At 41.0% G+C, this 144,179-nt stretch overlaps 1 long non-coding RNA gene across 2 annotated transcripts; it reads right to left on the bottom strand.

Annotated features, from left to right (window-relative positions):
• Positions 1-60,806: 60,806 nt before the first annotated feature.
• On the bottom strand, positions 60,807-102,250 carry LOC102404547. Of its 2 annotated transcripts, none has more exons than XR_006546791.2 (4): positions 101,751-102,250; positions 71,225-71,272; positions 67,477-67,644; positions 60,807-61,682 (listed from the first exon to the last, which is right to left on the bottom strand). It is a non-coding gene; the product is annotated as an uncharacterized LOC102404547 (long non-coding RNA). The 2 variants fall into 2 exon arrangements; XR_326319.4 differs by lacking the exon at positions 101,751-102,250 and adding an exon at positions 77,203-78,851.
• Between the last annotated feature and the right edge of the window lie 41,929 nt (positions 102,251-144,179).

Genomic DNA, 144,179 nt, shown 5'->3' on the forward strand with positions numbered 1-144,179 from the left:
AATTGTGGTGCTGGAGAAGACTCTTGAGAGTCCCTTGGACAGCAAGGAGATCAAACCAGTCAATTCTAAAGGGAATCAACCCTGAATATTCATTGGAAGGACCTAGGGAAGCTGAAGCTATAATACCATGGCCACCTGATGCAAAGAGCTGACTGATTGGAAAAGACCTTGATGCTTGGAAAGATTAAGGGCAAGAGGAGAAGGGTGACAGAGGATGAGATAGTTGGATGGTATCACTGACTCAGTAGACATGAATCTGAGCAAACGCCAGTAAATAGTGAAGGACAGGAAAGACTGATGTGGTGTAGTTCATGGGGTCACAAGAAGTTGGACACGGAACTTCCTAGGTGGTTCAGTGGTAAACAATCCACCTGCCAATGCAACAGACATGGGTTCGATCATCCAAGAAGATCCCACATGCCATGGAGCAGCTAAGCCCATATGCCACAAATATTGAGCCTGTGCTCTGGAGTCCAGGAACTGTAATTACCGAGCCCACGAACTGTAACTATTGAAACCTACGTGCCCCGGAGCCCGTGCTCCACAGCAAGAGAAGCCCCAACAACGAGAAGCCCATAAACCGCAACTAGAGAGTAATCCCCACTCACTGCAGCAAGAGAAAGGCCCACACAGCAAGGAAGACCCCACACAGTCAAAATAAACAAAATTACTTTTTAAAAAAAGAGTCAGACACAACTTACCAACTGAACAACAAAAACAAATGTGGAAAAATCATAAATGGACTGTAAGGGCCTAGAGGCAAGACTCAGGAATCCCAGTCTTTGTTTTTTTTATGAGCCCAGTACAGACACATGTGATATTTTGAGGAGCCAAGCTGATAAAGCAATTTGAGCTACAGCATTTTGATGCAACATAAATATCAAATAGTTAACTTTTTATTAAAATTATTAACTCTATATGAAACAGTGAACTTCAACTCCATCAGAATGCCTGCTCCTGGTAAATAATAATATAACCAGTATTCACAGATTTATACTTAGTCTTCTTAGAAAGAAAGGGCCATCAATCATTAAAAGAAATATGCTTGTTTTATTCTAATACTTCACAAATATCAGGAAGGTATACCTTTCAGATTCCTGGTTTTATCCTTAAAGTTAAAGTGGCCCCATTCCTTGTTTTCAGTTAAGCAATAAAGTGACTGATCTACAATGAAGCATATTCTGTTTCCTGTTAGAAACCTCAACCCATGATTCTCAGTTCTCAGGGCATAACCAGGGATTGGGGAAGGATGAAAATTGGGGCATACCATAATCATCAATGAGAAAGGAGGACCCTTAACAAGTATATGTAATATATATCATAACTATAGATGTTGCAAAGAAAATAGAAACCATTGTTCCTAATATAAACTACAAAAACAAAACTTAAAGTGAAAGTTGCTCAGTCGTGTCCTACTGTTCGCAACCCTGGAATTCTCCAGGCCAGAATACTGGAATGGGTAGCCTTTCCATTGTCCAGTGGATCTTCCCAACCCAGGAATGGAACCCTGGTCTCCTGCATTGCAGGCAGATTCTTTTCCAGCTGAGCCACAAGGGGAACCCAAGAATATCGGAGTGGGTAGCCTACCCCTTCTCCAGTGGATCTTCCTGACCCAGGAATCAAACTGGGGTCTCCTGCATTGCACGCAGATTCTCTACCAACTGAGCTCTTACGGAAGCCCATAAAGCTGGATTGTATCTTTCTGATTACAACAGATGGTCCTACCAATCTTTAGAGGAGAGAGCTTGAGATCTTTATGGTTTCTCAAAAGTAAGTTGGTTTCAAAACTAGTGGGAAAATCCTAGCATAGAATATGAACATCTTTGCTTTCTGTAGAGTTCAGGATTACATAACTTTCCTTAATTGGTTTGCAATCAAATAATATACCCGCATAGAGGTTAGATTCTCAAGGTAAAACCAAATTTTCCCTTGAAAATCTCTTCAACCACCAATTAAACCATTATATTTTTCCACTACAAACTCATTTTCCAATACAACACATGACATCCAATCAAAATGGAAAGTAATAAGAAATTGAAAACTGTCCAAAATCAAGATAAGCATTAAGGACAGACCAAGGGTCAGGCATTCAGAAGAGTATGGATGTTCACTGTGTATATTAGTCAGTGATTTTCAAGTAGGGATTTTACATTTTGGCTGTGCCAGCCATATGTCATTGTCACATAGTAAGTGCTCAATAAAATGCTTGTCAGATGAAGATTTGATGGCTCAGAAATTTGTTGGTGAAAATTTCCCATTTGACTGCAAGTTTAGTGCAATAATCCATTCACAGTCAAATTGCTACTGTACTCAAGAATTTCCGTGACATTTTGTCCCTGTAACTTACCAATATTGAAAGTTAAGTATCTCAAAAATAAGATTTTTTTTTTCTTTTAAACTTATGTCAGGTGAGCAAGAAATATCATGGCCCACTGCACTATATAGTACATCAAAACATAGAATTATTTGACACGACATATCCTCTTTCACAATGATGACCCCCCACCTTTCCTATGGTCCCGTCACTCTCAGGTGCCACCTGCTTAGCTTGCAGCGTGCAGCTCGGTGTGTGCCATGCAGCAGCAGATGGCTTGAAGCGTGACGTGTTAATGGCAGTGATTACTTTATGAATAGTGACAGCTGATCAGGGACATAATAAAAAGCTGCCATCCTGGAAAAGGTGCTAAATAGGGGTGACACGCTTAGTGAGGGCTATACCTCTCTCTTGAACCTCATTATCAATTCCAAAGGGACATGCAGGCCAGCCAGGCAATGGCAGATAGACACAGAGGAAAGAACTCATCCACCACGAAGATTTCCCTCCACTTTAATTGGGGCGGGGGAGGGTGCACAGCTTCTTATGTGCAAGCCATTTGGGTAAGTGAAATGAGTGTTCCCAGTTTTAGTCCTCATTTGCAATCTTCTGAGCTTGTGGTCTGATACTCACCACTTCTAAGAGATCTGCTTCCGACCACTCTTCTTTCAAGAATCACTGCCTTGAGCCAGGGTAGAAATCACCGTGACAGAGTAAGGAATATTTCTGAGGGCCAACAGTACCCCGGACAAATTTCTATTTTTGAGTCACACCTCTAGGAAAAGATGATGTGAAGGAAATCACAGACAGGCTTATGTTAAGGGTTATTCATTCATTCCAAAACCTGAACACTGGGAAATAAAGCAAATAAGGTAGAGGTTCTTATCTTCAAGGAGTATTAGAAAGACATACATGTAAACAGTCAATTATAATCTAGAATCATGATATTCTATGTTGCATATAAGATTAGCTTTTGGGTTTTCCCAAATAATTTCACCAACGTAGATATACATTTATATTAATACAAATTATATATATAATTGTATTAATATATTTAATATATAATAATTTAAATCTATATTAAATATAAATTTGTATGTGATTTATATCAGAGAAGGCAATGGCAACCCACTCCAGTACTCTTGCCTGGAAAATCCCATGGACGGAGGAGCCTGGCAAGCTGCAGTCCATGGGGTTGCTAAGAGTCAGACACGACTGAGCAACTTCACTTTCACTTTTCACTTTAATGCATTGGAGAAGGAAATGGCAACCCATTCCAGTGTTCTCGCCTGGAGAATCCCAGGGACGGCAGGGCCTGGTGGGCTGCCGTCTTTGGGGTCGCACAGAGTTGGACACGACTGAAGCGACTTAGCAGCAGCAGCAGTGATTTATATATTTAAATATATATTTATACAGCATATATAAATTCAAATTTATATAAAATTATCTAATAAAATAAACATTCAATATTCCAATGAGTTTATCAAATCCTAGTGACTTACTCTGGATTATCAACATATAATCAAGCAAGAATACTAGAGTGGGTTGCCATTTCCTTCTCCGGGGGATTTTCCTGATCCAAGGTTTAAACCCATGTCTTCTGCATTCCAGGTGGTTTCTTACCACTGAGTCACCAGGAAGGCCCATCTTAATTGTTACCCACATGCAAAAATGCAATATACAAGTGCATGTGTGAGCGTGCTAAGTTGCATCACTTGTATCTGACTCTTTGTGACCCTATGGACTGTAACCCACCAGGCTCCTCTGTCCACAGAATTTTCCAAGCAAGAATAGCAGAGTGGGTTGCCATTTCCATCTCCACGGGAGCCTCCCAACACAGGGATTAAAACCATGTTTCCTGCTTTGCAGGTGGATTCTTTATCACTGAGTCACCAGGGAACTATTTTAATTGTTGCTGCTGCTACGTCGCTTCAGTCGTGTCCGACCCTGTGCGACCCCATAGACGGCAGCCCACCAGGCTCCCCCATCCCTGGGATTCTCCAGGCAAGAACACTGGAGTGGGTTGCCATTGCCTTCTCCGATTTTAATTGTTACCCACATGCATAAATGTAATATACATAAGGCCATCTATTAGTCTAAAATAAAAAGCACCACATAGAAAAACCTTTCTACTTCTTTTGATGAGGAGGGGTGAAAAGAATCATTCAGATAGATTTAAAGGCATGTATCCCTTAGCATCTGAGCAAAAAAAAAAAAAAAAGGGTACATCATCTCCATTTAAATTCCACTGAGCTCAGGACCCGCAGACCTCAAAGGCCAGCTCACATCATGCCACACTAACAGACACCTCTTCCGTGCGTGTCATCTGCCAACAATAGTCTTTTTTATGTCTCAGGACCAAAACTATTACACTGACTTAATCCTGCCCATTGCTGTATCTTCTCTGATTGACTATTTGAGAATTACTGTATGATGTCTGCCCTGAAGACATTTGAAGGTCCTGATACATTTCAATGATTTTACTTAACCTAGTAATTAGTTTACAGAGTTTTATGGACATTTTACTGCTTTGGAGATGACAGTTTTTCTTCTCAAAATTACTTCTGATAGCCAGTCATTTCATTTCATGGTTTATGAAAGATCTGATACATTGGTTAAAAGATTTTCATTTAAGACTGTGGAGGGGGGACGTCTCTTTTCAGAAAAAGAATGCTGTTTTGTACATCCTCTCTTTTTTGGTTCTTTTTTTTTCACCCATATCCTGTGTGGGATTGTTTATAAGGAAAAAGAAGAGCAGTTTAAATGGAATCTTGTTAAGAATAAAGGGAGTTTTAAATATAAAATGCAGAAAAGTGATTTAATAATTTCCAAAGCTTGGAAAGCGTTACACATGAATGAATGATAAGTAACAAGAACCCCATCACGGGCTTGTTCATCAATGGACAAATATTGATTGAGCACCTCCTATGTTCCTGACACTGTTCTTGACACTGAGACAGAACAACGAAAGCACAGTGAATTCCCTTCTCTCTTGAAATGTACATGCTAGAGGAGGAGAGAGAAAATAAATAAATGAGCAAAGATAAGTGAATAATCACAAACAGGGAAGAAGGACTAACAGAGAGACCAGAGAAAGCAGAGTAGGAACAAGTAAGAAAAAAACTGAATGAGGTGAGGAAATAGGCTGTGCAAAAATTGGAGGACGAATAGTTAAAATAGCAAATAATGCTGCTTGTGAATAACCACAATTTTTTGTTTGTTTCATTTTTAAGGAAAATAACACAGTTGCAGTCAGATGCATTTCTATTTTGATTAAATACAAGGAAATTTTTTTTTCTTTTTTAGTTAAGAAAAATTACTTTCTAGAGCAAAAAAAAAAAAAGAATTGAGGGAAAGAATGTTCCAGAAAAAGGAACTAGCTATGTAAAGTTATGTGAGAAAATGCTGAAGAGTTCCAGGCAACGCATTTACAGCATAGTAAGTAAAAATCTTAGGATTGCCTTAGAACCTGAATTTCATTGACACAAAATTCATTGACATTAAAAAAAAAATGAGGGAGATTTGCAACCTAAAGGCAGGTACTCTGGAGTTCCTGTGTCATTTCAGCTATGTATATGAAAGTGTATAAAATTACTCAGACCCGGCAGCAAAGAAAGCCACTTAGAGAGAATCTTTTTTTTTTTTTTAACAATTTCTAAGACCCAGATAGAATTATCAGTGTACAAATTACCCCTAAAGGCCTCACAGAGGTTGTACAGCCAGCTTGCTGTAGAAGATCCAAATACAGAGAAAATGCTTTGATATTCAATTTTAGGAAACAGCTTCATAATCATTCACTCTTTCCCTTTTCAATTAAATTTTAACTTTAGAAATAGGACATGAATGCTTTATTTTTTAAAAATGTATGCTAGGGAAGAGAAGAGATTTTCTTTGATTTTATTAGCAGTCTTGGTTCCTTTTCCAGCTTCTCTGAGATAGAATTACTCTGAATGCATATCCTCCAGAATTTAATGGTATATTCTTCTCTCTCTCTCTTTCAAAGTCACTCACTTATGTCCAACTCTTTGTGACCACATGGACGGTAGCCCACCTGGCTCCTTTGTCCAAAGAGTTCTCCTAGCAAGAGTACTGGAGTGGGTAGTCATTCCCTTCTCCAGGAGATCTTCCTGACCCAGGGATTGAACCAGGGTCTCCTGTACTGCAAGCACATTCTTTACCATCTGAGCCACCAGAGAAGGTCAGGATATTCTTACATACATTTATATGAGCCCATGCAACATACACGGTTGCCTTATTGGGTTTTTAATGCATAGAATGTTCTGAAACATGCTTATTTCCCCTAACATTTTTTTAATTGAAGTATTGTGGATTCATGGGATTTCCTGGTGACTCAATGGTAAAGAATTTGTCTCTTTTATATATAGAATTTATATCTCTTTTATATACAAGAATTTATCTTTTATATACAGTAGTAGTGGGCTTCCCTGGTGGCTCAGATGGTAGAGAATCCATCCGCAATACAGAAAATCTCGGTTTGATACATGGATTCAGAAGATCCCCCAGGGGCGGGGGGTCCACTCTAGGACTCTTGCCTAGAGAATCCCAAGGACAGAGGAGCCTGGCAAGCTGTAATCCACAGGGTCAAACAGAACCGAACATGACTGAAGCGATTAAGTGGCAGCAGCAGCAACATAGGGGATTCAGTGACCTGTTAGTTTCAGGTTTATAGCATAATGATTCAGTTATACACACACACATATATACTTTTTCAGATTCTTTTCCCTTATAGATTATTACAAAATATTGAGTATAGTTTCCTGTCCTTGTTGGTTATCAATTTTTATATAGTGGTGTGTATATGTTGATTCTATCCCCTATATAATCCCCTAATACATTGTTGAGAGTTGGCCTCACTGCAGAATTTTGACTCATTCTTTTAACTGCTCTGGAGTTCTCCATACCACAGTATATCTATCCATTCCCTTGTGATGGATATTTAGATTGTTTCCAAGGTTTTACTGCTGCAAACAATGCTTTTAATGAACATTCCCCATACATGGTTCCTTGTATGTGTAAGTAAATGTTTCTCTAATGTGGCTACCCTATCTCACCATCTTTTTCTGATACACATTCCATTTTCATCCCTTCTCTCCTCCTCCACCAAGACAAAAATAAACACCACCGAGAGGATGTTGCTTGGGCGCCTTGACACCCAGTCCCAGCCCTCGGGTCAAACTGAGCACGATTATTAAGGGCTACTCGTTACCACAAGCAGAGTGGTTCCAAGAGCAGAGGTCACCACCCTTCAATCTTTGACTTGCATCCTGAGTTGATGATGACCCTTTAGGAAAACATGTGGTGAAAAGTGGCTTTGCCCTGTGAACCAACGGAAAACTGCTCCCCGAGGTGACTTCTAAAGGAATTTTGTAAGCCATGAGCTAGAACTGAATGGGTTCTGACTAGGCGTGGGACTCAGAGTTGTAATAGAAAACATTTATTTGGCTCCAACTAAACATCCTAACACATGTTAGCATTTGCTGCCAATACGCTTCCTAATTAAGAACAACATAAAATCATAGGAAATTCCTGTCTCCTGTCTTCATGCACTTTTCATGTATCTCTGTTTCCCTGGCCTTATTTCTCAAGTATTGCTACCACACACACACAAAAAAAACCAGGTTGATTCGAAGTCCTGTTTTGCCAACCATGCAGTGTGGTGTCATTAACAAGATTAATGTACATTCCAGAACTCACCACCATGCATTTTTTTCCCTCCTTAAACAAATGCTGCTATTAAAAACTAATTTAAAAAGAAAAAAAGGTGATAAGCACCCCAGCCCCCCATCCAATGAAAGACCATACCATTTCGTTGGTAAGGTCTTGTCTGCAACTGATGGAAAACTTCAAAAAGTTTGTTTTTTGTTTTTTTTTAAAGTCTTCTTTCTCGGATTATCTGAACTGTTGACCATGTTTGTGTATTTTATCTTGTTGAACAGATCAAGATGAAGGACAGACTAGGATCTGGTTTTCCTCTTAGGTCCTCCTTCAATCCCTGCTAATTTCATTTGAAAATATTGAGATAGACCTGTGAGTCCTAAACCATCACTCCCCTATTACATACAAATAAGCATTAGGTGATTGCTGTGCAGATAAAGATATTTATGATAGTTCTAATTAAAGCTAGAATCTGTATGAGTTACTCTTAGAAACCCTTGATTTATCAGTCTGGATGTAGTCTTTGACCTTACAGAGCCAAACTAATTGCTTCCTTTCCCTACCATGAGGCAGAAATTAAAATTAAGCAAAACAAAACAAACAAACAAACAAACAAAAAAAAAACAGAAAGGAAGAAACCAAATACTCTGGTACATTATACATCAACTGTCTCCCTCTAATTCTATTTTGTTTTCCTATGCACTGAAATAGACACAAAATGGCATAAAAGAAAAAAAAAACAGAGTTTGAAAAGTTATCTCCAGACATTTGCCATAGGACATTTGAATGATTTTCAGAATTACTAATTTTTTTCAAATGAAATGCACATGCCCTCTCTGCCCCTTTCCTGAGATGGCTTTGTGCTCGTCTTCGGCTTTTCCCCCCTTCCAAATCTATTTATTGCTTGTTGCTCTTGGCTCGCCCTCACTTTCCATTTTTCATGATTAGTTCTTTATGATCGTGTGTTTCCTTTTCTTCTCCCCACCATGGCTGCCAGCCAGTTCCCTCTGAGCCCTCAAACTTCCCTTCCCTAATGAAACAAGAGCTGCCTCCCTCCCTGGCTTTTGCCATCCAGCTGTTTCCTTTTTAAAATATACACTCATCTTTATTCAGTGAAGTTCCTGGGCAAACCTGACTCCTTTCACAGAAGAGTTGATAATCACATGAGGGATTAAAAAGGTCTTAGGAAAAAGACATATCTGGAAAATTTGGGGAATGGGAGGAAGAAAGGTAAACAGAACGAAGTTTATTTTTGAAATGTTCTAAAAAAAAGAAAAAGAACTTGATTCTTAATATTTTAATCCTTGGGCGGCTCTGGACGTCATGTGGGTTTCGAGCATATTGTCCAGGAGGTCTACCCACACCTGCACAGCGTCTTAAGGTTCCCACCTTGCCTGTTTCACCTTTTCTGGAAACGTGAAAGTAGCCTACCACCACAAACTTGGATTGCATAGGATCAGGCAGTGAAAAGGTGCCAACTTGCCCTGCAGCCTGCCAAGTCAAGTCAATGGACTGTAACGCTTTGCTTGTTCAAGTTGGCTTTAATCCCTCTGCAATCTTCAGTGTGCCCTTGACATCATGGAAATTACCACCAAAGTTAATGTCATCAGATGAGCCCTGCTAACTGTTTTAGAGAAGGTTCTCTGAATAAAACAACCTGTTTACTTCATAAACTTTCAGATCCACCCCCCTTAAATATTTTAAGGAAAATGACCCAGCCCACAGGGATCCTCTTTCAATGCCAGAGTGGCTAATTCTTTTCCTGTCTTATAACTGATAAGACCTCATGTGACTGGGAATGAATGCTATTCTACCCAAGCATCAGTTGAGTGTATTGCGTGAAAGGCCTACTTGATTAGATAAAGAGGTTAATTTGGTAGTTCAAACAGCTATGAGTTTAAAAAAAAATAAAAAGTTCTCTTTTAAATCTGAGGAACTCTCCCTTCTCCAAAAATATTTCTTCTGATATAAAACTTCCAAAGGAATAATTTTTCACCAGAAATAGAAATGAAAAAAAAAAAGCATAAAAAAGAGACAAAGGAAACCAAAATAAAAAAGAATTTATAGTCACAAGGAAAAAAATTGCAACTATGTGTGGTAATGGACATTAAGTAGACGTATTGTGGTGATCAATATCCTATAGATCTAAAGAGTATATTGTACATCTGATATTAATATAATATTCTATATCAATTATATCTCAATAAAATGTATTATCAGATGAGATAATCTCATCATTGTTGTTATTTAGTCACTAAGTGGTTTCCTACTCTTTGAGACCCCATGGGCTGTAGCCCACCAGGCTCCTCTGTCCATGGGATTTCTCAGGCAAGAATATTGGAGTGGGTTACCATTTCCTTCTCCAGGGGATCTTCCTAGCCCAGGGATTGAACCAACAACTCCTGCATTGGCAGGCAGATTCTTTTCCACTTGAGTCACCAGGAAAGTGAGATAATCTTATCTGGGAACAATTATCAGGTGAGATAAAAATCAGCATCTACAGTGGAAAGAAATGGGATTACAATAACCTGGTGCAGCACGGATTTTCACCAATTACTAAACACTTTCACACTTGAACTTCACAGTAATCCCGTTAAGATAGGGAGATAAAAAGTTTGGTGCCAAGCCTCAGATATTTTTCAAGAGAGACATTTTCTCGGAACTAAAATCAGAATTTGCATCCTGGATACTGGCAACCTGAAGGCTGTAGTCTATGGGATTTTCCTGGAAGATTCTCCTATCTTAAAAGGAAGAGAGCCTGAGGGAGGAGGGCAGACCTGGATTATTATATAGCTCATTCTCCAATCAGCTCTAGTAAAAATAGTCCTGTTACCTACCAGAGTTCTTGGCCTCCTTGATCAATAGAAATTGATTGGAGGCCAGATAAGAAATTCAGGCAAAGCTTTACTGGGGCCTCTACTGCAGCAGGAGGGAGCAAGAACAAACAGCATGTTCCCTTGCTCCTTCCCTGCAGTGGGGTGAGCTCATTTCTCATTGGGGTGAGGATAGGGGCAGGTCCCAGCAGCAGGCGGAGGGCTGGCTTAGGTGGTGTGCCCACCCCTTCGGTGGTGCTGGGTGCAGAGGACATGAGCAGAACCCTACTTTTGCTCCCGACATGCTGCTTTTGCTCATAGCTCTTCAGAAGTGGCATTTGGTGTTTTTTTTTTTTTTTTTAATCTTTTTGTATCTAGTCCATGTGCATGGATGGGTACTTAGTTGTTCAGTCATGTCTGACTCTTTGCGACTCCATGGACTGCAACCCACCAGCCTCCTCTGTCTATGGGGATTCTCCAGGCAAGAATACTGGAGTGGGTTGCCATGCCCTCGTCCAGGGGATCTTCCCAACACAGGTCTCCCGCATTGCAGGCGGATTCTTTACCATTGGAGCCACCAGGGTAGCTCAGCTGGTAAAGAATCTAGTCCATAATTTCTCCCAACTACCCATGCACACAATTATTTTTAGTCTCTTATAGTTTCTTCGTATTTTGTTGTCTGAGGAGATATTTGTCCAGATACAAGCACTGCAGTTAAGGGTCCCAGACTCCAGTCTGTCTCAATTTCAGAATCTCCCCGCTAAGAAAGAGACACATCTGTTTCCTGTCCTTACATGTGGCTGCAGACCTAGCTTCTGTAAGCCTAAGAACAGTCCTGTAGATGTGAGATCCCCCAGGGAAGAAAGGCAGGAAGACCTTGGGCCCAAAACATGGGACTTGCTTGATCACAATGTGAATACTTGACATCCTGCCTCCAAGTTCTTTCTGACCCCGTTTCCTTTGCCTGTCTGACCCTTCCACCCTGTCTGTCCCCACTGTTTGCCTGGCTCCAGAATTGTGACTCACAGCAGACCTCATCACACCTGTTGGACTCTGAGACACCATTCCTGAGACAGATCCTGACGTCTGTATTATGTGTGTCCCTCTGGAGCCCAGAGAAATAATGGCCTAAGGTTCATTTTGGCCCTGCCTGCCCACAGGTCCTCCCAACCTTGCGATCAGGCCAGGAATCAGGCAAAATATGGAGCCCAGGGGTTGTCAATTCACAGTGGTTGTGCTCGAAAATCAAACCCTGAGAAGCCTGGCAGGTTGAGAAAAGATTTTCCGGGGAACTACTAAACTCTCTATTCCCAAGTTTTGGCCACTGTAAATCCAACACAGCAAAAATAGCAAGAGCCCTAAAGCTCCCCCTGGGTATCTCTCCTCTGAGGAAATGTATCAGTGGAAGAAAACTTGATAGACAGCTTCTTCTCCACTTTCTCTGTGTTACCAATGATAATGTTTAATTCTCTGTTTTTATTTTGAGACTAACCTTAAAAGCACTAATGATGTCATTAAAAGTTGACCTTCTTAACATTAAAAAAAAAAAAATGCCACTCCTGATTGTTTTGGGATGGTACTGCTTTATTGGCAAGAAAGGATTAAAAAAAAGAGAGAGAAGGATTTGACTGGTGAACACAGATGGATTTAGCAAGAAGGTAATGGAGTTTGAGATTCAGAGTCCTCATGTGCACAGATCCCTTCCAAGGCTTTGAAAAGGGTGCTAGCAATTCTGTTTTCATTCTTTGTACTAAAGAAAAAAAAGTCCTCAGAATTGTATTCTATTCAGGCCCCACAAAATCTGGATCTGTCTCAGTAATTAAGTTATGGATTTATGTCAAGTGAAGGTCAAATGATGTACCAATATGCTATGTGGACCAAAGCCTTGCAGTAGTTTAAGCAGAGGGAAATGCTAGAAGAATCATCTGATATACTGCATGGAAATATAAGCATGCCAAAACCAAAAAATCTTCATCCTACCAGGTGGCCCAGTATTAATGCCATGAGTGGAGATTCAGTGTTAGCAAACAGTCATCCATCATGTTAAATCAACGCTGCTAATCTGAATGTTGTGTTTGCCATTTTGTTTAAATTCAATCTGTAAATTTGTTTTCAATTTGCAGTTGTTTCAAAGCCACAAACTCAAAGACTATGTCTACTTTCAAATCTGTATATACCTAGGTAAGATTAGAATTTAAATTATTTACATTTAGAAAAAGAAAAGGATGGAAGGAAGAGAAAGAAGGAAGGGAACTGCTTCAAGGGCACTTATGACAACAACTTCATAGCCTGAGGATCAAAGATTGCCAAGCCACCCCTAGCTGGAACATTTCAAATCCAGTCCAGGTGGCTCAGTAGTAAGGAATCCGCTTGCCAAGCAGGAGACACAGGTTCAATCTCTGGGTCAGAAAGATACTCTGGAAAAGGAAATGGCAACCCACTCCAGTATTCTTTTTTTTTTTTTGTAATTGGAGGCTAATTACTTTACAGTATCATGGTGGTTTTTGCCATACATTCACATGAATCAGCCTGGGAAATCCTGTGGATAGAGGAGCCTGGTGGGCTATAGTCCATGGGGTCACAAAAGAGTCAGACACAACTGAGCAACTGAACTGAACTGAATATCTAGGCTTAACAGCTGATTTCTGCTCCCTTGGCAACTTCATCCCCATCCCTCAAGTAATGAACCCAGAAGTGAAAGCAAGTTTGGCTATTATAGATTCAGACCCTGAGAGGTATCTTGTCCAAAGAGGGCCAAGAGGCTTCTTCACATTTAAAGTCCTTTTGTCTACTTTGAGATAAACCTTGATATGCCTTCCATAGCTAAAGATTTGTTTCTAAATTTGATTTTCCAAATAATTGTTGAATTGCTCTGCATTAAAACTACCATGTGTATCATTTAAGGAAGTATACTTCTTACTCATGTGATGTTTATTGATGAAAAAACATTAAATAATCTTCCAAAAGATACAATCCTTGATTTAAACCTATCTCAGTAAAAGAGTAGGTAGGTATGAAAAAGGAAAATATTCTTGCACGAAAATGCCCTGAGATTTTAAATTCAACTCTTAAAAGAATCTTCTATTTATACAAACCCTCCTGTTAATCAACTTTCCACCTGGAATTTATTCACTGTCATCGACCTGTCTTACTCGGGGTTTGAGTTCAAAGATGCTAAACTGAACAGGCCTGAGGGTTGCCATACAAAATAGAAGCAAGAACCACAGATATATGGTTACAGGCCACTCAATTCTATCTTGTTATTTCCTTTCCTGGAAAATTTCCATCTTGCTAATCTCTGTCCCAAAGAATAGCAAGGAGAGATAAGAAAGCCTTCCTCAGTGATCAGTACAAAGAAATAGAGGAAAACAATAGAATAGGAAAGACTAGAGATCTCTTCAAGAAAATTAGAGATACCAAGGGAACATTTCGTGCAAAGAAGGGCACAAGAAAGGACAGAAATGCTATGGACCTAACAGAAGCAGAGATATTAAGAAGAGGTAGCAAGAATACACAGAAGAACTATACAAAAAAGAACTTCATGATCTAGATAACATGATGGTGTGATCACTCACCTAGAGCCAGACATCCTGGAACACAAAGTCAAGTGGGCCTTAGAAAGCATCACTACAAACAAAGCTAGTGGAGGTGATGGAATTCTAGTTGAACTATTTCAAGTCTTAAAAGATGATGCTATGAAAGTGCTGCACTCAATATGCCAGCAAATCTGGAAAACTCAGCAGTGGCCACAGGACTGGAAAAGGTCAGTTTTCATTCCAATCCTAAAGAAGGGCAATCCCAAAGAATGTTCAAACTACCACACAATTGCACTTATCTCACACGCTAGCAAAGTAATGCTCAAAATTCTCCAAGCCAGGCTTCAACAATACATGAACCATGAACTTCCAGATGTTCAAGCTGGATTTAGAAAAGGCAGAGGAACCAGAGATCAAATTTCCAGCATCCATTGGGTCATAGAAATAGCAAGAGAGTTCCAGAAAAGCATCTACTTCTGCTTTACTGACTATGCTAAAGCCTTTAACTGTGTAGATCACAACAAACTGTGGAAAATTCTTCAAGAGATGGGAATACCAGACCACCTTACCCTCCTCCTGAGAAATCTGTATGCAGGTCAAGAGGCAACAGTTAGAACTGAACATGGAACAACAGACTGGTTCCAAATTGGGAAAGGAGTACATCAAGGCTGTATATTGTCACCCTGCTTATCTAACTTATATGCAGAGTACATCATCCAAAATGCTGGGCTGGATGAAGTACAAGCTGGAATCAAGATCACTGGGAGAAATATCAATAGCCTCAGATACACAGATGACAGCACCCTTATGGCAGAAAGTGAAGAGGAACTAAAGAGCCTCTTGGTGAACATGAAAGAGGAGAGTGAAAAAGCTAGCTCAGCATTCAAGAAAACTAAGATCATGGCATCTGGTCCCATCACTCCCTGGCAAATAGATGGGGAAACAATGGAAACAGTGAGAGATTTTATTTTCTTGGGGTCCAAAATCACTGCAGATGGTGACTACAGCCATTAAATTAAAAGATGCTTGCTCCCTGGAACAAAAGCTATGACCAGCCTAGTATTAGTTAAGAAACAGAGACATTACTTTGCCAACAAAGGTCCATCTAGTCAAAGCTATGATTTTTCCAGTAGTCATGTATGGATGTGAGAGCTGGATTATAAAGAAAGCTGAGTGCCGAAGAGCTGATACTTTGGAACTATGCTGTTGGAGAAGACTCTTGAGAGTCCTTTGGACTGCAAGGAGACCCAACCAGTCCATCCTAAAGGAAAATAGTCCTGAATATTCATTGGAAGGATTGATGCTGAAGCTCCAATACTTTGGCCACCTGATGCAAAGAACTGACTCCTTGGAAAAGACCCTGATGCTGGGAAAGATTGAAGGCAGGAGGAGAAGGGGATGACAGAGGATGAGATGGTTGGATGGCATCACCGACTTGATGGACATGAGTTTGAGCAAGCTCCAGGAGTTGATGATGGACAGGGAAGCCTGGGGTTGCAGAGAGTCAGACACGACTGAGCAACTGAACTGAACTGAATCTCTGTCCCACCCCTATAATCCCATATTTAGGTAAAAAGGCAGAGCACAATCACTAAGGATCACTAGAGATAAAAGAAGGAAGAGTATTGTTTTTTTTTCTTCCCTAGGAGTACAGTTTACAGTTCTAGAAGATATGAATGTAAATTAAAATATAAATGAGTCACTCATTACTGCTTTTTTAAGGGTACCACTCCACTTAAAATATAGATTTAGATTTAATTTTATATCTATATAAAAGTGCACACATTCTAATGCTCTTCTCTAAGAAGGTCAAAGTGCTCTCATATATGAATTTAAAGCCATGAAATGCCAGTACAGTAGGGAATTATAGAGGATCACAAAGCAGAGTCAGAAACAGAACCAGATCCAAATCTACCTCAGCCACATGGCATTTATATGATTTGGGGCAAAACACTCCCATTATGTGCTCCTCAGAAGGCAGTTGTCAAAATTACATAAATGTAAATTGATGCATCAACTATAGAGAACAGTATGGAGGCTCCTTAAAAAAAACTAAAAATAGAGTTACCATATGATCCACCATTCCCACTCTTGGGCATATATTTGGAAAATTAAAAAAAAAAAAAAAAACAACTCTGATGATGAAAGATACTTGTATCCCAAGGTTCACAGCAGTACTGTTTACAGTAGCCAAGACATGGGAGCAACCTAATTGTCTATGGGGAGATGAATGGACAAAGAAGCCGTGATATATATATAGGAATATTACTCAATCATAAAAAGGAATGAAATAATGCCATTTGTAACAACATGGACAGACCTAGAGATTATCATACTAAGTAAAGTAAGCCAGACAAAGCAAAGACAAATGTCATTCAATATCACTTTATGTGGAATCTTAAAAAAAAAAAAAAAAGATATAAATGAGCTTATTTACAAAACAGAAATAGACTCATGGACATGATTATCAAATAGGAAAGGGAGGGGGGAGGGATAAATTAGGAGTATGTGCTTAACATATACTAAGCAATATATATGGAGAAGACAATGGCACCCCACTCCAGTACTCTTGCCTGGAAAATCCCATGGATGGAGGAGCCTGGAAGGCTGCAGTTCATGGGGTCGCTAGGAGTCTCGCTGAGAGACTTCACTTTCACTTTTCACTTTCATGCATTGGAGAAGGAAAGGGCAACCCACTCCAGTGTTCTTGCCTAGAGAATCCCAGGGACGGGGCATCCTGGTGGGCTGCCGTCTATGGGGTCGCACAGAGTCGGACACGACTGAAGTGACTCAGCAGCAGCAAGCACTATATATAAAGTAGGCAAAAACAAGGACCTACTGTATAGCACTGGGAACTATCTTCCATATTTTGTAGTAATCTATAATGGCTCAGATGGTAAAGAATCTGCCTGCAATGCAGGAGACCTGGGTTCGAAACCCAGGTCAGGAAAATCCCCTGGAGAAGGGAATGGCAACCCACTCCAGTAGTCTTGCCTGTAGAATCACATGGACAGAGGAGCCTGGTGGGCTACAGTCCATGAGGTCACAAAGAGTCAGACACAACTGAACAACTAACACTACTACTAATATAATGGAAAAGAATCTGAAAAAGATATATACATACATATATATTTATGGGCTTCCCAGCTGGCTCAATGGTAGATATCCTGGAGGAGAAAATGGCAGTCCACTCTAGTATTCTTGCCTGGGAAATCCCCTGGACAGAGGAGCCTGGTGGGCTATAGTCCATGGGGTCACAAAGAGTTGGACATGACTTAAGAACTAAACAACAACAATACATTCACACATACACACACACACACACACACACGTAATTGAATCACTGTGCTCTGCACCTGAAATAAGCACAAAATTCTAATTATTTTTTAAAAAGTGACAAGACGACATTTTTAGAAATAAAGAATTGTATTTAGTACCTAATAGGTACTCAATAAATGGCAGATGGTTTATAAATATTATTATTATATGGGGGAGGGTAGCTGGAGCTTAAGAAATTAGCTAATTCAGAGTCATTCAGGCATCACCCTGAGGGCATCACAGTCAGATAAATATTTGCAATGTGCAATGGGGGGTCAACCAGTAGTCTATTTCATCTGCATGCTATTCTGTATAGTTATGAATTCTTTCCTGAACAAACTCTTTCCTGTGGCCCACAGTATAATCTCCACAAACCTTCCCTCCCCCTGCACGCTCCACACACGCAAAAACACACTTACCATTTGATTACCTGTTGTTTTAGCTTCCTCAAAGATCCTCACAGAGTTAAATATAGCTCTGTCCTTCCCAATGAGCAAGCCTTTAAAGGAGTTAATTGCCTTGCTTTTTCACTCCCTACCCAAACTTGATCTCAAGCTTTATAAAAGAAAAAGACAGAGGGCCTTCTAGATCTAATGTTCAGCAATTGATGTGTTATCCACTGCTTGAGAGGTTTTGTGTAGTGGTACTTAATCCTTGTTTCAGTTACAACCCCTGTAGGGAAATTTGAGTCCTGTACACGAGTTCTTCATTTATTTCTGAGCCAAGATAATTCTAGGATTACCACTTAGAAAATTAGGAGAACAGACTTCTGCATAGTTACCAGGCAGACAGTATTGAAAAAAGGGGGTATGTAGACTACTGTTCCGGTGACAAGGTTAGGGATAGGTATTGTGGTTAAATCCCACTTAGCAACAACATTGCACTCATTAAGTGAACACTATATGTGAACAGAGAGACTTCCCCCTCCAATTCCTCCTCCCTGTTTCTTCTCCTCCTCCTGAAGGCAAGCTCTCACAACACTAGGAACTCCTTGCCCAGGAAATCGTTCTCCAGAGTCAACCACAGGCCCAGTAACTCCAAGGCCAGAACACACTGAGAAGGACACATGCCATTCTCCAAAAATCTACCAGCATACCCTATTCATAAGCTGTCTCTCTCTTATTTCTTCCCGTGACCTTTATGGCTTGGAAAGTATTCCTTTGTGTTTACACAAACACAAACTATTCTGCAAGCATCCTTCAAGAATTTAAAGATTCTATTAATCTGATGTCTTAATTGTTATTGAGAAGAGGAAACAGGAGTGCCTTTGTTTCCCGAATGACCACAGGCTTCTAAAAAGTGGCCCACAGAGTTAGAGTTTGCCTCTCAAATTGCAGGCAGCTCTGTGCACACTGGAACTTTGGTGTAACATATTCCCAGACTTTAAAGGAGGCAGGGAAAGAGCATAAAGTTGAGTAAAGTCAAAGTGAGCTGCACGAATCCAAACTGAAGTTTTTCTCCTATTCCTCCATTTATCTTGAAAACTGCTTTAAAATAGTGCCTAACAGCTGTGTATTTCCAGATGAAAGATGTTAACTGGAGTAGCAAATAGTGAAACCACAGACACATACACACAAAACCACAGACACAAACACACACAATACTAAACAACACGCATTCAAAAGAGAAAGAAAAAATCTTGCAACAATAAGGAATAAATAAAAATCAATGTAATTCAATGATAATATGTTATGCATTTACTATTTATAAGGCATTGAGAATCCAGACATAGAAAGATTTAACCACTGTCTCCCAAGTGTTTGCTTTGATTTATTCCTTACTAGGAAAGAATAAAGTAATATCCTTACTAGGAAAGAATATAGAGATACCTACAATACAATCTAAATACAATAAATGCTCCAAAAGGAGGAGAACACATCCAACTTGACTGGGAGAGAGGCATACGGAACCAAAAATAGCTCCATGGAGAGGGTGGCATTTGAGTTGGGCTTTAAAAAGTGAAAGAAAGTGAAATCGCTCCATGGACTGTAGCCTACCACACTCCTGGGATTTTCCAGGCAAGAGTACTGGAGTGGGTTTCCATTTCCTTCTCCAGGGGATCATGACCCAGGGATCAAACCCGGGGTTCCCGCATTGTACGCAGATGCTTTATCATCTGAGCCACCAGGGAAGTCAGGCTTTAAGAGTTGGGCTTTAAGAACCTGGCAAAGCTTGATCTTGGAAAGATGGTCAAATATTCTGCTTGAAGAAATGAACATAAGCTATGAAGGTAGATTGGCAATAGACAGACATGAAGCATTTCTGGGAACTTGAGCAATATTTTGGATTGAGCTTAGGATGTTTGTGAGTTTGGCGAAAGAGAAAACAGAAAAAAATAGATTGTGCATATCTTGGAAAGAATAGTTTACACTTAGTTTGAGAGTCAACTAGTAACTGATAGTTTCTGAGCCCTGAAATACTGTGATTAGAGATTATTTTCATGAAGAACAATACAATGGTAGGGCTTCCCAGGTGGCTCCAGTGGCAGAGAACCCACCTGCCAATGCGGGAGATATAAAGAGATGTGGGTTCCACCCCTGGGTCAGGAAGATCCCCTGGAGGAGGGCACAGCAACCCACTCCAGTATTCTTGCCTGAAGAATCCCCTGGACAGAGGATGGTGGGCTACAGTCTATAGTATCACCAAGAACTGGATACAACTGAAGCGACTTAGCACGCAGGAAAAGATATGTCCTCATTCATTTCTTCATTCAGCAGATGTTAACTGAACACTTACCATATGCCAATCCCTGGGCCAATTTACCCCAGATGGGAGGCAAAATTTATAGTATGTGAACCTACATAAAAGAAACATATAGATAAATGAAACAGGATCTATCAGGACTTGAGAACTTACTGAGGACAAATGAGGAAAGTGGAGAAATAAGATGGACTTCAAGTTTGGGGACCAAAGACAATGATGGGCATAGAGAGGGACAGAAGTAGAGAAGTTAGGAAGGGAGATGCTGAAGGGGCAGCTGGGCAGGTTCACAGGGGGAGAAGAAACCAGATTGCTACACGTGTCAATACCGCCTTGAACTGAACTCTGGACTCCCCTGCAGAGAGTATAACCAGTAGCTGGAATGGTTTGGTGGCAAGCCAGCAGAGGAAAGAGAAAGGCCAGGAGTTAGAGAATGCCCATATCAAAAAAAAAAAACAGAGCCTTAAGAAGACCAAGGGAAAACTAGCTTAAATGTAACGGATATTCCTTAAGACAGTAAGAATTTTATTTTTTTAGTTTTTAAACTATCTCTGATGGAAGTTTAAAAGTCTCAGAAATATCCATGTAAACAAGTTCAAAAATGTTACATACCCATCCAAGAGATGTAACTTCAATTATGTATGTAACTTCAGTTGATACAATACTGGGAATTGCCCAGAATTTATACAAGGCTTATTGTTGTCCAATTTTTTCTCCTAGAGGAGCTACCAAATTATAGTAGCCTTTGTGGAGAAGTGCTGCATATTGATTGAAAACAGGAAAAGATGGATTATTTTTTCTATCTGTAGTTCAATCACTCACTGCTCAGAAGTTACAAGTATCACACACATTGTACATAAATCTTCCGGACTGTCTCCAGATTTGTAAAGAAGCTGAGTTGACCAAGCTATTTCTCTCCCTAGCTCTTACTTTAACATCTTGCAATTACTAGGTTTTGAACCTTCCCGAAGCAGAAGTTTAAAAAATATAGTGTTTGATAGAATTCCATGGCCTTTGAGTCTTCCCCTCCTGGGAGACAGATGTAGAGTTCCAGGCAGAATTAATTTTGTTCAATGATGTTTGAAGTTGGCAGCGGAAGTGGTCTTTGGAATTTACCAAAACAGGCTGGGAGTTGAACAAGTCATAATCCAGGTGCCTCCCCTTCACCTCCACCAGCTACTTTTTCCCTGTCCCCTGCCGCCTTCCAGCTTATTTACTGAGTCAGTTAACAAAAGATAACCTCCCATTGTGCAACCATCAATAAATCAATCGTGTTAATACTATCTTGGAATGTCCCCTACTATTGACTTTCATATTGTTTACATTACACACTTGAGAAAGCCAGGGCCCTTGAGTCGGCGTTAATGGATTCTGGAGGAGCCATTAATACATAGAGCTCTCTTGACAAAATATTTCGGTTTCTCTGAGGTTCACCTGCTTTCTGAACATTGGCAAGGGCCCTCTCCTCCCTGCCGGCACGATTCTGCCACACGGAGTCTGATGAACACTTAGGAAGGCAAACATTTCTGAGCAGTAATGGAACAGTCATTTAGGGCACACCTCCTTCTTTGAGATTTGAATAATCTATTTCCACCCACCCCAGCTCCCCACTGTCAACAACCCTCAACAATCTAGGGAATCAAATTAATCTTCAATTATGTGAAAGAATTTCAGGAACGAACACAGCTCAAGTTACCATGTAACTTGCTGTTGTGAAAAGATTCAGACTGCAAGCAGCCTGAATGCAGAGACTTTCGTGATTTCCTTTTTCTCCCTCAACAATACAAGGGAAATCTTGCCAGCCCGTGGTCATCTCTACGTGGGGAATCTCAAAACTTTTGAAAGCTAGTTTTAAAATGAATTAAAAAAAAAAAGCTTCCTGTCCCCCAACTCTATAAAACTAGGTTAAATATAATAATTATAAAGGTGGATGTAATATTTTAGTTTTGTTTGGAGGACTTCCTTTTCTATGACACCAGAAATACTTAGAGAACAGGTTTTCTCATCACAGTAGGACTCTTCTTCCAAACGAAGGTACTTGGTAAAGGCAGGAGCTACACAGAGATTTCAAAGGGGGCTGGGGGTGGGGGTGGGAAGCCACCAGTCCCGAAACTTCTAAAGGTTCAGATTTCAGTGCTGGCTGCAGATCTGGGCAAAGTTCACTGCTCCCTTTTCATGACATGCTACATACTTTGCAAGTTCCCACTTGCTTCTTAGAGAGGGAAAAATGTGGTCTCTGAGTTCAGGTTGCTAAGGACAGGCTGAGCCCATTTAACCATGCATTCCTTTTCTAAAAGATAGGCTGCTTGTTGTTGTTTTTTCCGCTGTAAATACCAGAGAGTTTTGATCCACCCCACTCTAAGCAAATACTTCTGCGACAACTTTGAAGCCCTCATCCACGGTGGGAAACTCAATGATTTCATTCTGTCACTTTTGCTGCCTGAGTCAGAAGTCTTGAGAAAATGGAATCTTACTCTACTTTGCAGCACATCTTATCAGACACTTGTCATCATTTTTCTCTTGATAATGATGGGCATTTAAAATACCCATGATTGTCAGATAATTTTAAAATCTCATTGGTATAAGCCTTTCTTCTTCTTTTTTTTTTTTTTTCACTTTCTTTTTATTTTTTCTTTTACTTTGACCTTAGGATATATATGTCTCCTTAAGGGTATTTTGAAGAGGGTGAAAGAAACAGACAGGACTTTGAAAGGGAAAACAAACGTCTAATTGACTGTCCCTTGCTGACCCTCTGTGACCTGTACTGAATACCTTTAATGGACATGTGTGAACTCGGAGCCTCTACTGTGATAAACAAATTTTCAACCTTCAACTTGTGTTTGCAGCAGCATTATTTATTCTCTTCAAACAGGGACTTTTTAAATGAATAAGTCATTAGCATAGGTATTTTTAAATGAGTAAGGAAGACACTAACATAAATCTCTTATGCAAGGGGGCGGTTAAGTCAGTTTTCCAATTCTGTAGATACAGTTTAAACAAAAAAAAGAATTTGGGTCAATTATCAACTTAGTTCATGTCAGTGTATTATTTTCCATTATACTATAAAAAGAAGAATCCATTTGCACCCCACATAATAGTTACCAAGTCCTAAAAGCTCAGAAAGTCAGTCAGGAAGCAATAATCTCTACTCCTAAAATTAATAACTCTCATGACATTGCTTATGTGCAACCTTGGAACTTACTGCTCTGTAAACCATCTTAGGTCAAGGTGGAAAATAATGAGTCCATTCAAATCCTTGCATGCTTCCAAAAAACGCATCAGACGACTGAAAGGTTTTATTAAGTGATGTGGAAGTAAGGCAGGTAAGGGAGATATCCCCATTCCTATTGTTGCTAAAAGGCCAGAAGCCTCACTCCACCAGGGAACCCTACTTTCCCCCTTCTACCTCAACTTCTTGGAAATTGCTGTGGTCCACTGCCTTCCCTCTTTCCTGCTAGCTGGCATTGCTACCTCTCTGTTATTCTTTCTTCTCTTCCATGTTGACATCTTCTTAAGCGCCTCATCTAACATTAGTGAGGTCTGCTTCGATATTGCTCAGTACCTAACCAGCTCTTCTTTCTGTAACCGTCTTTTCCTGTGCCATGATCCACTTAAATACTGTGGTTTCACTTTCTCATCATAAGACTTTTTGGAATTACAGGAAGGCTGAGATCATTGCCACTTTTTGAGATTCCAGTATATGGAACAACAAAGACACCCCCAAAATAAAGTTTAAAGAATAATTTCAGTTTTAATGTTTAGTAGTCATTCACATTATCTGTGGGCTTCCCTGGTGGCTCAGTGGTAAAGAACCTGCTAGGCAATGCAGAAGACACAAGTTCAATTCCTGGGTCATAAAGACCCCTGGAGAAGGAAATGGCCACCCACTCCAGTATTCTTGCCTGGGAAATCGCACAGACAGATGAGCCTGGCAGACTATTTTAGTCCACGGGGTTGCAAAGAGTCAGACATGACTTAGCAACTAAACAACAACAACAACAACATGTTATCTGCAAATGTTCAAGAGAACAGAGAATATTATTCCAGTTATAAAGGGAAACAACATCCACACTCTTTACTTAGGGCGCAAATGTGAGGCTCATGGCCTTCTGGCCCCGCTGTCCAGCCCCTGCCATGACCTAAAGCATTTATGTATCAGATCCTGCTCGCTTGGCAAAGATGGTTGTTGCTTAATTGCTTAGTTGTGTCCAACTCTTTTGTGACCCACAGACTGTAGCCCGTTAGGCTCCTCTGTCCACAGGATCGTCCAGGCAAGAATACTGGAGTCAGTTACCATTACCTCCTTCAGGGGATATTCCCAACTCAGGGATTGAACCCACGTCTCCTGCATTACAGGCAGATTCTTTCTGCTGGGGTACCAGGAAACTCCACTGGCAAAGATTAATGTGGTGAAATTAAAAGAGCACCAGACTGGAAGCCGTAAGGACACCCTGAAGTTCCATCTTACCTGGACCTTGGTTTCCTCACCTGGAAAATGAAGACGTTGCCATAAATGGTGCCCAAGTTCTCTTCTAGTACTCTTTTGTGTCTTTACACTGTGCTCAGCACTCCAAGACATCATTTCTAGCCCACTAGCAGAGAATAAAATGAAGTAAGCAGACGCCTCTAAAGATAAACAGGCTTGAAAACACAAATGTCAGAGACGACAGTATGGGACAAGAGTTAGACGTGACGGATGAGGAGGGGAACGTGGAGGTCTGCTTTCATGCCTCTTTCCTCTGCAGGCTGCAGAAGTCACAAGGGACTTGGGGCACAGTCACAGAGCGTCCCATAACACCGAGATCCAGTCAGAAAACACTCTCACAGCCATCCTGCTTTCAGCATCACCTGTTAGGTGACCACAGCTCACAGGAAGAATCACGTCCTTGCTTAGTGCTTTTGGTGTGATCCATTTCCCAAGGCAAAGCAAAGATCTTTCCTCTTCTCCCTTTCTCACACGGGGAACAAATTAAAGCAACCTGACTACCACTCAGCACCTACACAAGTTATCGTTAATAAAGTGTCCTTGGAGGTAGACCCCAGATCCAAGATCAAGAGAGCTCAGGTAGAAAGAAAACACCCTTTTGCCTTTATTAGTATAGGCTAGCTGACATTAATGATTAAAATATTGTGCTGTTTCTTCTCAGATTTCAACAGCAGTCGAATCTCACAGTTGAAGCCTCAGGCAATAAACTGAAGAGAGAACACTGATTGTTAGAACAGGAAAGCATCTAAGCATCTATTAGTTCAGTCTACCATGAAAAGTCGGAATCCCTTCAACGAAACTCACCCGCATGCCTGTGTAACTTCTCTGTGATAGCAATAACACAATGATAACTATAATGATAATAATGAAAGCTCTTATTCCACACTTTCCATGTTGCCAGACACTGAGCATGTATATTGAACACTGACTGTAAATCAGCGCTCTTCTTAGCGCTAACTTATTGAATCCTTACAATGCCTCTAATTTTATCCATTGAGTCAATAGAAAAGTGAAAGGGTTAAATAGCTTACATGGAATCCCATAGCTAGCTAGGAGCTGAGGAAGTGAACTACACAGACAAGCTCTGAGACCCGTCCCTTTAGCCCTATGGTAGCAGTTGGGTCAGGCGAGGGGTTGGGGGGATCAGGGGAAGAACACAGTTTGTTTCAACACTACTCAATAGAAAGATCTTTAGTTTTCTAGGTCAAATGTGCCTCCTTTTTTCATGTGGCCCACTAGCCCTATACAGAATAATTACTAGTCTTTCTTCAATTTGACACTCTTTTTTATCAGGGGTTGGAAAACTATGATTTGATTTTTTATGGATCATGAGCTGAGAGTAGATTTCAAATTTTCAGGTGGTTAACAAAATCAGAAGAAGAGTAATATGTCATGACACTTGAAAATTATCTGAAATTCAAGTCTCCATGTCCATAAATTTTTATTGGAACATGTCTATACTTTCTTCATTTTCATCTGTGGTTCCTTTCACTCTACAGCAAGGTCAGAATTGAGCACTTAGGACAAAGACCATCTGGCCCAGGAAAGTCTAAAACATTTACTAGCTGATCCATTAGAGGAAACATTTGCTAACCCCTGCTTTAAATAGCTGAAGGTAGTTCTCATGTCCTTTCATAAATGTGTTCTTTTGACGGTAACTATCTCAAATCCTCCCCTCTCACCCAACCTCACACGATCCAGGAGACTCTTCTGTAGAGTTTCTTGGGCACCACATATTCCATCCCTCTTGAAATAGTGTGTTGTGTGTGTTAAGTCATTTCAGTTGTGTCTGACTCTTTGTGACCCTGTGGACTGTAACCCACCAGGCTCCTCTGTCCAAGGGATTGTCCTGGCAAGAATACTGGAGTGGGCTGCCATTCCCTTCTCCAGGAGATCTTCCCGACCCAGGGATTAAACCAGGGTCTCCTGCATTACAGGCTGAGTTTTCATCATCTAAGCTACCAGGAAGCTGGTAGTGCCCAGTGGTATATTCATACCATGGAATATTACTCAGTGATAAAAAAAAAGAATAAACTAGCCAGACTCCAACAACATGGAAGAATCTCCAAAGCATTACGCTGAATGCAAAAGCCTTACTGAAACACTGTTATGGCATAATGGTATGTATATAAAACTGTAACACAGGCAGAACTCACCTGTGCTGAAAACAACATCAGAGCAATAGCTGTCTATAGGAAAATGGAGCAGGAATTAGCCAGGATGAGAATTAAACTCTTTGAGATTTTGGAAATATTCCAAATCTTAACAATCATTTCGGTTACATAGTTGTATACATTTCATGACACTGTATCCACTCCAAAAAAAAATCCTGTAAACAAATACTGAACTCTAATTGCTGATCTGGGTGATGGAATGTATAGGAGTGAAGAGTATCGATACCCGCAACTTACTCTGAAATTAGTCCAAAAATCAACATAATTGGATAGAGGGATGGATGGATAGCAAGACAGAGGATGAAACAAGAAAAGTATCATGCTTACTGTGGACTCTAGATGTGAGTAGATGGGCATTTACTAGTTCTTCCAACTTCGATGGTCAAAATTTTTCATAGAAAATTTTATCCTTCAAAATAATTTTTTCATAATAAAATGGGAAGGAGGGGATAGAGTAATGCTTAGTATGTAACAAACTATTTAAAATGTTGCACAAAGTGACCCTGTTATTTCCCTGCACCTGGAAACCATTTTAGTGTTAACTTTTATTTTCCTTGAATATATCTGTTTGAATCATGAAGTGCCCCTTCTTAGACATACTCAAGAGAGATCTCGATTATATATAACCACTTGGTGCTAGCGATAAGGATGTATTCAGTGACAGAAGCTAACTTCACTGCAAGAGGCCGACTAATTTCTGCACTGTATAAATTCTGAATCTGTAGTTTATTATTAAAAAATGCATAAAATGAAAGACATAGAAACATCCCAGGGAGATGTTTCCATCAAATTCATTTTCAGAAAACAGTATACATTCCACAAGTGAGTTTACACTCTTGCCTCGTGGAGCTGTAGAAAGAAGAGGAATGCGTTTGATCACGGCTGAATTCCTGGCCTCGTTAACCTAACCAGTAGGTTGTCATGTATTTCTCATACTACGATTGACTATCATTTGACAAACAATATGCTTGCCACTGTTACAAACATCAGATGAGCATGTGTGCATGCTAAAAATTTGAAAAAGTTCTCAAAAGATGCAGCCTAATCTCTGGATTAACTGTTTCTTTAAAGGGCCTCTGCAATGTATAATCTGCAGTCTGATTCTGTTGCTTTTATGCAATGCCAATATTAGTAGCAATAACACAATCATGCTTCAACTATTTGGAGGTCAATTAGCTGGAAAATTCTGCCGTTTCTGAATGGAAGCTAAGAACCAAGGAAGTAAGGAAGAAAACCCCCAAAGGCAGTTAGACCGGCTGTGAGACCATCAGGGCGCCAAGCTCCTGTATTCACTCCTGGAAGAGTCTCTAAAGCCGACACTCGAAATCCTATGATCCTTCCACAGGGAAGATTCTAACAAGCCTGGATTCCCAGCTCACGCCTTAAGAGAGGTTGCCCAGAGGTGGGCATAGTGAAAGCGGCAAGAATGGGAAGAATTATCAGCCAGCATCCAAAACTCAATATGCACTATAACTGGGGAGGATAAATTTATGGGCCAAAAGGGTCCAGCTTAATATCACCAATGAGGGGGACAGTTCCACAAGGTGTTGAAGATAGTCCTTAAAAATAAGAAAAAGAGGAAGGGCTGCTATTAGGCATCCTCAGGAAATGCTGGTCTCATCGTTAACACCACAACGTTTCTGCTGTGACTTCAGGGACCACTCAAAAGAGCATCATTTTACTCACTCTTCCTTTTCCTATTCCCCCTTTTTTTTCCTTTTGTTTTGGCTGGAGATTATAAATGTTATTTTCTTTTCTCTTCCTAACTATGTCCATCAATCTGCCTGAACCTTCTGGTCTAGGCGTGGCTCTGAACTTAACCCACATGCTCTGTCACACAGATGTTTCCTCTCTGGCCCCCACGCTTCTATTCCCTTTGCATGGCAGTCTGTTGTATACAAATTCCAGGCAACACTTCTAGTTTCTGAGGACAACTTCCAGCTCATCCATACCATCACTCCCCTCTCACTTCCGACTTTCTTTTCCCACCTTTTTCCTCTCCATATGGCTTGCCAAGCAGTCTACACTCAGTCACCACGTTGGAGCCCCACCTGCATTTCCTCTTCATCGCAGAGTTTTGCACTGTTTTTTTCTGCTTTTGCTCAAGTCAAACGAGTCAGCTGCATGCTCACACTCAGTCACTCAGCTGTATCCGGCTCTTCCAGACCCCATGAACTGTAGCCTGCCAGTCTCCTCCGTCTATGGAATTTTCCAGGCAAGAATACTAGAGTGGGTGCAATTTCCTCCTCCAGGGAATCTTCCCCACCCAGGGATGGAACCCTCATCTCTTGCATCTCCTGCATTGGCAGAAGGATTTTTTTACCACTGCTCCCCCTGGGAGCTGGGACCCACCTAAACATCCCCACTGCTGTGTGAGTCAACCCTCACCACTGGACTTCAACATGTATCTTTCCTGAGGGAGCCCACCAACCTGCACGGGGTCAAAAGATATTATTTTACACCCCTCCTCTGGTCACCCCCTGAGCGTGAGGCTCTGGGTCACCTTGACAGACACCATCTGATGTCCAATTACTGTTAGATCTGTGTTCATTCTTGACCTCTGCCTCTTGCTCACTCTTTTGCCCCATCATCTAATTTCTCTGAGCCCCAATTTCCATCTATAAAAATGGCACTAACAATTGCGGTCAGATCTATCTTACAGGGTTGGGTAGAGCCAGTGGGGTAGTGCTTGGGCAGTCTCTTCATCAGCTGTAGGATGTGAAGACTTTCTGTCTTCATTTTGAAAGCTTTTGTTCATACTGAAATCCTGGGAGTAGACCTTCCTTCTCTTTTACATTCTTAATTTCTCCTTGTTCTAATAGAGATTAGCTCATTCTCCACATACCATCAGCAAACTCCCCAGATGAGAATAAGTTAATTTCCACTTCTACTTTTTTATTAGAACATGGACTTGTTAGTGGGGAGCCAGACAGGAAACTGGTTAAGTGCAGCCTCGAATTTGGGGGCAGAAAGCCTAGTTCCATCACTTTATTAGATGTAGACACTGGAAATGTCCACTCAGCCTTGACCTCCTCAGTTTTCTCACCTTTAAAATGGGGATAGGGGACTTCCCTGGCTGTCCAGTGGTTAAAACTTCACCTCCCAATGCAAAAGATGTGGGTTCAATCCCTGGTTGGGGCATTAGGAGCTCACCTGCCTTGTGACCAAAAAACCAAAAATATGAAACAGAAGCATTAGTATCACAAACTATCAACTAAAACTAGTCCACATCAAAAAAAAAAAAGAAAACTTTGGTGTTATTCCTCTTTGGAAAGAGGAATAACAAGAAGCATCCATTGCAGAAAGTGGTTGTGATAATTACAGGACATCCTGGTGGCTCAGATGGTAAAGAATCTGCCTGCAGTCTGGGAGACCCAGGCTCAATCCCTCGGTTGGGAAGATCCCCTGGAGAAGGAAATGGCAACCTAGTCCAGTATTCTTGCCTGGAGAATCCTATGGACAGAGGAGCCTGGCGGGCTACGGTCCATGGGGTCACAAAGAATCGGACATGACTGAGTGACTTGCACTTTCAAAGGTGTTGAATCACAGCACACACAGTGCCTGGCATGAGGTAAGCTCTCAATGTTTGCCTTTCGCTTATCCGTGATTACCCGTTTTTTCTGCCCCTTCCTCCTTTTCCTTCTTAGTTTCCTCCGTCCTCCTTTTCCTTCCATTCCCATCTCCCCCTGTCACCCCCTGGCAGCGGTTAACTGGTGCTCCCTGCACACCCAGTGAACTATCCGGGGAAAAGTTCAGACCTTGAAGCGTTCCAAGGTTCTGCTCCCCCTCTAGCTCTGGTCTCGGTGCCTCCCCCCTCCTCCAGATTCCTTTCTGGCGTCCTCCCTGTGTTTTCACTGCCTTCCTGATTAGAGCGTATGTCAGCGTGGCAGGATAATTTACTGATATATTAATTTGTGTTTTTGTCTCCACGTTTGCCAGCTCTCTGCTCTAGAAAGGAAGCCAGGCCTTTCCGTGCCCCTGACTCAGGGGAGGTTTGTGTTAAGAGGCCAAAGCTGAGACACCTGGCTTTTGTTTCCCCAAAGCCCCACGTTCTGGGAGGAGAGCATGCCAGCCAGGAGGAGAGAGGCTCGGGTCTTTGAGAGCAAAGAGACAGGGGAGGGCGGTGGATTTTGATGGATGGGGAGAGGATGAGCTCCAGAAGACCAGCTTCCAGAAAGCCTTGGCTCCCACCCACTTGGACCCCCGGGGATGTGCATGCGTGGGTGCTCAGTCGCTTCAGTCGTGTCCAACTCTGCAACCCCATGGGCTGTGGCCAGCCAGGCTCCTCCGTCCATGGGATTCTCCAGGCAAAAATACTGGAGTGGGTTGCCATGCCCTCCTCCAGGGGATCTTCCTGACCCAGGGATCGAACCCACACTTCCTGCATTGCAGGCAGACTCTCTACCCACAGAGCCACCTGGGAAGTGCTCCCCTCACCCTAGGGAAGTGACTGGACCACAAAGAAAATGGCTTTAAGGCATGTCTAAATAACCAGCTCCTAGACCTAGTCACTGGGCTCAGCTAACGTCCCACAACCCATCCCTGCACCGATGCCCCCGTGGGCAGCAGACTCACAGAAGCAGTAAAGCTCATGCCCACCGGGACACAGTAACTGGAGGAGATGGGGACGGAGCAAAACAACAAATCACAGCATCTGTCGTCTGCTGACCGCTCAGACTGTGCCAGGCGCTGCGCTAGGGCCTTCATAAATGTAAGAGCAGCCGCTCCCCAAGACAACCCGATACTTCCCCACACAAAGGAAGAGGCACAGAGAAGTCAAGCAACTTCTTCCAGATCACACAGCCAGGGTGTGGTGAAGCCAGGAGACCAATTCAGGTAAAAATATTAAAAGAGGCCACTGATTTATTGTTGAATGTTAAGAAAGAAATGCTGCGTGGGCCAAATAATGACACACCTGAAACCGAGCCTGTCCAACCCTCTGAGTCCCGAAAGGCGGCCTGGGAGCAGACCTGCTTCTTTCCCATTGAATAGCCTCTCTCTAAACATCACCAGCTCTGCGACTCCTGCTGGGTTTGACAGCGATGATGGAAATACAGTCTTAATTCAGAAGAAGCAGAAGCGCCTATGCTCAGAGTGTGGAGTTAAGCACTGATGCCTGGAATTCCACTTCTTCCTCCCTTTATTCTGTTTCCTAACTTCTCTGTGATATGACTTGACCTTGCCAAGTCATCCGCTCATCTGTAAAATCAAGAGAGAAATTGCCTAGTTCGGTAGTTAGACTCATTGGATGGCTGTCCAATAATTAGAAATTATTGCTATCGTTACTGTTATCATTGTCATTATCCCAGTGGTCAGTCTTGTTCAGTCCAACTGCCTTGGCTGCTCTTCCTGAGGACCTCTGTATGTCACTCACTGCGCTGGGTGATGAGGAATCCTCAGCACCGGAGGTCTGGCTGAGAAGAGACACTTGAGGCATGTTTCAGTGCAATGTGGTAAGGGCTACAAATGGGATATTCCCAGTGTCCCCTGGGGCCCCAGGGCAGAGGCCCCATAGGAGATTGCAGGGTGGGAAAGAGGGCGGGTTTCCTACAGAAGTTAATGGCCCCAGTCATCACACACCTCTGCTTCACAGTGGGAAGTGATCTCGGAGCCTCCTCACACCCCCGTCCTGCCCCCAGGAGAGGTTCCTCGGCCTGAGTACCCTCCTGACACTGCTCCAGCAGTTCATCTGAGTGTTTTGAGCAACGCATAACTTGCATCATTCTGGGCCGTGGACCAAGCCAGCAGAGGAGAAGCCAAGACAGCTCAGGGCTGCCGGCACATTCCATAAACCCAAATTTCCAGAGCTGCCTTGAACAGGGTGTGTAAAGGAACATTTTCCATGTGTCAATTAAGCCTACTGACCACGTTACACGGAGAGGAAATGTAAATACAGGACTCTGATTGGCACTGTTCAGAGCCTTTGATTTCCATACCCGGAGATAGATCTGCAGGCTATGAAGAGTACTTGACTTCCAAACTCCAGAGTTTGGATGCCTGCTTTGCACATCACAAGGGAAAAAAGTACAGCCATGAAGAGCAGTCTTGGGAAAATTCTCTGCTGGTTCCCACGGCAAAAGGTACACATTCAATGAGATCAAGAATCAACTCGGCTGTTCTGCTTTCCTATAATTTCAAATTTCCCAATAGACGTCCCATTTTCGAATAAAATGATGTGGGTTTTTACCACATTTCCTCCTTAGAAGCACGGAACTGACATGAAATTGGGATACTAAACCTTGACTTTGAATTGCTTCTCATCTCATGCCACTGGAAACTTAGCCTAACACTCCGGACCCTGTGTTTCCTTGGAAAGTCTGTGTTCTGTTGCTGGCACCATGATGGAACCCACTCGTCTATTCCAAGACTCTAGAGTATCTCACTGAGTCAGAACACCCCATGTCTCGCCCATATATCTATTTATTACCACACTTACTGGGAAAGACAAGCCGAGTTATCCTTTAACAGAGAAAACCTGAGTGGCATTTATGAGTATAAAGTACTGCATCACCGTTGACACAGAGCCAGGCTGAGAGGAAAGGCGTCACATGGTCCACGCCAATCCCCTCAGCACGGCAGCCACTGAGCCCAAGGAGTGGCCCAAGGCTCTCGAAGGCTTATCTTCTCCCCAGCCCCCAGCGCCTACCCTCACCGATTACAAATACAATCGCTTGTGACAGATTGCTCCCCCATCTTCCGCCTTGAATTCTATATGATAAATTCAATACGAAGTGACAGTCACAGCAAGTGTTCAGGGCCGTATCTAAAAACACTCATTTTACTGGAGTTAGGACTCAATGAATGAGAAAATGTGAATGTACACCTAGGGCATATCTCAACACTTTAATCTCTATGAATGCCATAATGGTTATTTATGGCCAAGATGATATTAATATTTTTAAATATTTCAATACGGAAGCACCGTGAGACTTTAAAATGGTATTATGTATAGATAATAATATTTCAATGGGTCTTTCCCTGTGCTGGTATGTTGATGGATGAAAGGGGGGAAAAATGGCTGTTTTTGTCATCTGGACAAAGACTACAGCAAGATGGTCCTATGCTTTATCTCTAAGAAATAGCTCTTCTTCGTTTTTTTTTTATTATTTGGGGGTGAAAAATGTCTTGGGTTGCTAGTGTCTGTTTAAATTAGGTAAATGCAGTTAAGATGAGTCAAATATACACAGGCTCCAATGATAGGTAAAATTAAGGTCACCAGTTGCAGTCCTAACCCAGCTGCATTGCTTAATCTTGGCTTTAGCCATTACAACTGAGCCGAATGGTACTGTCTTGCTAGTTTGGGGGTTAATGTAGACTGACTGGCTAACTAGAAATAAATCCCGCAGGATTGCTCCAATGTACAAGTGCTTAACACTGACATTTTACAAAAGGAAAATTGGGTTCCCCTCCCCAGAGCTGGTCCATGCTTCCCCCTCCACCCAAGCACAGAAGACAAATAACTTTTTTTTCTGTTCGCATTTTTGTCTCCCTCTCAGGGAGCCTTGCCTTTGCCGTTTGTGTATATCTCTCGCTCATTCCAAAATTGAAAGTTCTCGGTCTTAATCCTCTTAAAACAATAGAGCTTGTCTTAGTTTCGTATACATAAAGATTATATCTGTGTCACCTGATATTATTTTACTCTATGAAGGAACTGTTTCAGGCAGCCAGAAGATATGACGAAAACGTTGTGCATATGGGGGAAAAAAAAAGGTTGACATTTACAACCAAGAGAGAGGTACGGAATTGCAAAGGTCATCAATGAGTAAACAGATATTAATGGTTAGCTGGATAACTGGTACCTAAACAGGTCACATTAATAATTAACACCAGGAAAAACTTAGCACTTTCAACCAAGTTCGGGAGAGCAGGTGCAAAGGAAATTCCCCAGAAGTGGATGAGAACACCGTGCTGATTTCTGGTTTGCTGGAGAGGGAAACATTACTGTTTCATTTTTACATTTCTCACCTACTCCGTTTTGAGATGGAAATAATCGGAAGTAAGTGGGATCATGGAAGAAAATCTTCTCAGTGACTATTTGAAAAGTGATACTTGGCAGAACACAGCCTATATCTTTGTTTTCCTTTCCTAGCAGTGTGTAAAACTGCTCAAGAAATCTGTTTTTATACTAACCTATAAAGTCCAAAAGTATTAGCTCCCTCATTTTGTTATTTTGACCCTCTGTTATAGTGAAACTTGTGAGCTGAGAGGGTTAATTTTCACACGTGCTGATAGGCATTCACCCCCATTTTCTGTTGTTTAAAGACTATTTTTTGGAACAGCGATAGGTTCATAGCAAAGTTGAGAGGAGGGCATAGAGGTTTCCACATCTCTTCTGCACTGCACACACGCATAGCCTCCACCATTGTCCACATCCTCCGCCAGGGTGGGACGTCTGTTAGAACTGATGGACCTACACTGACCCAGCATGATCAGGGCTCATTCTTGGTGTTGCACTTTCTCTAGGTTTGGGCAAATGTTTAATGATATGTGGGCTTCCCAGGTGGTGCTGGCGGTAAAGAATCTGCCTGCCAATGCAGAAGACTTAAGAGACGTGAGTTCAGTTCCTCAGTCAGGAAGATCCCCTGGAGGAGGGCATGGCAACCCACTCCAGTATTCTTGCCTGGATAATCCCATGGACAAAGAAGCCTGCCAGGCTACAGTCCATAGGGTCACACAAAGTCAGACAACTGAAGTGACTTAGCACGCATGCTTAATGACATGTATCACTCATTATCGTACTGCACAGAGTATTTTCATACTCTAAAATTCTCTGTGCTCCTCCTATTCATTCCTCCCCCACCCCCCAGCCCCTGGTAGCCACTGATGTTTTCCTTGTTTCTATAGTTTTGCCTTCTCCAGAATGTCCTATAGTTAGAATCGTACAATTAGAATATGCAGCCTTTCAGATCGGCTTCTTTCACTTAGTAATATATACTTAAGTTTCCTGTCCGTCTTTCTATGATTTGATAGCTCATTACTTTTTAGTGCTGAATGCTATTCCATTGTCTTGATGTACCACAGTTTATTTTTCCATTTACCTGCTTATGGACTTCCCTGATTGGCTCAGATGGTAAAGAATCTGCCTGCAGTACAGAGACCTGGGTTCAGTCCCTGGGTCAGGAGGATATCCTGGAGAAGGGAATGGCAACCCACTCCAGTATTCTTGCCTGGAGAATTCCATGGTCAGAAGAGCCTGGTGGGCTACAGTCCATGGGGTTGCAAAGAGTCGGGCACACTTACCTGTTTAAGGACATACTTTTAAAAAAGTGACTAACACACTTACCTGTTTAAGGATAATTTGATCACTTCCAAACTTGGGCAATCATGAACAAAGCTGCTATAAAACATTAGCGAGCAGATTTTTGTGTGGACATCAGTTTCCTCCCAATTTTTTTATTGGGAAGATTTAAAGTCAGATCTGTGGTTACAAAAGGCAAAAGCCCAGGGCACCAGGCAAGGAAACTTGGTAAGTGAGGTCCCCTCCCACTCTCACCCCAAACCCCCAGAGTGATACCTCAGCCGGTGGGAAACTGAGAGTAATTGACCTGAGCCTTTCAGAAGCACCCCCTGTAAGCCCAGGGCATCACATTTTAGGATTTTTTTTTTAAGAAGCCAGATTTTTTTGTAAAACCTCTAAGTTCCTGGACTTTTAACTGTTGACAACTCATTGAAACTCAGCTCAAGCCAAACACTATGCATTTAACTGCAGGTCATGTCAGCCCAGTTTAATTGCTCATCTAAATTAAAAACAAATAAACAAGCAAAAATTCCTGAAAATTTACTGAGGAAGGAGAGAGTCCGAGTGTATCTTTAAAGTTTGTTGTACACACTCTGTTTTAAATGCACAGTTCTCTATAGGAATATTCAGAAAAAGAAAAACCAGCAAAATAGGACAATCGACTCAGTAGAGAAGTGGACTATTCGGACCTAAAGCTTACTTTCAGAACCGTGTGAATAAAAGTCAGACGAGATACGTTTTTATATGTGGCCTAATGGTTTACAGATGAGTGAGTAGCACCACTTTCAAATATAATGTGGGGAAACCAATTTTTAAATAAATGTGTAGTTTGACTATCAAGCCCACAGGAGATATTGTGATGTGCCCAACCTGAAAATCAAATTATTTAAGGTTGGTTATACTAATAACAGCCTCTAACCAACTGCTCAGGTGAACTATAAAGCCAGACTAGCCAAAGGCAGTAAACTGGGACGGGCATGAGGGGAAGCAGGAAAAAAACCAGGTACAACAGGGCTGGTTTACCAGTTAAATGTGGGGTTGATGCTGAGATAAGCTGCAGAGGGTGTGTGGGGTCTTGTTTCTGAGTGTGGTGTGGGAGGGCTGAGGGGTCTGGTCCCTCTGCCCTCCTCCAGGACCACATCGCCACCCCGACCTTTCTGCACACCTTTGACAGCTGGCTTGGTTCTCATACTCTCTCATCTCTCCTGACTTCTCGGAACCTAAAGCCTTCTCCACATCACCCTTACTTTCGACCTGAGCAATTCCTTGTTTGTCCTATAAAATTCAGCTAGGTTCAAGTGCCTCCTTTTACAGAGAGCCGCACCTAACGCCCATCCCAGTGGTCAGGGTGTCTCTGCTCTGCGCCCTCAAGCCCCTCTGCCGGCCCCTGGCTCAGCCCCACCTCAGGACTGCAGTTCTGGGGGCCTCGGGTGCACACAGCTCTGTCCCCACAGGACCGTGAACTCCTTGTTGAAAGCAGAGGCTGGTGCTTTCTGGCCTGTGAGCCTCCCTTACCTTGCTTGGTGATGATGCACTTGGCGAACAGCGCATTAATGTTGAGCACATGTCCAAATGAATAAAGTAAATGGGCCTCTCGGCAGAAACACTTAGAAAAAGGAGAATCTGACAAGTAAAATCCGAGTGAATGGATCTATTGTAGCTTTTTCAGGTCTAAACCTTTCATATGTTCACTGCAATGACATTTGTGATAGCGAGTCCCATTTTAAAAAATCTTAGGAATCTTACTAAACACAGTGACAGTTCAGCTCTGCGGATTCCTCTTCTGTAAAGTGGAGGTGATAACACGGCCCTGCTAGGCTCAGGGCATGGTTGGAAAGACTCCCTTATATAACGTATGTGAGCATATATGAAAAGCAAGTGAAAGTGAAAATGTACTTGCTCAGTCGTGTCCAACTCTTTGCAGGCCCATAGACTATATCACAGAGAAGGAAATGGCAACCCACTCCAGTGTTCTTGCCTGGAGAATACCAGGGACGGGGAACCTGGTGGGCTGCCATCTATGGGGTCGCACAGAGTTGGAGACGACTGAAGCAACTTAGCGGCAGCAGCAGCAGACTGTATCGCACCAGGCTCCTCTGTCCATGGAATTCTCCAGGCAAGAATACTGGCGTGGGTAGCCATGCCCTTCTCCAGGGATCTTCCCAACCCAGGGATCAAACCCAGGTCTTCCCTACAAATGATAACGCCCCAAATGCAATCTGGACTGAGGAGTCACCCCTCCTCTGCCCATCTCTGGCTGACTCTATTAAAATTCTCTACCTACTAACCCAGTTTATCTCTGTGTCAAGACTCTGCCTCTAATCTCAGGCCTCCCAGACCTGGTAGGACACCCAGAACTTAGCAAGTGCTCACTAAAAGTTCATAATATAATGATATACACAATAAGTATCATGGTACAAAATTCACTCCAGTGGTACCAGACACCACTAACCAGGACAGAACATGAAAGAATAAAAGAGAAATAGAAATAATCAAGAGGCTACCATTTACTGGACACTGTATATATCTGATATTTACCAGTTGTGACTATAGAATAGATTGTTGTTCTTGTTCAGTCACTAAGATCAATATAAAAAAATTGTACACTAGTAATGAAAACTTGGAAATAAAATTAAGAAAATAATTTCATTTTTTCTTGTTTAATTCTGCTTTCTTTCCATTTTGTTGAGGTATAATTGACACATAACACTATATATATTTAAAGTGCACAGCATAATATTTGACTTACATCCATCATGAAATGATTACCATAATAAGTTTAGTTAATGTCCATCATCTAATGTTGTTGTTTAGTCGCTAAGTCTTGTCCAACCCCATGAACTATAGCCCTCCAGACCCCTCTGTCCATGGGATTCTTCAGGCAAGAATACTGGAGTGGGTGGCCATTCCCGTCTCCAGCGGATCTTCCTGACCTAGGAATTGAACTCAAGTTTCTTGCATTCCCAGCCCATGCAGCCACAGCATCCCCTTTTGGGCTTCCCTCATAGCACAGTTGGTAAAGAATCTGCCTGCAATGTGGGAGACCTGGGTTCAATCCCTGGGTCAGGAAGATCCCCTGGAGAGGGAAATGGCAACCCACTCCAGTATTCTTGCCTGGAGAATCCCATGGACAGAGGAGCCTGGCGGGCTACAGTTCACATGGCCGCAAGAGTTGGACACGACTTAGCAACTAAACCACCACCATTCTTGCGTTGGCAGGCAGATTCCTGACCACTGAGCTGCCTGGGAAGCCCATGTGGAAGAGATAACATTGGCCTTATTTTCACATGGAAGGAATCTGCCTCTCAGTGAGTTGATTATCACACCAAAGGACACAAAGCTACTACGAAGGCTTCAACCCATACACCACACTGCTTCCTTTGATGAAGTTTTTGTACCCTAGGAGTTAATAGTTTCCAGCACATCTGATAGCACAAAATCAATGACTCCTAGTGGTAAACAAAAACTCAGGGTGCATTTAGTCCAAGCCCCAGATAACACAAAACAGAGGTTCAAAGCAGGGACATAGCCAAGGCTACTGAGACAGCAAAAAAAAAAAAAAAAAAAAAAGGCTGCAAAAAAGGCCAGTGTGTTTCACATTCACATGTTATATCTTATTTATGTACTATTCTGATTAAATTTATAAGTGTATTTTATAGCTTATAAAAGCTTTTAAATCAGTCTACTTTGTTTGATCTTGATGTACCTTTATAAAAATGACATATAGCTTCCATTCACACAGAATTAAATCATACATAGCTACAAAAAGTTGTTTTTTCCTTACAAAATACCGGTGACCTCTCTCTCGGAAAATAGACCAAGACTATCGACTGAAGCCCCAGCAGAGAAAGCATAACTCAGAGAAAGACCTCCTAAACCATCATTAAAGTAATAATTAAATACCAGAAAAGGGCAAAGGCATTTGCTCCCTTAAAAATCGAAAGAAATAATAAAAATAAAATAAACCTTCTGTGAAAATCACCTCCGTCATCTTTAAAAGCCTTCCCAAATTCCAAATGGCTCTGTTATTAGCGATTCTTGATGCATGAGGTAGTCGTTTAAGAATAAATCTTTAAGTAATTCAAAACAAGGACTCTTCAGTAAATAGTTGAAATTAAGGGGGGAGTTAGAGTCATCTGGTTTCCATTAGGATGATAAAATAGTTCACTTGAAACCTTTTACAAGATGCTTTGTTACTGGGAGGTGTCCAGCCATCTCACTCCATCACTAGCCATCTGACACAACATAAAAGGCTTCAAAAGCCATGTTAGGCCTCTTAATCAAAAACTAATTGTAATAGATATTGGGGAGTGTTAACACGGTGACCGCTGGGTTGTAGCTGTGGTCTGGAAGCGTCAGTGAACATTAAACACAACCCCGAGTTGATAGGGCTTATCTCAATTTCAGAGCTAAGTGCTAAGTACTACAGGCCGGTATCTCCTCGCTATTGCTTTGTACCACTTTTGGAGTTAATTGCCCCACAGGCTTCATCTTCTTAATGAAATTTATAGCATTGTCAGAGACGTTGGGAGATACGGCTGCAGTTTAGGAGACTTTACAGAAAACAGAGACATAAACAGAGGGGAAAAGAAAATACATACTTGGATCCTAATGCGTCTGCAACCTTCCCTGAGTGGTGCGGGACTCCCCAGGCCCCGGGGAGGCATTGCAGCACCTTAACTCTTTCAGGCCTGTAATGGAATATTCATGGAGTACAGGCTAATGGAAAGTTCATAATGCATGTCATAGGGCCCATGGTAGGCATTCGATAAATACTTAATGAACAGCTTTACAGGATTAGAACTGCTGGCAAGAGATGAATGGGACTCATGGGCTGTGCAGCCCTGCGTCTCAAGTGTGGCTGGTGCTCAGGAAAAATTTTCTGGGTGATGGATGAATGAATAACCGATCTCACTGGAGAATATTTCTCCATCATTAGCAGGACGCTTTCAGGTTTGAGCCCCCCGACCATCCACTTGACAGTCCTACTGTTTCATTAATGACTGATTCGGGCCTGGAACTGGCACTTTGGGGCTCCCATCCCAAACTTGTTGACTTCAGATGGACTGGAGAGATGGTCTGTGAATGCCCTGTGTTCTAAAGCTAGCTACAGAAGATTTTGGAAGTTAGAGATTAAATGCAATTCTGGATCCTGGATTGGAGCCTGGGACAGAAATTGAAAGAGCATTCAAAGAAAAACATGAAATCTGACGGTCTTGACTTCCGTTAATATTATTGTACTTAATTGTAGTTAATTTCTTAGTATCATAGGTTAGCATTATGGCAAATTGGAAGTTGTACAGGAATTCTCTGCACTATCTTTGAATTTTTCTATTACTCTCAGATCATTTCACAATAAAAAAGTTTTTGACAATAAAAACAACTCCACATTATCAAGACACAAAATAAATTATGTAATAAAAAATGCATAGAATGAAATTAGAAGTTATATTCTCTTTCTCTGCTAGTAAATGATTTTTCTAACTCGTCCTTACCCTCTCTGCTCAGTTTTTCCTGGCCCTCCTTTGCTTCTCACAAAATTCTACCTGAATCTCTGGCTTCAGTTGTTTTTACATTCATTATTTATGCACATGACAAATGCTTCCACCCCACATTGAACTCAGAGGAAAATGATGTTTTGTTTATCCTCGTACCTTTGGAGTTGTTCATTTGAAACCATGTGAGCATAAATTCACAGAAAGAAAAGCAGTCTTTAACAAGAATTACCATGATCCCAAAGACGTTATTATAGAAATTGGAAGGTTGATTTGACTGCTTTGAAAGTGTCCAAAATAACAATAGCCATGAAATTAAAAGACGCTTGCTCCTTGGAAGAAAAGCTGTGATGAACATAGACAGCATATTAAAAAGCAGAGACGTCACTTTGCCAACAAATGTCCATATAGTCAAAGGTATGGTTTTTCCAGTAGTCATGAATGGATGTGAGAGTTGGACCATAAAGAAGGCTGAGCACTGAAGAATTGATGCTTTCAAACTGTGGTGCTGGCGAAGATTCTTAGAGTCCCTTGGACAGCAGGGAAATCAAACCAGTCAATCCTAAAGGAAATCAGTCCTGAATATTCATTGGAAGGACTGGCGCTGAAGCTGTAGCTCCAATACTGTGGCCACCCGATGTGAAGAACCAACTCATTGGAAAAGACCCTGATGCTGGGAAAGATTGAGGGCAGCAGGAGAAGGGGGTGACAGATGGTTGAATGGCATCACCAGCTCAACAGACATGAGTCTGAGCAAACTCTGGAGATAGTAAAGGACAGGGAGGCCTGGCGTGCTGCAGTCCATGGGGCTCACAAAGATCAGACACGACTAAGTGACTGAACAACAACAAAATACATGGCAAATCCATCTCATCAGAGTGATTCAAAAGGTTCTCCTCCTCAAGACGGTCCAGCCACCGAGTTTCCTTTCATCTTGCTCTATGGCACGCCCTAAGGGTTTGCTCTTGACAACCTGTACAAAAATGGCTTAATATCCTCAAGTCCAGGCTCTAGCCTGCCTGAAATGTGAATGAAGAGGTAGAGGGCCAGCAATTTCCCTCTAAAAGGCACAAAGAGCAATTTCACAAAACATTTTATTCTTACACTCTAGGCCAGAATTTAGTCAAATGATTAAAACTTCTGGCTGCAAAATCAGCTGGGAAATACAATTCAGCTAAACAGCCTTATAATCACCTAAAACAGGAGAAAGTTGGATATCAGAAGATACTTCTGAATTCTGGCCCCACTTATTTTATCTTATAGAAATTTGTCCATTAAAATGTTTATTTTTCCCTATGGAAATTAACTTACAAAGTATTTTCTATAGCAACACTGTTGAAATAAAATTTACATACAATGCAATGTAGCTTTTTTATTTAAGTGCATAGTTCAGTGGCTTTCAGTATCAATATGTTTGCAGAGTTGAGCAACCATCAACACTATCAGAACATTTTCATCATTCCAAAAAGAAACCCTGCATACATTAAGTCATTCCCTGTTTCCCCTTCTCCCAATTCCTGTTGAACACTAATCTAATTTCTATCTCTATGTTTTGCCTGTTTTGGGTATTTCACATAGATGGAATCATACAATATGTGGCCTTTTGTGTCTGGCTTCTTACATTTAGTATAATATTTTAAGGCTTATCTCTGTTGTAGCCACCACGTGTATTAATAATTCATATTATTTTTATGACCAAATAGTAGCCACTGTATGGATACATCACATTTTGTCTATCAAATCATCACTTGATGAACATTTGGGTTGCATTCACTCTGAAGCCATTATGAACAATGCTGTTCAGAACTTTCCTGAAGAAGTTTTGTGTGAACATACATTTTCACATATGTTTTAGTTCTCCTGGGAATATTCTGAAGTGTGGAACTGCAGGGTCATATGGTAACTCTGTGCGTAACATTTTAAGAAAGTGCCAAACTGTTTTCTAAAGTAGCTGCACCATTCCACACTCGTATAACAATGCATAAAGGTTCTAATTTATCTACATCCTCATCAACACTTTCGTTGTCTTTTTCATTTTAGCCAGACTAGTGGGTGTGAAGTGGATTCTCACTGTGGTTTTTGCTTTGAATTTCCCTAAGGAGTAACACTGATGAGCATCTTTTCATGTGCCTATTGGCCCCTTGTATATCTCCTTTAGAAAACTATGCAAATTCCTTGTCCTGTTTTAATTGAATTATTTCTTTTTTTTATTGTTCAGTTATAAGACTACTTGGTGTATCATGGATGTAAGTTTCATATGAGATATATGATTTAAAAATATTTTCTCCTATTCTGTGGATTGTGTTTTCATTTTCTCGATGGTGTTTTTGGAAGCATAAGATTTTTATACAATTTTAATAGAGCCTAATTTACCTATTTTTGCTTTTGCTGCTTGATCTAAATGTCTATCCTTAGCCAGAACCACACTGTCTTGATTATTATATCTTATGTTATTAGTATCAGAGTGAAAAATGTGAATTCTCCAACTTTGTTGTTTTTCAAGATTGTCTATACTGAGCCACTTTCATTTCCATCTAACTTTTATTATCAGTTTGTCAATGTAAAGCAAAAAGGCAGGTGAGACATTTAGTGGGATTGCCTTAAATCTGCAGGTGATTTGAGGAATTGTTGCCATTTGAATATTTTCTTCAATCCATGAACATGAAACATCTTTCCATTTATTTCGGTCTTCAATTTCTTTCACTGATGTTTGGTAGTTTTAGTTTCTAAGTATTACTCTTGTCCTAGTCACAGAAATCATAAAAAGAAAAAAAAGAAAGAAAAGGATTCCAAGTTGGAAAGGAAGAACTAAAGCTGTCAGTGTTTGCAGATCATGTGATACTATACACAGAAAATCCTAAAGACACCACCAAAAAACTATTAGAACTAATAGTGAATTCAGTAAAGTTTCAGGATACAAAATTAACATATAAAAGTCTATTGTGTTTTTATACACTAACAACAAACTATCGGAAAAGAAGTTAAGAAAACAGTCCCGTCTACAACTGCATCAAAAAGAATAAAATCCTTTGGAATAAATCTCAAAAGAAGGTGGAACAAATCTCACCTGTATTTGGAAAACTACAAGACACTGATGAAAGAAACTGAAGACAACGCACGCATTGGAAATACATACCCGCTCAGGAATTGGGAGAATTAATATCGTTGAAATGACCATACTACAAGGCAAACTACAGATTCAATGTAACCCCTATCAAAATACCAGTGGCATTTTTTACAGAACTAGAACAAATAATGATAAAATTTGCATAGAAATATAGAAGATCCCAGATAGCCAAAACAGCCTTGACATAGAAGAACAAATCTGGAGGTATCACATTCTTTGATTTCAAACTATACTCCAAAAAGCTATTGTTATCAAAACGGTATGATAGAGCAAAGGAAACAATAAACAAAATGAAAAAACAACCCAAAGATTCTGAGAAAATGTTTGCAAATAATGTGACCAGTAAGGGATTAGTCTCCAAAATTTGCAAACAACTTATGATGCTTAACAACATTAAAAGAAAAAACCCACTCAAAAAATTGGTGGAAGATATAAATAGACATTTCTCCAAAGAAGACATACAGATGGCCAATAGGCACGCAAAGAGATGTTCAACATCGCTAATTATTAGAGGAATGCAAATCAAAACTACAATGAGATATCACCTCACCCAGCCAGAATGGCTATCATGAAAAAATCCACAAACAATAAATGCTGGAGAGGGTGTGGAGAGAAGGGAATCCTCCTACACTGTTGGTGGGAATGTAAATTGGTATAGCCACTATGGAGAACAGTGTGGAGGTTCCTTATAAAAACTTAAAATAGAGCTACCATATGACCCTGCAACCCCACTCCTGGGCATATATCTGGAGAAAAACATGATCTGAGAGGATACATGCACCCCAGTGTTCATTGCAGCATTGTTTACAACAGCCAAGACATGGAAGCAACCTGAATGTCCAGCGACAGAGGAATGGATAAAGATGAGGTACATATACACAAGGGAATGTTAGCCAGCCATTAGAAAGAATGAAGTAATGCCATGGAGCAATATGGATGGACCTAGGAGTGAAGTAAGTTAGAGATGGATAAATATTGTATGAATTCCTTACATGTGGAATCTAAAAAGAAATGATGCAAGTGAACTTTCAAAACAGAAAGAGACTCACAGACTTATAAAATGAACTTACAGTTGCTGGGGGGAAGGGATAGTTAGGGAGTTTGGGATGGTCATGTACACACTGCTCTATTTAAAATGAATAACCAACAAGGACCTGTTGTATAGCACATGGAACTCAGCTCAATGTTATGTGGCAGTCTGGATGGAAGAGGGCATATATTTGTACGACTGAGTCCCTTTTCTGTTCACCTGAAGCTATCACAACATTGTTAATTGGCTATACCCCAATACAAAATTAAAAGTTCAAAATAAAAAAAAATAAAAACAGTAAGATACCAGCCAAAAAGAAAAAAGCCAGACATATAGATCAATGGAATAGAGAATCCAGAAATGAACCCACACTTATAAGGTCAATTAATTTGACACAAGAACATACAATGAGGAAAAGGCAGCCTCTTGAATAAATGGTGTTGGGAAAACTGAATAGTTACATGCCAAAAATTAAACTGGACTGCTTTCTCAACTATTTACAAAAATAAACTCAAAACGGATTCAAGATTTAAATGTAAGACCTAAAACCATAAAACTCCCAGAAAGAAAACTCTTTGATGTTGGTCTTAGCAATATGGTTTTGGATATGTCTCCTTAGGCAATGGAAACAAAAACAAAAGTTAACAAATGGGACTATATTAAATTAAAAAGCTTTGGCACAGCAAAGGAAATTGTCAACAAAAGGAAAAGGCCGACAACTGAATGGGAGAAAATATTTGCAAACAATATATCTGATAAGGGGTTAATATCTGAAATATACAAAGAACACATACAACTCAACATTAAACAAACAACTGAAAAATGGGCAGAGGACAAGAATAGGCATTTTTCCAAATAAGACACACAAATGTCAACAGACACATGAAAATAAATGCTCAACATCACTAATCATCAGGAAATGCAAATCAGGCCTACAATACGATATCACCTCACACCTGTCAGAATGGCTATTATCAAAAAGACAACTAGCAATTGCCGGACAAGATTTGGAGAAATGTAACCCTCCTGCGCTGTTGGTGAGTATGGGAACTGATGCAGCCACTATGGAGAACATTAAGGAGGTTCTTCAAAATAATAAAAATAGGAAGAAATGAAACAAAAACAAATATTTAAAATAAGAAAAATTTTAAAATAGAATTATCATACATTCCAACAATTTCATTGCTGGCTATTTTTCCAAAGGGGGGTGGGGAAACATAATTCAAAAAGATATATGCACCTCTGTGTTTCTTGCAGCATTATTCACAATAGCCAAGATATGGAAGCAACCTAAGTGCCCAATGAAACAAAGAATATGCATATTAGACAATGAAATATTACTCTGCCATTAAAAAGAATTAAAATTTGCCATTTGCAACAACCTGAATAAACCTAGAGGGTATTATGCTAAGTGAAATAAGTCAGACTGGGAAAGACAAATATCACGTGATTCCACTTACACGTTGAATCTAATAAAAAGCAAAATGAAGGGACATAACAAAGCAGAAACAGACTTGTAGATACAGAAAACAAATTAGTGGTTGCCAGAGGGGCGGAGTATGGGGGATGCGTGAAAGAGGTGAGGAGGATTCAGAGGGACAAACTTCTAGTCCCAAAATAAATGAGTCCTGGGGATGAAAACTGCACATAAGAGGTGCACTCAGTTATAATGTGTCTTTGTATGGAGACAGATGGCATAACAACTAAACTTATCATGGTGATTATTTTATAAAGTGCAGAAATAACAAATCACTATGTAGAGCACTGGGAACTAACATAATGCTGTAGGTCAGTTTTACTTCAAAAAACGAACTCACAGAAAAAGAGATCAGATTTGTAGTTATCAGAGGTGGGACTAGGGGAAGAGGGAATTGGGTGAAGGTGGTCAAAAAGCACAATTTCCAGTTAGAAGATAAATAATAATGAGGATGCTATGGTTAATATAGTTGACACTGATGTATGTTACACGTGAGAGTTAAAAGAGTAAATCCTAAGAGTTATCCCAAGGCGGGAAAAAATAAGTTTTTGTTTCTTTTTCTTTTATCTTGTATCTATATTAGATGATGGGCTTCCCTGGGGGCTCAGATGGTAAAGAATCCACCTGCAATTCAGGAGACCTAGGTTCAATCGCTGGATCTGGAAGATCCCCCAGGGAAGGCAATGGTAACCTTCTCCAGTATTCTTGCCAGGGAAATCCCAAGTCTATGGGGTTGCAAAAGTCAGACATTAGTTAGTAACTAAAAACAACATTAGGTGATGGATGTTAGCTAAACTTATTATGTTAATCATTTCATGATGTATATAAGTCAAATGCTATGCACTTTGAACTTACATAGTGTTATATGTCAAGTATACCTCAATAAAATGGAAAGAAAAAAAGAATTGAACAAAAAAATGAAATTATTGTCTTAATTTTATTCCAGGTTTTCATTATTAATGAACAATTGATTTTTTTTGTATTGATCTTGTATTCTGCAACATTGCTAAACTCACCTATTAGCTCTACCAATTTTTTAGTGAACTTCTTAAGATTTTTCTACAAACAAGATTAGTCATCTTCAAATAGTTTTATTTTTTTCTTTTTAGTCTAGATAGATGTCCTTTATTTCCTTTTCTTGTCCAATTGCCCTGGCTAGAATAGCCAGTATAATATAGAATTGAAGTGGAAAGAGCAGAAATCCTGGTCTTTATCCTGATTTTGTTTCTGATCTTGATTTTTCACCACTAAGTAGGCCTGTATCTATATATCTTTCATGGGCAATCTGCACAGTTTAGGAAAACTCTCTTCTATTCCTAGTTTGTTCAGGGTTTTTATCATGAATGAATGTTGAATTCTGTCAAATGTTTTTTCTACTTCTATTAAGAGTATGTGGTATCTGTTTTTTATTCCATTAATACATTGTATCAAATAGACTGAATTTCATATGCTAAACTAATCTTGTTAAAGTTTCATATGCTAAATTAATCATGGTAAATGATCCATTTTCTATGATGCTGGACTTGGTTTCTTAGTATTTTGTTGAGGATATTTACAGCTATGCTATGAAAGGATAATAATCTGTAGCTCTTTTCGTGTGATGTCATTTCTGGTTTTGATATCAGGGTAATACTGGTCTAATTGTGTATTTTTTTTTTTAATATTTGAAAGGCATAATAAGTGAAGCCATCTAGGTTTCGGCTTTTCACTCTGGGAATTGTTTTGAGTTCTAATTCAATCTCTACTTTTTATAGGTCTATTCACTTATTCTATTTCTTCTCAAATCAGTTGTTTGTGTGTTTCTAGTCATTTATTCATTTCATCCAGGTTATATAATTTGTCAGCAACAACTGGTTATAGTTTTTCCTTACAATCCTTTTTCACGTTAGTAAGGTAAGTAAAGATGCTTCTCTTTTGTTCCTAATTTTTAGTAATTTTAGTCTTCTCTCTTTTTTCTTTTTGGCTGCTCCCAATGGTGGCTCAGCTGGTAAAGAATCAGCCTGCAATGCGGGAGACCTGGGTTCAATCCCTGGGTTGGGAAGATCCCCTGGAGAAGGGAAAGGCTACCCACTCCAGTATTCTGGCCAGGAGAATTTCATGGACCATATAGTCCATGGAGTCGCAAAAAGTTGGACACAACAGAGCGACTTTCACTAATGGCTTGCAGGATCTTAGTTCCCCAACCAGGAATCGAACCTAAGCCCCCTGCATGGAGAGTATGGAGTCCTAACCACTGAACTGCCAGTGAATTCACAAGATCTGTCAATTTTGTTGATCTTTCCAAATAACCAAATAATTTTCTCTATGGTTTTCTAGCCTCTAACTCCATTTATTGCAGTTCTATTCTTTATTATTCCCTTGTGTGTGTTGGGTTTAATATGCTCTTCTTTTTCTAGTTTCTTAAGGTAGCAGTTTTGGCTTCTGATTTGAGATCTTTCTTCCTTTTAATATATTAATAGGTGCTTAGCAGCATAGGTGGCTCAATGGTGAAGAATCTGTCTGAAATGCAGGAGACGCAGGAGAAGCAGTTTCAATCTCTGGGTAGAGAAGACCCCTGGAGTAGGAAATGGCAACCCACTCCAGTATTCTTGCCTAGAAAATTCCACGGACAGAGGAGTGTCTTGGGCTACACTCCATGGGGTGGCAAAGAGTCTGACACAACTGAGTAACTGAGCACTAACAGCATAAATTTTCCTACAAGCGTTGCTTTAGCTACATCACATAAGTTTTGTAGGTTTTGGTTTCCTTCTCATTAATCTCCAAGTATTTAGTAATTTGTCTTTGTGATTTATTCTTTGGCCCATTGGTTATTTAGATGTAGTTTTATTTCCATATATTGGTAACTTTTCTAAAAATCCTTGTTCAGTTCAGTTCAGTTCAGTCATTCAGTCATGTCCGACTCTTTGAGACCCCATGAATCGCAGCACGCCAGGCCTCCCTGTCCATCACCAATCCTTGTTACTGATCTCTAATTTCATTCCATGTTAGTCAAAGAATGTACTTTTAGACTTTGTGTGATTTCAGTCCTTTTAAACTTATTATGGGCTTCCCTGGTGGCTCAGACAGTAAAGAATCTGCCTGTAATGTGGGAGACCTGGATTTGACCCCTGGGCTGGGAAGATCCCCTGGAGAAGGCAACGACTCCAGTATCCTTGCCTGGAGAATCCCATGGACAGAGGAGCCTGGCATAGTACAGTCCATGGGGTTGCAAAGAGTTGAACACAATTTATCAACTAACACTTTGAACTCTGAACTTTTGAAGCTTAGTATGGTCTTTTCTGAAGAATGTCTCACAGAAACTTGCATTCTGTATTTGTTGGGCAGAGTTCTATAGATGTCTGTCAGGTTCTGTGGGTTTACACTACTGTTTGAGTTTTCTGGTTTCTTTTTAATTTTCTGTTTAGTCGTTCTATTCATTTTTGGAAGTGCGCTATTGACGTCTCCAACTATTACTGTGGAATTCTCTATTTCTCACTTCAATTATGTCAGATTTTGTTTAATACATTTCGGTACTCTGGGGTGCATATATGTTTATCATTAAGTCTTCCTGATGGGCTGATTCTTTTATTATTATAAAATGTCATTCTTTACAGCAACAACTTGTCTTAAAGCCTATTTAATATAACTTAGTATAGCCACTCCAGTGCTCTTTTGGTTACTATTTGATTAGTAACCAAAAAGGTTTTCCTTTTTTTTTTTTTTTTTTACTTTCAATCTATTTGTACCTTTGATTTAAAGTGTTTATCTTATAGACAGCATATAGTCAGATCATGTTTTTATCCATTTTTTCCAGTCTCTGCCTTTGATTGAAGTGGCTAGTCTATCTACATTAGGTGATTACTGATAGGATAGGATTTATGTCTGCCATTTTGCTATTTATTCTCTATATAGCTTATGTCTTTTTTGTTTTACTATTCATCCATAACTGCTTTATTTTGCATTAACTACATATTTCAATAGTATACTATTGTAATATCCGTGCTATTAGTTTTTGTTTTCTTAGTAGTTGCCCTGGGTATTATAATAAACATCCTAATTTACAATAATCTAGTTTGGATGAATACCAACCTAATTTCCATACTAATACCAAAACTTTGCACCAGTATAGCTCCATTTTTTCCCTTTTTTTTTTTTTGCGCAATTATTGTCACTAGCTTTAAACATTGTAAGCACATCAACAAAGTTCTTGCTTTATATAGTTGACTTTTAAATACAATAAGACATGAAAAGTTTTAAAAGCCAAAACACTTTACACCCATCTATATTTGCCTATGGAAGAACTTTGTAGGTACTCATATATTTGTGAGTTATTGACTAGCATCATTTTAATTCTTCAGCCTGAAGAGTCCTCTTGAGTGTTTCTTGTAGACCAGATGTGCTAGCCACAATCTCCAGTTTTATCTGGGATTAATTTCATGATGTAGCTAAAAGTGGATCTAAGTTTATACTACTTGGAGTTTTTTGAGATTCTTGAATATGCAGATTACTGTTTTTCATCAAATTTGGAAGATATCAGCAATTATTCCCTCAAATATTTTTCAACCCTTTTCCCTCACCTTTTCCTCTGCAACTCTCATTATGCATATACATTGGATAATGTTCCATAGATTTCTGAGGCACCGTTTATTTTTACCCATTTTTTTTCTTTCTGTTCCTCAGCCTGGGTAATCTCAATAAACTATCTTCAAGCTCAGTCTTTCTTTCCTTTGTCAGTTCAAATATGTTTTGAGCTCCTCTAGCACATTTTTCATTTCAATTTTTGTATTTTTCAACTCCCAAAATCCTATTTTGTTCTTTTTTTATAATTTCTATCTTTTTATTGATGTTATCTGCTTGGTGAAATATTCTCATATTTTCCTTTAATTATTTAGATGTACTTTCCTTTTGTTCTCTTAATCCTTGTCTTGTAAGTCCAACACCTGGGCTAATTCAAGTGTTGTTTTCATTGCTTTTTCCCTAGGTGTAAGCCATATTTTCCTGTTTCTTTTGAAAACAACATTTTAAAAAACATGATGTAAATAAGATCCCCCTCAGCTCAGAATTTGTTGTAGAAGTTTTTATTTTTGTTGCTCTTACTCCTCAGTTTTTTCCTTTTTAATGTTCTTTTTAGTCTCTTGCTAGCTCCAACTGTTATCAGCGCTCGGATACTTGTTGAGCTAAACAGTGCCACTAATTATTTTTAACCAAGACCCTAGAGAAAAGGCAGTTTGTAAAGTGAGCTCTGAATCAGATCAAAGAAAGACAAATTGTGAGACTGAGATGAAATAATGACAGATTTCTGGGGATGGGGCCTGCGGGGGTCTTCAGTATCATTTTTCCCCCTTCAGTGGCTTCTAGACCATTCATTTTCATACCTACCATGCTTATGAGGCTGTTGGTGTTCAAGGCTACTGCAGAACTGGGAAGAATGGGATGGGACACGAGTACGTTAAAATGTTACGGCACTCATTCTTCTTATCATGACTTAATCATCTTCCTTGAATAAACACTTTTTGAATTACTGTAAGCCTTTGGTTAATTTTCAGAGTACTGAAAAGTTGTTCTTGATGATTTTTGCCAGTGTTCTCATTGCTTTTTTGGAGGAGTGTTTTTTTTAATGTCCTCATTCTATCATTCTAGGACTGTTTTCTGTGTATTTTAATGCAAATAAATGTATACATTCGGAACTTGTCATCATGGCATGAGTTGGGTTAACTATAACTATCGCAAGGGATAGTGTTCTTTTTGAGGTCCAAATGGTTGCTAGCCAAACCCAGAAGTGAGTCACTTCAGAATTTATCTTGTAGAAAATGACTAAAAATTGTAAGCATAACTTTATTGGGATACCAATGCCAATCCTCCAAATATTTTAATTTCAGCAAATGTTTATAGATTTCATACTAAATGCAAGGACCTGTTAGTTGCAATGGAAAATCCAAAGATACAGTATACAAGGTCTGTTCTGAAAAGACTTAAGGAATGCACCCATGCCAGAAGCTAAGTAATAAGACAAAAATCTATGCCTCCTAATTTGTCCACAGGCAACACTAGCTCAAAGATAAATAGAATAACAGTTATGCTTAAAAGAAAAAGTTAATTTTTGCTTTTTACTTCATCTGTGATTTTCAGAAACTCCAAGTCGTACCTTTATATCCCATCATATTTCCCCAAGGAATCTTGAGCTCTTTAGGAAGTATCCAACTCTTTAGAGGCTGCTTAACCCAGATGCCATCAGGTCTAGCTTAGATAAAGAATAGTGTCCAAGCTAATCCAGTTTAGAGAAGTTTTCATGGGCAATATAGCAAGAGTCTAGGCTCTGTGAAATCAAAGTTCTGTTTCTATCTCCTCTCTAAGCAGGAAGTGATTCTTTTTCCCTAAAATAGGTCAAACTGCCAGAGCAAAATTTTATCCCAACTCTCTACTATTAGCCTCAAGACTTCAGACAATGCTTGTCACTTTATGTCTGACTTGTAAAATGGGAGTAACATTGCCTACTATTTGGATTTAGGAACTGAAGGATATAAAATATTTACATTGTCTGACCTATGGAAAATATTCCATAAGTGTTTATTCATATTCTCAAAACACAAATTCCTGTTTGGACCCTCTCTAGGAGAGGATGAGCCTCATCCTGATGGCTCGACAGAAATCTGAAGACAGCTCTTTTGTATCATTCTTGTCTTGACTCAAATGTCTATCCCCTAGGAAGGCCTTCCCTGACTCCTCATCCAAAAGATGGGTTTCTCTTAGTCATCCCACTCCAAGGGCAGCCAATTATCTCAGTTTGCCTGGCCCAGAGGGTTTTCCTGGGATACAAGACTTTCTATGCTAAAACCAGAAAGCACGTGAGTGTGCTCAGTTGGGTCCGGCTCTTTGCAACCCCATGCAGACCTTGCCAGGGTTCTCTGTCCATGGAATTTTCCAGGCAAGGATAGTGGAGTGGGTTGCCATTTCCTACTCCAAAACCAGAATAACTCTGGGCAAACTTGAAAAGTCTGTCACCCTACCATATAGCGCAGCTGGTAAAGAATCTGCCTGCAATGTAGGAGACCCCGGTTCGATTCCTGGGTTGGGAAGATCTGCCAGAGAAGGGATAGGCTACTCACTCCAGTATTCTTGGGCTTGTCTGGTGGCTCAGACAGTAAAGTATCCTCCCGCAACGTGGGATATATGAGTTGGGAAGATCCCCTGGAGAAGGGACAGGCTACCCACTCCAGTATTCTGGCCTGGAGAATTCCATGGACCATATAGTCCGTGGTGTCGCAAAGAGTTGGACACAACTGAGCCACTTTCACCATCATCCTACTTTTTTCCCCTATGATCTTTGCTACTATCTAATATTATTCAATTCACTTGTTTGTTTTCTCGTTTCCTTCCAAACAAAATGTAAGCCCCTTAAGGGGAGGGTCAGGATTTCATTTGTGTAATTTATAGCTGTGTTTGGATGCCCACAACACTTTTAGCACATAATAGATATTAAATAACTGTGTAGAAATACTGAATAAACTGTTGATTAATTGATTGATTTATTATTTAAAATGCTCACCTTTCTGCTTTCCAAGTTCAATCACATTAAGGTATAAGGGTTCTAAAGTTTAACATGACCCCACAATTTTTTGTAAAAAAAACTATTTGTTAGGGTTGTAAGGACTGAGTGAGTTGAGAGCACTGGAACCTGCGTGGCAGTGAGAACTCAGACAGCTGCGTTCCTTTTCTTCTGATACCAAACAATATAATTAAAAAGGATTCACTGAAATGTAGACGCTTCTACCATTTACCGAGGAATGTTGGCTCCATCCAACATAAACCAGTCTGTAAATACAAGATTAGCATCTGTGAAGGGAAAGCTCTCTTTCCATAAAACTGCATTCAGAAGGAACTCTCCACCCTTTTCCCCTGCATAGAAGCAGAAGCATTACTTGTAAGACCCATAATTACCTTAAATGTTCCGCAAGGATGTAAGAGCTACCAGTGTGAAAACACAACCTGAGACCGCGTCTCTGGACGCTGAAACGAGCCAGATAAAGATGACGCCCTTTCCCCACTATGAGTTTACTGTATAAATGAGAAGACATAAAGTAGTTTTAGATTTAATTAAAGTAATTGACTGAATTGCATTTTGTAGTTGTGATTGTCATTAACATTTTTGACCTCCCTGTCACATAGATGTGCCAGAGAATTTTTCCAATGGATATTTATTATGAATGTTATCATCAATAAGCACCATCAACATATTAAAATTAATTTTAACTTCCTTATGGAAGACTGAAAGCGCAACCAGCTGCTGGAAGCCATACGTTCTAAATCATTTTTTATCGATTCAACATGGCTAAACCTCAAATACAACTAACAGGGAATTTTATGTGTGTGTAGGCATTTCTCGCTATATAAAATATTTAATTTCATTTTATATCTAACTCTGGTTACATTCATCATGTAACTTACTTTCCAGAACCCCGGGATTCACGTGCTATTTTGAGCCCTTCACTGTGCAGTCCTCACAATGGCTCGTTTTACGTCCACGTGCATACTTAGTGATACATGGACATTTGGTCTTATTCTGACGGCTTGCAAAGAGCTTAATAAAAGACAGGCTTGGGTGCATCACAAGATCTTAGTCCACAGGTGTGCTGAGCTGGGCTAACTTGTATGTCGAACAAACCATTAAGCTCTGGAATTTGAGACTCTAAATTGTATCAGTTGAGCACCTGTCCTGGAGGGAGGAAAACACCTCTCATTACATTACCCCCGGGCCCGCCGGCTGGGGCTGTGTAGGGTTTCAGCAGATCCCACTCAGGCACGCCGTTTGCTGTGCTTCTGCTCCTCTGTGCCCGCCGCCAAGGGCCTCCACCTGAGCCTCTCAGAGAGTACCCCCACCCCGTGTATGTGCAGCATCCGCAGCTTTGTGCCTGTCCACACTTCTTTCTACATGTACCACTAACTGAGGACCTCCTACAAGCCGGGCACTGACTGAAAGATGTTCAACACAGCACAGCATCTAACCCCTCCCAGCATCATGCAAGGCTTAGGAAGGATAAGTAATGTACCCATGGGCATGTAAATTTCAGTGGTGGAATCAGGATGCAAACACAGGTCACTGGACTCAGAGCCCACTGTCTTGATTCCCGCATTATTTCCTGCGTAAGGTCCAGGTTATCACAAGCTCTGGGGAATTTCCTGGCCTTTTGGCTGGCTCTTCATGAAGGCTTCAATCCTTCGGGTTTCTGTGGCTTAACCCTTGGCCCTCGTCTTTCCTTTCTCCCTGTAAATAGCTCCCTGATTGGTTCCATCTCTTCCCATCGTGGCCTCGGTCACCAGTGTAGAAACCTGCCTCTCCCCCAGGTCCCTCTGCCGGACTCCAGGCCTCACTGCTTCCACCTCCACCTGGCAGGAGAGAGGGGTCTCGTGGGCTGCCCAGTGCTGCCCTTCCAGAACTGAACCAGCATCTTCGGCAGCAAGCCCGCCCCTCCTCTAACATGACAGCCGCAGCATCAAGGTCATGACGGCATCAAGGTCAGCACAGCATCTTGGCTCCTCTCTCTCCCTCTTTGTTTCCTCCATCGCCACCCCGTGTACAGCCCCTCTCATTGACTCTTACCTTCCAAGACCTCTCACATCCGTCCTCCTCCACCCATCTCTACCAGTAGCACACTCCAGTGACTCTCAACTGGGGGCAATTTTGCCTCTCAGCAGATATTCATCTAGAGGGGTCACACCTGGGGAGAAAGGATGCTACTGACATCCAGTTGGTAGAGACCAGGGCAACTTCTAAGCAGCCTACAGTGCCCAGGGCAGCCCTCAACAGCAAAGATGATGCAGCTCAAAATGTCACTAGTAGTCCAGTCCAAGCCAGCATCATCTCCTCGCTGAGCTATTTCATATTCCTCCACCCCTCTCTCCATACCCACTTGGCTCTCTCTAACCCACTCTCCACTCTCTGCTGCCAGAAGGATCTTTTGAAAAGACAAATGTAGTGCCTTGCCTAACGTGCACCGATGGCTTCCCAATTCCTTTACATCAGATAAAACGCAAACTTGACGTGGCCAGAAGATCCAGTGTGCTTCTTTATCTAACATCAAGCCATTCTTTCCCTTTATCTCAGCTTTCTTCTCTTGCCTATTAGGTGGCAGGGTTCTTTTCCCTTCCAGAGTTCCTTAGCCTACACGCTTCTCACATTTCCTTCACACCTTTGCTCAAATGTCATCTTAACCCAGAACCTTCCTGATCTCCCCAGCTCTGCATCCCGCCTACCCTTGTTTTGATTTTTCTCATAGCATTTCCCACCACTTTGTGTATAATATCTTCATCTGTTTATTTGTTTGTTTTGTGGCTTCTCCAGACAGAATTAGGCTCCATTATAACAGAGATGTCTGTCTTTTCTTTTAAACAGAGATATTTTTTAGTATGATTTTTAAAAATAATTTATTTGGCTGTGCCAGATTTTAGTTGCAGCATGTGGGATCTAGTTCTCTGCCTAGGGATTGAACCCTGGCCCCCTGCTTTGGGAGCTCAGAGTCTTAGCCACTGGACCACCAGGGAAGTCCCAAGATATCTGTCTTTTGTTTACTATTATATCATAACTGTGCCTAGCACATAGTAGGTACTCAATAAATATTTACTGAATGAGTAGAAACATGAAAATATGTATACATATATGCTGTTCTTTTATCTTAACTCACAGATAATTACCATGTATGATACAAAAGAATCTTTGGCATTTTCTTTTGCTGAACTTTGAAATCAGACAATCACATGTCAAGATTCAAGGGAAACCTACACTAAAGCAATCAAAGCGCTGATTCTGCCCAGCCACTGATTCACAATTGCCAGGCTCCTGATCTCCAGGCCACAGACCAGGCAAATCAGTCACAAGCGAGAACCAAACACCTCTCCACACTACGCACAGCGGTCACAGTGAACCGGAAATCAGATTCATTGGACTAATTCTTTGTTTGCTGATGAGATTTACTCTTAAAATCTGAGTGGACCAGAAAATCCAGGAAGCATGGCTATTATCGTCACAGGCCCTCTCTCTCTGGAAAGAAAACCATTTCCTACTAGGCAGTGGGTTTATCCAATATCCCGCTCTCCGAAAAGAGAGAAGCAGTCTTTTTGGATGCCAAAATATCAAACCATTCAGAATTTTGATGTCCTGGAATATTGCACATGTTACAGTCACTAAAACAAAAAAAGGAGATTTTTTTGTGTGTAGTAGTAGTACCAGGGGCTTTCCCGGTGGCTCAAGGGTGAAGAATCCATCTGTCAGTGCAGGAGAGGTGGACTTGATCCCTGGGTCAGGAAGATCCCCTGGAGAAGAAAACGCTGACCTATTTCAGTATTCTTGCCTGAGAAATCCCATGGACATGACTGAGCAACTGAGTACACACACACAGTAGTAACAGAAATTATAATAATAATTGGAGCTTACATGTATTAATTGCTTACAGCATGTTGGATACTGACCATGGTCTCATTTGATCTTCACAAAGCCTCTAATAAAATGAAAGTGTGAGTTGCTCAGTCATGTGTGTCCTACTCTTTCGACTGCAAAGACTCTAGCCTACTTGGCTACTCTGTCCATGGGATTTTCAGGCAGGAATATCAGAGTGGGTTGCCATTCCCTTCTCCAGGGGATCTTCTCAACCCAGGGATCAAACCCAGGTCTCCTGCATTGCAGGTGGATTCTTTACCATCTGAGTCACCAAGAAGGCCTATGTCTAACAAGGAGACAGTTTATCATCCCTATTTTACAGATGAAAAAACTGAGAGCTGCTGAGGCTGGGCAAGTTGTCCAAAGTCATGCAGCCGGTTAGCTGAAATGTGACAGGAACAACTATTTGTCTTATGACAAAGCTCATGTTCTTTCATAATCCTTTCATGTAAAAAGTAAAACTATCAATCCCTTCAAGAGACTGATCCGCTCATTTCACAGCTCTAAACATGAAAAAAGTAATACTGTAAACATTATTGTTCATGAACAATATGAGGCAGGAAATAAAATGCTTTAAAAGTCAGAAAAAGAGCACCATCATTCTGTTTTTATAATATGCTTGATAACATATTTTTTATTTTTAATTGGTGGATAATTGCTTTACAATGTTAGTTTCTGCTATACAACAATGTGAATCAGTTATAAGTATACATCTGTGGTACTGATGAACCTATTTTGGGGCAGGAATAGATACAGATATAGAGAACGGACTTGTGAACACAGAGGGGGAAGGAGAAGGTGGGATGAACTGAGAGAGCACTATCAACATTTATACACTACCATGTGTAAAATGTGGGAAGCCGCTGTATAACACAAAAGGGAGGGGATATACATGTACTTAAAGCAACATCATTCTGGGGTGGAATAATCAAGGTGGGCTTCACGAAGGAGATGGCATTTGAACTGGATGAGATTAGAAGGATAGAGTTATTAAGGAAGAATTTTCCAAAACAGGGAACAGATAAGGAAAGCCAGGGCAGGGGAAGTTCAAAGGCACATCTGGGGTTAGACAGACCAACCTGGCAAAAGTGAAGGGTTAGCTTGAGTAGTGTTTCACAGTTGTTAAGTAGAGGAGAGTATTTGCTGTTAATTACTCTTGAGAAGCGGAGAAGGTGATGGCACCCCACTCCAGTACTCTTGCCTGGAAAATCCCATGGACGGAGGAGCCTGGTGGGCTGCAGTCCATGGAGTCGCGAAGAGTCAGACACGACTGAGCGACTTCACTTTCACTTTTCACTTTCATACATTGGAGAAGGAAATGGCAACCCACTCCAGTGTTCTTGCCTGGAGAATCCCAGGGACGGGGGGGCCTCGTGGGCTGCCGTCTCTGGGGTCGCACAGAGTCGGACACGACTGAAGCGACTTGGCAGCAGCAGCAGCATGCTTGAGAAGTGCTAGGTTAAAGAACACTTAGCAGCGTTTCTCAGAGCCTTTAGGGAGGTTAACTGCCTTATGAGTCTCAAAGAGAAGATGTTATCATACTCTGGGTTTGTTTTATCCATCTGCTTGACTCATCGACTCCCCTCCCATTTCTGTAGAGCTTTTTTTAACATCTCACTAAACTTGCATCTGTGGAACCGGTTTAGGAAGTGCTCTTGTGTAGTTAAACCTCACGGATAACATCACAGACAGGCTGACGGGACCATTCTGTGGAGAGACTGGCTCTGAGGATGTAGCCCGAGGCAGCCGAGGTTCCGTGTTGGGACACGGTTTGATCAACTGTTTGGGAAGGCTCCTAGGGCAGGAGAAGAGCGCATCTGACCCAAGGCAACCATGGAGCTACTGTGTGGTCCAGTTGTAAGGTCTCAGGAGTCCAAGTGAGTGAATGAGAGTCGCTCAGTCATGTCCGACTACTTGCAACTCCATGGACTGTAGCCCACCAGGCTCCTCTGTCCATGGGATTCTCCAGGCCAGAATACTGGAGTGGGTTGCCATGCCCTCCTCAAGGGGATCTTCTGACCCAGGGATCGAACCCAGGTCTCCTGCATTACAGGCAGACTCTTTACCATCTGAGCCACCTGGGAAGTCCTGGTGGCTTCCAGAGTCCAAACTCAACTGAAAAAATAAATAACATTTTCACCCATTTCCAGTTTCTCTGCACCAAAGTGCCTCTGCTCCCCTCAGTTTTCTGAGGTTGTTAGAAAACTCTGTCTACATGGGCAGCAGGGAGAAACGGAACATGTACAGAAGCCATGAGGATGCTGAAAGAGGACCCTTAGAAGCTAATCTGATCATTTTATTTCCCTACTTAAAAATCTTCAATGGCTCCTCATTTCTCTGAATGTTAAGAGTACAAGAGCTGGCAGGATGGGACCTGTCCACCTCCCCTCCACTCCTCAAGTGGTCCTCCCCTTTCCCCACGTTTCCAATGGATAGTGAAAGCCTTCTCTCCTTGGACACTTCATCTGAATGCAAGTTCTGTGAGGTCAAGGGCTTTTGTTTTTGCATATCCTAGTAACCAGCTGGTAGTAAGTGGTCCATGAATACTGTTGAGTGAATGGGTGGGTGGACAGTGTATCCACTGGAACAGATGCGGTGGGTCTTATAATGCTTTCCAGTGGATTCAACCAATTCTCCAAATCAACTCATTATTTAAAAAAATGTTCCAGGTACACATATATCTCTTTCTGTTTGACTTTATATCTCACGTGACCTCTGTGTTTCTGTGAATCAGAGCCTCCAGCTGACAGTCAGTTCTCCGCAGGCAGAAGGCGAACACCACCATCTCTGGTTGCTTTGTCCTTTTTCCTCTTCACAGAACCTCCCAGGAGAGGCATCGTGTACTATCTTCCTTTGGTGTCTTGATTTACCTTCTTGACAGCTACTATCTGTCGAATTGTAAAACAGAGTTAGCCCATTTCTACCCTGAAGTCTTAACTTACCTCAGCCGAAACATCAGGTTAAATTCAATCAGGAAAGTCACTGAAGATGCCTGCCACCATTTCAGACTCTGGATGAATTAAGCTCTTCCTGCGTTCATCAGGGACGCTGACCTATAACTTTCTTTTTTTTGTAATATCTATGTTAACACATATACATGGAGCCTAGGAAAATGGTACTGATGAACCTTTTGCAGGGCAGGAATAGAGACACAGTGGACATGCAGGGGAAGGAGGGATGATAACAGTTAGTGTTAGTCACTCAGTCGTGTCTGACTCTTTTGCGACCCCATGGACTGTCGCCTGCCAGGCTCCTCTGTCCATGGGATTCTCCAGGCAAGAATACTAGAATGGGTAGCCATTTCCTCCTCCAGGGGATCTTTCTGACCCTGGCATCAAACCTGCATCTCCAGTGTCTGCTGCATTGGCAGGTGGACTCTTACCACCGAGCCACCTGGGGAAGGGGAGGGTGGGACAAATGGAGCGAGTAGTACTGAAGTACAGTATCACTTGTAAAATAGATATCCAGTGGAAAGTTGCTATATAACACAGGGAGCTCAACCTGCTGCTCTGTGATGACCTAGAGGGGTGAGATGGGGGTGGGGAGAGGCTCAAGAGGGAGCAGATATATGTATACTTACAGCTGACTCACATCGCTGTTTGGAAGAAACCAATACAATATTGCAAAGCAACTATCTTCCAATTAAAAATTTTTTTTAAATTTTTAAGATTTCCTATTGAATAGCTTATGTAGGTAAAACTACATCATTAAAAAAGAAATTATACAAATAAACTTATTTACAAAACAGAAACAGACTCCCAGACAGAGAACAAACTTATGGATACCAAGGGGGAAGGATGGAGGGGAAGGAATAATTAGGGAGTTTGGAATAGACACATGTATACTGCTACATGTAATGAATAACCAACAAGGTTAATGTTATGTGAAAGCCTGGATGGGAGGGGAGTTTGGGGCAGATTGGCTTGATATATATGTATGACCGAGTCTTCTTGCTGTCCACCTGAAACCATCAAAACAGTGTTAATTGGCTATCAGTCAGTCAGTCAGTTCAGTAGCTCAGTCGTGTCCAACTCTTTGCTATATTCCAATATAAAATAAAAAGTTTTTTTAAGATACAAAACATTCAAGATACTCAGTCTTCCATACCTTGCCCAAATAGCTTTTAAGAACAGAATCTCATCTTCCACCGTGTCTATCAAAGAACATACACTTCAATCAGTCTGAGTTCTAATGAGTTTCAAAAACTAGAATCAAATATTATTTTACTTTTACTATTGTTTCTCATTGTCCAGACTTTTTCATGTTGTCTGCCCCTTTGTTTCTTCCTCAGGCCAGCCAGTTGGGCATTTCAAACTGAATAGGACTCCCAGACGGCAATTTAAATTTTAAGGTGGTGGGGGTAACATTTGGACATTTTATGCCAATAAAGCAGTTTTGTTACCCTCACTCTTTCTAAGACATGTTTATGGAGGAGACCAACGGGCCCTCGGTGGGTCCTTCCGGAAGAAACTACTCCCTTATTAAATAATGCCAGATAAGCCCAAGGACAAAAGATTTTAAAGATCTTTATAAATATCTGACCACTCTGCTGGGCCTAGAAACATTTCTATGCTGAGCTTCCAAAAGAGAAGCTCACTGGGTGATTCAGGACCAGGCAGATCCAGAGTCTTCACACCACACTCCTAACAGCTAGAAAATATCTGTCTGCCACACTAGGCTACTGATGGTCGCTAAACACAGTCGCAGACGAGCTGTGCTCAGGCGCGGTTGATGGTGCTTTGCGCTGAGGACTGTCTGAAGTCAGTGACTGATTTGGTAACCCTCTGCTTTCCCTCTGTCTTCGGAAACACTCCACATGTTCCCTGAGAGGCCTGGAGGTAAATTAAAAGTTCCATTCATTCATGTGTGCCGCCCACCAGTCAATGCAGCCCATACTTTTCGACATGGGCTGGATAAGTTATGTTTGATCTAGTGACCTAAAGGTGAATTGTAGGTTATACTTAATTACACTCATGAGCCAAGTGTAAGTCAGTAACAAACCTTCCTATTTCAGTCCAAAATGCTGTGAAACCCCAGAAGGGAGTGCACTGATAACACTGTAGAGGTTTGTGTGAACCAACTAGGGTAAATAATTAGACTGTATTTTTAATTAATATTGCAGTGCCTTCTAGCACAAGGATATTTAAGACGATGACAGTATTAGGGTAATAGTAAAGTGAAGAAACAGCCTTGCTCTTGATGAAGCCAGAAAGAACAAAGAAAGTTTTGTCAGATTAGCAAAAGCACCCTGCAGTTTTGGCAGTATCATGTCCAAAGTTTCTAGTGTTTTTAAAGGAAGTTTTCAATTTAGCAAATGCTCTGTTTGCCAAGGTGCATAATTGGTCTTTATTAATAAAAATATATCCAGAGAGAATGAAAGACAAGTACTGTACATTTTGAGTTGGTGTAACTGCAAAACTTTTTGGAATCATATGAACTTTATGAGAATCATAACAATTAACACAGATTTCATAATGGGCACCATTTCAATTTTTGTTTCATTAAGCTTCGTAAAATATAGGCTTGTGAAAAGTCAGTTCAATTAAAATATGAACTTTTCATTATTTTTAACACATTTTACCTATTTTTAATTGATGAAAGTGTTATGTATTTTGCCAACCCAAGAATTTTTCACACTTCTTTAATTCAAACCAGCTTGATTTTTGCAATTCAAATAGACAAGTTATTATTTGATATTAACTGGAAATCAAATAAAAATAGTGAAATGTATTAATGGATCACAATGCATACATTATTCCTAAATAAATTTATTTTATTCATTCAAAATACAGTAAATAAAATTTAGTTTAACCCTAGCAATCCTCACAACTTCTGTACTAATATTCTACAGATAAAAATTTACAAATGAGAACACCCAAGCTTTAAGAAGTTATATAACTTGCCCTAGCTCATCTAGCAAGTCATCATGCTTAGTTACTCAGTTGTGTCCACCTCTTTGCAACCTCATGGACTGTACCCTGTCAGGCTCCTCTGTCCATGGAATTCTCCAGGCAAGAATACTGGAGTGGGTAACCATTCCCTTCTCCAGGGGATCTTCCTGATGCAGGGATCAAACCCAGGTCTTCTGCATTATAGATGGATTCTTTACTGCCTGAGCCATTTAGCAAGCAGAATGTCCAAAGATCCCAACAGAGAAATCCAACCACTTGAAACATTTTCTGTAAGCTTTAGACAGTAACGTCCTTGAGCAAAGGTTGTGTATTTTTCTTTTCCTTGTCTTTCTTTTTTATGTATTTATTTATTTAGCTTGCTTTTCCCTTATGTACTGTTGCTAGGATTCCCCAGGTATCTCAGACAGTAAAGACTCTGCCCGCAGTGCAGGAGACCAGAGTTTGATCTCTGAGTTGGAAAGATCCCCCAGAGAAGGGAATGGCTACCTGCTCCAGTATTCTTGCCTGGAGAATCCCATGGATAGAGGAGCCTGGCGGGCTACAGTCCATAGAGCTGCAAAGAGTCAGACACCACTGAGCGCCTAACACACACAAACACACACACATACACAGTTGCTAGGCTAGGAACACACTAGTAGTTCAATAAATACAGTCAATCATTGACTTACTTTCCTCTTTCTATTAAACACAGTTCTCTATTACCTGCATTTCTATGTATTTATTGTTAAGCAACATAATTACAGTAAATCCTGAGACACCTTTGGATAATAGTCATTTGAAGCATCATAGAAGAATAAAATTATGATCCTGTGTGTCTTGAGATGGGGATTAGGTCCCCAACCCTTGGCTGAGTTGACCAGCTCTACTGAGAGGTCTTATAGACACCTCAATTATACCATTCCCAAATGGAATTAATTTTCTCATCTTCTACCTATCATTTTTCTTCACGGTCCAAGCATCCCAACTAGACACTAGGGTGTCACCCTCAGATATTTTTTTCTCATCAAACCCCCGTATGTTCTCAAAGTATCCAGGCTACCTGCTGAGTCTCTTTCCATTCCACCACTGCATTCCATGGCTTACGTACTTTAATTCTGACCTCTATTTGTTTCTTCTGCCTAGAAGATTTCAAGAATTTGGTTATAAGCTGTCTTGCATCTGGTCTCTCATCACTGGCATTCTTCCTCCCAGGTGCCCACATTTCCTTTCTGAAATAGAAACCATTCACTTCTTAAAGGCAGGTGACACCTGCCGCTATCTTAAAGCAGTATTTTCCGCTGTGGGACCCATGGAGCCCTGGTGCACTATGAAAAGGGAGAGACAAAGAGGTTCAGGGCAAGTTCTTGCAAATTAATCATGCAGAGCAGCATGTTAAAGAGTCTGAGGTCTTGAAGAAAAAATCCGGTTACAGCCTAATCCAGTGTTCCCTCCATTTTATTTGACCTTAAAACCTCCTGTTTTCCCGGTCAATACCAATTCGCATCTCAAGGAACCATTGTTCTTCTAAGCGTAGTCTGAGAAAATACCATTCTCCCAGTAAATGAATGGTAGCGCCAGCCCTGCTCCATGACACACCACTTGTACCCTGTTTATAGCTGTTTCAAAGGCAATAACATGCTCTTGCTTTATCAAATTAGACATGAATTTCCCTCAAAATAGCAAGTGTTTCCCCCAACATCTCCATCTGAAGAACTCTTACTAACAACTTTAAAACCCAGCTCAAGTGTTACTATATCTCCAAAGTCTTCTTTAAGTCTTCAAGTCACTCTGCTGTTTGGTATCGTTCTAATATGTGCATGTTCAGAAAGCCACCCTCCTAACTAGGCAATCAGGCCCCTTTATCTTTGTATCTGGAGCTCATACCACAATTTCCAGCATGTAGCCCAAACTCATCTAATGGTTCTTGAAGGTGTATTTCATTGTCTTCTAGTGCAATACCTTACAGATAGTAGGTGTCAATGCATACTGACTATAGAATTTCTTGAGAGAGATCAAATTGACTTTAAAGTCACCTGGGGCTTCCCTGGTGGCTCAGCGGCAAAGAATCTGCCTGCCAAAGCAGGAGACATGGGTTTGATCCCTGGTCCAGTAAGATCCCACCTGCCACAGAGCAACTAAGCCTGTGTACCACAGCTACTGAGCCTGTGCTCTGGAGCCCTGGAACTGCAGCTACCGAGCCCTGGCCCAGAAACTACTGAAGCCCGTCCACCCTAGAGCCAGAGCTCCGCAGCAAGAGAAACCACTGCAGTGAGAAGCCCCGCCATACTTTTTCTCTTTTCTTAGCTTTAATGTTTTTCTTTTGTTATTTAAATTTGTTATTTTATATTGGTATAGTTGATTTGCGATGTTGTATTTGTTTAACGTATACAGCAAAGTGATTTACTTATACATATACAGATATCTGGGCTTCCCAGATGGTGCTAGCAGTAAAGAACTTGCCTGTCAATGCAAGAGACATGAGACTCAGGTTTGATCTGTTGGTTGGGAAGATCCCCTGGAGAAGGGAATGGCAACCCACTCCAGTGTTCTTGCCTGGAGAATCCCATGGACAGAGGAGCCCGGTGGGCTCCAGTCCATAGAGTCGCAGTCAGACATGACTGAAGCGACTTAGCATGCAGTCGCTCACCAGATATCAATTTTTCAGCCATGGATAGTTAATCAGTGGAAGGTAATAGTGGACACAAGGCACAGTACTGGACATCTACTGTCCTCATCCAGATGCTCAGTACCCAGTGGCTCCAAGAGTTCTAGTAACTTCCTCACTACTCACTGGAAGGACAAGGTCCACTGAGAACAGTCTAGCTTGATACTGCTCCGAGGAAGTTAATTTTCAAACAACATGTCAAATTCTTTTCATCGGTGAGGCAGATCTGTAAATGACGGGGCTGTTTTCCAGCGGGGCAGTCTATTTCACCTCTTCCCATCCCTTTTTCCTCATCTGTAAGACAAGGATAAATAAGGCAGCATTTGCAAACATTTAACACCTTGCTTGGCACTTAGCAGGCAATCAATAAAAGTATATTACATTTGGTTCTGCTTCCTCTTGAATTTTACAGTTTATAAAAATAAAAAGAGGAGCCACTTACATGAAATTAATAACCACCACAGCTCAAAAATTTGTTACTCAGTTTATTTTGGACAGATCTATTTGTCTCTGCCATTCTCCATGTTAAATTAAAATCAAAACAAACACACTCTTAAAAAAAAAAAAAAGCCCTCCTAATTCAACAGAGTAGCATTCAGAATTAGGCATCTGAGTCACACATTTTAATCCCGACTGACTCAGTTTATTGTCCAAAGCATATTGAGTGTCTCAGTGTCTCTAAGGTAAGGCCCGAATAAACTGACTCAGTTTATGGTCCAAAGCATATTGAGACCTCAGTGTCTCTAAGGTAAGGCCCGAATAAAACACGTCCATCGGTGGTATGGTCCTGTCACAGCCCAGATGGAGATCTTGGTTGGAACCTAAAGAGCAAAAGCATCCCTTTTATGAGGTTGGGACCTTTCAAATTATTCCCCCATTATTTTTTAAAGGAGTAAAATGCATAAGGCAATTTAAACAGGTCAGGGACGGAAGAAGTCACAGCTTACACTTGGGACTGGACCAAGTCACGTACAAAGAAGGCCTGGGCCAGTGTGGGGTGAGGGCACCAGCTCTTAGGAACGGGGTCCCCCTAGCATTGGAGTTAATGAGGCCATTGGTTCACTTATTTTCCTTCCCAGAGATTATCATGATCAATTTGCATGATGATTATGGAAAAAATTAAAACACTATTCCCAAAGATCAAGTTAATATAGGCCTTTGAGACTTTGAGCTTCCTGGAGGAGAAGGGTATATTTTTCTCCAAAAGGGGGAAAAGCACTTGAGATGAACTATAGTTTAGTTCAAAGAAGCCATGGTGAATTCCTCTTCCCCACCCCCCTTTTTTTATTCATAGCATCTAACATCTCTATTAAACCCTTGAGAACCTTTCTCCTTTAAGAGCCTGTAATGAATTTAACACAAATTCAAAGGGAAATAAAAGGAGCCAGGCGGGGTGGGGGGATCAGAATGAGGAATCGAAAAGAATATGAATTTTGGAATCCTCCTGTGGTTGAAACACCATTTGCTCCTCCTTCAGCCCAGTGACAGAGTCTACATTTTCTAGATTCAAATGAAAAATCTTTTTTCCTCTGATACCTCAAGCCTGCCTAAGAGATAGACAGTTAGAGCATCACACTGCTTCCTGAGGAGCCAAAAATCTAATCATTAGGATCTCACTAAAGTTAACTGCCCCACATACAAAGCAATTCCAGTTTTTAGTTCCGTTTTTACCCCATTCCCTTGTCATTTACATAAAGCTAGATTCTGGGTTTTTTTTCCTTCTAGAGAGACTTGCATTTTCTGCTCTATAGAAAAAGCATCTGACCACCTTGGAAGCTGGTGTGGAGGATGAAATCTGTGTAGATCTGCATTCTTGAGATTTCTTTCCATGTTACTACTACAAAATGGAATATATAAATGTGAAACTGTTCAGCTCTTCCATCTTACAAGGGTTTTACTTTTAGCAACTAAACTATCTAGACAGAATAAGCAAAGGGAGGAGAGTTAAACCAACAAATATTCCATATCACAAGGAACTTTCCCTGCAAGCTAGTCTCAACTTCTCTGTTTCATCTCCCTTCCCTAATCATGGGGAACCCAGATCTATAAAGACATACTGTCCTTCTTTAATAATTTGTATCACCTCCATGCTTTGCTCCTAGTCCATGTCAGTGTTGATTTCCCATAGTTCATGGTCACAAAAACTTAAAGCAAAGAAACAAAAACCTGTACCCTTTATGTCCAGCAAACCCAGACAAAATGCAATACTGTATTATTTCCATGATTGACTTAAAGGAAGAAACATTTTAAGAGGAGAGAAGAACCCGTTGTTGTGACTTTTTACATGTTATCTGTAATTTATCCATTGAGTCTATCCAATGGCTAAAGTAATCTTATTGAAAACGTAATGCCATCATTCTGGGCACAACAGTGACTGTAATAAATTGAGTTTGAAAACATTTAGATGTGTCGTTGGGCCAAGCACCATGTGACCCTAGCAGGCTCACCATGGGCGGTCATGTGGGTTGCGCACAGTACAAGGGTGCCCAGCTAAAGAGGCAGCTGATACCCAGCTTGTTCTCTAACCAAGCAGAACACCTGGCTCCTAGCTATAACCATTTGAGGGAAAAGTGGCCTTTGTATAATTCATTTGTCCCAAGGTTTTCTAATAATCATATTTGACTAAGTGAGATCAGGGCTAAGGGTACTGGGAGCTTGTAATCTAACAGCAGATAATCTCAGTGGAGGGTGATATAAATTACCTGAAAAGTAGCTTTGATGAGATCAAAGGTAAATACTGAGCTAGTCATCACTCCCCCTTATATAGCTTCCCTAGCTGGTCTTTTTTGGAGAAGGAAATGGCAACCCACTCCAGTGTTCTTGCCTGGAGAATCCCAGGGACGGGGGAGCCTGGTGGGCTGCCATCTATGGGGTCGCACAGAGTTGGACACAACTGACGTGACTTAGCAAAGTATGTATGTAGAGAAGGAAATGGAAACCCACACCAGTGCTCTTGCCTGGAGAATCCCAGGGACAGGGGAGCCTGGTGGGCTGCCGTCTATGGAGTTACACAGAGTCAGACACAACTGAAGTGACTTAGCAGCAGCAGCAGCTGGTCTTTTTAGCAAAGCACAATCACACTGTTAAGTCCAATATTCTCAACTCCATGAGGCAGGAGTTCAAGTGTCTTTTTCGTGACTGAAGAAAACAAGGCTCAGAGAAGTCGATCAACTTACCCCAGACCACCCAGCAGCTAATGAGTCACCCAAATACCCCATGTTCTCCCAAGGGAGAGGGACACAGAAGAAGGAGGCAGAGAGCTCTGTGACGGGGGTGGGATTAGAGTTGAAACCCGGGTGGTATTAACACTCATCTCCAATGCCTAGCACTACACTTGGCAGACGGTGGACCCTCAAGGAGCTTTCTTGAACTGAACCCAGGAAGGAGAGCTGAACAACCAACATTTCTTGAGCAGGCCCAGGAGGCACCTAAGATGCTACATGGAAGAGGTGCTTGCTCTCAGGGTGGACCCTGTCGCCTTAGTCCTCCACCGTGGTCCTCCATCCCGCCCTGCACTCACCCAACAACCTCTGTGGTTTGGGGATTTTCATCAACAAGGCTGGTGTGGACAAGGCAGCAATTCAGACAGCTCACCCAGGTCTCCCCTCTCTCCACCCACTGGCCCTTCATCAGACTCACTGCTGTGTCTGTACAGAGACAGGAAAGCTGGCCACCCTCCTTCTTGGTGGTCTTCCGTTTCTTTGCCAATAAGTTGATCTGCTTCACAACATCCTTCGATATATTTGACATCTGTCATAAAAGCCAGGTCAGGCATATCTATCTTCTGTTACAATGAGCCATCTTATAGAGGCACTGCCTCTGCTGTTTGGGCCCCACCAGAAATAATTCTTGGCGTATTGTCATGTCTACCAACCTTCTGATTAGGAGCTGGAAAGCACTGGTCCTGGTTTCCTCCCGACTCCTATCAGAGAAACAAGGTAACAGTTACAGGACTAGGAGACATCATGATAGGAAAACCTGAAGGGGAAGTTGTAGCCAAAACGACTGGCTCAAAACAAATATCTTCCCTTAACATCTTTCAAAAGTCAGTGACTGCGGCAACACAGCTGTTTTGCTGTGATGGGGCATGAATTTTCTTATAACACATGGCTCAGATGAGTCTTAGTTTATGCAACACAGAAAGACGTTGATGAGAGTGTTTCTGAGTGGCAGTTGCTTCAACATAGGATGGCTCAGCCTTCAAGGCAGGCTTCACCTAGGGGAGACTCCCGGGCAACTTGGTCTCTCATTAGAGACTGTAAGTATAGAAGAGAAGCATCAGTCATTTCTGATCCTAACTGATCCCTTGAGAAGCACCCATACAAGAAGCCTGTCTCAGTCCCCCCAAAGACCTGTTGGTGGGAAAAATCTTTCACAAGATTGCTCAAATCACTACTATGATCAAAGCTGTTACAGCCACTTTGATTCTCTCTGGGCCAAGTACATATGTCAAAATATACAATGCTTCACCCTTGGGTGGAGAACATGGGCAAATGTACCTCTTTTGACAGATCAGGAAGGAAGGAAAGGTATGATTTTTATAAAAGAAAGGGATTTTAGAAAGACATATGCTAACTTAGCTATTTGTATTGGGGAAGAAAAAGGACTCTTTTTCCAAGGTATTTACAAATCTTTCCTTGTGGCAATAATTGCAGTAGAATTGATATTTTTAACAGTGACGATGCAACACACTTAATAAAACATGTTAGTTGAAACAAATATTTCTATTCAGGGGAAAAGAGAGGGCTTTCCTGGTGGCTCAAATGGTAAAGAATTTGCCTTCAATGCAGGAAACCTGGGTTCAATCTCCAGGTTGGGAAGATCCCCTGGAGAAGGGAGGGGAAAGAGAAACTTCTACAGCTGGATGAAGCTGTGGATATGTTCTAGATTCTGGGCCATCCTGACTCCCTGAGCAGCCCAAACAGTTATTTGGTAGGTAGACAGGCTGTGAGGGGAGGGGGAGAGGTCCATACATAACAAAGAAAAACAGGATTAAGAACTAGAAGTCTCCTTCATTGGGGCCACTGGAGTGAATCAAGAAAACATCCAAAAATCCTTGGTAAGAAAGTTTGTTCTCTTGGCAGACCTAAACAGGACTTTTAAGAACAGAGAAAACTCATGCAGATAGGAGTGTGTGCATGCTCTCTTGCTCAGTTGTGGCACTCTCTTTGACCCCATGGACTGTAGCCCGCCAGTCTTCTCTGTCTGTAGAATTTTCCAGGTAAGAATACTGGAATGGATTGCCATTCCCTTCTCCAGGGCATCTTCCTGACCCAGGATAGAACCCTTGTCTCCTGTTTCTCATGCATCAGCAGGCAGAGTCTTTACCACTGTACCACCTGGGAAATATGCAGACAGGAGAGAGGCCCCCAAATATTCAATGGTGGACAGTCAAAAAATACTGTTTCTGGTTGACAACATTCTAAGTCCTTCTCCTATTCCAACACTTGAAAGAATGCCATACATTTTTTTTTTGAACACACAACTTGTTTGCCCCATGCTTACATGAGAAATGGACTGTCTTGTTCAAACTGGAATAAATTGTTGAAAGAAATATAAGTGCTTAAGTGTCTTCTTCAGGACCAGGAAATCATCTATCATTTGGACTTTGAGTTGTAGCCTTGTAAAGAAGAAACTTGTTCCTTATAGTTATGCTGCTAAACTAGGAATAAAGACCTCTGTTGAAAGAGATGCTTTAGCAGTATCTGGATGAGAGATTACCTCTACAAGAGGCAAAGGAAATCGCCTATTTCCCCTTGTCCAACGCACTCAACTCAAACCATCCAAAACTGTCAGTGGATCTGAAATGAGAGGAAGTGACTAATTTGATGATCAGTAGTGACACTGATGGATCAGGATGTTAAGATAAGGGTAATGTAAGTCATCTTCTAACTATGAACAGAGCGGTGGAAGGAATCAAAAAAGCACCAGCCGTGACGCAATGGACGCAAGAGGCTCAGTCTTTTATGTTCCAGACCACATGTTTGCAAATCAACAAGTAGCCGTCTCATCTCACGTGGGCATCCAAGTCCTCATGAAGAGTGGAGTTTTGCTTCTTTACCAGAGTTGGAGTCAGGCAAACCTGCCAGCACTGGCCTAGATTCCCAGCCTTCTAATAGATGAGGGGCATCTATTTCTGAACTCGGGGAAAGGACTGTTAGCCTGAGTTGGTGGCGTGTTGCAGCCTAACAGTCTCCTGTGTAGACAGTTGCTAAGCATCGGGGCGACCAGCAGGCATCCTGGGCTCTGCAGAGACTAGGAGCCCCTCACGCGTGTTTCCTTTCCCTTTCGTGTATAGAGGACCCCGGCAGGACGGCTGCCCTGAGTTCAGTGCCAGCGATCATGAAATTGGTGCCAGGAAAGGTTGTTCGTTTTGCACTGGCAGCCGCTGGGTGACTGACGCACTGTAGATCATTAAGTACTTTTCCCATCAAGGCTTTGGCACGTTGCTTACTTTGGGGTGTTGGGGGAACCGATTCTGCTGAATGCCATCTACATGCAGCAGATGTGCTGTGGAAGAGTTATCCTACCTTCTTGCCAGATTTTGACATGTTGTCTGATGTCCGTGTTTGGAGGGAATTGGTGGTTTGTTTTTTTAATATAAGACTGGGTATAAGGCAATGTGGAGTTTCCTAGCTAATGCTAGTGGTAAAGAACCAGCCTGCCAATGCGGAAGACATTAGAGACATGGATTCAATCCCTGGGTCGGGATGATCCCCTGGAGGAGGGCACGGCAACCCACAGTATTCGTACCTGGAGAATCCTATGGACAGAGGAGCCCAGTGGGCTACAGTTCATGGGGTCACAAAGAGTCAGATATGACTGAAGCGACTTAGTACACACATATGCATAGGGCAATATACAGCTTCTCCTTGAGAATGACTTGCTTCCATTATGTGGTCAAAGAGCTGGGTTCCCATCCTGGGGACTGCTCTGCATGTGCTGCCCATGTGCGGAGAATGAAACAATTTCCTAATTGCAAATTATGGTTCTCTTGTTTCAATGTTATTACTTCCTCATAAAGGTCTGTACAAAGCCTCAGGATGCCTCTTGCTATTTTTTGTTTTTTTACAAAGTACAGTTGATTTACAATGTTGTGCTAATTTCAGGTATACAGCAAAGTGACTCATTTATATATGTATGTGTGTATATAAATATATATACACATGTGTGCTACGTTGCTTTAGTCATGTCTGACTCTTTACAACCCCACAGACTGTAGCCCACCAGGCTCCTCTGTCCATGGGATTCTCCAGGCAAGAATACTGGAGTGGGTTGCCCTTTCCTTGTCTCTCTCTATATATACATATATATATACACACACACACATACATGTATTCTTTTTTCAGATGCTTTTCCATTGTAGGTTATTACAAGATATTGAATGTAGTTTCTATGCTCTACAGTGAAAATGAAAGTGAAGTCGCTCAGTCAAGTCTGACTCTTTGCGACCCCATGGACTGTAGCCTATCATGTTCCTCTGTCCATGGAATTTTCCAGGCAAGAGTGCTGGAGTGGATAGCCATTTCCTCCTCCAGGGGATCTTCCCGACCCAGGAATCGAACCCAGGTCTCCCGCATTGCAGGCAGACGCTTTACCGTCTGAGCCACCAGGCACCTGCTCTGCAGTAGGCCCTTGTTATTTATCTATTTTATATATGGTAGTGCTTGTGTGCTTAGGCACTCAGTCATGTCCGATTCCTTGCACCCTTTGGACTGTAGCTCACCAGGCTCCTCTGTCCATGGAATTCTCAGGCAAAAATACCAGAGTGGGTTGCCATTTTCTTCTCCAGGGTATCTCCCCAACCCAGGGATTGAACCTGCGTCTTCTGCATCTCCCACATTGCAGGCAGATTCTTTACCTGCTGAGCCATCAGGGAAGCAAGCTTGAGTATCTGTTAATCCCAACTTCCTAATTTATCCCTCCCCACCTCAATATGCTACTTTCATTTCTGCGATTGTGATTCTATAATTCATGATAGTCAGTGCAAAAAGCAAAAGACACATGTTCAGGTTTTATGTTAACAGAGAGTCCTTTGCCTGTACTGGCTGATGTTTAAACACTCTAAGACCACACACTTCCTCCATGTTGTCTTCATCTGCTTAAGCCTAAATCTGCGCCTATAGGTGAGGAATGACTGGATACTATTACCTCGATAGCCAATGATCATATTTCTACATCCATTGTTAAGCTTCTTAAGTTTCTCCTTCACTGTAGGAGTGTTTAGCATATCGTTTTCTAAAAACCATCCTCAGTGTGCCTTAAGTAAAGCACCATCCGATACCGCGTTCGTGGGAGATTATCTAGGACTTAGCTGCTGAGTGAGTATCTCAGCCTCCCTCACCAGTCTCTCCATAAATGCCCCTTTCTAAACCTCTCAGGGGTAAACTGGGTCACTTGACATTGTTTCAGAACATCTGGAAAATAGTCATTGGGGTGGGGAGGGCGGTGAAAGAAAGCTCTTTGTGCTAAGGCTCCGGGGATCTCAGGAAAACACGGATGTGACACACACCAAATGATTCTAAAACATCCACTTGTTTGTAAGTACCCAAACTACTTATTACCTGCTCCAACTTCAAATAAGAGGGGTTTGGCAAGGACTCTGAGTTCAGATCTGTGTCACGGCTCCCACCCAAGCTTCAAATCCCTTTTCTGGCATTTTCAGGCGATCAAGAAGCAAACTGAGCTGAGCTGAATCTCATTTCACATGCCTCCCCAAGGTGAGCTCTGGAGGACCTAAGACGAACAGAGGTCCGAGCCACTGACAAGAGCCTCTGAGCAACCATCAGGTAACCACACAATCCGCGGGACATTGTCTCTATTTGTAGCTTTTTTTGCAGGTCAGCTGCAAATACGACCAGGTAAGTAAAGCCGCCAGCAAATGGACTGTCCTTCCTAAGGCACTTCATTCATTGATTGTAATACTTCTTTATTGGTAGAGGTTTAGAAGTTTTGCATATAAAAAGTCCTCCCTTAAACATCATGGATTCCAAGCAGGGGAACTTCTTAAGTGGCTGAGTCATGTGTTCTATGGGTCTCACTTTCCTTAAAATATTAATTAAGGAAACAAATAAGAGCTTTTCTTTGAGGGGTGTGCTGAGAGTTAAACTGGCCCATCCTCCATGCTAACCGTGTTGTACTTTCCTCCTTGATTAGTACGAGTGCCAGGCTGTTCCTTCAAATTAAGACAATATGCTTGCAGTGATGGACTGTATTGGCCATCTATCTTCCTTTTGTGATCTGGCTCTCATCGAGCTGAAATGAAGCCATTTCTTCTGCCTGTGGCTGATTAAACACTGAGTAAACCCACATTTCTAAGGAGGCTCTTAATGATCCTCCACAGAGCCCGTGTCAGCCTAGCCCACACCTGCAGCCTTCAGCTTCTCTGCTTCCGTCGTAAAATGGAGCATCTGTTTCACGGAGGTGGTATCTTTTTATCACCCAGTGTATCACTCTGGTCAGAGTGCATGCAGCTCATTGGGTACACAAGGCTGCCTGCTGTGCCACAGGGAACAAATAGTCCCTCAGGAAGTCTTGTTCTCATCAGGATACAACGTTGGCTAAAAATCTGTGACTTTGGTAAAAGTCTCATGGCTCACAGCCCATGGTCTTCCTTCAAGCAAAACAGGTTGAGAAATGACAAGAAGAATCTTTTAAAGAAGGCAATGCTTTATTCATCAACTCACTGATTGTTTTATTCATTCACTTCATAAACACTCATCAAATACCAGTTATGAACGGAGCCCTATGAAAGGAGCTGGAGCTAGAGCATGGGCTTGGTGCCCTTGGAGGTTACATCCTAGTGAAGAGACAGACATTAAACAAGTAATGATGCATTAAGTACTTAATTACCACTGTGAGGAGTATCCCAAGTAAGAAAAGGTTCAGTTCAGTTCAGTCGCTCAGTCGTGTCCAGCTCTTTGCGACCCCAGGAATGGCAGCATGCCAGGCCTCCCTGTCCATCACCAACTCCCGGTTATGGGAACATATTAAATGGGGCCTGATGTTTTCTGGGGTTCAGGGAAGGCTCCCTGGGGAAGCGACATTTAACCTGAGACCTCAAAGACAAGCACAAGTAGTGAGTTAATAGAAAGCCACAGACACAGCATGTTCAAAGGTCCTGGGGTAGAAAGGTAATGTTTAAACTATTCGAGCAATCAAAAACCCAGTGAGAGCGAGAATGGCTAAAAACAGGCCTGACGGCGTGGGCAGGAATCAGATCAGGAACAGCTATTTTATGCTGAGTTAAGGCGTTATAATTTTATCCCCAGATTTGATTGAAACTAGTGGTTTCTAAGCAGGAATGTAAAAGGGTCATTACCACCATAGGACCTTATGACCATTTTTGAGTAGTGGCAATGTTGCACTTTCCTTGACAGGCACTGCAGATATTTGTAATTTTTCTTCTCCATGGGTACCAGTAGCCCTTCAAGGTGGCTATCTTTAGCCCCACCTCCAGGTGAGGGGAACCTGAGACTGAACAAGGGTAAGATCACAGCAGATCACGCAGTTGGCAGGGGGGGTCCAGGTGCTGGCCAGGCCAGCCCCACACACAGGTTCCCTCCTCTGGGCCACGCTGTCTTCTTACTCACAGACAGACTCTTCACCTGCTGCTCCTTCATGACATTTATGTAACGTTACTTTTTCCAACTGTGTGACACGAGGAGAATCTCCAGTTCATTTACAGATAGCGTTCAAATAAAGATAGCTCCATTTCAATCATAGGAGAACTAAAGATAATAGAGCTGACTTACCTCGTCCCTTAGACAGGAATCTTGGCATCAAGGTATTAAGTTAGTGCCATGTAGAAACATAAAGCTCCAGATCTGGAATTAGATTGACCTGGGCTCAAATCCCAGCTTGCCCAGTGCAGAGGCTGACGCTCGGTTCCATTCTTCATAAATGAATGTATGAGCACTGAGTTCACTTGGTTGTTGTGAGGATTAAGTAAAATAGTTACGCAAAGCAATTTTCCAACTTTCTGAGCCTCTCATTTGTCACTAATACCACCAGCCCCGCTGCCACCATCTTCATCAGCATTGTTAGAGTCATAGCGTCATCCTCACGCTTACTTACTAACCTGCCAGGTTAGTGGGGATGGCATCACCAACTCAATGGACATGAATTTGAGCAAACTCCAAGAGATAGTGAAAGCACAGGGAAGCCTGATGTGCTGTAGTCCCTGTATTTGCAAAGAGGCAGATGTGACTTAGCAACTGAACAACAATAGCAGGTGAGGGGGACATTGAGCACCCCCTTCTCTTTCTCCTAGCAAGTACTTTTAGTCTATTGTCAAGACACGGCTCATGTTCCTGCTTTTACCTTGTAGAAGGAATGTGCACTAACCCCTGGCAGGTAGCAGAAGACCACGTATGCCTACCAAAGTGAAAGTGAAAATCACCCAGTCGTGTCCGACTCTTTGCGACCCTATGGACTATAAAGTCCATGGAATTCTCCAGTCCAGAACACTGGAGTGGATAGCTGTTCCCTTCTCCAGGGGATCTTCCCAACGCAGGGATTGAACCCAGGTCTCCCACATTGCAGGCAGATTCTTTACCAGCTGAGCCACCAGGGAAGTCCGAGAATACTGGGGAGGGTAGCCTATCCCTTCTCCAGCAGGTCTTCCCCGCCCAGGAATTGAACCGGCGTCTCCTGCATTGCAGGCAGATACTTTACCAGCTGAGCCACCAGGGAAGCCTAATGAGTCAGGCAGCAAGTAAATCCAAGAACATTTGAAAGCAGCACAGGGTAATTCCAAAAAGACTTAAACAGCTTTGCAGAAAAAGATACTTGACAGAGATGAGTGACTATAAAGCATTTTAAAGATAATTCTCCCTTTAAATAAATAGCTATAATGAATGAAAGGACCCTGTTTTGCTTTGAAAACTGCTTTTTTGTCTTGAGAGGTTTTTTAAAATTATATGAGGCATCAAATGGATTCGCTCTCACTTGTACAAAAGTTGACATGCAAATATTACATATTTTGAACATAGATGATTATAGGTATAGGTGATGCGGATTCCTCCCAAAAAGATATCAAATATCTAAATCCAGAAAGATATCTGGGCAAGACCATCTGCTCTCTCGATGGCTGTCTAAAAACTGCCACACTACTCTTGATGATACTTATAGACAAGTCTACAGAGCAGATCCCACAAACATTACTTCTATTAAATGAAACAATGCCTGTCAGAGCCTCCCATTCTATGCCTGGTACATATTCAACCTTTGATCGATGTTAGCTATTGCAATAATACAAAAGAATACTTTCAGATTGAAAAGGTTTTTGTTTTTTTCTGATTTTATTGAGATGTAATTGACAACACTGTGTAAGTTTAAAGTGTACTAGTGATGATTTGACACACTTATATACAGCAACACTTATGTGTGTATGGTAGGATTGTTTAAGATCTACTCTCTTAGCAATTTTCAAGTATATAATGCAGTTGCTAAGTCACTTCAGTTGTGTCCAACTCTGTGCGACCCCATAGACGGCAGCCCAATAGGCTCCCCTGTCCCTGGGATTCTCCAGGCAAAGAACACTGGAGTGGGTTGCCATTTCCTTCTCCAATGCATGAAAATGAAAAGTGAAAGTGAAGTCGCTCAGTCGTGTCCAACCCTCAGCGACTCCATGGACTTCAGCCTTCCAGCTCCTCCGTCCATGGGGTTTTCCAGGCAAGAGTACTGGAGTGGGGTGCCATTGCCTTCTCCGATATAATGCAGTACTGTTAACTATAATCACTATGTCATACATTGATGTGAAGTGAAGTGAGGTCGCGCAGTCATGTCCGACTCTGCGACCCCATGGACTGTAGCTTACCAGGCTTCTCCGTCCATGGGATTCTCCAGGCAAGAATACTGAAGTGGGTTACCATTTCCTTCTCCAGGGGATCTTTCCAACCCAGGGATCGAACCCGGGTCTCCCACATTGTAGGCAGACTCTTTAACCTCTGAGCCACCAGGGAAGCCCATGTCATACATTAGATCCTTGGAAATTATTCATCTTATAGCTGGAAGTTTTCATCCTTTGACTAGTATTTTCCCATTTGTCCAAGGCCTCAGCCCCTGGTGCCAGCATTTTACTCTTCGTTTCTATGAATATGACTTATTTAAGTTCCACATATAAGTGAGATCCTTACAGTATTTTTTGCTCTCTGTCTGACTTATTTCTCTTAGCATAGTTCTCAGGTTTTAACCATGTCATTGCAAATGGCAGGATTTCCTTCTTTCTCATAGCTTTCTCATTGGGGCTTCCCTGGTGACTCAGATGGTAAAGAATCTGCCTGCAATTCAGGAGACCTGAGTTAGATCCTAGGTTAGGAAGACCCCCTAGAGGAGGGCATGGCCCACTCCCGTATTCTTGCCTGGAGAATCCCCAAGGACAGAGGAGCCTGGTGAGCTGCAGTCCATGGGGTCGCAAAGAGCCAGACATGATTGAGCAGCTAAGCACAGCATAGCTGAATAATATTCCAACGGGGAATATTTTATATCTCACATCTTCTTTATCCATTCATCCATCTACAGACACGTAGGTTGTTTCCGTATCTTTGGCGACTGTGAATGCTGAAGGAACACGGGAGTGCAGACACTCAAGATCCAGATTTCATTTCCTTTAGATAAATACTCAAAAGTGGAATTGCTAAATAACAGGGTAGTCTTATCTTTAATTTTTTGAGGTGTCTCCATACTGTTTTCCATAGTGGCTTCATCAATTTACAATTCCACCAAAAGTGCACAAGGGTTTCCTTTTCTCCACATCCTTACCAACGTTGCTTTTTGATAAAACAATGTTTGTTATTGCTTTCTTTTTGATAATAGCCATCTTAACAAGCATGAGATGGTATCTCATTGTGATTTGGGGTTTGCATTTTCTTAATGATTAGTGATGTTGAACACCTTTTCCTATACCCATTGGCCATTTGTATCCTTTCTATTGGAAAATAGCTATGTAGGTGTTTTGACCATTTCTTAACTAGATTAAGTTTTTTTGCTATCAAGTTGTATGAATTTCTTAACAATTTTTGATATTAACTTCTTATCAGATATATGGTTTGCAAATATTTTCTACCATTCCATCTTCATTTTATTGAATTTTTCTTTTACCATGCAGAAGGTTTTCAGTTTGCTCTAGTCCCACTTATTTAATTTTGCCTTTGTTATTTGTATTTTTAATGTCTTTTTGGAAAAAAATCATTGCTAAAACCAGTGTCAAGAAGACTATCCCTTGTGCTTTCTTTTAAGTGTTATGGTTTTTCATCTTATGTTTAAGTATTTAATCTATTTTGAGTTAATTTTTGTGGATTGTGTTAGGGGTTTAATGTAGTTCTTTTGCACGTGATTATCCAGTTTTTCAGTACCTTTTATTGAAGAGATTAGCATTTTTTCCTGTTGAATATTCTTGGCTCATTTGTCAAATATTTGTGGATCGTACATGCACACTTCAAGGCTCTTCTTTCTGTCCCATTAATCTATGTTTTTATACTAGTATCACAGTGTTTTAATTACTATTGGTTTGTAATACAGTTTGAAATAAATAAATGTGATATCTCCCACATTGTTCTTTCTCAAAATTTCCTTGTCTATTCAGGGTCTTTTGTGGTTCCATATGAGTTTTAGAATTTTTTATATTTCTCTGAAAAGTTCTATTAGAATTTTAATAATTACATAGATGGTTGTGGGTAGTATGGGCATTTTAAAAATGTTAACTCTCCTGATCCATGATTAAGAAATGCTTTTCCATTTATTTGTGACTTCTTCAATTTTTTCATTAAAATCTTTTAGTTTTCTAGTTTCACATTTTTCACCTCCTTGAATATATTTATTCCTATTGTCTGTGATGATATTATAAATAAAATTGTTTTCTTTATTTCTTCTTCAGATATTTTGTTGGTAATACATAAAAACACAACTAATTTATGTATGTTAATTTTTTTGTCCTCAAACTTTCCTGAATACATTTGTTAGTTCTAAGAGTTTTTTGGTGGAATCTTTAACATTTTCAATACATAAGATCATATCATTTGCAAACAGAGACAGTTTTACTTTTTTCCTTCCAGTTTAGACAACTTATTTCTTTTTCTTGCCTAGTTGCTCTGACTAGGACTTCTATAGCTATGTTGAATAGAAGTGGTCAAAGTGGGCACCCTTGCCTTATTCCCTGTCCTAGGGGAATGACTCTAATTTTTCACTGCCAAGAGTTTTAAAGCCATCCAGTTTAATTCCTGTGTGTTCACAGACCGTAAAACTATAGTTTCATCTATAACCATAGAACTTTCAAAATGTTTCATCTCTACTGAGACCAGAGTCTATACCTGTTAGGACATGAAGAAGTTAAGGCAATCTAAGATCTGAGATAACCAGAAAGTTCTGGCATACTTGGCCCTCTGAAAAAAAACTTTTCCCATCTCTTCTTTCATCACATTAATCCAACAGTCATTCCTCTCTTCTCATCTGTCCCTACTAGGTTATATGTTCCATGAAGGCCAGAACTGTGTATCCGTCATTTCCTGCATCAGCACAGTCCCCTGGCCTAAAATATGCACTCAGTAAACTACTTGTTGAATTGGATAGAAATGTATCAGCATATAGCACAGTGCCAGGGGTCAAGCCAAATTGCTACATCATCCATCCCAGAATTATGTGCAGCAATTAGCTAAATGTTAAGCCTCTCACTAAAACTCTGAGAGATAAGAACAGTTGGCTAGATAAATGTTTGTAACTCAAAGACACAAGGTAGCCTGTGTGCAATGAACCATGCTGATTTCACTGATTCATTCTCAACACAAATTCCTGTCTATCTGAGAGATAACTCAGTCTATAGTGAATGAGACTGGATAAAAGTTAGGTAAAGACGGTCCAGCAACTCGACGACTGAACCTGAAGCTTAGGGGAAAATGACTACCGGAGACCACCTGCAGGCAGAGGTGCATGTCCACCACTATCCATGCAGCTAATGCATTTCCATTGCCAATCTCGCTGAGGTTTTGCTCATCACTATCCTGAATGTAGTTGGATGCTCCCTCTAGTCCTGGAAGTGAGGTACCAGCGGTGAGGAAGATGTCCTGTGGCTTTGTAAGAAGGCTTCTATCCGGTGTCAACAACCTGACCCATGAATGCAAACATAAAATTTGTCAGCAACGCTTTTCCCACCACCTTTCGTGGTAAGGCACCACTCCAAGTGCCCAGCTGTAAGACACAAAAAAGTGGATGGAGTGAGACATGGAGGGAATCACAGATCACTCACTGTCTCTGAGACTGCATCATCTGTGAAACAAAGGATTCTATGGCTTGTCTAATCCATCTCATTAAATAGCTTTAAGCACCATAGATAGACATCTTCAGGAGGGTAAAGTCTGTACAATTTTAATCTGGCGTTTATTTCTCAAAAGCCATCCACTAGGTGTTATAAGGTTAACAAAATGAACAAAACCACATAGTCTTGCTCTTCACGGCACTTACAGTCTAGTACATACATGTAAGCATAGTGAGTGAAAAGAATTTATACACACACAGTTCTTACGTTATCAAATATCTTTGTAAAGGAAACCATTATAGAACGCTGCTGCTGCTAAGTCGCTTCAGTCATGTCCGACTCTGTGCGACCCCATAGATGGCAGCCCACTAGGCTCCCCCGTCCCTGGGATTCTCCAGGCAAGAACATTGGAGTGGGCTGCCATTTCCTTCTCCAATGCATGAGAGTGAAAAATCAAAGTGAAGTCGCTCAGTCGTGTCCGACTCTTCTCGACCCCGTGGACTGTAGCCCACCAGGCTCCTCCATCCATGGGATTTTCCAGGCAAGAGTACTGGAGTGGGGTGCCATTGCCTTCTCTGTATAGAACACAGTGAAGCACAAATTAAATAATCTTTGTCTGATTGATTTTGAATACCCTCAGACCATTTCACTCAAATAAGCACATAAAATTTTACACTTTTAAAAGAGAGGAATAAAGAATATATAAACAGGGTCCTTTATGTGAAATTCTGTATGAGTCAACTCAGAATCAGACATAACTAATAAGAATAGGGAGATGTCTCAGATTACACATCTGCCTTTTACTTCCTGTAAAGCATCAGTATTCCATAAGTCCACAAGATCACAGCTTGACTGACAGAAGTCATACACAGAGCAGAGGATTTATATTGATGAAAAGTTTTATTTTTGTCCCTTATAAAAATAACAGGTATACTTGATATATTTGCCAGAAATGCTTAAAGTGAAAAAAAAAAGAAAAAGAAACGCTTAAAGTGGATTATATCTACATTTGACTTTGTGTTAACTGCAAAGACAAAACTCTTTAAAATATATAAACAAAAGTTTCTCTCTTCCTTCAGAGTGTGAGGCAAAAAAAAAAGCAACTTTCACTGCATCTCAAACATATTACAGCTTGAATGTTACAAGGACATAAAATATATTTATTGTTCCTGCAGCTCAAATTTTCCATCCCACTACATTTGAACAGAGTTGGAGTTTACCAAAATAGCATCAGCAACATTGCCAAGATCCTATAACCTTAACACAAAGTAAATATGAAAGTAGAAAAGAAATGTAACCTTTTTAAAGTTCTCCCTATGCAAATATCATGCAGAAGTCACTGACTACTGAAAACTGACATCTCTTCAATATTTGAACCACCCCAAAAAATCATCATGGCAAGTTTGTTATTTTTGATGTTTCACAGATTTCTTTAAATTCCTGCTCACTTTCTATGATGGTCTGTGTACCTACAACCATCACCTATTAATAATATGTTTCTTAAGAGGGCAATATAGTCATAACCACAAAATCACAAAAGAAGCTTTTTTATAAAGTTCTGGGTCTATTTATCTTTTGAGACTATACTAACTATATGTTCAAGTCATCTTCTAAAGTAATCTATTAAAATGAAATATACATTCAAATATATAAAGAACAAATACAATTCAATAGGAAAAAAACCAACAATTTGATTTAAAAATGGGCAAAAACTCTGAATAGATAGTTTTCCAAGAAGACATACAGATGGCCAAAAGGTACATGAAAAGATGCTCAACATCATTAATCATCAGAGAAATGGAAATCAAAACCACAATGACATATCACCTCACACCTGTTAGAAAAGTTATCAACAAAAACAAGAAGTAAAAAGTGTGAGCAAGGATGTGAAGAAAAGGGGATCCTGATGTACTGTTGATGGGAATGTAAATTGATGCAGCTACTATGGAAAACAGTATGGAGGCTCCTCAAGAAATTACAAATATAACTACCCTGTGATCCATCAACCCCACTTCCGGTAATTTCTCCAAAGAAAATGAAAACACGAACTCAAAAAGACAGATGCACCACCATTCATCGAAGCATTGTTTACAATAGCCAAGAAATGGAAAAAACCTAAGTACTCATTGGATAAAGAAGTTGAGGTATATATATATATATACACACACACACACACACACACACAATGAATATTATTCAGCTATAAAAAAGAAAGAAATCTTGCCATTTGAAATAACATGTATAGACCTTGAGCATATTATGCTAAGTAAAATAAGTCAGATAGAGAAAGACAAATACGTATGATCTCTCCTATATGTGAAATGTAAACAGCAACAAGCTCATAGACACAGAGAACAGATTAGCGGTTGCCAGAGGCAGGGGACACGGGTTAAGAGAAATCAGTGATTTTCTTTTTTTAGTTTGAATAAATCAAATCATTTTAATTTTAAAAATGAAATATGCAAATAATAGTAGCAGAATATTGATAAATATCGAAACTCGTGGGACCAGAAATTCCCATTCTTGCTACCCCATTTATTTGAACCCTTTGTTTGCATGAATTTATGTTCAGTTCTGGTTGGGAGTCTGAACTGAAAGAGAAGAACTTTAGCGGGCAAGCATCAGTAACGACCCGGGAGGCCACGTCGATGGAACAGGATGCTGTGTATTTCCCAGGCATTGCCAGAAACTCAATCGCACCGTCTATGAAGACACTGCAGGATGAGGCTAAAGGGGCTGTTTTGATGAAAACCAAAATTGTGAGTCTCGGGTCCAAGCTGTGCTACCTCCAGCCTAGACTGATGAAGAGCGGCACATAGACCAGGGGACCTCCCGCACACAGCCTTCCCCAGACCTCACAGCAGGTCTGACCCGCGGCAGAGAAACGCAGAGCCCAGCAGAGCCCAGACAGTGATGCAAAGGGCTGGGCATTCACAGGAGGGCCTGGTGGTGTCCAGGGGAGGTTCTCAAGAGCTACTACGGTTAATTTGACCTCCTCTGAGCCAGCTAACGGAGACCTAGGAACAACCAGTCTCCCTTCACGTATGGAATATTGAGTTGAACGTGCATTACCCACCTGAAACCTATAAGCAATTATTTAAGTCTGAAATACTTAGCAGTTACCTAAAATGTTCATTGATAATATGAAGCCTGTCCCTGTGCTTCTTTCTCTACCCTCCACCACCAACACTAACACACCTCTTGTTCAGTTCAGTTCAGTCTCTCAGTCCTGTCCAACTCTTTGCGACTCAATGGACGCAAAGAGGCATGTCAGGCCTCCCTGTCCATCACCAACTCCCGGAGTTTACCCAAATTCATGTCCATTGAGTTGGTGATGCCATCCAACCATCTCATCCTCTGTCATCCCCTTCTCCTGCTGCCTTCAGTCTTTCCCAGCATCAGGGTCTTTTCAAATGAGTCAGCTCTTCACATCAGGTGGCCAAAGCTCTTCAGCTTCAACATCAGTCCTTCCAATGAATATTCAGGACTGATTTCCTTTAGGATGGACTCTTGTATGTATTACCAATTAATTCTGCTGCATATCTTTTTTATATTTATTTTATTGAAGTATAGTTGATTTAAAATATTGTGTAATATTTCAGGTGTACAGTAAGTGATTCAGTTTTATATATGTGTGTGTGTGTGTGTATATATATATATATATATTCAGATTCTTCTCACTTCTTTACAAAATATTGAATATAGCTCCCTGTGCACACGTGCATGCTAAGTCGCTCAGTCGTGTCCAACTCTGTGCAACCCTATGGACTGTCGTCCACCAGGCTCCTCTCTCCATGGGATTCTCCAGGCAAGAATAATGGAGTGGGTTGCCATGCCCTTCTCCAGGGGATATGCCCAACCCAGGGATCGAGCTGCATCTCTTACGTCTCCTGCATTGGCAGGAGAGTTCTTTACCACTAATGCTACCTGGGAAGCCCATAGTTCCCTGTGCTTTACAGTATATGTATATGTTAATCCCCAAATCCTAACTTACGCCTCCTGCACTCCTTTGATAACTGTAAGTTTGTTTTCTATGTCTGTGTGTCTGTTTCTGTTTTGTATATACGTTAATTTGTATCATTTTTTTAGATTCCATATACAAGTGATATCATATGATAGTTTTCTTTCTCTGTCTGCTTATTTCACAAAGTATGATCATCTCCAGACCCATCCATGTCGCTAAAATTGGCCTTATTTCATTCTTTTTTATGGCTGAGTAACACTCCATTATATAAATATACCACATTGTCCTTATCCACTCATTTGTCAATGGACATTTAAATTAATACAGCTTTGAAGACTGTCTGATTTGTTAATAAGCAATTGCTTAAGAATTAGGGGAATCAAAATTCCTGTCTTTTAAAATACATTAAGTTTTCATAAAGCCTAAATATCATGGTTCATCTACTTATAATGACTGGCATTCATAATTATGTGTCAATATCTAAGACTAGAATTTGGCATTTACTTTGTGATATACAATAAATAATACAGAACTAAGTACTCTTGATAAGTTACTCTAAGAAATATAGACTAGATATATTTAAGTATAGAATAGAATACAGAATAGATCAATAAATTAATGATACAAAGCAAAGAATGTTTCTTGATTTTTGTGTGTGTGTGTGTTGTGACATTATAAGTCACTTAGAAACAGGATTATATGGACAACTTAAACAAAGGAGAAAAATCCAGAACTCAATATTTCTGCCAAATTCTTGTGGAAGCTCTGATAAAGAGGAAGTAATCTAAGTACATAAGAAAGCCCTGTTTTATAAGCTTGTTGGTTTGTTTTTGGTTTTTTATGCAAGAGATTGATAAAATGTATACTTTCAAAATTGTATAAATCCTCCTTTCACATGACTATTGTCACCTTAGTAGTTAATAAGGAAGCCATGGTTTCCCTGAATTATATGAAGTAATATCCAGATTCAAAAGATGAAAAATCTAACAAACTTTGCTATGTTAGTAAATCAATGCCTTTTCTTATTCTAGAACTTTGTATAAGATCAAAAATATAACATTCCCTTAAACAATACAACTGAGGATTTTTACCCAGTTAATTCAGAAGTACATTCCTGTCCAAAGGAAAAAAAAAATCTTACTATTTTAGCATTTCTGAAAGCTTGCCTTTGTGAAAACATTCCATAAACAAAGAAAATATTTAACTGTGTCAAATTCAACAATCTGCTTATGTTGGTAGCATAAAATACAAGTCTTCTAAGAGCGCCAACTTTGAGAATATTCTAAGTGACCAATGACATAAAAAATTAATTTGCTTCAGATTTTCTTTATGGTAACAATGACATAGTAAGGAAAAGAAAGACACTCTGGTCAAAGTAGTGTCAAAGAATGTTCAAACTACCTTACAATTGCGCTTTTTTCACATGCTAACAAAGTAACACTCAAAATCCTTCAAGCTAGGCTTCAACAGTGTGTGAACCAAGAACTTTCAGATGTACAAACTGGGTTTTGAAAAGGCAGAGAAACCAGAGATCAAATTGCAAACATCCATTGGATCATAGAAAAAGCAAGGGAATTCCAGAAAAACATCTATTTCTGCTTCGTTGACTATGCTAAGCGCTTCCCTGATAGTTCAGTTGGTAAAGAATCCGCCAGCAATAAGCCTTTGACTGTGTGGATCACAACAAACTGTGGGAAATTCTTCAAGAGAGGGGAAGACCAGACCACTTTACTTGTTTCCTGAGAAAACTACATGCAGGTCAAGAAGCAACAGTTGAAACTGGACATGGAACAACTGACTGGTTCAAAATTGGGAAAGGAATATGACAAGGCTGTACATTGTCACCCTGCTTATTTAACTTCCATGCAGAGTACATCACACAAAACACCAGGCTGGATGAATCACAAGCTGGAATCAAAATTGCTGAAAAAAATATCAACAACCTCAAATATACGGATGATACCACCCTAATGGCAGAAAGTGAAGAGGAATTACAGAGCTTCTTGATGACAGTTAAAAAGGCAAGTGAAAAAGCTGGCTTGAAACTCAACATTCAAAAAACTAAGATCATGACATCCAGTGCCATCACTTCATGGCAATTAGAAGGGCAGAAGTGGAAGCAGTGACAGATTTTATTTTCTTGGACTCCGAAATCACTGCAGATGGTGATTGCACCCATAAAATTAAGATACTTGCTCCTTGCTAGGAAAACTATAACAAACCTAGACAGTATAGTAAAAAGCAGAGATACCACTTTGCTGACAAAGGTCCATAGAGCCAAAGCTATGCTTTCTTCCAGTGGATGTGTATGGATGGAAGAGTTGAACCATAAAGAAGGCTAAGCACCAAATAATTGATGCTTTCAAATTGTGGTGCTGAAGAAGACTCTTGAGGGTCCCATGGACTGCAAGATCAAACCAGTTAATCCTAAAGGAAACCAACCCTTAATATTCATTGGAAGGACTGATGCTGAAGCTGGAGCTCCAGTACTTTGGCCACCTGATGCGAAGAGCTGACTCATTGGAAAAGACCTTGATTCTGGGAAAGATTGAAGGCAGGAGAAGGGAACAGGAGAGGATGAGATGGTTAGATAGCATCACCGACTCAATGGACATGAATTTGAGCAAATTCCAGGAGATAGTGGAGGACAGAGGAGCCTGGTGTGCTGCAGTCCATGGGATCACAAAGAGTTGGACATAGCAACTAAACAACAACACATTTGTGCTAAAATATGTTTTCCTGTCTTTTAAAATTCTGCTGCCAAAACAAACGCATTTCTCATTCACTATATGTGATACTATATACAGTAGATCTTGTCAAATATGAAAACCTTTTTAAAAAACTGCTCTTATCAACTTGCAAGAAGCCAAAATGTGAAATGGATATTGTGAGGCCCTGTAGACTCGTGGTGTCATGGTGGATGATGCATGTGAAAGTACTTTGTAAATGATAAATAAAACGCTGTTATTGTCGTTTAGTCACTAAATCATGTTCTGTAGTGGACTGTAGCCCAAGGACTGTAGCCCACCAGGCACCTCTGTCCATGCAATTCTCCCAGCAAGAATACTGGAGTGGATTGCCATTTCCTTCTCCAGGGGATCTTCCCAACCCAGGTATTGAACCAGAGTCTCCTGCATTGACAGGCAGATTCTTTACCTCTGAATCACCAGGGAAGTCCAAATAAAGCCTTACAAGCATGCAGACTATTCAGACTACCTGTGACCCTTCCTTCATGATGATGATGGTGATGATAGAAATAATAATAATAATAGCTATCATCAACTGAGGACGTCCCTGTAGCTCAAACGGTAAAGAATCTGCCTGCAGTGCAGAAGACCTGGGTTCAATCCCTGGGTCAAGACGATTCTCTGGAGAAAGGAATGGCAATCCACTCCAGGAATCTTGCCTAGAGAATCCCATGGACAGGGGATCCTGACGGGTGACAGTCCATGGGGTTGCAAAGAGTCAGACATGACTGAGCAACTAAATCTCTTCATCATTGAGTGATTTTATTATATGGCAGCAACTATGCTAAGCACTTTCCATGTATTTGCTTGTTTGTTATTCATGACACTTGGTTAATGTCAGACTACCATTATCTCCATTTTACAGAAGAACATTAAAAGCTCAGAGAAGTTAAGTAAATTGCCTAAGGTCATACAGCTCATCAGCCTGTGACCATCAAAGTAGTCCTTCACTGCTGCTGCTAAGTCGCTTCAGTCGTGTCCAGCTCTGTGCGACCCCATAGACGGCAGCCCACCAGGCTCCCCCGTCCCTGGGATTCTCCAGGCAAAGAACACTGGAGTGGGTTGCCATTTCCTTCTCCAACGCATGAAAGTGAAAAGTCAAAGTGAAGTCGCTCAGTCGTGTCCAACTCTTAGCGACCCCATGGACTGTAGCCTACCAGGCTCCTCCATCCATGAGATTTTCCAGGCAAGAGTACTGCATTGGGGTGCCATTGCTTTCTCCACACCAGCATGCAAATAAAAGTATGGGCAAAGAATTTATGAATTAAGTCTGTCATGTTATGTAATCCAGGTAACCCTGCTTATGGCTTATTCAGTTCAGTCATTCAGTCATGTCCAACTCTTTGTGACCCCATGGACTGTAGCACACCAGGCTTCCCTGTCCATCACCAACTCCTGGAGTTTACCAAACTCATGTCCATTGAGTCAGTGATGCCATTCAACCACCTCATCATCTGTCATCCCCTTTGCCTCCTATCTTCAACCTTTCCCAGCATCAGGGTCTTTTCCAATGAGTCAGTTCTTCCCATCAAGTGGCCAAAGTATTGGAGTTTCAGCTTCAGCATCAGTCCTTCCAATGAATGTTCAGGACTGATTTCCTTTAGGATGGACTGGTTGTATCTTCTTGCAGTCCAAGGGACTCTCAAGAGTCTTCTCCAACACCACAGTTCAACAGTATCAATTCTTTGGTGCTTAGCTTTCGTTATGGTCCAACTCTCACATCCATACATGACTAGTAGTTATTGAAGATAAATGACACATATACATGTACACACACATGCAAACTTATTCAGATAACCAGAGATATGTCAGGTATCCTTGAACTAACACATAGGTGTGTTCTCTTGATTAGACAGTGATTCAAATAAGTCATAAGATTTTCCTCTGCAAAGGTTCTTTCTGGCATAAAGTAAACATATACTAAATGTTTGATACATAAGCAGGTATTTCCCAGTATGACTGATTTTGCCTTACTTACCTGGCGTGTTATTCAGAAATCTTTGGTTTATAAATGACAAAAAGTCAACTCAAACCAGTTAAAATCAAAAGAGGTATTGTTACATTTGAGCAACATAAGTAAAGAGTCTAGAGGTCTTGGTGCTGGCACTCAGGCATGCCTTGTCCATCTCATGACCACACCTGCTCTGCTCTGCCTTCCTCTTCCTTGGCTTCCTTCTCAGTCAGGCTCTCTTTACCAGCAGTTATTAAATTGTATATGATTATTCTAGAAATGATAGCACTGCTTTCTTTTTAATTAATTCATTTATTTTAATTGGAGGCTAATTACTTTACAATATTGTAGTGGTTTTTGCCATACATTGACATGAATCAGCCATGGGTGTACATGTGTTCCCCATCCTGAGCCCCCCTCCCACCTCCCTCCCCATCCCATCCCTCTGGGTCATCCCAGTCCACCAGCCCTGAGCACCCTGTTTCATGCATCGAACCTGGACTGGTGATCTATTTCACATATGATAATATACATGTTTCAATGCTATTCGCGCATATCATCCCACCCTCACCTTCTCCCACAGAGTCCAAAAGTCTGATCTTTACATCTGTGTCTCTTTTGCTGTCTCACATATAGGGTCATTGTTACCATCTTTCTAAATACCATATATATGCATTAATATACTATATTGGTGTTTTCCTCTCTGACTTACTTCACTCTGTATAATAGGCTCCAGTTTCATCCACCTCATTAGAAGTGATTCAAATGCATTCTTTTTAATGGCTGAGTAATATTCCATTGTGCATATGTACCACAGCTTTCTTATCCATTCGTCTGCTGAAGGACATCTAGGTTGCTTCCATGTCCTGGCTATTGTAAACAGTGCTGCGATGAACATTGGGGTACATGTGTCTCTTTCAATTCTGGTTTCCTTGGTGTGTATGCCCAGCAGTGGAATTGCTGGGTCATATGGCAGTTCTATCTCCAGTTTTTTAAGGAATCTCCACACTGTTCTCCATAGTGGCTATACTAGTTTGCATTCCCACCAACAGTGTAAGAGGGTTCCCTTTTCTCCACACCCTCTCCAGCATTTATTGCTTGTAACTTTTGGATCGCAGCCATTCTGACCAGTGTGAGATGGTACTGCATTGTGGTTTTGATTTGCATTTCTCTGATAAAGAGTGATGTTGAACATCTTTTCATGTGTTTGTTAGCCATCTGTATGCCTTCTTTGGAGAAATGTCTGTTTAGTTCATTGGCCCATTTTTTGATTGGGTTGTTTATTTTTCTGGAATTGAGTTGCATAAACTGCTTATATATTTTTGAGATTAATTCTTTGTCAGTTGCTCCATTTGCTATTATTTTCTCCCATTCTGAAGGCTGTCTTTTCACCTGGCTTATAGTTTCCTTCATTGTGCAAAGGTTTTTAAGTTTAATTCAGTCCCATTTGTTTATTTTTGCTTTTATTTCCATTACTCTGGGAGGTGGGTCATAGAGGATCCTGCTGTGATTTATGTCAGAAAGTGTTTTGCCTGTGTTTTCCTCTAGTTTTATAGTTTCTTGTCTTACGTTTAGATCTTTAATCCATTTTGAGCTTATTTTTGTGTATGGTGTTAGAAAGTGTTCTAGTTTCATTCTTTTACAAGTGGTTGACCAGTTTTCCCAGCACCACTTGTTAAAGAGATTGTCTTTTCTCCATTGTGTATTCTTGCCTCCTTTGTCAAAAATAAGGTGTCCATAGGTGCATGGATTTATCTCTGGGCTTTCTATTTTGTTCCATTGATCTATATTTCTGTTTTTGTGCCAATACCATACTGTCTTGATGACTGTAGCTTTGTAGTATAGTCTGAAGTCAGGCAGGTTGATTCCTCCAGTTCCATTCTTCTTTCTCAAGACTGCTTTGGCTATTCGAGGTTTTTTGTATTTCCATACAAATTGTGAAATTTGTTCTGATAGCACTGCTTTCTTTACATCACCAACAAAAGTCCTAAGAAAGCCTTGAGTTGGAATGGCCTGATCACACATCCTGGAGCTAATCCCTGCCTTCGGAGAGATAAGTTGTCTGATTTGCCAACCAAGAAGAAGGAAGAGATTCAGAGGAAGGGAGGAGAACGAATATGAGAAGAAGTTGGTGATAAACTGAAGCGTGACACAAGAGTAACCTTCCTTAGTCTGGAGAGATCTTGTTGATTTTTAGTTTCATTGTTATCTCAAACATTTAGCTTCCAAGGACTTCCTCATGGTGCAGTAGATAGGAATCCACCTGCCAATGCAGGGAACATGGGTTTGTTTCCTGGTTCAAAGGGAAGATTCCACATGCCATGGAGCAACTATGCCTGCATGCCACAACTACTGAGCCTACCTGCTACAACTGCTGATGCCCAGGAGCCTAGAGCCTGCACTCCACAGCAAGGGAAGCCACGGCAGTGAGAGGTCCTGCACAACCACCAACAGTAGCCTCCGCTCCCTGCAGCTAGAGAAAGCCCTCTCACAGCAATGAAGACTTAGCGCAGCCAAAAAATAATTAATTTTTTTTTAAATTTAGTGTCCAAGAAAGGAAGTGAGTGATAGCTCATTCCATCCCCCTTGTTAGATTACCTTCTGCATTTGTGCTGCCTTATTTCTTGTACTTAAAGGAAATGGACACAGAGCTTTGAAGAGGCTGAGGCTTATATGGATGATGCCTTTCAGGAGGGAAGCTGTTTCTTTCCCTGCTTCATGATACATGGTGATAATATGATCCACATGACAGTGACGCTTCATTATACCATTTCAATAAATCCACATTTGTCTTCCAACTCATAAATTAACAAAAGGCCACCACAGAGTGTGCCCTGTTACACGTTTGTAACTTTTATTCTCAGACGCTAGGAACATGACGGGACGTCCCCTGCGGTCCTTTCTCACACACATGTAGCCTTCTGCCCTGTTGCACACAAAGGTCTCATTGACTGGCAGGGTAGCGACATTGATGTGCAGGCCCAAAGGGTTGGAGATCCAGGAAATTGGCAACTGGTTCAACAAGAATGGGCACCACACCTTTCTGAAGCTCTTCGATGAGCAAGTCACAAAAATTGGGTCCACCATGAGAACAGGAAAAAATCAGAGGAGTGCCTTCAGGCACCTGGAGTCCGCGGAGATTGAGAGTTCAGATAAGGGAAAATGAGGATCTCAGACTGCTCTGCTTCATTCCAGCCTCACATTTTCCTAAGGCTTCTTCTCACCCAAGGGAAGGGGGGAAGCAGAGAGAGAGAAATGGAGAGCCATTCCGCAGCCACGGAGGTGCCCACCCTCATGGCTGGATCCTGAAGCCCCCACAACACTAGTTCTATTGGACCCTCTCCCTTCCCTTTGAAACCCTCTGGGACCTGGGACCCTTTGCTGCAGGACCTGGACTAAGTCTCCTTGAACGACAAAAAAATTATAAGGGACTGAAAATAACTCTGTGTTTGTGTTGGTTGGGGCAAACTCTGGATGACCTGATACTGAGACAAAAAAAGCCCAAATGTCGCTTCGAAAAAGCCAGGAACAAAAGCAGGGTATTGTGCATGCCCGCTGCACACACCACCACCAAAGAGGTGGGCACGCCACCTAAACCATCCCACTAGTCCACCCCTTGGACACACCCCCTCCTCACCCCATGTACGGAACCAGCTGTCCTGACCCTCCCAGGAAGCAAGTTAACAAAGACACCTGCTACTTGTCCTTGCTCCCTCCTGTTAGAGTGGGAACCCCAATAAAGCCTTGCCCGAATTTCTTATCTGGCCTCTCTGATCAATTTCTATTGATTTTTTGCTAAGTCACTTTTCAGTCGTGTCTGACTCTGTGCGACCCCATAGACGGCAGCCCACCAGGCTTCCCTGTCCCTGGGATTCTCCAGGCAAGAACATGGAGTGGGTTGCCATTTCCTTCTCCAATGTGTGAAAGTGAAAAGAGAAAGTGAAGTCGCTCAGTCGTCTCCAACTCTTAGCGACCCCATGGACTGCAGCTTTCTAGGCTCCTCCATCCATGGGATTTTCCAGGCAAGAGTACTGGAGTGGGGTGCCAGATCCCAAATGATGCTTTCGAATTGTGGTGCTGGAGAAGACTCTTGAGAGTCCCATGGACAGCAAGGAGATCAAAGCAGTCAATCCTAAAGAAAATCAACCCTGAAAATTCATTGGAAGGACTGATGTTGAAGCTCCAAAATTTTGGCCACCTGCTGCAAAAAACAGACTCTGATACTGGGAAAGATTGAGAGCAGGAGAGAAGGGGTGATAGAGGACAATGGATGTCTGTGTCGACAGAGGTGGTTGGATGGCATTACTGACTCAATGGACATGAGTTTAAGCCACCTCTGGGAGACAGTGAAGGACAGCGAAGCCTGGCATGCTGTGTTCCACAGGGTTGCAAAGAGTCGGACACAATTTAGCGACTGAACAACAGCAAGTAGCCCAAGAACCCTGGTCAAGAACATATTGACATTTTTCTTGATCTTTCCTTTTTCTTTTAGATCCAGAGGCAGAACACTGGGTGAATCATACTCTCTGCTGATAACGCACTGTCGTTATAAGCTTGCACCAGGTCCTTCTCTCATTGTTTATTGCCTTTTATCCCATTTCCCTCCCCAACCCAATACCCACAGCACTACTAGATGTGATCATCTCCTTGAATTTTTAGGAATCCTCATAAAACACGTGGTATGTCCTTCTGCTGCATGTATGTTTTTAACTTTTATATGTGATATCCACAGACTTTTTTCTGTTTCTTTTTCATCCATGCAGCACGGTTTTTAAGATTTATCTGGATACTTCTATCTGTTTTGCATGGTATTTTGCGGTATGCCTCATTATCTGTCCCTCCAGGGATGAACCCCAAGGTCACCACCATCCTCACCACGATAGAGAACACTGTGATGAACATCCCAGGTCAGCCCACTCAGGGACCTGCATGACAGCTTCTCTGGGTTCTACATCTGGGCGCGGGACTGAAGGATGGTTTCCGTCCAGCTGTCCTGTCCTGATTACTCTAAGGAGCACCTATGTGGCCCCGTCATATCGCCGGGTTCACATCACAGAAATGGGAGCCATCTGGGGCTCAAAGAGGTTAACTCCTGAGAGTTATGCCTACCTCCACAGAGCTGGTTCAGTGGTGGAGAGTCTGGATTCAAAGCCAAGTTTCTCTTACTCCCTTCCACTGCACCATCCTGCCTTCCATGGGGAATTTTTGATTCAATGCTTGAGACAGGAAACAGGCCAAGAAAGGATTCCTTCTTCTCACCAGGGATCCATGCCCCCAGGGGTCTTCAGATCGGCAGGGAAAGCTAACCCTGACCCAAGGGTCTGCCTTTCCCAGCCTGGCCCACAGTGCTGTGTAATCAGAGGTGCAGGAAAGCCCCACTGGCCGGGGGCCAGACAAGCTTAGCCCCCCACCCCGCCCATGATGCAAGCAGATTAACAGCTGCATCTGGCAAGCAGAGGCTCTGCGTGCAAACTGCAAACCCCTCCTGTGGGCGAATCACTAGTGTGTCCAACACCAGTCAGGCCCAAAGAAACTTTGATGGCTCTATTAATGAAGATGAAAACTTGAGATATGCCAAATACAGATTAAATGGCATCTTGGTAACATGATTATCTCTGAATTACTAGCTGCTGAGAGAGACAGCCAAGTGACTAATCCCAGGGAAGGCTGGGCACTTTGGATGCAGGAGACACCACTTCCTGTCTCCAGGGTGTTCTTTATTGCATCAAAGTATTGATAGCACTTTACTAAATGGAACACCTGAGAGGGGGCTTCCTCTGGAGAAGACCGTTTTTTACAGAGAAGATTTAATTTCTCGAAGTTCTGAGGTTCCAAATTTAGAGTGGTCAGTAACAAGATGAGCAGGAAGTGCATCAGGAAGAAACAAGGAACAAATCCAAGAATCTAGCAAATGCTCATGTCTACAGCATTGTTGATAAAATAAGCAGAAATGACAAGGTAGGAATGATAGGAAAATAAGAGCCACAAGTCTCTCCCACTTCTTTGTTTTTAATTTTAATAGTAGCTTTATTTAACTCAATTTATTAAAAATATATAATTTTAACATGGATTCAATATAATAATTAAAGAGATATTGTGCATCCTTTTCCAGGATTAAATTTTTTAAATTTGATGTACATTTCACAGTGTCAGTACATCTTAATAAGGACTTCGTTGTTTTTTAGTTGCTAAGTTGCATCCAATTCTTTTGCAACCCCATGGACTGTAGCCCACCTGACTCCTCTGTTCATGGGAACTTCAAGACAAGAATACTGGAGGAGGTTGCCATTTCCCTCCAGGAGATCTTCCCAACCCAGGGATCAAACCAGAGGCTGTTGCATTGACAGGCAGATGCTTTACCACTGAGCCACCAGGGAAGCCCTAATAAGGACTTGTTGCAGTTAAAATGCTCAATAGTCTGGCTTGGGTTCCTATTCTCTGCATTTCCATCATAACCTGTTTCCATCATTCTTCCACTCAGCTGTGTTCTTCTTGAGATTAGGTGCGCTACTTTGCTTCCTGCATCCATAACACAGAGCACAATACACCTAGTAGGTACTCAACAAATACTTTTTCCACAATGAAGAGATGTTGTTGCGTGAGATTGAAGCCTTCATGCAGAACAGAGGATCTTTCAACTTCTGTCTTTAGCTCAGTATTATCTAGTAAGTTCTTCAATGCTAGGGTTTTTCAATACATGAGCTACATTAGCGCATGTCATTTCTATGAGGTACACACTGTTATTCATTCCTTTTTTCTCTATGAGAACGCTAAGGCCTAAAAAAATGTTAATAATTTGTCTGAGGTCAAGCGTCAAGTATTCGGCCAAGCTGAGACTCAAACTAGGTCTTACCATGTCCTAAAGTGAGCATCCTCTTAAAGAAATGTCATAGCTATACATCCCAATTCCAGGGAGCTATAGAGAATTTTGAGAGGGTTCCAAGAATTATTTCCAAAACAAATGGAAAGCCAATCCCAATAGAGAGTTTGAACATTTCATCTTTAAGAGAAAACTGGATCTTATCAAGTGGTGGTGTGTTGTGGAAGTGGGGTTGTTTGTGACGATCTGCAAATAATTTGACAAATGTCTTTCAATTTAGCTGGAATTTTGTAACAAAGTCTTTACTTGGCAGCCATGAAATAGTCTATAACACCCCCAAGAATCCTATCTAGCCACAGATGTCGATAAATTTCCTTACAGTTTCCAGAAGAGGTCAAGGACGTGAATTGGTGGCACGGCAAATGGTATAAATTGTGTGTTGCATAAAGGTATCTAAATACATCTCAAGAAAACCCACCACTTTGTCTTTTCTCTCAAAGTGTGTTTCCATGCACAGCAGATAGCTTAAGAATCACTGCTCTAAGACTTCTGATAAGCTGTACCTTTTCAATCAGATGCATAATTGTAGTAGCACTGGTATTGCTTACGTTTCACACAGTCGTTAGCAACTGTAATTTTTCGTTAAATTCCTGAAATCCCTTTCAGAAAAAACAAATGCGATTGCTCTGCATTCTCCTGGTTAACAGCGTCATTATCACACGCACATCCTCAAACAATTAGCTAAATTCCATTGTTCTGAATATCTTCTTTCTTGCGTGATGCATTCACAAACTTATTCCGTCTTCTGCCTGCTCAATGGAAAAGTTTTTATAGAAGCTACCATAAACGATACATAATTGTAAATGGCTTTAAAAAGCCATATGGAAGGATGAATAATCTTCCTTTTTGTTTCCATCTTTGCTAAATATTCTTTCGCTTTGGGTTTTGCAATACCTTTTGCACTCGCTTTGGTCAAAATTGTTGTTGGCCATTTGCCAGTTTGGAATGTCCTACAAAATGAATTGCTTCTTTTGTAAATAAGAAAAACTTGGGGAAATAGTGCTTTGAAATACTGTGCTGGAGTCAGAGCTAGCTGGTGGCACTTTCTGTGGGGGCAAAGAAGGCAGGGAGTTTATTGTCTGTGCATCATGTATAAATCATGATCCAGGTAATATTTTGTGCTTGCCTTCATATCTACTAGTGGCTATAGTTTGGAGCATCACAAATATTCTTTCAGGAAAAAAACGGATATTTCCTGTGTCATGATGGCATTTCAATTTGGTCACTTTTCAATGACACCAGTACCCGATAGAAACTGGGGCACATCTTTAGCCACCAGTTTCTTGGCTGACACTTAATAAAGACACCATGATTTTCAAGTGAATGAGTTTACCCATTTTTATTGGCTTCCTTTTCATACTTTCTACTTTAAGAAGTTAATTTATTCCTCTTACAATTTAAATGCCAAGTTCTTCTAATATTATTCTTGCAAGGTAACTGAATTTGGCCAGTCTTCATCTTCCTTCTTTCGCATATTACTTTATGCTTTTCAGAAAAAAAAAAAATCTTTAAATGGCACAACAAGAACAAATATCAGAGTTGAAGATCATTTTGAAACCAAAATGGTTGTCAAAATTAGTCCAGTAATGCACTGCAGCTCAATTCACTTATAAGATACATTATCATATAAATAATAATGTTTTTAATTTCTTGCAAACTTAGAAATGACAGTGAGAGCACACTCGAAGGAAATTTTAAAGCTCACATTTAAAAGAGAAATAGTTTTCTATTTTTGCCCGTTGAAATGCAGTGAAATTATATATGTATATATACTACGAATCACTACATAGGATTATTAAAATAACTTTCCTTTCCATGATTTTCTTCCCAAATACAATTCTTGAATCATATATCTTAATTTAATATTCAAAATAATGAGAACAGAGTGAAAAAGTTTACTGAAAAAATGGTCTATTTAAGACAGAACTGGAGTGATGGTCAATTAAAACTGTGTCTCCACACTCCAGAGAAGGAAGCCTTCCTACACTGCTGGTTGGAGCGAAAATTGGTATAGCCACTATGGGGAATAGTAGGAGCTTCCTTTAAGAACTGAAAATAGAGCTACCATATTACCCTGCAATCCCACTCCTAGGCATATATCCAAAGAAAAACATGATCTAAAGGGATACATATACCCTAATATTCATTGCAGGATTGTTTTCAATAGCCAAGGCATGGAAGCAACCTAAATGTCCATCAACAGAGGAATGGACAAGGAAGATGTGATACATATATACAGTGGAATATTATTCAGCCATTAAAAAGAAGGAAATAATGCCATTGCAGAAACATGGATGTGCCTAAAGATTGTCATACTGAGTGAAGTAAAACAGAGAAGGTGAAGTATCATATGACATCCTTTATATGTATAATCTAACGATAAATGATGCAAATGAAATTACTTATAACACAAAGAGACTCAGAGACTTAGAGGATAGTTGCTGGGGGTGGGGAAGGATGGGCGGATGGGATAGCTGGGGAGTCTGGGATGCACACGTACGCACTGAACATTTCAAATGGATAATGAACAAGGACCTACTATATAGCACATGCTCAAGATTATGTGGCAGCCTGGATGGGAGAGGGGTTTGGGGGAGAATAGATACCTGTATATGCAAGGCTGAGACCTTTCGCTGTTGACCTGAAACTATCACAACAGTGTTAATCAGCTATACCAATGCAAAATAAAAAGTTAAAAAAACAAAAACCGTATCTCCACACTTTAATTCAGGATGTGGATTATTTTTTTTAACCTCTGTAAAGTAGCTGAAATAAGATATATTATGCCAAGATATCTGGGCAGGAAATTGCCACTAGGTGTGAGCAAGAGACATCCAATCTCTCCATTCTAATGAAAATGTGATCAATCATATCTATACTGAGAAGAGAAACATACCAAAGACTGAAAAATTTAGGAAAATGCCATTAAAAATCCAGCTCTGTGCAACCCATGAGAGGACATGACCTAATCAATGAGAAAGATATAAAAAAGCATCAAGCTCTGTAGACTTTAAGTCTCTCTGTCACAGAATTATTCATATCCAAAAATTAAAAAAAAATAAGTTTAAATGTTTTAATTCAGAAATATATATATATATATATATATATATATATATATATATGCATGTATAAAATATCTTGGCTCCCTTCAGTTCAGTTCAGTTCAGTTCAGTCGCTCAGTCATGTTGGACTCTTTGCAACCCTATGAATCACAGCACGCCAGGCCTCCCTGTCCATCACCAACTCCCAGAGTTCACTCAAACTCACGTCCATCAAGTCAGTGATGCCATCCAGCCATCTCATCCTGTCGTCCCCTTCTCCTCCTGCCCCCAATACCTCCCAGCATCAGAGGTTTTTCCAAAGAGTCAGCTCTTCGCATGAGGTGGCCAAAGTACTGGAGTTTCAGCTTTAGCATGATTCCTTCCAAAGAACACCCAGAGCTGATCTCCTTCAGAATGGACAGGTTGGATCTCCTTGCAGTCCAAGGGACTCTCAAGAGTCTTCTCCAACACCATAGTTAAAAAGCATCAATGCTTCAGCACTCAGCTTTCTTCACAGTCCACCTCTAACATCCATACATGTCTACTGGAAAAACCATAGCCTTGACTAGACGGACCTTTGTTGGCAAAGTAATGTCTCTGCTTTTCAATATGCTATCTAGGTTGGTCATAACTTTTCTTCCAAGGAATAAGGGTTTTTTAATTTCATGGCTGCAATCACCATCTGCAGTGATTTTGGAACCCAAAAAATTAAAGTCTGACACTGTTTCCAATGTTTCCCCATCTATTTCCCATGAAGTGATGGGACCAGATGCCATGATCTTCATTTTCTGAATGTTGAGCTTTAAGCCAACTTTTTCACTCTCCTCTTTCACTTTCATCAAGAGGCTTTTTAGTTCCTCTTCACTTTCTGCCAAAAGGGTGCTGTCATCTGCATATCTGAGGTTATTGATATTTCTCCCGGCAATCTTGATTCAAGCTTGTGCTTCCTCCAGCCCAGCATTTCTCATGATGTACTCTCCATATAGGTTAAATAAGCAGGGTGACAATATACAGCCTTGACGTACTCCTTTTCCTATTTGGAACCTGTCTGTTGTTCCATGTCCAGTTGTAACTGTTGCTTCCTGACCTGCATATAGGTTTCTCAAGAGGCAGGTCAAGTGGTCTGGTATTCCCATCTCTTTCAGAATTTTCCACAGTTTATTGTGATCCACACAGTCAAAGGCTTTGGCATAGTCAATAAAGCAGAAATAGATGTTTTTCTCGAACTCTTTTGCTTTTTCCATGATCCAGTGCATGTTGGCAATCTGATCTCTGGTTCCTCTGCCTTTTCTAAAACCAGCTTGAACATCGGGAAGTTCACGGTTCACGTATTGCTGAAGCCTGGCTTGGAGAATTTTGAGCATTACTTTACTAGCGTGTGAGATGAGTGCAATTGTACGGTAGTTTGAGCATTCTTTGGCATTGCCTTTCTTTTGGATTGGAATGAAAACTGACCTTTTCCAGTCCTGTGGCCACTGCTGAGTTTTCCAAATTTGCTGGCATATTGAGTGCAGCACTTTCACAGCATCATCTTTCAGGATTTGGAATAGCTCAACTGGAATTCCATCACCTCTACTAGCTTTGTTCATAGTGATGCTTTCTAAGGCCCACTTGACTTCACATTCCAGGATGTCTGGCTCTAGGTGAGTGATCATATCATCATGATTATCTTGGTCATGAAGATCTTTTTTGTACTGTTCTTCTGTGTATTCTTGCCACCTCTTCTTAATATCTTCTGCTTCTGTTAGGTCCATACCATTTCTGTCCTTTATTGAGCCCATCTTTGCATGAAATATTCCCATGGTAGCTCTAATTTTCTTGAAGAGATCTCTAGTCTTTCCCATTCTGTTGTTTTCCTCTATTTCTTTGCATTGATCTCTGAGGAAGGCTTTCTTATCTCTCCTTGCTATTCTTTGGAACTCTGCATTCACATGCTTATATCTTTCCTTTTCTCTTTTGCTTTTCACTTCTCTTCTTTTCACAGCTATTTGTAAGGCCTCCCCAGACAGCCATTTTGCTTTTTTGCATTTCTTTTCCATGGGGATGGTCTTGATCCCTGTCTCCTGTACAATGTCACGAACCCCATTCCATAGTTCATCAGGCACTCTATCTATCAGATCTAGCCCCTTAAATCTATTTCTCACTTCCACTGTATAATTATAAGGGATTTGATTTAGGTCATACCTGAATGGTCTAGTGGTTTTCCCTCCTTTCTTCAATTTAAGTCTGAGTTTGGCAATAAGGAGTTCATGATCTGAGCCACAGTCAGCTCCCAGTCTTGTTTTTGCTGACTGTATAGAGCTTCTCCATCTTTGGCTGCAAAGAAAATAATCAATCTGATTTCGGGGTTGACCATCTGGTGATATCCATGTGTAGAGTCTTCTCTTGTGTTGTTGGAAGAGGGTGTTTGCTATGACCAGTGCGTTCTCTTGGCAAAACTCTATTAGCCTTTGTCCTGCTTCACTCTGTATTCCAAGGCCAAATTTGCCCATTACTTCAGGTGTTACTTGACTTCCTACTTTTGCATTCCAGTCCCCTATAATGAAAAGGACATCTTTTTGGGGTGTTAGTTCTAAAAGGTCTTGTAGGTCTTCATAGAACCATTCAACTTCAGCTTCTTCAGCATTACTGGTTGGGGCATAGACTTGGATTACTGTGATATTGAATGGTTTGCCTTGGAAACGAACATAGATCATTCTGTTGTTTTTGAGATTGCATCCAAGTACTGAATTTCAGACTCTTTTGTTGACCATGATGGCTACTCCATTTCTTCTAAGGGATTCCTGCCTGCAGTAGTAGATATAATGGTCATCTGAGTTAAATTCACCCATTCCAGTCCATCTTAGTTCGCTGATTCCTGGAATGTCGATGTTCACTCTTGCCATCTCCTGTTTGACCACTTCCAATTTGCCTTGATTCATGGACCTGACATTCCAGGTTCCTATGCAATATTGCTCTTTACAGCATCACACCTTGCTTCTATCACCAGTCACATCCACAGCTGGGTATTGTTTTTGCTTTGGCTCCATCCCTTCATTCTTTCTGGAGTTATTTCTCCACTGATCTCCAGTAGAATATTGGGCACCTACTGACCTGGGGAGTTCATCTTTCAGTGTCCTATCATTTTGCCTTTTCATACTGTTCATAGGGTTCTCAAGGCAAGAACACTGAAGTGGTTTGCCATTCCCTTCTCCAGTGGACCACATTCTGTCACACCTTTCCACCATGACCCGCCCGTCTTGGGTGGCCCCACGGGCATGGCTTAGTTTCATTGAGTTAGACAAGGCTGTGGTCCTAGTGTGATTAGATTGACTAGTTTTCTGTGATTATGGTTTCAGTGTGTCTGCCCTCTGATGCCCTCTTGCAACACCTACTGTCTTACTTGGGTTTCTCTTACCTTGGATGTGGGGTATCTCTTCACGGCTGCTCCAGCAAAGTGCAGCCAGTGTTCCTTACCTTGGACAATGGGTATCTCCTCACCGCCAGCCCTCCTGACCTTGAATGTGGAGTAGCTCCTCTAGGCCCTCCTGCACCCGCGCAGCCACTGCTCCTTGGACGTGGGGTAGCTCCTCCCAGATGCCGCCCCTGGCCTTGGGCATGGCTCCCTTAGATACACTGAAAAGAAAAATTTGAGCTACTCAAAATCAATATATAAATTTATGAAATAATGCAAATGCTCCACAGTGCATTTAGCCAAATCTTAGCCAAGTCAGGAACAAAAATAACATTATGAGAACCTTTTGGATAAGGACATGAAGATGCTTCATCCTTTCATTTGTTGCTGTTATTGTTGTTCAGTTGCCAAGGTGTTCAACTCTTTGTGACCCCCATGGACTTCAGCATGTCAAGCTTCCCTGTCCTTCACTGTCTCTTGGAGTCTGGTCAAACTCATGTCCATTGATTCAGTGATGCCATCCAACCATCTCATCCTCTGTTGCCCTCTTCTCCTTTTGCCTTCAATCTTTCCCAGCATCAGGGACTTTTCTAGTGAGTCAGCTCTTCATATCAGGTGGCCAAAGTATTGGAGCTTTAGCTTCAGCATCAGTCCTTCCAATGAATATCCAAGGTTGATTTCCTTTAGGATTGACTATATACCACATAAACCTGTCAGATCTCAAATATCACATATCACATCTCAAATGATGTTTCCTCTGAAAGCTAAGTTTCAACTTGGGAATGACCTCATTTTAAAGACCAAAGCCCGATATTCCAGAATCTTAGGGTTAAACAGAGAATCTCAAGAACCCATCTTTAGTGAAAATTAAAACTGAGGTCAACATTTACTGATGTCACTACAAACAAAACACTATCCTGAAGAATCTTATAATAATCAACTCTTAGGCTTTACTGCCTTGTGAGAGAGAGAGTGCTCATGTGTGTGCACGTGCATGTGTGTTAACACAAGTATTTTCTACAAATAAACCTGGCCACCAAACACTCTCTTTAGTTGCTGGTGTATTTTTGTTTTCCTATGTGCACTGAACGCATTTCTGCAGTTGTGAACAACTACATTTGATTAAAATCTGTCAGATTTATCTTTTTAGCAGGAGGAAAGAAATATGTGTTTCTCCAGAAAGGAAATCAATGTGTCTTTATGATAGATGCAGAGTGGAAGACTGGATACTGTCACTTTAAGTGATGAAGCAGAAAGACAGGGTAGCTCCGTAGCTATCACCCACTGGCTGCTGACATAGTTGTTGGGAGGCAAAGCCCTGTTTAAATCTTATAATCGTTGTTTATAGGATAGGCTTACAGTCACTGACCTAATAGTTGTTACTCCACCTTGTTAAGTTACCAAGTCTAGCATCTGAGGTGTCCACAGTTTGCTTTGTTTAAATTCTCTTAGCAATATCTTTGGACCAGAGCTGTGCTCTGTTGCTCTTCAGAGAAAAGAGTTCTCCCCTCCCCATAGGAAGGCACCAGGTCTGCAAGGGAGGATAACTGTAGCACAGAATCCCCTATCTGAAGATAAACAGAAAACAGAAACCTACAAAGCAGCTCCCAGGCTATGCCAGAGACACGTAAAGGAGAAAGCATCCTCCAGGGGCCATAATGGGAGACTGCTTCCTGCAAAAATATGTCCAGAGATCTCCTCCCTCCGCTTGAGACTCACTCTCCTCCCCCAGGACCCCAAGGGGCTCCGGACAGAGCTGTGCTGGAGAGCAAAGAAACTTTTGCCCCGGCATTGTAAGCTTAGAAAGTCCTCTTTCAGAGATGCTACAACCAGCAGGCACTTACCCAATCAAGATTGCTTGAGAAGGTCACAGTGAGCAGGGGTGTCTTTACAGGGTGAGTATTAGTTCTCTGTAGCTGCAACCAGCAAAACCATCCTAAAGGGCTTGTAAAGGAATGTCAGGGTCTATGAACTCATGTGTCAGCTAAAATTACTGTCTCTCTTGTCTCATGAATGACATCTGTCAATGAAGTATTTGAAGTGTTTATTTGTAGTCAATTTCCATAATATATAAAATATATTTTATATGTATATTTATATATAATACATAAAATATTATATATATTCTATAAACATTTCAAATGTTTTATATTATTATATATTTATATGTAATTGTACGTTATATATATTATATATAAAGTATCTGAAGTGCTTCAGATCAGATCAGATCAGTTGCTCAGTCGTGTCCGACTCTTTGCGACCCCATGAATCACAGGACACCAGGCCTCCCCGTCCATCACCAACTCCTGGAGTTCACTCAGACTCACGTCCATCGAGTCAGTGATGCCATCCAGCCATCTCATCCTCTGTCGTCCCCTTCTCCTCCTGCCCCCAATCCCTCCCAGCATCAGGGTCTTTTCCAATGAGTCAACTCTTCGCATGAGGTGGCCAAAGTACTGGAGTTTCAGCTTTAGCATCATTCCTTCCAAAGAAATCCCAGGGCTGATCTCCTTCAGAATGGACTGGTTGGATTGCCTTGCAGTCCAAGGGACTCTCAAGAGTCTTCTCCAACACCACAGTTCAAAGGCATCAATTCTTCGGCGCTCTGCCTTCACAGTCCAACTCTCACATCCATACATGACCACAGGAAAAACCATAGCCTTGACTAGACAGACCTTTGTTGGCAAAGTAACGTCTCTGCTTTTCAATATGCTATCTAGGTTGGTCATAACTTTCCTTCCCAGGAGTAAGCGCCTTTTAATTTCATGGCTGCAGTCACCATCTGTAGTGATTTTGGAGCCCAGAAAGATAAAGTCTGACACTGTTTCCACTGTTTCCCCATCTATTTCCCATGAAGTGGTGGGACCGGATGCCATGATCTTTGTTTTCTGAATGTTGAGCTTTAAGCCAACTTTTTCACTCTCCACTTTCACTTTCAACAAGAGGCTTTTGAATTCCTCTTCACTTTCTGCCATAAGGGTGGTGTCATCTGCATATCTGAGGTTACTTATATTTCTCCTGGCAATCTTGATTCCAGCGTTTCTTCCAGTCCAGCATTTCTCATGATGTACTCTGCATGTAAGTTAAATAAACAGGGTGACAATATACAGCCTTGACGAACTCCTTTTCCTATTTGGAACCAGTCTGTTGTTCCATGTCCAGTTCTAACTGTTGCTTATTTGTAGTCAATTTCCATAGTAATGGTGTATGTAAAAGCCTCTCTCCTAACCGACATTTTTAAAACAATATGTTGAATTTTGTTCCTTAATAAGTTTATTTTTATAATATAAGGTATATATAAAATAAGTTACATATAAAATATAATATATATATTTATATTCATACTGGCTTCCCTTGTGACTCAGTGGTAAAGTATCCACCTACAATGCAGGAAACATGGGTTCAATCCCTGGGTTTGGAAGATCCCCTGGAGAAGGGAAAGGTTACCCACTCCAGTATTCTGGCCTAAAGAATTCCAAGAACTGTATAGGTCATGAGGTTGCAAAGAGTCAGACACGAGTGAGTGACTTTCACTTCACTTCACTTGTATATACATATGATATTATATATATAATAAGTTATATATAAAATAAGTTGACTTTGTTCCTTGAGAAGTTCCTTATTGAGGAACTTATTAAGTTCCTTATTAAATTCCTCCTTATTAAGTTCCTTATTGAAGCGCCTGTGCACAGGTGTGTTCTGCATGTTAACACAGGCCTGATTAAACCATCGATGACATTTTATGCAGAGCACCTAGCAAGTGCTTAGAACAGGATTGATATTCTTTACAGGTTCTTTCCTAATTTATCACACCTCTCTTCAATTTGCACATCCTACAAATTAAATAAGCACAAGCAACTAGTGCAATTGCTTAAAGCTAAATGACCTCGTCCTTTTTTCCCAATGTCCACCTTCTATCCTCACCTCACTCCTACAGTTTTCAAACTGTTCAAGAATTAGCGTTTAAGAGTTGCACATTAAGACTTTGTTGGCCACCATTGCATCCATTGTAAAGATTGGAGCCTTCCCACAATTTACATAAAACTGAACATACATTCTTGCAGTCTAGTAATAGACTCTAGTAACGGTGTCATACACTTCTGATATGCTGATGGATTTGATTTGCTAACATTTTGCTTATACTTCTTGGTAGAAATTGGTCTTCAAATTCTGTGCTGTCTTTAGAAGCAATCTTCACAAAATAATTTTACTACCTTTCTTTCTTATGGTTGAATAGATTTTTTATCACATTGAAACTGATTTTTAATAAGGAATTCATCTATAAAACCATTTAGGTCTGGTGCCTTTTTTAATAATAGATCTTTTACTCTCCAGTGTCAATAATAATTGATCTATTCATGGTTCTTTAAATGATCACTTTTGGTATTTGTACTAGGAAATTATCAATTGCCTTCAGTTTTCCATAATTATTTCTATAGATCTGCACATAATACCCACCAGAGAGTTTTCTCTTCTCCATATCTATGATTATGTCTCCTTTACAGAGCTGTATTTATATAACTTTCTCTCTAACCATGCTTTACCAGGACATATTTAGTTCATTAATCTTTCAAAGCACCTACTTTTGATTTTACCTACCCGTTTTTATGTTTGTTTTCTACTCCATACATTTTAATTTTTAATCTTTACTAACTACCTCCTTCTTTAGTTTTATTTTGTTACTTTTTAGTTCGAGTATTTTAAATTTACTTTCAATTGTTATTTTTTAAACAATAAAGATAATCTCAGGATATAGTTTTTTGTCTGAGTACAAAGTTTGCTTGACTGTCTCACATAGTATATATTTTACTATTCAGCTACTACATTTTATAGCTGTACTTATTCAGCTACTATTCTTGTATTGTAGCTGAATAGGTGTCACAGCTACGGAGTTGCCATATTTGTTGTATAATCATTTATATATACATTATCTCACAAAATTAGAATCTCTTCCTCTTTATTGTTTGTATTCCCAAAGTACAGACCACAGCTTTTTGCCCATTGATAAAACTTCTTTAAATATGTGTAGGATTTTTTTTTTAACATGGAAGATATAAAACTTGCCAGAGTATCTAACTCTGGGAAACCTATGCACATCAACCCACGTATCTTCAAAACTTAGGTGATGGTGGAAAACTGAATGCTAAGGGGGATTCCAAGGCAAACCATCCAACATCACAGTAATCCAAGTCTATGCAGCAACCACTAATGGCAAAGAGGCTGACGTTGATTGGTTCTATGAAGACCTACAAGACCTTCTAGAACTAACACCCAAAAAAGATGTCCTTTTCATCATAGGGGACTGGAATGCAAAAGTAGGAAGTCAAGAGATACCTGGAGTAGCAGGCAAGTTTGGCCTTGGAGTACAAAATGAAGCAGGGCAAAGCCTAACAGAGTTTGGCCAAGAGAACGCACTGGTCATAGCAAATACCCTCTTCCAATAACACAAGAGACGACTCTACACATGAACAACACCAAATGGTCAGTATCGAAATCAGATTGATTATATTCTTTGCAGCCAAAGATGGAGAAGCTCTATACTGTCAGCAAAAACAAGACCAGGAGCTGACTGGCTCAGATCATGAACTCCTTGTTGCAAAATTCAAGCTTAAATTGAAGAAAGTAGGGAAAACCACTAGACCATTCAGGTATGACCAAAATCATATCCCTTATGATTATACTGTGGCAGTGATAAATAGATTCAAGGGATTAGATCTGATAGACACAGACTCTGAAGAATTATGGATGGAGGTTAGTGACACTTAACAGGAGACAGTGATCAAGATCGTCTCCAAAAAAAAAGAGTGCAAAAAGGCAAAATGGTTGTCTGAGGAGGCCTTACAAATAGCTGAGAAAAGAAGAGAACTAAAGGCAAAGGAGAAAAGGAAAATATACCCATTTGAATGCAGAGCTCCAAAGAATAGCAAGGAGAGATAAGAAAGCCTTCCTTGGTGATCAGTGCAAAGAAATAGAAGAAAATAATAGAATGTGAAAGACTAGAGATTGCTTCAAGAAAATTAGAGATCACAAGGGAACATTTATTTCGTGCAAAGATGGGCACAATAAAGGACAGAAACGCTATGGACCTAAAAGAAGCAGAAGATATTAAGAAGAGGTGGCAAGAATGCACAGAAAAACTATACAATAAAGATTTTCATGACCCAGATAACCACGATGGTGTGATCACTCACCTAGAGCCAGACATCCTGGAATGCAAAGTCAAGTGGGCCTTAGGAAGCTTCACTATGAACAATACTAGTGGAGGTGATGAAATTCCAGTTGAGCTACTTCAAATCCTAAAAGATGATGTTGTGAACGTGCTGTACTCAATATATCAGCAAACTTGGAAAACTCAACAGTGGCCATGGGATTGGAAAAGGTCAGTTTCATTCCAATCCCAAAGTAAGGCAATGCCAAACAATTTTCAAACTACCGCACAATTGCATTCATCTTACATGTCAGTAAAATAATGCTCAAAATTCTCCAAGCCAGGCTTCTACAGTATGTGAACCATGTTCAAGCTGGATTTAGAAAAGGCAGAGGAACCAGAGAACATATTGCCAACATCCGTTGGATCATAGAAAAAACAAGAGAATTCCAGAAAATTCTGACTTATTGACTATGCCAAAGCCTTTAACCGTGTAGATCACAACAAACTGTGGGAATTCTTCAAGGGATGGGAACACCAGACCACCTTACCTGCCTCCTAAGAAATCTGTATGCAAGTTAAGAAGCAACAGTTCAGACTGCTTCCAAATTGGGAAAGGTGTACATCAAGGCTGTATATTGCCACCCTGCTTATTTAACTTCTATGCAGAGTACATCATGTGAAATGTCGGGCTGGATGAAGCACAAGCTGGAATCAAGATTGCCGGGAGAAAGAACCAGATATGGAACAAGTATCAATAACCCTAGATACGTGGATGACGCCAGTCTTATGGCAGAAAGTGAAGAGGAAATGAAGACCCTCTTGATGAAGGTCAAAGAGGAGAGTGAAAAAGTTGGCTTAAAACTCAACATTCAAAAAGCAAAGATAATGGCATCTGGTCCCATCACTTCATGGCAAATGGATGGGGAAACAATGGAAACAGTGAGAGACTTTATCATTTGGGGCTCCAAAATCACTGCAGATGGTGACTGCAGCCATGAAATTAAAAGATGCTTACTTCTTGGAAGACAAGCTATGACCAACCTAGACAGGATATTAAAAAGCAGAGACATTACTTTGCTGACAAAGGTCCATCTAGTCAAAGTTATGGTTTTTCCAGTAGCCATGTATGGATGTGAGAGTTGGGCCATAAAGAAAGCTGAGCACAGAAGAATTGATGCTTTTGAACTGTGGTGTTGGAGAAGACTCTTGAGAGTCCCTTGAACTGCAAGGAAATCCAAGCAGTCCATCCTAAAGGAAATCAGTCCTGAATATTCATTGGAAGGACTGATGCTGAAGTTGAAGCTCCAATACTTTGGCCACCTGATGCAAAGAACTGACTCACTGGAAAAGACCCTGATGCTGGGAGACATTGAAGGCAGGAGTAAAAGGGGACGACAGAGGATGAGATGGTTGGATGGCATCATTGACTCAATGGGCATGAGTTTGAGTAGGCTCTGGGAGTTGGTGGTGGACAGGGAGGCCTGGCATACTGCAGTCCATGGGGACTGAGCAACTGAACTGACTGAAAGGGGATTCTGTTAGAGGAGAAGGTGCGACATCAGATTTAAGCAAGATAGAGCTGGGCTCCAACGCCAACTTTTCCACTTAGCAGTTAAGTGATTTATCTTTTCCCAAACTTCAGTTTTTTCATATATAAAGCAGGTGAAAAAAAAGTTCTTCCCTCACAAAGCTGCTATGAGGATTAAATGAGATAATGCATGAGTGAGCCTGACATGTAATAAGAACTCCACAGCCATGAGCTCACAGCATTACTGTTATTTTCCCTATAGTTATAGTAAAGCCAGGGTGATGGGGTGGGAACTAACTGAGTGGTGGAAGCCACCCAAGGGGAAGTGGAGCTGGGGAAAGGACAAGAAAGGGAAGACGCTAGCCCAGTCTTAATTCAATGGTCTTAAAAACATTGAGTATGTAAGAGAAATTTTGAATCCTTTCCTTGTAATGGTGACATTCCGACAAGCTGGTTCTCTATTTCATTTCCATTTACTAAAAAATATTACACCAAAGTTCTCAAGAGAGTGCCCTCCCCACCAAATTCACCCCAAAGAGGATGGAGTGGATGGAAGGAGGCAAGATAGGCAGCCGTAATGCAGCCACCAGCTGTCCAGTGAGTGTCCAGAAAGCGTCAGCTTTAAGGACCATTCCTGTGAAGAAAGGAAGCAAGCTTTGGCCATTCTCTTCTGGGTGAGATAAAGTCAGGGCAGAGGCAGCTGTTCCTCATCATTGTCCTGTGTGTCCAGGGATGTCTCCAAGGAAGAATGAGCTCTGGTGCAGATGGCCAGATCCCAATCCCACTCTTGCTGTTGGCTAACCGTGTGGTCTCAGACAAGAGTCTTGACTTCTCTGTGCCTCAGTAAAAGGAGGACTTTACTTAGAAACATTTATGGAACACTATTTTAAGCACTTTGCAAAGATTAACCTATTTAATCCTTACAGCAGGTGTAGAAGGTAGGTCAGATAGGGGATGGTGAGAATTAAAAAATGAATATACTTAGAGTATAAATACTTAGTCTTACAGGTCTTGTTGTCTGGCACATAATGAGTACTGTGTAAGTATAAGCATAAGCTGCCGTTATTATCACCATGAATGCCATGTTTTAGCTGCTGACCTCCTCACCATCTAACCGTTGTTCTGTTGCAATATGGCACTTGGTGGCGTTTTCTCTCTCCTCATTCCATCACCAAGTTCTCGCCCCATGTCTCAGGCACAAAGAGTCATTTGAGCATTTCCTTCACATTCTTGCCATCTCCCCCTCCATATTTACATCCCCCTTCCTCACGTTCTGAGACCCTAGTTCTTCCATCTCATTTACATGGGTACCAACTCTCCTAGGCCTACAGGGTGCCAAGTATGATGCTAGGTATTCTCCCCTACGTGTAGTCTGGGCCCCTGTGATCATGACCAGACCCAGTTGGAAAGGTAAGATTCTATCAGCTGTCTATTGGGCTTCCCTTGTGGCTCAGCTGGTAAAGAATCCACCTGCAATGCAGGAGACCTGGGTTTGATCCGTGGGTTGGGAAGATCCCCTGGAGAAGGGAACAGTATTCTGTTCAGAATACACTTCAGTATTCTTGCCTGGAGAATTCCATGGACTGTATAGTCCACGGGGTTGCCAAGAGTCAGACACGACTGAGGGACTTTCACTTTCACTTTTCAGCTGTCTATTTGCCTCCAAAGTCTTGTCTTGTTGTTGTTTAGTTGCGCAGTCATGTCTGACTCTTTCGACCCCATGGACTGTAACCCACCAGGCTCCTCTGTCCATGGATTTTCCCAGGCAAGAATACTGGAGTGGGTTGCCGATCTTTCTTCAGGGAAGCTTCCTGACCCAGGGATTGAACCCATTCTCCTGCATTGCAGGCAGATACTTTACTGCTGAGCCACCAGGGAAGCCCTCTAAAGTCAACTCTTGAGCTAATATCCTTGAAACATCCACCTCGCCTTCCAAACTTTTTTACCATCACTCTTAAATGTTGGACTGGTTTGTTTTTAAAATACAGCATTCCAATTTTTTCAATAAAGAATCATGCCAACTTGAAGTAGTTATATCTTATTCTCAGTTTTCTGTATGTTTCAATTTTTAAAGGTGATAAATGAGCTGATTTGCAGCATGTAATATGCTTTTTTTTAACTTTTTATTTTGTATCTGGGTATAGCTGATTAACAATGTTGTGATAGATTCAGCTGAACAGCAAAAGGACTCAGCCAAACATGTACATGTATCCATTCTCCCCCAAACTCCCCTCCCACGCAGGTTGCCACATGCTTTCTTAATAAACAACAGCTTCTTATTCTAGCACACAAACATTTGAGATGATTATACCAATCAAGACATCTTACTCTACATATTTTAAAGCAACATCTTCAAATAAAGGAGTTAGAAACATCCAGAACCTATCATAAATGTGAATCGTTGAAATACACATCAGTAAATCCAGAAATGGAATAACTTGAGGTCATAAAAATGAGACTAAGTCAGTCAGTCTAGTAATGAGGATATATCTGATGATATATTAAATGGAAAAGGCTGGTAACAAAGTGTATGTAGTATAAGATGCAATTTTATTTATTTACAAGAATATATAGTAATGCAATCACAATGGCTGATTTGTGGCGAAAGGGAAAATTCACTTTGAGGGTGTCTTAGTTTTGCTTTGTATATTCTAATTTTTCTTTGTAATGAGTATACATTGCTCTTATAGTATCAAAAAACAATAGAAGCACTACATTTTGGTGGAAAACACAGTCGGACACTCATCTCCACCAGCTGAAACTCTCCCCAGTTAAGCCTTTTAATCTGCTGTCTCATCAGGCCATGCATTTGTTTGATAGATGGCTCAGTTGCCTCTGGCCTGTCATGTTGTTATTTGCTTTGAACTCTGAACATCTGGGTGGCAGGGACTCTAGCTAATATTGTTTTTTTAGTGTTTAGATATACAGAAAAATACATTAAAATTCTTCTGATCATTAGGATGAATCAAGAACCACTAGTTCAATATGTTGAAGGCAAATATCAACCTCCTAAGCCCGGAGCATAAAGAGAAACGAAGGATGACCCATGTCACCATCCTCTGTCTCCTTCCAGCCACATCTACAGAGCAGGTCACACTCAGCAACATTTAAAACAACCACAGACGCAGGTTCCTTGACCACGGACCGCATTTTCTTCCTGGGGTAACTGCGTTTTATCTTAAACTATGCTTTTGCTTCAGTACAAATGTTAACCATGTTCATTAACAATTTTTAAAGTTCTCTTTTTTTCTTATCACCCCTAGAGTATGCTTTATTTAGTAAAAGATAGTGAACACATGTTCTGGAAATAGTAAAAGTCAAGCTTAGATATTTATTGAATTCATATTTTATATTTATATTTTCTGATTAAAATCAGAAGGGTAGCTGGCGTTTCCTTCATTTCCATAGGACAGAAAGACAGGGGCTGTGTCTGTTCAAAAACAAAAATGTATCTGAAAAAAATAAAAATATATCCTAAAAATTCAGATATTACCTTTACAATGTCAAATACATGAATAATTGGATAGTTGTCCTGCATTATTTTTTTAATATGGTCAGTTAGCACTATGTAGAATGCCACAATGGAACTGATTAACTTTTTTTCAAAAATTAAGATACTCAATAAAAACCAATTAAAAAAAATAAAACAAATGGACATAATTAAACAGAAACAAAACCCAGACATTTAAAAAGAATCCTCACATCTAAATGCAAAAAAAATTATTCTATAATAATCTATGAATCCAATGTAATACCAATAAATATTCTTAGACTATGTCTTACTTTTTAATTTTTTAAAAGCATAATGATAAAAATTAACCACACATAAAAGTGCTTTTATACTAGACATGGAGGAAGCATAGGTTTTTAATTAGACAGCATTGAGCTATTTGGGTGCTTTTTCATATCACATAGCACAAACTTAAAAAAATAAAACTATGAATGGAAAACAAAAGAAAACAATAATTAAGATAAAAGTAATTTAAATAGTTTGTTGCATCTTAGAGGCTTTTGGAAACCATGAAAGGCCCAGGTGAAAGCAATTAAAATATATTTGTTAATATATGACATAACTGAATATTAAGAAATATTTAAAAGCAAAAAACATTTAAGAAAAATTAGCCTGGAAAAAGAGAGGACTAGGGTCTACTTTCTGAAATGTTGACTCATGTCCTAGAGAAAGAAATCATGTCCAAAAAAGAATACATTCTGAATAAACAACAGCATGGGAGGAAAAAAAAAAAAGAGTAACTGCTCTGCTGCCAACCCAACTTAAAAAAGACAATGACTCGTGAGACCTGCCTTTAAACTCTGTCCTGTCTTGGACCAAACTCAGCTTGTGCTGGACACGTTGTGAATGTCCTTCAACATATCCTCCTCAACACATCTGCCACATAAGGCACCGGTGGCCACCTGAAGCAAGGACACAGATCTGAGCCATACCGCCATGGAGGGGACCCGGAATATTCCCCCAGAAAGGCCACTGATAACCCCGGCAAACGTCAAGGAAGAGAAGCTGTCAACAAAAGGCATCATCTGTCTGAGATGAGTTTGATAGATGGAGAGAGGTTGCCCAAGGGAACAGAAGAAAATATTCCAAGCATTCCAGGCAGAGGAAATTGCATGTTCAAAGGCACTGAGGTATCCAGATGTGCTCGGAGAATACACTTCTGTGTAACTAGAGAGCAGGATAGGTGGCCAGAGGTGGATAGGTGGCCAGAGGTGGTCCTATACAGTCAGGTCCAGTGCACATTAGCGAACATCTTCCTTTCTACCATGTTAAGTTTGGGTTTTGTCTTTAAGGCAGTTGTAGAGTTATTACTACAAGGATGTTTTTACAGGGAAATGACATCATGGTATTAGCATCTTAATGTTCAAAATATCCTTCTGGTGATACATAGTATGAAGACTAGGCTGGAAAATAATATTGGAATCTGTTGCAATATTACAGACAAAATTCCATATTCCTTTGAATATGGAAGCAGAGTCATGCAGTGGTCAGGAGCTGGCATTGACAGAAATGGTGAAGGAGAAAAAGGAAGGGAAGAATCTAGGAGAATTGTACTTAGGCAATTTGGTAGATGGTTGCATATTTTTCCAAAATAGGCAACACAGAAGGAAAGGGGGAAGGTGGTCAGAAGAGATGGCATATTTAGTCTTCTAGGCATAGAGCTTATGGTGCCTATGAGATATCAAAGGAAGAAGTTGCATTTACTAGAATGTGAGATTCCTGGGGGCAGACACCTTGTTGGTTTAGTTCAACCAACCAGGCACATGGCTTTCAACCTGATCACTGTTCAGCATATTATCTAGCAGAAGGTAAATAGTAAATTCCTTTTGAATATGTGTTTTTGGATGAATTGGTTCTGAATCACAGCACAGTGTTCCAGGCAATGCTCTTTGGTTTCCCTGCACAGAAAATTCTAGAACCTCTTCTAATGTCCACCAAGACCACTTTACTTCCAGAAATAGGACAATTATGGTCCACTCAAAAAGGAATGAATTACAAAAATCTTACTACGATTCCTAGCAGTCCTATTGTTAACAGATATAAGCAAGGTTGTTTGCTTACTGACAGAAGAAAAATTTGCAAAATAATTTTTGAAGTGATAGGACTGAGCAGAATGAATGATAATCACAGCATTGGAGTGAGCCTCTGATTTTTTCCATCACATGTGTGACTTTTAAGTTGCTATTGAAATGGTACAGAGAGCTGAGTCTGATTGTTGAAGATTGCTGTTGATTCACATACACATCAAAACTTGGAAAGAGACTTGCATCGGAATGAGAAGTAGTGAGAAATCTGGGGCTGAAGTAGAAATCTGGAAAAGACTTGAAGGAGAAAAAAAGAGGAAAAAAACATGGTAAATGGCCCTGCTACTTGCAGAAATTGAAACAAATCTTTTTGCCAGGGAATCTTGAACTACCTGCCTATCCCTTTAAGCATTCTTGTGTACAAATCAAACACAGATGGCCCATTACATTTATGACCCCCTGTCAATTACTCTAGATGGAGCATGCATTAATTATTGAAATATTTTCATAGTATACACGCTGTTAGTGGTTACATTGCCACAGATAATTTCAATTTTCTGATTAGAAACTGCTATAAACAATTTTATTTATAAAAATTCATCTCGAATGTAGTAAAACTACATTCAGTAGTGGATTTTTTTTTTTTTTCCATTTAACATAGCCAAACTAGAAATTCTGGCCTCTATCCTTGGAAGTCAGCATTATGTTAGCATTGCACACAATACATAAACTCTGTCAAAATCTATTACAATTGTAGTAAATTTTGATTACTGGAGTTGTTTGTTATTTATGTCTAGAAGATAAAGATAATATTGGAAATAGCCTTCTTCTATTTGATGTATAAGCTATATCAATAAAATAGCTTATTTTGAAAACAGTAAAAAAAAAAAAAAAGACTAAACTTGGTTGAAGCTTCAAATTGTGCATCCACTTTAGTTCAAGTAATAAACACTTCAGATGATGGGAAAGTCCGTTGAGAGTTTAGACTCTTAACTGGGTCGCTAGCTTTTGTCTGGCTTAGTAAACAAAATGCTGGGGTTAGTTAACTGCTGGAGAACAGTAAGAACATTCCAATGAAGCAGCCTTCAGAGAATGTGGAGAAATGTTTTGAAGGAACTTAAAGAAAAGCCTAGGTATTTTCTGTCACTCTGGAGGAAGCTATTCATTCAAGAAACATGAACTGAGCACCTACTATGTGCAGGGAACTTCGTAGGCATTTGGAGTACATTTGGAGTATAAAGCAAAGATCTCTGCTCCTACCAGCAAGGAGATCCAACCAGTCCACCCTAAAGGAAATCAACCCCAAATAGTCATTGGAAGGACTGATGCTGAAGCTAAAACTCCAATATTTGGGGCACCTGATGCCAAGAGCTGACTTATTGGAAAAGATCCTGATGCTGGGAAAGATTGAGGGCAGGCGGAGAAGGGGACAACAGAAGATAAGATGGTTGGATGGCATCACCAACTCAACGGACATGAGTTTGAGCAAACTGCAGGAGTTAGTAAAGGACAGGGTAGCCTGGCTTGCTTCAGTCCACGGGGTCACTAAGAGTTGGACCTGACTGAGCTGAACAACACCCAGCATAGATTCTGAACTGACTGCCTCCTTTAATCCTCACACAGGCGAGATCACTTACCTAAGGTCATTCAGCAAAAAGGCAGTAAAGTCAGAATAATAACCCACACAGTCAATCTATATTCTGAACCCACCAGCTCACTCATATGTTTACTATTTCCAACTCATCTTTCTCTAGATCTTTGAGACAAGAATACTTAATGTTGTTAGCTCGACTTTTTTCAGTAAAAGTCTTCAGTTAGGCAGATTAGCCCTAAAACAAAAGAAGCTGTCTGTATCTCTTCTCTTTGAAATTCACTTTAGGAAAGAATGTTTATGCAAAGAATGATAAAAAGAGATGGTCATTGCAGAGGCTGATTCCACATCCCAGTGGGATAAGACAGCCCCAGAGGCAGCAAGCAAATTCAACATGCTTCTTTCTCTGGCTAAAGCCAAAGAGGGTTAAAAACTATAATTCTCAAGAGGGACAAAGAGGCAGTGCTGACGGCACTGGGCTTTCACAACAGGTTTGCACAACATGGAAAAAATCAATTCCCACATATTTCAGCAGCAAGTAAGACTGGAAAAATATGGTCCCCAACTAGAATTATGCCACGGCATGGAAATTTAGCATATGCATCAGGTGCAGATCACCTACCAGTGAGCAATGCTTGTGTTTTGGACCACTCTCACAGATATTCATAAGAAACACGAGCAGTGGGGAGAATTCATGTAAAAATTCCTGGCATGGCAATAAGTGCTGTTGAATTAATTTGGGGTGTTAATTTTGCAAAACTAAACGGTAATGTATTTTCTTATCACTAATAAGGAAACTCTCAAGTTTGTGTGCTGCTGTGTGCGTATGTGCTAAGTCATGTCCAACTCTATCCAGGCTCCTCTGTCCATGGAATTCTCCAGGCAAGAATACTGGAGTGGGTTGCCATTTCCTCCTCTAGGGGATCTTCCCAGGATCAAACCCAGGGATCAAACTCATGTCTTCTGCATCTCCTGCTTTGGCAGGTGGATTCTTTATGACTGTGCCACCTGGGAACACACTTTTGTTTTTGTTTTTATGGAAGTAATTTAATTTGGAAGTAATATGGAAGTAATAGTTTATTTACAAGGTTGTACTAGTTCTAAGCATACAGCAAATTGTTTCACTTTTATATAAATACATATACATATATCTAGGGCTTTCCTGGTGGCTCAGAGTCGGACACGACTGAAGTGACTTAGCAGCAGCAGACAGTAACAAATCTGCCTGCCATGTGGGAGACACAGGTTCAATATATTCAGATTCCTTTCCCTTACAGGTTACAAGAGATTAAGTAGAGTTCCCTGTGCTATACAGCAGGTCCTTGTTGTTTGCCTATTTTATATATAGTAGTGTATATTTGGGAGAAGGCAATGGCACCCCACTCCAGTACTCTTGCCTGGAAAATCCCACGTATGGAGGAGCCTGGTAGGCTGCAGTCCACGGGGTCGCTGAGGGTCGGACACGACTAAGCGACTTCACTTTCACTTTTCACTTTCATGTATTGGAGAAGGAAATGGCAACCTACTCCAGTGTTCTTGCCTGGAAAATCCCAGGGACGGGGGAGCCTGATGGGCTGCCGTCTCTGGGGTCGCACAGAGTCGGACACAACTGAAGTGACTTAGCAAAGACTTCCCTGGCAGCTCTGCAGTAAAGAATCCAACTGTAAAGCAGAAGTTGCAGGAGACACAAGTTCGATTCTGGGTCGGGAAGATCCCCTGGAGGAGGGCATGGCAACCCACCCCGTATTCTTGCCTGGAGAATCCCATGGACAGAGGAGCCTGGTGGGTTAAAGTCCATAGGGTCTCAAAGAGTCGGACACGACTGAAGCGGCAGCATGCATGCACGCGCATCTCTAAATTCCCAGTAGTCCTCCCTTTCCCACAGTTCCTTGACAAGTAAAGCCCTTGGGCAATCCCATCTGCTGGCTTTCTTTGCCCCCTTATATGACAATCAATCCGTTGGATTCCGAGAGCTGGGTGTGTTTGCAGTATCTGAGGAAGCCATGATGAATTCTACCCTATGCTGAAGCTTCAGGTTTCTCATACAAGTGTTCATTTAAACCAGGCTCCATGAGGGCACCTGGGGAAGTTTCTCCTTGCTTTCAGTTACTTGGGGAAAGCCGTCCAGCCTCCATCCTGGGATAAGGGAAGAAGGAATTACCGTCCTCTGGTCCAATCCTCACACTCAACTAAGAGCACCACAGCCACTGCGACTCATTGTTGCAACAGTAAGAGACAGTTTAAATAAATAAAATTGCTCTCAGGTCTACCACCCTGACAAGTTCATGGCCCATACACATGTAGAGCTAAGTTTACATATGGATTTGCTTTTGCTTTTTAACTTTCTTCAAAAGTATGTCGCATTTTTGAATATAGCTACAGATTTCGTAGCCTTGTATTGCAATCTTGATATGCTATGTATATGGAATCAATCTACTTCTCTTGGACATCCAGTTGGCTTCCAATTTTTCATTTTGAGGAATACATTCTAAAAGCTAATTTTAGAGATTTTTAGAGATCCAATCCCAATATTGAACAATTATCCTTAAAGAAAAGAAGAAGCTGGCCCAAGGCCAGGATTACTTTGCTGACTTCCATTAGCCTCCTCATAAGTGCATATCATTAGTCACAGTGGGGACCAGGCAGAAAAGGATAAAGAAAACTATATAAGATTGATCCTTTTTATCTTAAAAATCAGCTGAATGTACATGTTCTACTAAGAGACCCAGAAGTATCATTTTTCACGTACAATTTACTCTAAATAATATAGATGCAGTATGTTATTAATATATACGGGGTTGGCTTCATTGCACCGAAAGGTTCTGAGTTACAAACAATTCACGGGTTAGATAGTCGGCCACTTCCTGATTAGATGCCTTCGCTTGGGTAGAGCCAACCAGAGATTTGCTGTAGCCTAACATTGTAATACAGCTGTAATTTGATTGCATTCTCACTTTCTGTTTTAGACTGTAGAATTGAAAACACATTAAAATCTGTTTAACCTTTATTTGACTACACTCAATCCAGCCATGTTACTGTGAGCTGGCCCGACATCTGACTCCTGTGTTCCCTTTTCTGTTCTCTTACTGGTCCTTGTCTCCCCCCAGCCCCTGCCCCGTCACCAGTGACGGGGACACTGGTTTTGGTAGAACACGAGGAAGACAGTAGAAGCCACTTGGAATAGCCCATCTTGGGGTTGGGGACAAGCAATCTTTTACATTTTATTTTCTCCTTCTCCTGCCTAGATCTTCTACTTAGCAAAACAAGTAAAATAAAATGCCAGAGGAGTCCTTGTCACAGAGGACTTTGAAAGACAGGACAAAGAGTCTGGATAATAAGAAATTATTTTAAGCAAGAGTAAATCAGATCCAGATTTGTGCTCTGTAAAGATTTAGCTTGGTGAAGTGAATGGAAGACAGAAGGGCCTGCCAAGGCTGAGCAAATATGGAGCTACAAATGGTTAAGAGCTGGTGAGAAGGGTCTGGATAAAGAGGCAGCAGTAAGAATGGAAAGGACATGGATGTAAGAGGAACAAAAATCATTGGGTAGAGGAGGCATGGAGAGTTATTCTTAGAAAGTTGTTATCTGGACAATCTCCTCCTAGGCCCTATGTCCTAACAAAACACCAGATTTTACAAAGCCACCTTCTAAAATAGCAAAAGTCTATAAGACTAAGGTATAAAACTGGCTGAAACATCATTTGAACCTGGGCACCAATGTCCTGTTTGAAATGGAAATGTGTCATTGACTTTGTGGCCGTATTTGAAAAGGACCAACAGGTGTGATTTGGTTTGGCTTTTTGACTGATGTTGCCCAGTGTCTAAATGGCTCGCCACCTCGGTGGACATGCACAGCCCTATTTCTAAACATCTGGCAACAGTGATTAAGCTGCATGGCCCTACCTGTCCTGGAAGATGGAAAACTCAGTGAAAGGTACTGTGGAGAGTCTCCATCTTCTTGGAGAAGCAAAGGCAAAGAAAAAAATTAAAGCAGCTGAGTACATGTGGGTTTAAATAGAGTTGAGAAAAATTGTATCAGAGATTCTGGTAGGACTTTCACTGAAAATTAAAATTGCTAAGTAATTTGCCAGTAACTTAAAATATAAAACATGCAGATCCAGCAACTTCAGTCTAAGTAGCCATGCTAGAAAAATACTCATAGCAAATGATTAATATGCTTAGGAGCACATGAGAAATACTTGGACACATAAGGAAGTGTGTATAGGTATATTCACTGCAGGGCTGTTTATAATGTCAAAGGGAATCTACCTCTAATATATGGGAATAATATGGCTATTTTACTAGTCATAACATGTGGATCTAGAAACAAAGTATGATCTGTATCTGCCCACAAACAAGGTAATCTCTCCAAGACACTGACGAGTGAAAAAATCAAGAGCAAAATGATATTTACAATATGACACATGTTTTATACCAAAGACATCTTTTCCTCTAAAATAGTTCATTTTTTTAAAAAAATCAAGTGAGGTACAATCCAGGAGTTAATGGTTGAATCGCAACAGATGATAGACAAACAAACCCTCATTGGCAAACTCTGTTAGAGCTACCAAATGTATGCTGCTGCTGCTGCTAAGTCGCTTCAGTCGTGTCCAACTCTGTGCGACCCCGGAGACGGCAGCCCACCAGGCTCCCCCGTCCCTGGGATTCTCCAGGCAAGAACACTGGAGTGGGTTGCCATTTCCTTCTCCAATGCATGAAAGTGAAAAGTGAAAGTGAAGTCGCTCAGTCGTGTCTGACTCTTAGCAACCCCATGGACTGCAGCCCACCAGGCTCCTCCATCCATGGGATTTTCCAGGCTTGAGTACTGGAGTGGGGTGCCATTGCCTTCTCCGACCAAATTGTGTAGGATTACCAAAGCAGCTCTTAAAATAACGGTACAACTGCCATAGCTTAAATAATTTGGCAAAATAAATATCCAAAGACATGCCACTGAATTGCCAGTGCAGGAACATCCTCATTTATGTCCTATTTAAAAGGGAATGTGAAATATTATTTCTTCCTGAGATGAAATCCAGCAATTGAGCTGATTTGAAATGAGCTCCAAATAATCTAGACTGGAATTTATTCACTCACCTATTTTGGGGGGGTTTAGAAATAAGTGGAAGCAAATCATTTTCCAAATTAGAAACTATGTCTGCAGTACATTTCAATCCATTCTAATTTTTGAGGACAAGGCAGAGCTGATGAAATTTCAATATAGTTTAGCAGATAGTGATTATCACAAGATCTTCTTTTGATCCCTTAGGACTTTTTCACTTAAAAACTTGATGGTGTTTATGGTAAAGTGTTATAAGAGGGCTTCTAGCACATAACAGAAAAGAAAATATTAACCCACTATGCAGCCAAGAGCTGGATTAATCTTTTAAGCAATTCAGAAGAGCATCAGAACATGAACCCTGAAAGACAGCTCAAGGATTCTGAAAAATGCTCGACTATCTCCACTGCGACAGTCCACTTCAGTGGGTTTTTAGTTATTTTGGTCACCTTGCTTTGACTCATTCAAGTCTCAGAAGTAAGTTTTCCCGTAAGTTGTTTTATTTTTCATGTGTTTGAAAGTAATCGCCACTGAATATTTCTTTGAGCCGAAAAGTTGAACAGTCTGCCATGCTGAGCACATGAGGGTCACTCTGGGAAAAGGGTGTTTAATGAATAACTTTGCAGTAAAAGGCCTTGAAAACTTCCTCTAAACATTAGACCCGTGCTTACTTTTGGAAATACATTAACAGCCTGCAGAAAGCTGAGATGCTGGCAGCCCTGTTAGGCAGACTTCAGACATCCCTGACGCCTGAAGCGCATCACAAGGTGTGCGAACACGCCCACCCCTCCTCGGCCCTGACCCTGCTCCCTGCCACCCCCGCATCCCCACCTCCACCCCCAGCCGGCGTTTGGAGATCATGCGGACTGGAGCTCTCCTAGAGAGAAAGATTGATAAAGCAAAGCCATCGGAGTTATTTCCTATGCATGAAATTGATTAAATGCTTCACTAAATGGCTTATAAATTTGCTTCTCATATTTCTGTCACCCACTGAAAAGATTACAGAAACTCTGCATATAACCATGTTGTATACAATACCAAATTACAAAAGGTTGTAAAAACTAATGTTTTGTTTAAAGTTTTGAGCAGGACCATATGCCTTCAGTGACCTTGAGTAAGCTATTTTAATTCAAAACATTTCAAAGAATAGAGAAGGGAGAAATATTCAACTCCATAACAAACCAGACAAGCGGTGGGTAGACCTCGGTTAACTCTGCTGAACTTCTGTTCCTTCCTCCAAGGGCGGAGAGTGAAGCCCTTTCCTCGGGCTAAACACCTTGTAGTTGCAAAGCTGAGAAACGCATATGGTGTCAACAATATGTTTACAAAGGAGATGAGAAAACAAGGCTTTGAGACCTCCCAAAGTTGAATCCACTCTACTATTTTTAGTTCAGAGATACAACCCAATGAGTCCCGTGTCTTGGCCAGACTTGCAGGACTATGGAGAAAAGATGACAAATGTAAGCATGGGTGATGGGGTTGTTTTATGTTTAGGCTTCTTGTTTGTGTATTTTTCATCTCTCCTCATCTTTCAAATGTCAGTTCTCTTCTTTCTTCCATTTGAGAGTTTCTTCCAACTCTTGTGTCACCAGGAGGGGATAGGGTGGGGTTTTTAGCAAAGAAGCCACTGGTAGGCAACCACGTGACCTATAGATGTGACTTGGGAAACTAATCCTTTGCCTAACGTGGCCTTAAAAGTACCTTCACTTCTACAAGAAAGATGATATTCTTTCATAACATTTACAAGACATCACATCCCCAGCAACAATTAGCATTTGGCATTAATGCACAGCTCTGGCAAGAGCTTTAAGAGGAGATGTTTATAAGCAAAGGTGTGTTTAAGATCCCTGCTGGGCTGACCTTTGTGGTACACACCGCCAACCTCCGGTCACCTTCATGAATAGCCAGAGGAGGAGCCAAGATCTGCCACACCCACCACCATCTGGACCTCAGTGTGGTGGGAAACAAGTAGGGCCGTGCTGTCAATGGGATGGGCTTCCCAGGGGGCCCAGTGGTAAAGAATCAGCCTGCCAATGCTGGAGACTCAGGTTCCATCCCTGGATCAGGAAGATCCCCCAGAGGAGTAAATGGCAACCCACTCCAGTATTGTTGCCTGGAAAATCTCATGGACAAAAGAGCCTGGTGGGCTACAGTCCGTGGGGTCGCAGAGTCGGACACGACTGAGCAAATATGCACCTCAATGGGGAATGGGGGGAGGGGCAGAGGACAGGACTTTCCAACACCAGCTTAGGTACACATCTGCTTTTCTGTGACATTCTGGGTACATGCAAGGAGTTATGATGGAACTATCCCTAGTTTGTGAAAACACAATGTAATCTCAGTAGTAAAATCCAGTTTGTTCTTTTTTTTAATGAGTACCTGTTCTGGGAGATATGCCAACAACTCAGAGATGATTTAACCAGACCATCAACAGCTGGACAACTTACTTAACTCTTTGGTGATGGCTACATGAACCTTCTTGTTGGCTTCAAGCCATCACATAATTAATGTTGATGCCAGACATACAGGGTTTAATAAATTATAACAAAGAGACTCCTTACTATACAACACAGAGAATAACTAGCTTCTCCCCACAGGTGTGAGCCATCTTAGAAGATGTGAATGCATGCTTCCTAAAGGTTACTCCCTGGAACACTGATTCTACAAGGTTATCCTTCATAAACCTGGAGGACAGCATGGTAACCCTCTCCAGTATTCTTGCCTAGAGAATCCCATGGACAGAGGAGCCTAGCAGGTTACAGTCCATAGGGTCACAAAGAGCTGGGTATGACTAAAGTGACTTAGCAAGCATGCATGGATGCATCCTTTATAAAAGGGTTTTGCTGATCAAATATATTAAAGTGAAAGTCGCTCAGTCACATCTGACTCTTTGCGACCCCATGGACTATACAAGTCCCTGGAATTCTCCAGGCCAGGATACTGGAGTGGGGAGCCTTTCTCTTCTCCAAGGGATCTTCCAAACTGAGGGATAGAACCCAGGTCTCCTGTGTTGCCCACAGATTCTTTACCAACTGAGCCACCAGGGAAGCAACACTCTTTGGGAGAATCATAACACACAGGAAAGTGTTAGGACCCCTGTTGCAAACAATCCTACCTATTCAGTGTACCTACAGCTTCTCACTTGACCCGAGACATTATTTTTATTTTTTGTATTAAGCTTAGAACCTGGGAATTGCTCTTTGTGGGAAACACTAATTTAAATCTACTGCATATCTAGCAGACTGGGCTACCTCATTTGAAAGTTTAACAAGTTCTGGAAGGCCCCCCGGGTAAGACTCTCCAGCAAAATAAGAGAAATCTCCAACCTCACTGCAAGAAGGCCTCCTCCTTGCCATATACCACCCTTGAATCATGAACACGTTCCTCTCCTAATTGGCACAAGTTGCATGGCTATATATGTATATAGAATTTCGGCTACACTGAGTCTTAGTTGCAGCATACAGGATCTCTCCTTGAGGTCAGTCTTTCCTTCCCTTCTCCAGTTGTGGCTCACAGATTCCAGAGCCTGTAGGTTCAGTAAGTTACAGCACCCAGGCTTAGTTGCCCCGAGGCACGTGGGGCCTTACTTCCCAAAGCAGGGATTGAACCCGAATTCCCTGCATTGGAAAGCGGATTCTTAACCACTGGACTAAGGGAAGTCCTTATATTTGTTTTTGTTTTTAAGTAGATCTGACTAATCTACACAAGTACCTGCGGGCACCGAACGCCCAGATGAATATTGCTATCAATCACTCAGTCATGTCCAACTCTTTGCGACCCCATGGACTGCAGCACACCAGGCTTCCCTGTCCATCACCATCTCCTGGAGTTTGCTCAAACTCATGTCCATTGAGTCAGTGATGCCATCCAACCATCTCATCCTCTGTCACGCCCTCTTCTCTTCCTGCCCTCGATCTTTCCCAGCATCAGGGTCTTTTCTAATGAGTCAGCTCTCTCAGGTGGCCAAAGTATTGGAACTTCAGCTTCAGCATCAGTCCTTCCAATGAATATTCAGGGTTGACTTCCTTTAGGATTGACTGGTTTGATCTCCGTGCTGTCCAAGGGACTCCTCCAGCACCAGAGTTCAAAAGCATCAGTTCTTCGGCGCTCAGCCTTCTTTAAGGTCCAACTCTCACATTCATACATGACTACTGGAAAAACCATAGCTTTCACTAGACGGACATTTGTTGGCAAAGTGATGCTTTTTAATTGCTATCTAGGTGAATATTAGTTGTATTTATTAGTAAATAAATTCTTCACATACCTTGATTTTTCTTTCTAAGATTACTTATAAACCCACTTCCCTGTTCTATTTTAGATATAAGCCACAAGCCAGTGGTTCTCCTTTCCTTTCTGTAATCAAAGTCACTCAGACATCAAGATCATTCAAGAAAACCTAGTGGTGTGTGGGAGTGAATGAGAGTGACCGTGATTATGGAGAGAAGTTGGATATGCCCTCATTTAATTTTTTTAAGTAAACCATTTGCACACTTCAACCTCTTAAGTTGTATGGGTAGAAAATTACCCATGAGGCGCCTGAGAGGAGATGGTTGATAGTGCTGGGTGACAAACCCCTGGCTCCACAGCCTTGGCTTGCAAACTGTGAGGAAGCGTCAAAACCACCTGGAGGCTGTGTTTAAAAAAAAAAAACAGGTCTGGGGCCACACCTTCAGAGTCTGATTGACTGAATGTCTGTACACAGAAATACCACATTGCTCCAGAAATGCGTCAGCGGGTGTGAGCACAGGCCTGAGGATTTGCGTGGCTAAGGAGCGCCCTGGCGATGCTGGTGAGGCTGGTCTGGGAGCGCACTGGGGGAGTTCCAGCTGTACGACAACTCCCCGACTTGCCTGATCAGTTACCTGGGGGTGTTATTGCAAACACCAAACAGCAGCCCTACCCCAGACTCCAGAGATGGCATCTCTAGGAAGGAAACGTGGGAGTCTGTATTTGTATAATAATAAACGCTGCAAAGCCCTTCGAAACATCCAGGCCTGGACTACCTCAGCCAGAGAAGCAGGGCTTGCCTTTTAAATCAGGGCCCTGGGCCTTGGGCGCCCCGCCTGCCTGCCCGCGGAGGAAGCCGCCTCGGTGCCCGGGGCCTCTTCAAAGTGCACGGAGGCCCAGGACCCGTGAATGCCTCGACCAATAACTTGTCTGGTAATTGGTATATTGATTGCTAATGTCATCATGTTTTAGTATACATAAACCCCTCACTCTATTCCACAGCCCCCAACAATCCCCAAAGTCATTGTTTATTCATCGTGACTCCCAAACTGGCCCTTGTCAGTTCCCGCTGGAGGGCTTGCTGATAAAAATCACCAGATGATTGGATGCACACATTCTTAACATGACTGACTCATGACATCTCAGAGGGCAGTCGGGGAGCCTGTCATTACAGTACAATACTTTCCTTTCTTCCTCTTATCTAGCCCCAGATGACTTTGAGATTTTTATTAACTCATTAATGACTGAAGATGTCATTAGAACCAGTAGAAGGGTTTTTAATTTTTTTTTTCTTTCATTCTTTCCTTCTTTTATTGAGAATAAGTGCACAATTTGCTCCTGGTGAGAGGGGGAACATAGCCAAGGCAAACCCAGTGAAGAGACCCTTTAACTTTATTAGAACTTGAAATCGGATTGACAGGTACGAGGACTGAACGTCTGTACCCAGAAACACCAAGTTGCTTCAGAAATACACTGGGTAAGAAAAAATGGAGCAATTGGTAAAGAAACAGCAACTCGTAAAATTCAGCAATTTCTATTGTGTAATGGGACCAATTTTTCCAACCTAACAGCTAAATTAAAAAAAAAAAAAAAATTCAGAGGAAGGCTACTGAAACCTCTAAATGTTTCTTAACCTACACATTCATTAAACCATATCTTGTTTCTGCCTGCCTTTAATTTTCACATCTGCAGAATTGCTTTTAAAAATCAAATTAGATCTTTTGAAGGCACTTAAATTGCAACAACCTTATGTTTTTTTATATACTCTTGGGTTTCAGGCTTTTCATCTGGGTTGTGTGTCCAATTAATGGGATATCTCAAGGAAGCACTAATCATTTCGAAAACTTGAGAATCTGAAAAGCAAGCAGACTATTTTCATTATAACTGATTGGATTGAGAATAAGCTACAGAGGAAATGTTCAATAATTATGATAACTTTTTTTAGATGAGATCACAAAAAAATGTCAGTCACATAAGGTACTTTTCCCTGCAATGAAGTCTTTGAAGTTCGTTTCAGTGGATTCTTCTTCGGGGTTCAGCCTCGGGCATGTCAGAAGGCTGCTTAGAGAGTGGGTTTACACAGATTTTATCAGGCTGGGTAATTCACTTGGCAAAGCAAACGTCTATTACTCGATGTATCTCATATGTTATTAAGTGTTTACGAAATTTTACTATTGTCAAAACACATTGTAAATTAACAGATTCTCGTAACACATGGAAACTACTCCCCAGAAGAGAAAATTGTTTTCTGAGGACCTAAAAAGATTTCTACCCAAGGAATCTGCTGTCAGTAAACTATGACCAAGATTTCAATGTGCCTGAAGCCAAGTTTTATTCTTAAATCACCTAATTATATCTTTCTGTATTTATTTGCCTGGTGGAGAATTTTACTCATTAAATGTTATGCTAAACAGAATAATTAGTTAATATCTGCAGATTAATTAAATACAATAATTTTCTCTAATTCAGTAATAATCATATTAAATTTTTTTAAATTGTTCAACTTTCTGTTCATGATGCCAGATACCCAGATAAAACCTGGGAGAAAATGAGTTAAAAGCCCAGATGTTTTTAAGCATCCAGATGTATGGTGTCAAGTAAACAAAACATCAAGGTTTTTTACTATTTTTTTTCCCATTTTCATCCAGATGTTTGGTGTCATATAGACACACTTTTAATCTGTTTAGTCGTAATCACAGTGTTCTTTAATATCATTTGCCAATATTTGGATCCTTTCTTCACCATATTATTTCTAAAATTTTTGTTTAATTCATTCATGGGGGAAAACACAAATAAGCAAAAAATTTAACAGCCAGAAGACTCATAACACAAGACCACCAGCCAGAATGATGCCCAAGTCTTTTTGTTGCAAAACACTTTCCATGTGCATTTTTAAATGAGGAAAGACAATTCAGCTTAAATGGTTGGAATGGCAACTTAATTTTAATTGACAGGTACGTGCTAATTTCAATTCTAATAAGTATATAGGAGAACCCCAGGCTCTCAAGTGTAAATGATGGCCATCTTTTCAATGGGTTCCTTTCCCAACTTCCTAAATCCCAGAAGAGACATTTCAGGAACAATTTCTGCTCTGGTGACTTTGGGAATGTAGAAGCTCTGACCTTGGACTTGAAAGACTTGCCATTGAGCTTCAACTCTTCCATTTTCTGACTGGGTGACCCTGACCTCATCATTTAAGCTCTGAGCCTCAGCTTTCTCTTCTTTAAAATGGGAATAATAACCCTTCCCTCAGTTAACCTGAGGATCTAATGAAAGAAATCTGGAACCGCAAAATGTTCCACAGGTACAAATTATCATTAGTTGTAAAATATTTTATAATTATTTTAATGTATTATTAATGTTTAAGTGGGGCTTCCCAGGTGGTGCTACTGGTAAAGAACTCACCAATGCAGGAGATGTAAGAGATGCGGGTTCAATTCCTGGATTGGGAAGATCCTCTAAAGAAGGGCATAGCAACCCACTCCAGTATTCTTGCCTGGAGAATCCCATGGACAGAGGAGCCTGGAAGGCTAAGTCCATAGGTTTGCAAAGAGTCAGACAGGACTGAAGCAACTTAGCATGCAATGTTTAAGTATTAATAGGGAAAATGACTGTCACTGTTAATATGGAATCCAGGGGAACAGTAAAGATAACCCACACAAAAGGATCTGATTAGCTATTTACGGTTTCCAAATTGTATACAGAAATGATTGTAATTCTTGGGTGTACAAAACAACATCAGATTATGTTACGGAGTCCACGCTCTCTCTGCTTGACGCACAACAGGCCAATGAATCCAAGAGACGAGGCAAGGAAGAGAGTTTAATTGGGGAGCCAGCAGACCCAGAAGACAGCAGGCTAGTGCCTCACAATAGCCATCTTATTGGGGTCTGGATGCCAGGTTCTTTTACAGATCAGAGAGAAAGAAGCAATGAGGAACTAAAGTCCACAGGCAGAATAGAGAGGGAGATGCAGCGAGGAAGTGCAGTAGAAGGGTCTCCAGTCCTGTGAAGAGTCACCAAGGGAATGTCCAGCCTTCAGAAGGGGTGTGTTAATCTCTTCTATTCACAGGGCAGGGACAAACATTCTCTCCTTGAGCTGAACAAAGGCACTTTACAGTCAAGCAGAGGGGCAGGGTCCTCCAGGCAAGCCATGAGTATGATTATAATAATAAAAGCAAGGCAAAGAAACAGTTTCCAACGTGGAGTCAGAATTGGCTTCCTCCCTGCAACAGTTATACTCCTCCGTGCGTCTATGCCCTTACTGCATTTCATCTAGGTAAATAGAGAAATGATTGTAGGGATATTCTCTTAGGTAACGAAATAGACTAATCCTAGATCCCATTGATTTGGTCTCTACTACAATAGGGCACTCCTGCCGATCTAGAACCGTATTCTTGACCCACTGTTGCACTTAACTTTGATGGACCCACTGACCCTCCTGGCTAATGCAAAGACTCAAACATCTGCATACAGTAATTTTGTGGGCTGCTAAATATTCAAACAGACCTCATGGTTTCTATCAAGGGAGATGGCTTTTACGATTTTGTGCTATTAGCAAAACGTGCATCCTAAAAAATTGTCATCGAAGAATAGGCCAACCTTCCTGCTACAATATAAGAGGGTTTCTAAGTGAGAAATCAGCTCATGCATTTGTAAAACCCTAAACACTAAAAACCTTTCAAGCATTCTAATCTTAGACTTTTTTGTCATGACTCCAAGATTTTGGAAAAAAAAAAAAACCTCAAAATGTTTGAGTTCTACTTTTAAAATACGGAAGGTTCTTGAAGCAAAGAAAGGGAAGAAAATAAATGCAAGGAAGACAAACCTGGTTAATTTTAATTAAAAAAAAAAAAAATCCACAGTGTCAGAACACCACAGTACAAAAAAGCTCCCACGTTAAGAAATTTCTTTCAAAGTTGAGTGCAACTTTTTTTCTCAATATGTGACCATAGAGGAGATGGAATGAGGAATCGGGTTTTAGCTCCTCAACTTTCTGAAGTCAAAGACCTCTCATCAGCATGTAGCTCTGTGTGATGAACACTTGCTGTGAAGAACCAGAAATCAATGCAAAAGGAAACAATAATAATAAAAGGGACGCTTTCCACCATCAGAACCGGGAAAGGTGTGTGAGCTGGAAGGAAGTACAGTACTGAAGCCCATGACAAGTCATGATAAATGGGTCGTTATAAAATTCATGTTTAGGCAGCCCCGGGCCGGGGATAATGCCATTCGTCATGGCAACACTCGGCCGCTAATGAGCCCTCATTGCATATTCATGTCCATGGCGTTTCTTCTCTCCCTCCCACCCCGAACTAGTGCCTGGAAATATCTCCACCTCAAACTGCAGCTCAGGCCTTCTTCTTCTTCTTCTTTCTTTTTTTTTTTTTATTTGTTATGTTGCAGCAATTACAGTGTAAAAGTGCTGCCCAAGATTGATTGCTCTGATCTGTAGTTCAATTGTAAATTAGAATACACATCCCCCCAGGGACACACGGCCCCTATTTGTGATTAAGAAAAAAGCCCCATAATAGACTAATAGCTAAAGTTCTCTCTCTTTTACTTTCAGGCAATTAGCTTGATGAAATGGCCTCTTTTTGTGTACCCTGGAAGTGTAAACCGATATCATAATGAAGTATATGATGTTTATTCTATTATTTTCACCTTCCTGGGTATGCAGGAATGCATAAGTAATGGCTGCTTTGTCTGGTGCATTTACTGATTCACAAGTGAACTATTTCTTAAAGATGCAGTGTGTGCATTCTGAGGCTTGAGGTAAGCAACCCCCTGACTTTGGGCTACCCTCCATGGAAAGAACTCTACTAAAGAGGAGAGAAATTCCCAGGTAGTGGTGAGAGCAGGACTCTGATAGTCAAGAGCCATCTAACTGCCTGCTGGCTCCGAGGTGGATGAAGTGATAACACATTGAAAGCACTCAGAGTCAGTGAAGACCCCGGGAGAGTCTGGCAAAGTGTCCAGAGGTGACTTTGAGTCCAGTGAGCATCCAGGTGGCCAAAATGTGTGTTTCATCTCCCGTGCTTGGTTTTGGAACACTAGCTCAGTCTATACTCCTGGGTTAGAGGAGTTAAAGCTAGGGTTAAAGCTAGCCGTACACCATGTATTTCATTATACAACCATCTTTAAGTGAATTGCAGCCCCCACCCCCACAACAAAAAGCCTTGTCTTTTCAAGTTGCTAAACTGTCATAAGTTGTCAAGAAAACATTCTTCAACTTCCTACACAGGCCGGCTGACAAAGGTTTTGACCAGCGAGCCAATGAATGCAGCTGGTGCATTTCCAAAGCTGTTTGTGCTCTCCATACGCAATATTTTAATCTCTATTTTATTTCATTCATGAGAGTCTCAGGAGTCAAGGAAGAAACAAGTGTCCCAACTGGCAAGATAGAAAGAGAAAAGAAGGAAAAACAGAACAAGACAAAAATCTATCTTGGTTGAAAATAGTTTATGGTGGGTTACTTACCAAGAGGTTGATTTCTATTTCAATTCCATATTCCAACCTCCTGCCACTCATCAATAACCCAGTTTGTACAACCCACCAAACACTTCCTGGGCTTGTGTAGTCTGGGTCAATCCAACCCTCTCCTCTTTAATGTGAACCTTATTTGCTTTTCTCAAAAAAATCACTTTTATAGCAAAAGGATCTCACTGACTTCTTAATGCTGAAATGGACATGCATGTTTAGATTTGTTATATTTTAAAATTAATGTTTGCGATAGTCTTTTGTTACATATTAAATGTGTTTGCATTTCCTCCAAGTTCCTGGTTAAATAAAACCTTTTGGGAAAGTTTATTACTATATCCTGTAAAGTGATACTAATGTTACATAATTCTGAATAGTACCACAAAATGAGCTACTCAGAAATGTCTCAGAAAAATTTACTTGATACCCTTCTTGCTAAAAATCTAAAGTTCATATCAGTCCTTATGTGGGGGTTTTCTCCTTAATTTTTACAATATTGAACTCTGTGTAAAATATAGACCTGAAATATAATAAATGCATATTTTCATTGCTCCTTGAAATGTTTGACTGTGTAGCTGCCACATCGGTGCTGTGTTTGGAAATATACTATTGTAAACTTCCAACCTAGACAGCATATTAAAAAGCAGAGACATTACTTTGCCAACAAAGGTCCATCTAGTCAAGGCTATGGTTTTTCCAGTGGTCATGTATGGATGTGAGAGTTGGACTGTGAAGAAAGCTGAGCGCTGAAGAATTGATGCTTTTGAACTGTGGTGTTGGAGAAGACTCTTGAGAGTCCCTTGGACTGCAAGGAGATCCAACCAGTCCATTCTAAAGGAGATCAGTTCTGGGTGTTCATTGGAAGGACTGACGCTAAAGCTGAAACTCCAATACTTTGGCCACCTCATGCGAAGAGTTGACTCATTGGAAAAGACCCTTATGCTGGGAGGAATTGGGGGCAGGAGGAGAAGGGGATGACAGAGGATGAGATGGCTGGGTGGCATCACTAACTCGATGGACATGAGTTTGAGTAAACTCCGGGAGTTGGTGATGGACAGGGAGGCCTGGTGTGCTGCGATTCACGGGGTCACAGAGTCGGCATGAGTGAGCGACTGAAATGAACTGAACTGAACTGAAACTTTCAAGTGGCATTAAGTCTAGGAAAGTTTCCTCCATAGCACTTCCTTGCTGAAACTTGTCACAATTTTTTAAGAGTACATTTATTCTATAAAAATAATGACTTACATTTACCTTGCTTCATAGTTTTTGCAGTTCTTTCATATAAATTACTCCATATAAATAATCCTTTGAGATAAATGAAGCAATCATTTCATTAATACCCCAAAGTTACAAGGGGGATAAATGACATTCAGCGAGGTTTAGTCATCTGCCTAAAAGTTACCAGTCCGTATACGCAAAGTTGGTCCTTGTCCCCATGCCTTGAGCACCCTCTGGCAGTCCACACTGTTTCTTTTCTGGCTGCAAAGTCGCCGTTAGCAGCAGTTCTTCAGAATCTCATAGCTCTTACCATAAACAAACCTTTCGATCTTTATTTATACTTGGGCAAGACTGAAAAATGAATGTTACACACACACACACCCCTTGATAAACACCAATAAAGGAAAGGGTAGAATTCACACTGCATGGTTACTTCCCTACCTAAATTTAAGATAAATAATCTATATTTCATTATAAGCATATGCTGAGACTGGAGAGATGTCAGCCACAAAACTGAAGCAGTTATCTAGATAATTCAAATTTGAGATACAGAGCAAAGACCACTCTTTTTTAAGAGCTATTGGTTTACATCCTAATTTTCCGGAGTCTTGGTCGACTCTTTTCACCAAACATCTCTCCATGGCCTTTGAAGATGCCCTCTGCCCCACCCTTATCCCTTGCCACACATTCGCATAGAACTAACTCAACCCTGACCATCATTCCAGAATCAGCTCAAAGATCACTTCTCTTCAGAAAGAGTGGCTGACTTCTATCTCTACCCTTGTTGCAAATACCTCCTTGATTTGATCTCAGCAAGCAAGCCTCATCCATCCCAGTAAAGGCCTCCTCCACCGTGAAGCCAGTGAAGATGGGATTTACATCCAGAATCCGGAAAATACAAATTCTTTCAAGGGTGTGTTGCACCCATCTGTTGAAGTTTCCTACCCCACTAACAGGCCATGCTCATGACTCAGAGCCCTGAGATTAGCAAGGCAGTTCTGGGCAGTTCTTTGAGAGAAATGGCCACCAGTTTGATAAAAGACAGGCACCTGACCAATGGCTTGCCACTTGTAGAAGTGGCCTTGAGATGACAATTCTATCAAATAAAACTACTTAAGCAGAAGCCTACAGGAGTAGGCAAAAGTCAAAGATAAAATCACACCAGCCATGATTTCCTATGAAAAAAAAAACTATTCCTGGCTGAATTAGGAGAAAGAGAAGACACCAGAAATGGACCCAAAACAAAGGATCCCCAAACAATGTGTAAGTACGATATCCAAATCCCAGGTGTGACATTACCTAACTTTGTAGGAGAAATGAGGGGATGGGTCATTATTTCGTTTAGTCATTTATCCCTCCATTCAGTGATTCATCCAACAAATATGTACTGAGTCCTCAGGAGACAATGGCAAAAACATATGTCATCCCTACCTTCATGGAACTCACAGTTTAATGAGGCAGACACAGACATAATCACACCGGAAGACAAGACTGCATGCTCTGTAATACACATGGAAAGTACAAAATGGGGACTCATAGTGGGATCTTGATATACAGAAAAGTGCTTCCATATAGAAAGTCTTACACAGAAGCCTGAAGAATGTTATAGATGAATGTTTAGAGAATGGGGGGAGGAATGGACACATTTCTAGAAGCAAAACGAGCAAAGGCCCAGGAGTACAACACAGCTTAGCCAGTTAAAGGGCCATTGAACAGGGCAGCGTGACTGGACTGCTAAGAACTGGAAGTAAACGATAATGTGTTGAAGCTGAGGACATAGGTAGGTAGTCCGTGTAGCAGCTTGTAGACCCCAGAAAGCATTCTGGAGGCTACCTTCAATCTAGTGCAAAGCAACTGAGGGTCTCTAAGCAGGAGGGGCCCCTGACCACGTTTGTAGTGGGCTCTTTGGTGACAATGTTGTCAGTTTGAGCAAGGCACCTCCATTTGTTCAGAAAGAAACACAGTGGTTTTGTTTCTCTAGCCCTGGTACCAACTGAACTCTAGGAAACCACTGCCTCTTTACTGCTGGAAAACAGAGCCCTCTCCAACCTACCTGGTGTGTGAACCCAGCAGCAGGGTCCCCAGTGCTGACAGAGGAGCTCTGGCCCAGCAGATATGACACCAAAGATTGACTTTTGAGTCAGTTCTAAGAAACAGTGACTGCTCTCAGGAGAGCAAGACAGCTACTCCAACGCTGCAGCAAACCTGAAAGATGACACATAGGCTCTGAATGAAATGGAGTGAGAACAGGTCCCAAGATCCATCAGCGGTCAGTTTCAGAATGCTGACTGGGCTACATGACATCCCCCTGAGTCCCTGTCCTGCACCCTCTGACTGGTCAGGACCTACCCATTCTGATTCCCCCTGTTAGAGCACTCTGCTGGCAGGACTTCTTAATGGCCTGTTTCCTCCACACAGCAGGAAGATCCACATAGCAGGAGAAGCAGGGATATTCAGTCACCACTTAATCACTAAGGCCTGGTACTGTGCTGGACACTTGTAAGTGCCTGGTGATGTTGGTTTGTTTCATTTGTCTTATGTTCTACAACACTGCATTGTCATTGTGGATTTTTTTTTCAATCTCCCCCTGTGAGTTCTTTGAGGGCAATGTCACCATGTTTGCATCTGCAGTTGGCACTTGATAGAGGATTGTCTGTTAAGTGATGCATGGGTAAAGTAATTAATATGAACCCACCTTCTCTCTAGAATCCTACATACCATCAGTATTCACTGATGAAAGATGCTCGCTTACCACTGACAGTTAATGCATTTCTACATTTTAATACACAATCAAAAAGAGAATGCATGTAAAAACTGCTGAACTCCAAATAAGGTCTATAACTGGGTTAATAGTAGTGAATCAGTTCCCTAGTGTTGACAAGGTATGGTGGTTACACAAGATGTTATCTTTGGGAAAGCTGAATGAAGGGAACAGGGGATGTCTCTGAATTCTTTTCACAACTTCCTGTGAATTTAAAACAGTTTTAAAATAGATTATAATGACTCAAAAACAAATTTTAATTTTTTTGCTCTTTACCTCTTTATATATTTTCATATTTTTTACTTTTAATTTTCATATCTATTTTGAGCATAGCTGAGAAAAATGTAATGATTTAAATGATGCTGTCACACACTACACCAGCAAACAGGAAAGATAACGCCCCAATTCTGGGCACTGTTCTTTTGGTCCTGACAGGTTGGCATTTAAAATATGCTGGGAGAGGAACACGAGGCATTACTTTTGCCTGATTCAAGCATATCCTCGAAATGGTAGTTTCATAAACAAAGTGCCGACGGCTATGATCTTCTCTCCTCTCCTCCTTTTATCCTAAGTCAGGTCAATAAGTCTGCCTTCTGCAGAGCCCCGGTTTTGGAAGATAGAGAGCAATTACAGACTACAGGGAACTGTTAGTGGAAAACTCACAGGAAGCCAGAGTGCCTTTAAACTTCCTTCGGCAGAGCACCATTCTTTGAAAAAAATGTCAATGTTAGAAAACAATGTTTTAAACAAATGTTTAGTGTGTACACTCTCATGGTGTTCCTGGAGTTTTTAAATTACATTTTCAAGAGTCCACTGTCAGTTACGTGGATAACAATATGGGTCATGACTTCAAAAATCCGAAGCATGGTAGGCAATTTTCCTACAAATGGAAGATCTGAAAACCACCAATAAGAAATCCCTGTGTACACAGATTAAGGTGAAATTCAGTTTATCTTAAACTGCTTAAACATGGAACGTCAACAAGAACTTCCCCAGCATAAAACTCTGTAATTTCCAATACCATTCAATTAATAAGCTTCCTAGAAATCCATGTGATGAAAATTATGACAAACCCTGTAGGTACCATAAAGTCAAATTCAAAGATAAATGACATTCCTCCATATATTCATCCTTTTTTTTTTTTTTTTTTTTTTGTCTGAAAACTGAAAACCTGTGAATAGGTACATCTAAGACGAGTACCTGCTCAGAAGTCCCTGTGGTTTTGTGATAACCTGTTTAAATCAAGTTCAGCTCCAGGGATGGTACTGGGACATCATCTTAGCAACCCACAGGCTTGCCTGGAAAAGAGGTGGAAGGACCGTGTATGACAACCAGGTGCAGAAGGAGAATGCCTCTCTGATGACTGGAAAAGCTCATTAGACAAGGGCATCCATCTTTACTTCTTCAGGGTAACAGCCACACACTGTAGAGACAGAATTTCACTTAATAAAAGAAAGGGAGGGGAAAGTGCAAGAATGTTTTTAATATTTGGCTTATCGATTCACAAATCAAAGAAGAAGAAACTATAATTATCTCTGGTTCTATCAGAACTGAGAGATTTCTTCCACACGATCTTTTGTGTGGCGGGAACAAAGCTTTATTCCAAAGAAAATTCACTTTAAAATATCCCCAAAGAGATAAAATACCCGCAAGATTCTACAGCTCTTTAATGCTTGCCATGGGCCAAATTGTGCAATTAGAATCAGTCACGTTAAGTGCTGAAGTCATATAATGCTAATAGATCACTTTATAATGTGAGCAGTTTTTAAAAGTCGTATTTAATTCTCCATTATCACTGGACTGAATGCTAGCTGTGTCCATACAATCGGTTAGAGATTCTCAAGTCCAGAGAAGACAGACGGCCACTTGCTAGGGCATTGCTCTACCCTGGCTTTCATTCTGAGATCTGAATTGGAACTCTAAAATAGACCATATTTCCACTTTCTTCCTAACTGTGTTTATTTTTATTTCCAAACCAAATGACAAGGGCTCCTTTTGGTTTTGTAATTATTTTATTTCAAAAAGTACCGATTGAGACAAAATCCCCTGTGGGGTGTGTGTGTGTGTGTGTGTGTGTGTGTACGTACATGTGTGTGGTTTTCTTTAAGAAAATGAAATGAACCATAAAATAAGCCCTTAACAGTAACCTTAGAAATAAAACAAAATCATTTACAACACATGGGATTGTTGCAGGATATGTCAAGATTAGATGGTTTAAGGGAGCTCTCCTGAATGTGGAAGCAATTATCATGAAATTCATGACTCATTAGCAAACATTCCATATTGTTTCTCATTTCTGGGTCAATGTTATTAGGAAATATAGACTTAAGATTTAGCTGTTTCATTGACTTTAGAGCTAGATTAGAGATAGTTGGACCATATGATAATATAAAGCAAAGATTCCATGCTTTTGAAGTTCTTCACTTCTCAGACATAGGCAGTTTGGTCCTGGAGTTAAGTATGAATGAAATAACCTCAAAAGCATATAGGTAAGAATGAAGTTGGTGATAGAAGGGTCGTCTGTAAATGGAAAGCAAGAGTGCACGCTGCACATACGTACTAGCGGATGTCAGTTGGGATTTCGCAGACACGCTGCTTGGTATGCAAAATGGCTGGTGAACTCAAGTACCCAATACTGTATATAATGGGAACCAGATGTCTAACAGAGAGAGAAAAATATTTTATAGCAATAAATGTGACATTGACTCTTAAAGGGTTTGCTGCTTTTAAACAACTTCCCAATCTTTCCTTTTCCTCGTGCATTTTAAAGCAGATCGTGGAAAGAAACTATTTTCACATTTTTAAAGAAAAAGTGTTTAACTCGCCATGAACTTCTAAATTGCATACATAAGGAGAAATGATCTGAAAGAGATAATTTTGGAATTTATGAAAGCCCTGTGCCCCACAATGCAAAAAAAAATTACGAAGGCTAATAAGGCATACTTCCTCCTGCCCTTTAAGAACTTAAAATATACAAGATGTGATAAGATGCACACAGCTGTTATGGGACATGGCCAAAGCAGACCCTGGGAAACGGACACACAGTACTCTGAGGACTTAGAGGAGGCCGAGAAAACTCCCCCGGCTGGCCGGTCCCATGAAGAGGAGTCCTCTAACTTGTCCTGCTCTAGGCCTCCCATTGGCTCCTCTGCATGCACCAATGTTGCCCTGATGAAGGCCTCCAGCTCTGTGGCTTGCCACTGCACTGGTCTCCTAGAAGTTCTGCCCTCAGCTTCCCTCCACCCACTCCCATTATAACCCTCATTTTGCTGCTGGAGTTGTTGGTGTTCAGTTGTTCAGTCATGTCTGACTCTTTGAGACCTCATGGACTGCAGCACGCCAGGCTTCCCTGTCCTTCGCTATCTCCCGGAGTTTGCTCAAACTCATGTCCATTGAATCGGTGATGCCATCCCACCATCTCACCCTCTGTCACCCCCTTCTCCTCCTGCCCTCAATCCTTTCCCAGCATCAGGGTCTTTTCCAATGAATGGACTCTTCACATCAGGTGGCCAAAGTCTTGGAGCTTCAGCTTCAGCATCAGTCTTCCTGCTGGGGTAGGGGTTCTGAAGCCTTGATTCTATAAAGGAAGCTGGTTAAGTTGCAAGCTCTCTAGTTTGGCCTGGGTCCATATCTTGCCTTGTCATTTACTGATTGTGAACTTGAGGAATTCACTAATCCAACTTCCTTCAAACCTGTATTTTTTTCATCTGTAGGGTGAGGATAACCAAAGTGCAGATCTCATGGGTTTGGTGTCAGGAATTGATGAAATCTGCACAGAATGTGCTTGAAAGTCAGGACTCTGTTGGTAGAAACTCTTTTAGCTCTTCTACTATCAATCATCAGATCCAGGTATTTAAAAGACAAACACTAATGTGCTTATTTTGGCGTGCCAGGCTGCTCAGGAGCTGGTGTTTGCCTGCTTCTCTAATTCTTTCTCTCAATCCCCTCCCTCAAATACACGACTCTCCTCCCATCCTTGTCTGCTTATCATCATCCAAAGAGGTCTTTGGGCTCCAGCCCCTGCACATTTCCACAGGTTACCCTGCCTGACATGG

Source organism: Bubalus bubalis, chromosome 20 (assembly GCF_019923935.1).
Source record: "Bubalus bubalis isolate 160015118507 breed Murrah chromosome 20, NDDB_SH_1, whole genome shotgun sequence".
Classification (NCBI taxonomy): domain Eukaryota; kingdom Metazoa; phylum Chordata; class Mammalia; order Artiodactyla; family Bovidae; genus Bubalus; species Bubalus bubalis.